Consider the following 120,889-nt stretch of genomic DNA (forward strand, 5'->3'; position numbering starts at 1 on the left):
GACTCTGGAGTCAGGCCTGGTTTTGATTCTCGGATTCATGAGTTAAGGTGTTACCTTGTGCAGATTCTGTAAGCCTTAGTTTCCTCCTCTGTAAACAAAGTAAAGAACAATACCTATCTCATTTTTTTTTTTTTTGAGACAGAGTCTCACTCTGTTGCCCAGGCTAGAGTGAGTGCTGTGGCGTCAGCCTAGCTTACAGCAACCTCAAACTCCTGGGCTCAAGCAATGCTACTGCCTCAGCCTCCTGAGTAGCTGGGGCTACAAGCATGCACCACCATGCCCAGATAATTTTTTCTATATATTTTTAGTTGGCCAATTAATTTCTTCTTATTTTTAGTAGAGACGGGGTCTCACTCTTGCTCAGGCTGGTCTCAAACTCCTGACCTTTAGCGATCCTCCTGCCTCGGCCTCCCAGAGAGGTAGGATTACAGGCTTGAGCCACCACCATGCCCGGCCAACAATACTTATCCTATAGGATGGTTCATGAGGTCTGAATGAGGTATTGCATATTAAGAACTCAGCACTCTCTTCCTCATCTGGTCTGGTCTCCTCTTCCTCGTCCGGTCTCCATGCATTGCTTTAAATTGCTTTCTAATTATTCCATATGTGCAGGCTTTGTATCCAAAGCAAGATCCTAAATAGAAATCTTGGGGACTATTTTTTAAATTTCTAACTATTTTAGTACCAAGCATAAGTAATTTAAGCATCAATGCTGGTTAAACTAAGAAACACATCTTTTTTTTCCTCTAGATTCTCATTGTACTGTCAAATATATTAAATTTATAATAATTTTCTGATTTGTATTTAATGGATGGATTAGGGAGCACACACACAAAGACCTCAGAATGAAGACCTGAGAACGCTTCTGAAATCACACAATGGCCAGAACAGACCCTGGGGAAAGTGATGAAATAATTCTCTCTTTATCTTCCTACAAGGACCCAAGTGCCTTCCTCCTACTAGAGACAGCTCTTGATGCCAACTGCCACACTTGTACATATGGAATTAACATCTCTAACTGCCTGCAACTATCTTTATAATCAAAGTTCCCTTAGAAACATAATGACATGATTGGAAATGGAAATAATACACAGGTTAAAAATAATAAAAAGTAGGTGATATATGAATAAAGGATAAAAAAAACCTCAAGGCATAATTCTTATCTATTCCTCAAAAGAAATACTCAGAGTTAGTTTCAAATTGCTTGAGAATAGATGGGGGAGAGGGATATTACTTGTGAAGCAAGTGAAAAAAAGCATAAAATATATATGAATATTCATCATCAATAAAAAGTTGCCAAAACCAAACTGGAAAACAAAGAGGGAATAAAAGTATTTTGAAGTTTGGTGCAATACATTTATACATTTTGGTCTTGTGAATATTTACCACAAAATCATGTCCATTCTTCAAAGCTAATCATTATTTAATCAAAAAGATAATTAAAAATCTAAGCCAATTTTTTATACAGACATTTTCATTTTTTAAAAAGCAAAGAGCAGAGTCCAGTGTTAGAATAAAGGCATAGCACGCATGAATGAAGGGAAGAGCCAATTGGTTACGGGATTGATACTCCCTCCTAAACATATGGCATTGACATCAAGAACTCACAGCCACTTGGGCCAAGACCTAAGACCAGCTGTAATGTCCATCCGCTAAAGAAGCAGAGAAAACTCCTGTGTTGCATTAAACTTTAGTTTCTTTCCAGAGCTATTATTTTACCAGATACTCATTATATGCATACTTCACTTCATTATCATTTTTTTCTCTGCAAGGTTAGTTCAAAGTGTAGGACCAAAACTTTATAGAAAGGAGTGACATAAAGAGTATTATCTGCATTTGTAATTATCCCAGTTAAAGATCACTTTTCCATACGTGGATGTTCAAATGAGTCAGCACCCCAGTGGACTCTGACGTGTCTCAGGTGGATAGAAATGCCCTACATTTCATCACTGAAAATACAGACAACCCTGAAAAATGTATAATTCTGGATGAGTAGTAATGGTATTAATCATATTCACATTAATACTATCTCTTTGAGTAAAGACTGGTGGAAAATTTGAGAGCTGGAAAATATTTAATATATTTCCAATGCTCCTTAAAGGAACTGGATAGTTGTTATTCATAATAGAAGACTGGCAATATTTGCACAGAAGAGACAGCATTCCCAAAAAAGGTTTAAAAATAAAAGGCATTGTGGCCAAAGCAAATATTTCTCACTTGAAGGGAGAATGGAGTCATGGACGATGTGGATCAGTAGCCTAAAGATTCCAAACTTACTAGATAATAGGCCATGTTTTCATTTCTCTTTGGAGGAAAACCTGGCAGCCTTCAGTGAACCCAACCAAAGGCTGGGAGCCATTTGTTATTCAGACTTTTCCAAGCAGACAAGTCAGCCTTTCTCATTTAATTAAGAACATTAATATTTGTCACATTTTGAGGCTATTTTGATAACCTGTTCATGTTGTCCTCCCAAACACCTCACCTTCCTGGAGAGGCAACACAAATAGGAAATTTGTAATCAAGATTGACCCAGGGTCATATTCTGGCTCCACTATTCAAACCCATGTGGGCCTGAGCAAGTCACTTAATTTTAGTTAAGCATTAGTTTCCTTATCAGAGAAAAAGAAATAATAAAAATTTCCACCTAGACTGCTGCAAAATGCCCAGCCCAATGCCTGACATACAAGGCACTCAATAAACAGTAGCTGATGAAACTATTTTTCCAGTATGGTATTGACTGGAGAATAAGGGATCCTTTGACCTAAATAATCTTGCAAGTTGTCTCATACTCACTTGTGCAATGTCAAACATGACATCTGGATACAGCGGGACTAGAGGGAAGAGTTTTCGCCGGGTTTATTCCAGCAGCCCTGGCTGCTTTCTTTGCCTTTTTTCCAGTACAAGCATACTCAGTTCTTTCTACTTTTCTCTCTGCTCAAGGAGCATCTTATTAATGAGGCCTCTTCTGACCACCTTACAAAAATGTCCTCCTTATTCTGTTTTATTATTTTTACGTGGTACCTAGCATCACCTGAAAATTTTTCTATTTATTCGTTTATTTGTAAACTGCCTATCTCCTATCACTAGAAAGCAAGCTCCCTAAAGGCAGTGGCTTTGTCTTGTTCATAACTCTATTTCTTAGAACACTGACTGGCACGCAGTAGAGCAATAAATGTTTAATGAACAAATAATTTTCTCAAAAGTATAAACTGCCTCCTAGCAGCTAATGATCTGGAAACACCAGAAGGCTGGCACCTCTTCCAAAACCCCTGGTGACTCTCCTTTAAGGAGGAGGGCCTCTGTGCTGACCTTCAGGGTGAAAATGGCAATGGAGAGTCTGAGGAATGTTTGTCTCTCTGATCTGTCAGTGGACTGTCTATATCATATTGTCAGACATATTTCTTTTACTTGTTTAAATAAGTGCCATCTCTCTTCACTTCAAGCTCTTCCTTAAAAGCACCATCTCTATATCATTTTCTACCACCACTAACTGTTAGGTACTTAGCAAATGCTAAGGGAGGATGCTTTTTGCAGCCCTCTTAATTTTGGCCTTGGAGACAGCCAAGCGAACAGGTTGGGAGATTACATCTATGTCTTGTAGAGATTTATGCTATTAAAAAGGTACAATAGAACACGCAGAATTGATTGTGGTTTTAAAATTTGAACAGGATTATGATAAATTTTTACTCTTTTGTTACTGTCACTTAAAAATCTTGTGTAAGTTTGTAATGGTGACAATATAAACAATGAATAATACCAGGATAATTCAAGAAAAAGCAGAACTTTACCTGAATTATTTAGGAATGGTTGCTCCAAACTGCTATTTTCCTATGTATCACATTAAATAATGAACTTTAAAATATTGATAGCAATCAAAATATACACATTCAATGGACTTACCCTCAACTGAAGCATATTTCTCTAGCAAACAGTACCATAGTTGGAGTCAAAATATGTAAACTGTATTTATAACACTTACAAATTGTACACCACTTAAAATTGACTTTATTGAATTACAATTAAAGAGACTATTGACCTTCTGGATGTTGAGTGCACTTGGTTTTAACTTTAAACAATCAACTCTAGGTCAGTCATTTCTTCAAGTCAATGTCCAGATTTTAATGGATAATTGAAGATTTCAAATCACATACTCGTAGCTGATTAATTGTGGTTGACACAGTCACTACTGCTTAAGGCTGGATCAATGGAAAATTTTCTCATGTTCCAAAATTTGCTCATGCAGCAGTTTCCTTTTAAGTACTATCTTTAAAAAGAAAATCCCAATCAGCCTACACCAAAATGCCCTTTCTGGCTCAAAGAACAAGCAGTAAATATTTAATAGCCTTTTAAATGTCTAACTCTTTATAAAGTAAATTGTATTAAATTGCTGGACTATATGCTTTAAGCCCTCATTGACTAACTCTAAACTGCGAGATCCAAATGTTAGCAGTAACGCTGTCTCCTCTGCAGCTTCTCAAGGAACTGAGTACCACTAAGTAGTCCAGGGGAAAAAAAAAAGTAAAACATAGAAAGATCCCACAAAGAGCTTTATTGATATGTAGTATGTATGCTCATAAGCTACAGCAATCATTTCTAATGAGAAATACAGTATAATATTGAATAGTTATAAAGATATACTTTCAATTTCATTTCCAATATATGTTCATTAGCAATAGTGGAAGCTAAATCTTATTTAAGTAGAAATGAATTTCAATACGCAGAATGAATGAATCAATTTATACTGCAGGTGAAATTCCATGAGATAAATATATACTTATTCTAAGTAAGTAGAAGGCTACATATTACGCTGTCTGGGTAGAACTACCTGAAATTTCATGCTTTTGAATGCCTTAATTCTTTTTTTTATTTACAAAAAAGTCACACACCCAAAATGCTATTTTAAAATCAAAGAAATCTGTTCTGAATCTCATTTTACTATTTAATAGAGCAGCTGAAAAATGACTTAAAGATGTGGCCATATGGTGTGAAAATCCAGAATCAAGGAAAGAATGAGATACTGTAAACATGTAAAAAGCAATAAAAGGAGGTAACTCTGAGCTCAGTTAATGAAAAGCTGATGATGGAGACTGTCTTTTATTGATTACATTTGAGGACACTGACTCACTGGTGTTTTCCAAAACATGAATTCTGCATTTCAAGTGTTTGAGAGATTCAGCTAAGTCTCTTTCCCTCAGCCTGGAATTGTTTGCACAGAAAGACACCAAAGAATAAATTACTGAACCTTCCAGCACAGCTCAATTAGCTGAACGAAGCCGGGAGAGAAGAGCTCCAATCTGGTAGCCACAGAACAGAACCTGGCACCATTTTTGCTTAAAGAGTTTACAAGTGGATCATGGGGCATTTAAAAGACAGCCCAAATTTAAAGGTAAAGACAATAGGAGGAGGCTGAGCACGGTGGCTCATGCCTGTAATTCCAACACTCTGGCAGGCCAAGTTGGGAGAATCATTTGAGCTCAGGAGTTCGAGACTAGCCTGAGCAAGAGTTAGACCCTGTCTCTACTAAAAATAGAGAGAAATTAGCTGGACAACTAAAAATATATAGAAAAAATTAGCTGGGCATGGTGGCCCATGCCTGTAGTCCAGCTACTCGGGAGGCTGAGGCAGGAGGATTGCCTGAGCCCAGGAGTTTGAAGTTGCTATGAGCTAGATTGACGCCACGTCACTCTAGCCCAGGCAACAGAGTGAGACTCCCTTCTCCCCCCCCCACCCCCAAAGAAAGAAAAAGACAATAGGAAGAGATGTGAAGAGTTCAAACTCACTTTCTCCCACTGGCAGTTCCAAAGGAAGTAAATCAGGTGTTTACACTCTCCAGTCACTTCGCATCTGTCCTTATGAGGAATTCCTGTGTCTCCGCCCCCAACCCCAGCCTCACACAGAAGCTGACGCCAGACTTTCTGTTCCCTAGAAGTTCCACACGGTTCTTCCCTTTAACTATAACTCATAAATGTAAGTCAACTTCATGCAATGAAGCCTCAAGCCAGTTGATAAGTAATCAAACCATCTACACGTAGAGTGTTGTCTAGCCCTGACCCTGAACCAGGGCTCTGAATTCAGTTATTTATACGTTAATTTATTCACCAAAGATCTTCTAAGGCCAGACATTGGAATTACCAAGTTAAATAAAACAGTCTCTGTTCTCAAAGAGCTCACAGTCTAGTGGGAAAAATACTCTTGCAAACAAAATTTATAATAAATGAGTTAAATACCCCGGCCAAGGTTTGTAAAGTTTCCAAAAGGAGCTTCCAAATTGGGGAAGTGCTACAGGTTCTGCTGAGTTAGGGTTTATCTGTGTCCTCAGAGCAAATTTAGATCTAACTTTGTAGGAAGTAAAGGGATGCTTTAAAGGCATCTGAGACATTTTCCTCACTTCCTTGAAAGAGTAGAGTGACCCTTCCCATCCACTCCTGAATTCCAGCGTATGGGAGGCAGAGAGAGAGCACAAGGGGACTGCCCTGAGGTTGGCTTGCAGAACAAGGAACTTAGACTCTCTGCCCCTTGGTTCCCTCAAACCACTTGGTGACAAGACAACAATGAGGAGGAATGACGCTGACAATCGTAGGGATTGCTCACACATTAACAACTGACGGCTGCCCTCAACCATACAGGATCCCACAGGCAAGTCAGTCAGTAGCTGTGGAAGTTGAGAAAACCACAACATAAATGCTGAAAGCCCCACCTCGTACCAGTGGCGTTCTCTTACAAATAGATGACATCCTCAACGGCAGCAAGTGCTGAAAACACAAAGAATGACTGAAGGACAGGAAGGGTGGGCCTGTGAGGGAATCCTGCAGAAAGGAAAGAGAGATTTGCAACAGCTGAGAGGAAATCCTGACACACCAACCTCCAAAAGCAGTAGGCCTCCCTTCAGCCCCAAGTTCCCTCCTGCCCGGGGAATTTGGCCTCATTCCAACGGCGGTGCCCTCATGTGCTATACTGAAAATAAAACAAAGGATACCATTCATCATATTTTTCAACAACTGGTTTCTTTTCTTAGTTTGAAAGAAAAACTTGGCAATCATAAAGCTGAGTTTTTTATTTTTATGTATTTTCTTCTTAATGTCAAAATAAACTGGAAAAGAAAAAAAAATAGCCCAATGGTAAGCAAAGGAAAATACACAAAATCCTTCAGAGCTTAGTTGGCCACACACTGCCATTCGACTGACACCAAACTGTGGAACGCTTTACTCTCGTTTCTCCCAACCCGAAGAGCCGACTGCCTTCTGCTTCTGTAAGATGTGGCTACTTAGAGAAATTCACATAGGCTCCCAGTGTTAACTATGCTGCATATTTACTTTAATCAAAGTGACATTTCCCAGATGGTGTCATCCAGAAACCTCATCTGAAACGAGGAGTTTAGGAGAATTCAGTTGTATATTCCAGGGAAAATTGAATACAGGTGTTCTCCCATTTTAAGATGAATCAGTTTATGTAAGTACAAAACTACGAAACAGATACATTTATGGTATAGATGTCTGACCCCCATGGATATCTGGTGCACAAAATAGGTACCAGGCAATCCATTTGAAGGTGTGAATGTTTGAATTATAACATCTCTGCATTATCAACTGCACGACCCTAACACTTCTGGGTGTTAATTCTGAGCCGGAATGGTTTGTAGTTCCAGACCCATCCTTTGCCTAGCAGAAGAAAAAGTGAGAAAAAAGTGTCTGCAGCAAGAAGCTGCTCCAAGGTGCCTCTGAAAATTAGTAGACCTAAAGGGACTAAGTCACTGAATATACACACTGAGTCGCTAAGCTGTAAAGAAAAGAACTCCCTCCTTGAAGGTTACAGTAGAATGATGAAATTCCCTTTAGTAATTAATTGTGATATGAGCTATGAAAGAAAGGACAGATGTGATGGAATAAGTAACCTAATCTGGTGGTCTTAAAAGACTTTTCTGAGAAAAATGACATCTCCATTGCTCTTGGAACTACAGAGCAATGGGTGAAAAGAAAAGGCTTCAGAAAGGACAGACCTAGACAGAAACCCAGTCCTGCCAGATGTATGACCTCAAGAAAGTTACTTTTCTGAGCCTCCTTTCTGTACCCGTAGAGTGGCAATAATATCCATCTCAGAGGAGTGTTGTGAGAATTAAGATAACCTGTGTGTCAAGTGCTCAGCTGTGTTTAGTACACAGGGGCAGATCTAGATTCTGTGAAGCCTGAAGCATATAAAATTTTGAGTACCATCTTTAAGAAAAATAATCCAAAAATAGGATTGTATGTGAATTTAGATTGAGAAAATAAGTCATGACAAATCACACTTTTTAAAAATACAGAGATACTTATCATTGTTATAAATTCCAGAAAAACAACATTTTTATTGGTCATCTATATAACACTGTACATGTTTTCCACATTTTTGTGGCTATGTACTCTTTGATCACCTATTCAAATAACAACAATCTTTCATTTTATTAGCTAATTCATTCTTTTTTTCTAGAATGGATGATAAAAATCTGATTTTAATTATTAATGTTTGGGGTACAACTTTCCCAATATGCAACTTCCCACAGAGACATACTTGTTCTTTGTAGTTCTACCAGATTTGTGCCCCTAAAAACAGGAATTCTGATTAATCCAACTTTAAATGATTATCATGAAAAATAAATAATCTGGTATATTTATAATTGCACATACAACAATCAACACATACATTTCTACAGCACAGAACTTCTATTTAGGGTGGACATTATTAAAAATCATATCCTTTAAGTAGAACTTTATGCTTCTAGGAATAGAAAGATTTTCCGCAGACTAGCTTCTGGCTCTGTACCTTTGGACCTTGCTTCTCCTCCACTTCTCGTGTACTTGTGATGCTAAGCACAGAGCACTCGCCCACTGGTGGTTACCCACTGGCCTTGCTGTGAGTGTCACGACAGTGGGCCATCACAGGTGCTGAGAGGAGCATTCCTGAAACTGTTCCTGTGCTGGAAGAGCTGGCAATGACTTAACTATGCATGGAAGTGACTATGAACTACATTAACATATCCCACTAAAACCTAATTATCCCCAGCTCAACTTCCCCTCTGTCTGGGTCCAAAAATGTCCACACCCACTCCCAGAACCAGCTACATAACTTGTGGGGCCCAGTGCAAAATGAAAATGTGGGTCCCCTTCTTTAAAATTATTCATAACAGCAACAGCAGAACATGGAACCAAGCGCAGGACCTTATGCTACTGCACAGGTTGTGAACCCATGAAGCCAACCCTGGTCCCTCCAGTGCCACTTGTCATGAGGGGAATTATACTGAAGAAGTAGAGGTGGGAAGAGACAGCAGTTTCAACAGATTGTGCCTAAAATATCTTACTTTTACAAATTTCACAAAGCCATACATCCATGTGAGCATATTCCAGGGGCCTGTGAACATATTACCCACGGTTTATAAGGGCTTCATGCAAGTGAAGCACCTACAGCTACCATGTCATTAGCATAAGAGTGAAATCTGCTTGTGCTGAAATACAGCAGGTGCTCAATAAATACTTGGGAATAAAGCTTTATCCTCAGGGAATTTATAATCTTGTCAGCAAAACAAACAAGAGAAGAGCAATAAAACCCTGCCACAATGTGTCAAGTCCAAAAATTATAATTGCATAAAATGTGAGGATATGAACTCAAAGTAAAAGAAACACACAAGTGACTCTGCTCATTGCAAGCCAGAAGTTCTGGAGTATTGGCTGCTCTTTCTGAGTCTACCCTGGTCCTAGCAGCAGTGTTGACCTCATCTGGTGGCAATTTTCCTTCCTGAGTTAAATACTGATGGGGACCCTTCTGGGACCTCCTCTGGCTGACTCGGCTCTTTTAGGATAGTGGGAGTGATTCCAGGCATTTCCCAATTAGTTAAAGCAAATTTGTGGCTCAACTCAAAGAAATTCAGCTGGCAGAAATCTGGTGATGTGGGGTTCATCCTCCACTTGCCCACTTAATGAGAGGGGGTTGTGATCAGCAGCAAAGAAAGCAGTCCTGCAGAGAAGGCATCGACAAGCCAGAGGAAGAAGTCACAAAACTCGGAGCTGATAGGTCTTGCAGGTATAGAAAGGAAGAAATGGGCAAGAACTCAGTATGCGATAATTGTGTAAAAGAGAGATCTGGAGGAAATTTTAAATGAGGAAAGAGTACAGAAGGATTAGAGAGAGGTCTAAGGTCTGGAAGAATCTCAGGATCCTGAAGTGGGCCATTCTACAAAACTGCCATGGCGGGGAGGGTCAATCCATATTGTGAAAATCATGTAACAGTACCTAACACCAAGTCGGTACTCAATAAAAGATAGCTACAAATAATGGTGCCAAAATGGTTCACTCAAGACTTCTTTTCCTACATCCTATTTTATCTTCCTTTTATCCTCATGAACTATTGGAGTGGATACCACAAAGGAAGACAAATACTAAACATAATTTTCATATAGACAGGGAGTAATACTGATCAGTTACCAAAAATCCTTTATGCTTACTAGTAACAATAGACCTTTATGACAATGGATCATTGCTAGACTATATCAATACCAATTATTACTTTTTCCAAAGGAGTTAGTCTTCATAGAGATATAGGCACCTCAGAAGTTAGGGAACGGTGACTGGTTACAGATGGGGTTTCCTAAGAAAAAGTGGATAAGAAAAAGTGGTTCTCAGAAGGTTTGGGAAAGGCGTTTGGCTGGGGGCTGCCACCAGCCAAAAAGCCTCACCTATGTGGCAGGCAAAGACGGTTACAAAAGGAAAGACAAGCAACTATTGTAAGATTGAAAAGGCTATAATTTTTTAAATTATATAATTATATTAATCTGTATTTTAAATGGAATAAGCTACCACATGAAAGACATTCACTGGGAAACTCCACCCAATGTCCTACCGTCGTATTTCCTGCCTCTCCTCTAGTCAACACTCAGACCCCTACTCATTGAAAGAGTAGCAAGAATGTCAAAGGAAACACAGTATTTGACAATAAGAAGTGAGATAAGAGAATAAAGTCCTAATGAGAAGAAAAAGAGAGTAACCACCAATGGGCTACTTTCCTCAGGAACTGGGTCCACACTGAATATTTTCTGCCTTCTTCTCCACACCCTCTCTGTGCCCCCCCACACACCCCATGCCCACGTGGTCTGCTCATGGGTTTGTTTTTGACAGGATCTAGTCCAGGCCCGGTTAGGAAAAGAGAAACCACATTAAGTATTAAATATATCAAGAGAGATCACATCAAAAATTGGGCGACAGTTGTTGGTTGGAGAACTAAAAAAGCAAAAAGAGAACAGCACATGAGATCACAGAGATGGCACTGCAGGAAACACTGCCCCCCAAGGCTGAAGGAACCAAGGGACAAGGCGAGTCGTCAGAGCCCAGAAGCTTAAAGCAGAGGCCTTGCAGCCCTGGGGCTCAGGCGTCTGAGGCGTGGCACTGCCTGGCTGCTGCTGTGGCCTCGGAGGGACGGATGAGGAAAGCTCTGAAAGTGAGCCTGGAACCAAGAGCCACCACGTTGTTGGGGGCAAGGGCCACTGCTGAGTGGGCTTGCAGAAACAGGTGGTCAACAGGAAGGCACGATCCCTCGCCGTCCTCCAGCTCTGCAGCCTCCCTGCCCACCCTCTGTTGGCACCGCCTAACAGGCTGGCAAAGAAGAAACGTGGTTTGCGGAGTCCCAGTGTCAGAAAGCAGAGAATGAAAGGGGGTGTGTGGCGCTGAGACAGTCGGTTGGCACCACATACACTAAAAACATGGAAAGAGAAATCCATCTCACATTAGGTCTGTATCTCTCATCTCAACTCACCGTATGCTAATTTGTCTCAAAAGACTGCAAATGGGGACAAAAGAAGGGGCCAACTAATGCAAAGACAGTCTGAGTTCAATCAGAGCAATGCTTACCAGGACATCTGCTTACACCTTGAAGAAGCTTGCTAAGAGATTACTGTCAGTGTCCTAATTGTTTTACCTATGAAAAATGGGCTCCTTGGAAGCCATGTGCGGGCTTGCTTAAAACAATAAGCTTTTCTAACCGCCCGAGCACAACATACTCAGGGAGCATGGTCTGGATGCTTATCAAACAAGTTCCTGGGCTGTTCTCTGAAGTTTCTGGGCAAGTACAAACAACAGAGTCAAATAAATGCCTTTAAAAGCAAGGCAGTGGAGCACGTACCCTGTCAGTGAGAGCCTCATATTCCCACAGAGTAAACAGTAACATGAGAATATTTATACGAAACAAAACTGTATATCAAGCCTGCTTTGGCTCAGCCAGAGGGAATGATAAATTCCTTGCAGATCTCTCAGAGAGTGGTCCTTTGTTGACCACGGACGCCACTTCCAAGACAGTACAAACCAATTACAGAGCAAGGCTTTTCATTATGTCAAGGAATGAAAATATTACCCCCCATTTTGTTTTATTTCACAGTTATATTTTACTTATCCCACCCCCTTATGTTTAAATAGTTTTAATTTATTGTGAGTCAAGCCCAAATTGAGGTTGGAAACGAATGACAACTCCCCACCGCTCCCCCCCCCAACAAAACCTTATCACCCTCATACCCTAGCTTATTGCTTTCCTTATCCCTCTTTTAAGAAACTAAAAGTTTAAGTTTAAAGTTGGGTAGAATGAAAACACAAAAGAGACGATTAAAAAGTAAATTCTGTTTGTCCACATTGATTCTGGCCTATTGACAACTGGCATAAGTCATGGGCAATGTCAACTGGCAGGAGATGGAGGTTAAATGAACTATGAAGCCACATTCCATACAATGTCCACTTTGTGGTAAGATTTAAAAAAAAATACTGAACAAACATTTGCACAAACTGTGAGTCTGCTCCTGAGGGGCCAATGTGAGAAAAGGTCAGTATGAGTCAGGGTGTTTGTTAGTTCATTTTGTCAGATTTTTCTAAGCCCAATGGGATAATCGTTCTTAGTTATTATGGATCCACCCTGGCCACTTCTGCCATCTCATGCCTAGAAAGAGCTGCTGGTACCGCATCCATCCACCAGAAACCCTCAGCAATTTACAGCTGGTTCTGATTTTCTACAGAATCACCACGGAGCAAGGAAGAAGGGGAAGAGAGAAAGACAATAGAAAGAAAAGGGGAATTAGAATATGTGTGAGACATATTTGTAACCCTAACAATACTTGTACCTCCATAATATGATGAAATAAAAAAGAATATGCGTGAGAGGTAAGAAGTGTGATTGTGCTGGTTTTGAAAATTATTTATTTATAATAAAACTATTAAATTATTGTTTTTAATAGATAGCTGGATCAAAGGCTAAATTTAATCAACTCCATTTTTAAACCACTCACTAAAGCATATGTAGCACCAGAATCCACCATAATAGAATTAAAAAGGATAAAACAGGTCTTACATATTTGTGTACATTAAAGGAGATTAGAAATTTGCCAACATTTTATTTAGAACATACAGACTTAGTAAAATTATCTCATTCAGATGTTTGTATTTACTTAACTTTTGTGGAACAAATATATACTTTTTGTTCTTTTTTAATTGTGGTAACATATACATAACATAAAAGTTGCCATTTTAAGCATTTTTGAATGTGTAATTCAGTGGCATTAAGTACATTCACATTGTTGTGCAATCATCACCACCATCATCTCCAGGACTTTTTCATTTTCCAAACTGAAATATCGTACCCATTAAGTAGGTGTTTGGCTTTCAATCAGCCTTGCTCAAGGCCAGCAGTCTGGAATGCAGTGACAGGAACCTGGAGAGGCAGATTCAGGTAGCTGGCAAATGAATCAACCCCTCCTGCAGCCCAGAATAAATCAGCAGCATCATGTGCTTTTACCCACTCTCATCTGTTTAACACTGATGCGCACAACTGAAGTAAAGCTCTAGAAAAGATCTGAAAAGAATATTAACACGTTTCATTTTTATATTACAGCTTGTAGACATTTATTTTCCCCCAAGTACAGCCCTCAGTCAACATAGGAATTATTTCCCCTGTATCATAGATAATGGAACTATTGCAAAAGCAAGGACCAGAACCCAAGCTCTTCAGCCCATCATCCAGGGCTCTTTCTACCGGGCCACGTGCCTCTGCCAAAACAAGGAAAGAACTGGGCACCACTGCTTCTCAGCTCTCAGAGACTGAGAAACTGGCTCATTGGGTCTAACTGGACAGCATTTTCTCTCTCCACCAGAGCAACTGAAATTCTTTCTGTCTGAAAACCATACCTAGTCCATCATTTTTTCCATCTTTGTTGTAATTAACAGAGAAAAGAAAACACCCACAGAATTGCAATTCTGGAATAAAATAAATGCAATCAGATTTGAGAGTCAAATATAAATTAAAAAATATTACGATAGATCACTGGATCCTATAAAAAGATTGAGTTCAACCTCTTTCACTTTTAATTCCTCAAAATAAATTCACATTATGTGCTCTTATTAGAGAAGATCATAATCTTTCTTGCTAAGCACCATTTATGGAAAAATTCATTTCTCTGTGTTTTATGGCTAGAAAGCATCTTGTAGTAAAGCAATATAAATACTAAGAATTTACGTAAAATTTCCAGAATCAACAAATAGATTCTTTTAGTTCACAAAGAAGCTACACATTTTGATTTCTTTCAAATAAAATTTCTCCCACTGATACCTTTCTCTTTGCTCAAAAGCAATATGCTTCCTAAACCTTTAGACCTTCCATTTAAATTCCAAAAAGAATAAACACTTCCTTGCAGTCATGCCCACCACCCCCATGCCACCTCCCTGCATAAACACTAAAGAGTTAGACAAACCTGGCTTATGGTGTTATCCCTTAATGAACAATAGGTCATCCTAAAAGTGGCAAGGAAAAAAGAACAATCATTCTTCAAAAGGGAGATTCTGATTTCATAATTTTCCCCACTTTTTAGTCACTTAGTACTTGATTTTTTTAAATGCATACTTTAAAAGAATGTTTACTCAAAAAATGAGAGTTGAATATGGAACTTAAGTCCATTTTAGGTTTTTTTTTTCCACAATAATTTAGCCACCATACCCATTTTACCCAGCTGATTCAGGGGAGCTTTCTAATGCTCACAAGTTACCAGCATCTGATACTGAGTAGGTTCTTTCAAAGTTTTAATGATGACTAGAAATACCACAGGGCGATTATGGATAATCTATGAACATTTGTTGTTGTTGCTAAACAAAAAATGCTTCCAATTTTCCAATACATAGCTACTACCAAGCTCTTTGTAGTTTTCCCATATCTTCAGTGGCCGAAAGAAACTTGTAATGACTAATAATTTTCCATAAAATTTCAAGGAAGCCTTAGATTGGATCACATGAAAACACCTCCCCGAATCTTCCAGAATTCCCCAATATTTTCCTTTATAGCATATTCAGCACAGTCCTTGCACTCTTGGGGTGTAAATCCAACTAATGCTCCCCCTATGGTACCAATTCCCCGATCACCCGCCAACTTTTTAACTTGAGCTTCTATGTAATGAGGAGACACATAAGAAAAATGGTTGCCAAGGACACTGTAAGTCATATATTGAGAGACTTGTGAGATTTCCGTAGCTTCTTGGTCTTCAAAACTCTCCACGTTGCAAGCTATCTCAATTTTCCCTTCGTGGGGAAAAGCCATCGTTTGGACACCCTTCAATCCGTTTGCACCGGAGCCCCGAATGACACTAGCGATCTCTCTTCCTGCAGACAGGTCTTGAGAATCTATGGTGACATTGCAGTTCATCACATAAGGGCTAGCACCGACACCTAAATCGTTAGAAGAGCATGTTAAGCAAGCATAGTAACAGCCTCATTTACAAGATTCTATCTTTAGCCAATTTTAATCAGAGGAGTTTCCTTTACCTGGTTTCATTTTAAAATAATACAAATATTCCTCATTGTCAACTCCAGAATTTTCTAAAGGTCATTTTTTTTTAAGCAACAGAGATATGTGAGCTATAATCAGATAATTTTACCTACTCAAAAAGTATCTGAAGGATTTTTTTTCTAGAGGGGCCCAGAAGAGCCCAGACTTTCCAAAATACCAAGAGAGAAATGAAACAAACACACTTAATAATTAAATGCCATCAGCAACAACAAGCCTTGGATTTGCATTCATTTCTAAGGCCATCTCTACAAGGGTTGGACTTCAGTGCCAGGCCTAAGGGTCTTGGAGACAGGAGTAAATCAAACCTCTGTACCTGCCCTTTCCCCCTTGAACAAATACCTGTCATTATTGAATTAGGTTAATATCAGATTAAACTGAACCTCAAAACCAGCCTTGCTTAGGGAAGAAGGTCACTAAAAAGTATCAAACAGCCTTAGAATTGGGAAGAGCAAAGGGAGTCTTGTGTTTGACGATGATGTGAATTTGGCAGGATTTGGAGCCAAACAAGACACAAGGGTCCCCTCATATGGATGTACAAACCTCACACGCTTCTTTCGTGCAATCTGTTGAAGGCACACCTTTTTCTTCCATCCTCCGCTTCCCAAGACTGGGGCTGCCATGGCCACTCCAGAGCCCTGTTATTCTAGAGCTCAGGGAAAGATATCCCGCTTTTTCCTGCTTCAGGGATGGTGCAGCTCATGTTACATAAATAGCGCTGCTCTAATTATAGTTTACATTATAAGATGGACAACTTGGTTAAATTAGCATTGGTATAAAAAGCTTAGGCTTGCAGTTTCCTCATTTTGGGGGAACCGGCCCTTTCTAAAAGCAAAGTTACTAGGGATAGATGGGCTGAAAGGCTGACCTCATCTTCAGCATATGATCATTCCTCAGCTACTATTTCAACATTATTTTACTGTCATTGCCTTTTCTTGCTACTTTCAAGCTTATTGCTCATGATGTCAGTATCCATCAGTGATGTGCTTTCTGGGTTCACTTTTCCCTGGACCACGGCGGTTTTGGGGCAGGGGGGAGGCTTGTTGCCTAGCCTGGCTACTCTCATACTAATAGACATTTTACAGAAAATCAGCACACGGAAACCACATTTCATCTTTTTCCCACACATGTACATAATGAAATATTTCAACTCCCAAGGCTGGGCCTCTTCCTACTGGGAATTCTGCAGGAATGAATCAGATTACAGTATTTCCCCATAATGCTGATTTCATAAAAATTAAATTTCCTAACAGTCAATACATCTCTTTCTCATAATCTTATGTACCAATCACTTACTCTAAATATCTTTGAGAATTATATCAGTTTTAACATTTAACAGAGTACAGTGGAATTATTTTTGTCAATACTCATGTTGCCATTCATTAACCAAAAACATCCAAACATAATTTCTCTCTCATCTACCCCTCCACAGGTAATGTTACAAATAGTCCCATTTCCTAAAATCTGATATACATACCCTATTCTGGCTCAAGATGAGGCAACATCGTTACCATCATTCCAAGAAATAGTTGGATCACACTCAAGTTTTGCTGAAGAGTATACACACTATACTCTTCCCAGTCAACACAACTATTCAAAATCCATAAGGGCCTATAGTGCTTCACTATTGCGCTTTGCTATTCCAGACCTTGATATGCCCAATGAACAATCAGATATTCACAGGTAATTTATCAGCCTGGGGGAGCAAGTCACTTTCAAAGGAAGCCCCTTCATATGGACCCAGGGTCCTCCCTGTACACTCCCATGGCAGGAGTCATTCCATCCCTACAATCCCTATAACCACTGGACTTTTCCTAAATCCCCCACCCAGAAAATTTCAAGGTATCTCTAAATCACCATGTAGCCAATAATGCTCCCCTTTTTAGAATTTCTAAAGTTGATCATTGTTGCTATAAATGAATTCATTCCCAAAAATAAATTATTAAAGATAGAACAAGTTTAGATGTTAAGCCCTAAGCACAGAGTTCCATAAAGAATATAACGTGTATACTGTACAGCATCCCAATGCTGAAATGTCTTTAAAAATTACTTAAAAAGCATACTTTAAAGTCATATAAGGAACTTTTATATGTTCTGTTAAATAAAATAATAGGTGGCTGACTACAGTGACTCACTCACAATTGTAATCCTAGCAATTTGGGAGGCTAAATCCCAGCGCTTTGGGAGGCCAAAGCAGGATCATTTGAACCCAGGAGTTCGAGACCAGCCTGAGCAACAGAGCGAGACCCCTATATGTACCAAAAAAAAAAAAAAAAAAAATTAGCTGGACATTGTGTAATATACCTGTAGTCCCAGCTACTCAGGAATCTCAGGCAGTAGGATCGCTTGTGCCCAGGAGTTTGAGGTTGCTGTGAGCTAGGCTGATGCCACTGCACTTTAGCCTTGGCAACAGATCAAGACTCAGTCTCAAAAAAAAAAAAAAAAAAACAGAAAGAAAGAAGGAAGGAAGGAAAAAAGAAAGGAATGAAGGAAGGGAGGGAGGAAGCACTTAACACAGAATAATTGTTTTTAATATATGCCCTTGTGTATATTTCAAATTTTTCTATTAAACTTCAGTTACATAATAATTTTATTTTGTTCTATTGCTATATCTTACTCAAGCAGTGATTAAACGGAGACAGTTAACGAATCTGAGATGTTTCTGACCTAATCAGGGTAGTAGTTCCTTCTCTGAGTGGTTATGAGGCCATGACCCATTTCTCCCTTGGGGGGAAATAAAAGAAAAAAAGAAAGAAAGAAAAGAAAATTTCTCTTTCTGCCCAAATTTATGCTTTTCCAATTTCCTCTATTTAACCGTTCCAAGTCAAAGCCAATATGGTGATCCAATTATACTGAATCAAATTCTGTGTTTAATTCCAGCAGTCCCATTGACCTTATTTAAATGCTGAATTTAATTTTTTATGTTAATTTAAACTACTAAGAAGGTATTTTAAATGAGAGATAATTAATCCCAGCAAATCGTATTTCTAGTTAAATGTCATAAATTAAAGTAATTCCATTTTTTGCTCTAAAATTAGAAACCTGATGTGAAAGTTTGTTTCTCAGTTTGCGGTTTCGCTCCGCTCCCGCCTCCCGCAGATTGGCACTCGGCTGCTCTGGTGGCAGCACCAATCCCCTCTCTGCAAGGCTGAAATTCCAATTTTATTCCAACACAACTGTCACAACGCCCTGAAGCAAGCTAAAAACAAGGAAAAAAATCTTTGGTATGATTTCACTTTCCATGTGTTCTTTAATGAAAAATTTATCATTCTAAATATTGGTGTTTACTCCTCTAAAGACTTTTTTTAATCAAAAAGAAAAAGAAACTGAGATTTGGTTGCTATTATTTCACAGGGAAATATAACAGGCCTGATGTTTTCCTGACAATTCTGTTATTTTCTTGTGTGGAAACACTGTATTTATCATATACTGCATGGCTGGTGATTCAGATATTGTTGAGACCTTATGGTGAACTGATATAGATGTAAACTCTTTATGCCAGATTGTTTAAGCAGAAAAAAACCAAATGCACTTAATTAACATCTGATGTGTAGCTTTTGCAAACACAAATGCAATATTTGTGTTTGAGCACTGGCAGTAATGACTGTGAACTATGCTATTAATGTCTGGTTTAAAGATGCTTGTGGTAGGACCACGTCTGGAATAACACAAATAAAAAACTGCATTCAGACAAAACAATAGTGAAGAGCCCATTAGGAAAATGAAAAAGCAGCACTCAGAAGAAACACATGTATTGTTTCCCTTTAGATCAAAATTATTCTCAAAAATAGTTCCAGGAATCATTGTTTTCAATCAATCAAAGGTGAAAAACTTCTGTATATTTTACTTTCACTTTAGGAGATCAGAAGTTGCTTAGGGATATCTTCAGAAATTCTGTTTATTATAGGAGGTCTGTCCGGAAAGTATCCAGCCATGTAACTGTTCTTGTTACAGTAAGGATTTGGCCTGATACTTTCCAGACAGACCTGGTATTAAGCTCCTCTTTGGTGGCTGGTATTAAAACATGCATGAGGGGAGAGCTGGGGCGGTGTTTTGGGATATTTAGTATTTTTATATCTAAAGAGAAAACTTCAAATTTGTGGACTGCATTACAGTTTGAATAAATAGATTCTCCACAACCAATTCAACTCCCTCATTAAATACTTTTTTCACTGAAAACCTGAGTGCCAGGAACCATGCGCGTTTCTGGGTATGAAAACATGAAGGTTAAAATAAGAACCCCTGGTCCTGACCTGTGGGCCTGTCCTCTCACCTTCCTCCTGGGACAGCATGAGCTTCACCACTTGCTCCACCACCTTCTCCACGAACTACCAGTCCTTGCGCTCCGTCCAGGCACCCAGCCACAGCGTCTGGCCTGCCAGCAGTGCGGCCAGCGTCTATGCAGGCTCAGGCTCCTGGTTTTCTGTGTCCCACTTTACCAGCTCCCGTGATGGCTGGGGGTCCAGGGGCCTGGTTGTAGGGATGGCCAGGGGTCTGGTGGAAATGGGGGGTGGGGCATCCAGACCGAGAAGGAGACCATGCAAGAACACAAGCACCTGCCCTTCTACCTGGACAGAGTAAGGAGCCTGGAGACTGACAGTCAGAGACTGGAGAGCGAAACTGAGGAACATCTATCTAGAGAAGAAGGAATCTCAGGTCAGAGACTGGGGCGGGTGGGGAGATTACTTCAAGACAATTGAGTACCTAAGGGCTCAGATCTCTGCAAATTCTGTGGACAATGCCTGCATCGTTCTGCAGACTCACAATGCCCATCTTGCTGCTGATGACTCTAGAGTCAAGTATGAGACAGAGCTGGCCATGCACCAGTCTGTGGAGAGCGACATCTATGAGCTCCACAAAGTCACTGATGACAGCAATGCCAGTCGGCTGCAGCTGGAGACAGAGATCAAGGCTCTCAAGATGGAGCTGCTTGTCATGAAGAAGAACCAGGAGGAGGAAGTAAAAGGCCTCCAGCGCAGGTTGCCAGCTCCGGGTTGACCATGGAGGTAGGTGTCCCCAAATCTCAGGACCTTAGCAAGATTGTGGGGGACATACAGGCCCAGTATGATGAGCTGGCTCATAAGAACTGAGAGGAGTGGACAAGACTGGTCACAGGGGACTGAGGAGAGACACAGCAGTCACCTCACAGTCCACTGAGATTAGAGCTGTGGAGATGACGCTCACAGAGCAGAGATGTATATTCCAGTCCTTACAGACCAGCCTGAACTCCATGAGAAATCTGAAGGCCAGCTTGGAGAACAACTTGAGGGAGGTGGAGGCCTGCTAAGCCACGCAGATGGAGCAGCTCAGTGGGGTCCTGCTGCACCTGGAGTTGGAGCTGGCACAGACCAGGGCAGAGGGGCAGCGCCAGGCCCAGGAGTATGAGGCCCGGCTGAACATCAAGGTCAACTGGAGGCCGAGATTGCCACGTACCGCTGCCTGCTGGAAGACAAGGAGGACTTCAATCCCAGTGATGCCTCGGACAATGGTCACTCCATGCAAACTATCCAAAAGACCACCACCCACAGGGCAAAGTGGTGTCTGAGGCCAACGACACCAAAGTTATGAGGTGTTGAGGCTGCAGCAGCAGGATGCCTCTATACCAATAAGAAGTTCAGAGGTCATTGGACATCAAAGAATAAACTAAAATAAATAAAGTAAAAGCCTAGCCTAAATGTGGTATTTGCTTCAGAGTAACAAGCAGAGCAAGGCACCAGACTCAGAACTTGGGTTCAAAAATATAAACAGTTATTATACCAAAAGCAATTAGTTATCATTACATATTGGTACTTCATATTTTTTTAGAACATACACTAAAGAGAAACCACAGCTGAAACAGGACATTTGATAACTAAAGCGATAAAACTCAAACATAATTGCTAAGTCCAATGCCCCTATGGCGGGAAGACTGCAGGACTCTTACCCATGTGGCTGAATATACAGAAAGAAAGTTAAGTGATGTTTTCCCACTCTGCAAAGAATTGTGAACCTCATTCTATTGACTCTGAATCTTTCACTGTAATGATAATTCAGAAAAGGGAATGACAGACATAGGTAGCCATCAACCTCATGCAATGAAGCCAGCACAGGTTCCCCCAGGGAACCTCAACCACCTTGCCCGCTCCCACGTTTTTCAGTAGTACAGCAGGGCCCATCCTCCTTCCAAGCGAAGTCTAAGTCCTTCACGTTTCAATTATAGGTTACACACTTAGTTACAAAGACTTTCATTTTCCATCATCCCAACCAGACTTACTAGCATCAGAAAATAATGAAAATAGGCTCTTTAAAACAAGGCTCATTCTAAAACTATAAAACCAGAAATTATTTTTCAAAGACTAGGTAAAATTTGGGTGTGGAATACACTGGATTATTTAATGTCATGAAAAGTACTTGATGATGACTTTCTTATTTATCGCAAAAAGAAGTAAGCAGAGCAGCTTTCAGTTAACCCATTTAAATAACCAAACAGAAGCCCCTGATTCCAAGCCGTGCCAATTACCTCCATCTATGATTCCCCAGGCATCGTATGAAACTATAGTTCAAAGAATTTCCCTTGCATTTTCAAACAATGCTGCATATATGCAGGCCGTTCATACACCCTATCAGACAGCAGTGTTTAAATTATCCCATAAATGTTTAGGGTTTTAAATATATATGCACCAAGTATTTATTTATAGATCTAAAAGTATCAACTATTACTGCTTTGCCCTTATTTATGTTCCCCACGAGCTGGCCAACTAGAAACTTTTAAAAGGAATTTGGCTTAAAAGATTTTGTGTGTTTGGCACTGACTATGGGTGTTAATCATTTCTGAGCTCACTTTTTTTTCTCTTCTGTTTATAATATTCTTCGGGAACTTCAAAACAGAAACCTGTTCCCTTATAGATTCTGCTTCCTCTTGGGGACTGTGTAAATTAATTTGTCACTGGAATGTTGACTATAGTGTTCAGTTGATAGCACCAATCATTTCTATTTAATTTTTGTAGGAAAAGAAATAAATGTAGCAACAAAGTACTGAGGCTTTTCTGTTTGGGTGGGAAGAATGGAAAAGTATATTGGGAAACACTGACATAACCAAAAAAAAGAATGTGAGGAAAATATATAAAGCCATTAAATTTAAAAATAAGGAAAAAAATCACTATTTTTGGGAACCAAATTAATTGGAAAATTAGATTAATAACATTTCTACCCTAATGAAAGAGGTGTTATAAATTAACTTCAATAGAAATTACTTCAGAAACTGAAAGTAATTTCTACATAAAATTTTTTAAGGAAGAATATGTGCAATTAAGGTAAACTAAGACTTCACTGAAGAGCCTTAAACTCTACTACCTGGTTTACGAAATATTAGAGATTGTTTATCTACATCCCATATTCACTGCTCCTCCTTGAAATACTTTATTTTTCTGCTAATAGCATCTGCTTTGAGCCCACTAAATGCAGGATGAACAGTCTGCCTCAACTCGGCAACTCGTAACTTTCATGTTTCTTCCACAAATGAAGGTTTTTACCTTTTGTCAGCAGACGCTAACGAAAAAAAACATACGGGGAAAAACTGTGCTACTTTTCCTTCCTTATCATGCATTTTTCCAGGAAATCTAATTTGAATGAATGCACTAAAACCTAGCTTTTAAAATTTACCACTAATAAACCTCAATAATTACCCTTTAAGGATGATGATGGAACTAATCACAACATCAGTTTAGAGATATTATGAACATAATTTGGAAGCTTTAAGAACTAAAATGTTTTATAAATATATGACATAAATAGAATGTAAGCATATCTGTTTTGCAATATTGAGATCATACCATTTATATTACTTTGTATCCTTTGGCCTTGACACTGGCTATGCCCTCTCATCCCTGTCCCCATGTGGCTCAAGGCTCACTCCTTCAAGTCTCTGCTCCAATACTTCCCTTACAATGGGCCTAATTTGGATGATCCCATTTAAAATCACAATGCAGCCCCATTCCAGAACTTGTAATGCCCTTGTCCTGCTCGATTTTCCTTTTGGCTGTAGCACTTATCATTTTCTAATATACTACATAATTCATTTATTTATTAAGCTTGTTATTTATTATCTTGTCTTTTCACCCCTCCCACAATTACAATATGAATTCTTTGAAGGCATAAAAGTTCTATTTTGCCCACAGATGATACCACTGGGCTGTTAAGTAGGTACTTAATAAATATTTGTTGCATTAATTAACTAACCAGACTCTCTCTACATTAGATTGTATTTTCCATGTTTCTAAAAATTCTTCTAAAACATCATGCTTGGGTATGCCATAGTTTATGAAATCATTCCTAATAGCAAACATTGCTGTTGTTTCCAGTATCTGCTGTTACAAATAATGCTTTGATAAACATGATTGTACATAAGTACATTACCTTTTATTATTTCCTTAGGATTTATCACTAGAACTAGAATTCTTAAAAAGCAGTTACATATATTTTTAGAGCTGTTGGTACATATCACAAACTCACTTCCAAAAAGTCTACGCCAATTTATGCTACCATTAGCAATATTAGTGTTTCTAACTACATCTCCACCAGTATTAAATACTACCTTTAAAACACTGTGTTTAAACATTTGTTGTGTCAATTTTGGCATCTTAAAGATTAAACTTGGGAATTGCAGGTTTTTTTTTTTTTTTTTTTTTTTTTTTGAGACAGAGTCTCGCTTTGTTGTCCAGGCTAGAGTGAGTGCCGTGGCGTCAGCCTAGCTCACAGCAACCTCAAACTCCTGGGCTCGAGTGATCCTTCTGCCTCAGCCTCCCGAGTAGCTGGGACTACAGGCATGCGCCACCATGCCCGGCTAATTTTTTATATATATATCAGTTGGCCAATTAATTTCTTTCTATTTATAGTAGAGACGGGGTCTCGCTCTTGCTCAGGCTGGTTTTGAACTCCTGACCTTGAGCAATCCGCCCGCCTCGGCCTCCCAAGAGCTAGGATTACAGGCGTGAGCCACAGCGCCCGGCCGGAATTGCAGGTTTTGATGAAATTCTCTATGTAAATTACAGATCTCTGTGTAGAATAAAAATAGAGAAAACTCAGAAATCCCAATAGGTTGTCCATTTCCAATCAAACAATATCAATAGGTGATGCTGGGGCAGAGGCACAGGTTATCCCAGCCACAGGCAACTGGCGGAGGAGACTGGGACGCCAAGGTCACTGCAGCTTAAACAACCACATATCAAGTTTGTTCTTAGGAGACTAAACATGATTACTGACAATACTGGCATTTGGTCTTTAACTCAGAAATGCCTCTTATATCAGGTTAAAGTTCTTCCCAAATATCCACCCATTTATTCTGACAACACTGCAAACATGAGAATTAGGTTATTCAAGTGTCTGCTTAAGCTAATGCTGAAACCAGTTCTTCTGTGCGCTGATGCCATATACCTGTTCCTCCTTCCTGTCTGCCTGCCTGTCATGCCAGTCCACCTGGCACTGCACTGACTGCACTTGCAACACAATCCCTTTAGTTAGAAAGGCTCAAATTAGAAACCAGGAAATAGAGTTCTGAAAATTTAGTCATAAAACTTACACTTCTCCATTTGTGAGACAAATCATGGGAAAATATGTGAGGTTCAAATTGGCAGAGAGCAATCAGTCTCTTCCTTTTTTCTATCACAAAATACTGAATGAAATACATTTATAGTAACATTTTTATAACTCTCCTCTTCATAGGCAAGAAAAAAACAGCCCTTTGGGGCTGTGTTGGGCACCTTACAGACATTATTTCAACTTCACAATCTTAACAGGCAGAAATTACTATTATGTCCATGTTAAAGGCATGGGAATTGAGGCTTAATGAGACCAAGGAACTCCCTGAGGTCACACAGCCAGTGAAGAGCAAGGCCAGAATGTGAGCACAGCTTCAAAACCTGTGCCTTTATTATTATTATTATTGTACTACTGTACTAATCTGCTTGATTACAGATACTCTTCCCTTAAGATCAGAATTCTGTACCAGGGCTTAGCAACCAAAAGCCTATGTGTAAAAGATCCTGAAGGGCTTGGACAGAGCTGCACCACGCTCACCCACCACCCACCCCTTGCCTATTTAGTATTTTAGTAACTACTAAGGTATTCACTGCCCACCAAAATGTGATCTAATGTGGTTTAATTTGTGACCCCTACAGAAGATATTTGAGAATGAAGAATAACACTAGGATGGTGGAGTGCAGGTGATGACGGGGATGGGGTCCTACCTTGTCCTAAGTAATCCCTAAGGAGTGGGGAAAGAGTGAGGGCTGGAGCTACAGAAAGGCAAATGTTGGTGAGATCCAGAGGAAGGAAGAATTTCACTCCCTGGTGTTTGTTCTCTCTGTTCTACAAGCTTATTGTCTGGAAAAGCTTCTCTCCAGGGTAAGAAAAACTGATTTTCAGCTATAAGCACCTTGGCTATACTTGATATTCAAGAACTGAAATTCATTCCTACCAGCTAGAAGTAACCTCTTCCTAAGTCCCCCACCCCAGGTGTCTCCATCATGCCCAGGATGCAACACTATACCTGGCACAGATGGGGCCCTGGGATCCTGTCCCGGGGCAAGAGCTGCATGCATTCTCATCAGCAGTGGTCGCACTGCAGGGTTCGTGACATATCTTGAATATCATTCTTGGGGGCCCTCATCAAATACCTGACAGATGTTTCTAGGCTTACAGGTTAGCCCGGGGAAGACTAAGAGCCTAGAGGAAACCATCACCTGATTCAAGAAGAAGCCACTGCTGTAACTCTCCCCGAATTATGAGGGTGTGACCCAATAAAGGAGACCTCAGCATTCCGTCAAGTTAAAACAATGAAACAGAGCAGAGGCCATACTCAGAACCTGTTAAGCCACATCTTCGGGCAGGCGCAGCTCCCAGGTCAGGCTGGAGAACACTGAAATCCCTCCTTGTGAACCAGCCCAGCTGCTTCCTCCTCTGGACCAGACTGCGCTTCTCGGGCAGGTCGGCTTCCCCGAAGAGGAACACGCTGCAGCCGGGAACGTGCCGGACCAGGCTCTCGGCAAGGCCTACGGCAGTGGGACATTTTAACAGCATTAAATCAAAATCGGGCCCAATAGAATAAAACAAAATGTATCATTTTTTATTGTGGTAAAATATACTTACCATAAAATTTGTCATTTTAACAGTCCAGTGACATTAAGTTGCACATTGTTGTGCGACCATCACCCCTACAGCTCATAAAGTATACAAATCTTAAAAATCAAAGTTTGATCACAATTAATTTTCCATTGAAGTTTAGTCACATAATAAAAGTTTGCCTTTATCCGAAAGGCTTGAATTTCTAACCCTTTACAAATCTAATTTCACAAAGAAAATGTATCATTAATGAAATTGGTGCCTTCAGTTTTTGAGCAATTTTAAAACAGCCCGACTTATATATATTGTTAAGAGATATGAAAAGTTAAGAACACAAAAGTTAAGAACACAAGTAACTGCCTTGTCTAACATGGTAACCCCTAGCTACATGTGCTACTAAAATTTAACTGATTAAAATTAAGTTTTAAAAAACTAAGTTTTTCAGTTGCACTAGCCACACTTGAAGTGCTTAACAACCACACGTGGTTTACATATTGGTAAACGGTTTACATATTGGACAGCACAAGATAAAAACATTCTCATCATCACAGAAAGTTCTCCTGGACGGCTCTGGGCCAGGTGCTGTGTAAGGAACCCTAATATGTACACACAATCGGAGGCTACTGTCAGTGACACAACATTTTTTCATCCTCCTCTGCCATTTTCTGTATCTGGATTCCCTGGACCTGACGTTATCTTCCAAAACAAAATGTAGAATTATTTGCCTGGTTTTTTTCAAGATTACTGCTTCACAGGACCTCTGCTTGTAGCTATGGCATCTTTTCAAGGGGCTAACGACAGTCCCCTGTATGCAAGGACAGACCACATACATTTTCTGTCTGATATACAAAATGCAGGTGCTTAGGGAATTTCAGTACTGGCCTGGGATGGCAGGATGGTGGGCCTTGTGCACTTGGAGGTACAACACGGAACACCAGGGCTGAGATGGGGGCCTCTGGCCACAGTAAGCACAGGAGACCTCCCCAGCTGCAATTCAGTGTTTGTTATTGGTCATTTCTAATGTAGGCTGCCATGTTAATGGGAGAAATGAAAGGTGGAAGACACCAAAAAAAGAGTTTGCACTGCTTGGGCATAAGAAGTCTACAGTTCTTTCTCAGAGTCAGGTAGGGACTCCAGCATTGGAAGCCCATGATGTTGTAGACACCATGAAGCCAAGAAAATCTCCTAAGTGATTTATGTTCTATTAACACTAACTTTAAGATACAGGCATCCCTTAGAGATACTGCAGATTTGGTTTCAGACTGCAGCAAGAAAGCAAATATTGCAATAAAGCAAGTCACAAATTTTTTGGTTTCTCAGTGCATATAAAAGTTACCTTTGTACTACTGTAGTCTATTAAGTGTGCAATGTCTAAAAAAAGTACACACCTAAATAAAAAATTCTTTATTGCTAAAAAATGCTAATGATCATCTAAGCCTTTAGTGAGTCATCAGCCTTTTGCCTGTGGAGGGTCTTGCCTCGATGTTGATGACTGCTGACCGATCACGGTGGTGGTTCCCAAAGGCTGGGTGACTGTGGCAATTACTTAAAATAAGACAACAATGAAGCTTGCTGCAATCTCTCTAGAATGTGATGCTGTTTGATAGCATTTTACCCACAGTAGAATTACTTTCAAAATTGGAGTTAATCCTCTCAAACCCTGCTGCTGCTTTATCAGCTCAGTTTATGTTATATTCTAAATCCTTTGTTGTCATTTCAACAATGTTCACAGTATCTTCACCAGGAGTAGGTTCCATCTCAAGAAACCACATTCTTCATTTCATCTATAAGAAGCAAATCCTCATGTGTTCAAGTTTTATCATGAAATTGCAGCAATTTAGTTACATCTTCAGGCTCCAGTTCTCTTGCTATTCCCCCACATCTGCAATTGCTTCCTCCACAACAGTCTTGAACCCCCTCAAAGCCATCCATAGAGCTGGAATCAACTTCTTCCAAACTCCTGTTAATGGCATCTAGAATGGTGAATTCATTCCAAATGGTTTTCAATTTACTTTTTCCTGATCCATCAGAGAATCACTATGTATAACAGCTATAGCCTCACAATATGTATTTCTTAAGTAATAAGACTTGAAAGTCTAAATTACTCCTTGATCTATATGGGCTGCAGAACAGAAGAATATTAATCTCCTTGTACATCTCCATCAGAGCTCTTGGGTGATCAGGTTTATTATCAAGGAGCAGTAATATTTTTGAAAGGAATCTCTCTTTTTTTTTTTTTTTTTGAGCAGTAGGTCTAACAGTGGGCTTAAAATATTTAATAAATGGCCAGGCGTGGTGGCTTACAACTGTAATTCCAGCACTTTGGGAAGCCAAGGTGGGAGGACTGCTTGAGGCCAGGAGTTTGAAGCCAGCCTGGGTAACATAATGAGACCTCATCTCTAAAAAAAAATATTTTCTAATTAGCTGGGCATAATGGCATGTGCCTGTAGTCCTAGCTACTTGGGAAGCTGAGGCAGGGGAGGATAACTTGAGCCCAGCAGTTTAAGGGTAAAATGAGCTATAGTGGTACCACTGCACTCCAGACTGGGCAACAAAGCAAGACTCAGTCTTAAAAAAAAAAAAAAAAAATTAATACATCATTTTGTAACCAGATAAGCTGTCATTCAAGCTTTGCTGTTCTGTTTCTAGAGCACAGGCAGAGTAGGTTTAGTACATTTCTTAGGGGCGCTAGGATTTTCAGAACAGTAAAGGAGCATTGGCTTCAAGTTAAAGTCATCAGCTACATTAACCTCTAAGGAGAGAGTCAGCCTGTCCTTTGAAGCCTTGAAGCCAGGTATTGACTTCTCTTTAACTGTGAAAGTCCTAGATGCCATCTTCTTCCAATACAAGGCTGGTTCATCTACATCAAAAATCTGTTTTTAGTGCAGCCACGTTCATCAATTTTCTGATAATTGCATAATCTTCTACAAAACTTGCTGTAGCTTCTACATGAGCGCTTGCTGCTTCACCTTACGCTTTCATGTTCTGGAAACAGCTTCTTTCTTTAAACCTCATGAACGAACCTCTGCTAGCTTCAAACTTTTCTTCTGCAGTTTCCTCACCTCTGTCAGCTTTCACCTTGCTCCAGATTAGGCCTCAGCTTAAGGGGCTGTTGTGGATGGTTTGATTTTCTATCCAGACCACTCACACTTTCTCCATATCAGCAATAAGGCCATTTCACTTTCTTATCATTTGTGTGTTCATTAGAGAGCACTTTGAATTTCCTTCGAGAACTTTTCCTTTGCATTCACAACTTGGCTAATTGGTGCAAGAGGCCTGTCCCAGCTTTCGACATGCCTTCCTCACTAAACTTACTCATTTCTAGCTTTTTATTTAAAGTGAGAGACATGAGACTCCTCCTTTCATTTGAACACTTAGAGGCTACTATAGGGTTGTTAATTGGCCTAATTTCAATACTGTTGTATCTCAGGGACTAGGAAGGCCCAAGGAGAGGGAGAGAGACAGGGTAATGGCGGGGTCGGTGGAACAGTCACAAAACAAGCATTTGTCAACTAAATTTGCCATCTTCTATGGGTGCAGTTTGTGGCACCCAAAACAATTACAATCGTAATATCAAAGATCACTGATCACAGATCACCATACACATAAAATAATAATGAGTTTGAAATATCACAAGATTTACCAAAATGTGACAGAGACACAAAGTGAGCACATGTTGTTGGAAAGATATCGTTTACAGACTTGCTCAATGCAGTATTGCCACAAACCTTCAATTTGTAAAAAATGTAATATCTGCAAAGTGCAATAAAGCAGAGTGCAATAAAATGAGGTATGCCAGCAGTAAAGGGCCGTAGCTCCAGGGGGGTGGTTGAGGCCAGGTGCCTGGGACATAGTCAATTGAGGTTTGGGAATTGCAAAGTAATGTTTACACAGTTAGCTAAATTCTCCCCTCAAATCTAAAATGGTAGTGGGGGGAGCAAGAGAAACAGAACTGTTAGGAAAGATAAGATCTGAACATCTGACAACTCTCCAGACTATTCTGTTCATGAGTATCTGCTCCAGCCATAATTTGGAGTGACTCACACTTTGGCTGCTGCAGGTGCCTAAAGCACAAACTGTGATCCTAAAAACCTCTCCTACTAAGTACCTGACATGTTTTCTGGCCCTGTCCAGCTCTTTGCCTATCCAAACCAACACCTTCAATGGGAGTTACAGTTCTGGAGTATGGTTTATACAGCTAGAATGCCTGCAAAGGAGAGTTCTTGGAGTTTAGTTCTGAAAGGGAAAAATAATGGGAGATATATGTAGTAGCAACCCCCAGCTGTCTGCAACTGGGGCTTTGAGGGCAAGGGTGCATTTTGGTCTCATGAAAACATACACTTTTGAGGCCAGATGATACAGAATTGAATATCATTCCCGCTCCTTACCAGCTATTTGGGATCTTGAACAATTTACTTGACATCTCTGAGTTTCAACTTCTCTATCTATAAAATAGGTGTGTGGGGGGGTGGGGGAAAGGTTTATCTAAAGCACCAACCCCTTATCTAGAAATTTGTGAATCCAAAAAAAATATTTTTTTAAAAAGCATTTATCCTCCCCTTCCTATATAAAAACTATTCAGAGTAGCCAGATAGCACAAGCTGATGAGAGAAAGAATATTTTCAATAGAAAAAAATTCAACTAATAAATGTGGGAGTGATGATAGAATCAGAAAATCACCATTGGGCAACCCCTAAAAATATAATTGTTTTAGGCAAAGACTATCAATGAATGAAACCCTCATGAAAAGTCAATTAGGAACTTTACAATGGCAGGTAAAGGCAGCTCATGTTTGTATCACCAGAAGTGAGATACCCAGACATCACAGCCTCCTGACGTGATGCAGTATGAAACACACAGCCTACCTTTGAAGAATTCTTGCCAAAAAAATTGAACTTCAAACCCAGTAAGCCTCTAGAGCTAACTTGGAGTTTGCAAGAAATGTGAAGGACAAAGACAAATGAAATGACACCATGAGGAAGCAAACAGATCCAGAATATAGAAATTCTATAGGACAACTGACCCAGCTTCTACAACAAGTAAATGATAGGGAAAATGTGGGGACAGAAGGACTGGCTTAGATCAAAAGAGACTTAGAGATACAACAACCAATGTGATGTGTGAACCAGTTACATCTAGATTCAAACAAGAAAGATGTTCACACAGATTACACACTGGGTGTTATATGGTGTCAAGGAATTATCATTTTGTTGGGTATTATAATGGTATTGTGGTTATGTAAGAAAATAGCAATATTGCTTAGAGATACATATTAATTATGTAGGGATGAAGTACCATGATCTTTGAAATTGGCTTTAAAATTATTTAGTAAAACCAAAGGAAAGAAGAGGGAGTTGAAAGGAGAGAAAAATAATAGAAATTAATTAAAAGAAGAAAAGAGAAAAAAGAAATTATCCCATTGAATGGATACAGAGATTAGATAAACTAGGAAAAGAGTTTAGTCAATGCCTGGGATATAGTAGTTACTCAGTAAATACTACCTTCTGTTACCTTTTGCCAGCCTATACCATTGATGTGAATCAGAATTCCAAAAATTCTGAATACCTTTCTGAACTGGCATGTTTCTACTTACTAGAAATCACCCTATATTTTAACAACACTTCTCTTCCATTATCTCTTCTACATAAATTCATGGTGGAAAAAGTCAATTTGATTTTTGTTCTCTAATGAAGCAAGAAAATGAAATATTATGTTATTCTCATTATGATGAATAGACAACCAAGGCCAAAATGATATTTAGTGATAAAGACAGTACAATATACTCTTTGTACTCAAGGAAATAACATTTGTGTTTTTAATGATTGCAACCTGAGGGCCTATGGCAGGTAGATATCTGAGAGATACCCATGCCAATTGGTCTTACATCTGAATCACCTGTTCAGAAAGCGTATGATGCCATCATGCAGTTTCAAATCAGGCAAAATAAAACTTTTACAGCTTCCTTAATCACTCTTTACTAAAAGGCCCATTGTTTTAGGGTTTCTTCCATTTTGAGTTCTCCCACCACCATTATTAGTGGTTTGGATGTTTCCATTTTCTCTAGTTGTATTCTGAAAGGGCTCATTTCATGGCAATAGTTTTTAAAAATATATATTTTATCCTTCATGTTTGGCTGACATTATTTACTAGAAAAATATTTTTAGCTATTTCTATACATGTATATTTAGCATTTTCTTTTCAGTCTCAACTTTAGAGATGTCTATGAGTTTGGTTATATTCCTCTTTGCAAGGGAGAATCAATGCAATGAGGCATTTCTCAGTGTGATGAGCACTTTAAGCTTCATATTCCCAACACAAATGTCTTTTCTAAGCCTGTAACAGACATAACTGTGGCTAAAATGTACTATTTTACAGAGAATATACAATTGTAACACTTAAGAACTTAAGAATCTGTTTAATTAAATGTATCTGCCTGTTTACACACACACACACACACACACACACACACACATCTACAGTGGTATTTAACATCATCTTTTTCCCTTCTGCTTTAGTTTCTTTCAGGAGCAATTTAGACTACTGATATAAATGGAGTTGAAACTGAACTGTTAAACAGAATTGCATTTCAGCAGTTCAAGGAACATAACTCATTAGTTTTATTACATGTTTGATACCAGCCAAAATGCACAACTTGCAAAAAAGACCTTAAGTCTGTCATTCTCTTTCCACTGGGAATAAATTCTCTTTCCAGTGACCCACTGCATGAATATGTGATTTGTTATTATTCTTCTTACACCTGAAGTCTTATGATACTTATGAAATCTTTTCATAAGCACATACCAATCAAAAAGAGTATTTTCCAACCCCTATCACCTGATACTCAAATCAAGTAGAAGTGAAAAAGTACAAAATCTAAAAATTAAACTGGGTGCTAGACTTAAAATCTTACAGGCATCCTCTAGTTTTAGTATAGCTCTCTTAATATAGCCAAGTTTTTTGTTTAGTTGATTTTGTAACTTATGTATTTTTTAATGAGAAGGGGGGAAAAAATTCTCCACCAGAAGCCATAAAAATCCCAGATGATAAAACAGATAGCCCTAAAAGTTTTTGCCTAAACTCATACACATAAACTAAAACTGGCTGATTAATCTCACTACAGTACATTTTAAAAGAGTGGCATTGGAAATACAGTATAGCAGTGTGATGCTGCACTGCCTCTAATTAAGTGCAGACTAGGAAAAATTATTCTCAGTTTAGTCTATGAAAGGGGGGTGGTAGAAATTTCTCTTTTTGCAATTCAAAATTATTTTAAAGATAGAACATTTCTTTTCCAATGTCTTCATTAAACAGAGCTGTTGAGAATTGTCTCCCAACCATCCCCAAAGAGTACAAAGCTAACCAGTATTCGCCCCATATGCTCGGCTTTGAAGTGTGAAGCTGTGACCATCCCTCTAGACTCTTACACCACCATCAAAGCCGTCTCATTATGCCCAGTGCTGAGTTAAAGCGCGGGGCCGTAACCGCTCCAACACAAACACTGCATTAACAAAGCAACCGCAATATTCCTCCCCCACATGGCTAGAACGTGAAGAAATTTTTACCATATGTACACAGGCACGAGATACAAAAATTTATTGTGCTAGAACATCATTGAGAAGTACATTAAACATGCTGACTAGAACTGGATGTTATTCTAAGGGACTGGAAAAAATAAAATGCAGCTGATCTTTATGATGAAAGAACAGAAACATTAGGCTGAAAAATGAGATCAAGTGCAATTCCTAAATCGCATTTTAACTGACATGTTCTGTTGCCTGTTCTTTCTTGAGGTAGCAGAAAACAATTGGGGGGGGGGCAAGAAAACTCCACTGTATATCACCGGATGCTACTGTTCACTCTGCTGTGTTTCACTTCCAAAGGCCAAATAAGCTTACAAATAATGATATGCTGATAACAACATCTATGATTTGAAATGAACAGGCCTTGCTAAGAAAAAATAATTTCACTTGCATCTCTGAGTTGTCAATTTATTATTGGCACGGCAGTAAAAAATAAAATGCATAGAAAAAAACTTGTTATCTATTATGGAAATGAGGTCAGGATAAGCACTTGATTGATTTTCATGTAAACTTAATCTGCAAAAAAACATTTTTAAGTGTTTGAACCTAAAAATTCCATTCCTTTATATTTGCTCTAGAAAAAAGCCTTGCATCTGTGCACAAGAGAGACTATTCATGAGCGTTCCTCATTACATTATTCACAGTAGGAAAAATAGGAAACAATCTAAATGCCCACAAACAGGGGAATAGACAATATCTGAAATATTCATACTATGATAAATAAAAAGAATGAACTAGAACAGGGGTGGGGAAACTTTTCATGTTTGAAGGCCGTATTAATTTAGCTGTTATCAAATAAGGGCACATTTAAGAAACTTCAATTAGCTATACTTAAAAATGTACATTATTTTGCAAAAATCTAACCACCATGTACTCAACAATTTTAAGAAATGAAAACTGTTTGTTAATGTTAACTAACCTTTGAATGATTTTTGTTATGTCTGTTTTTTTGTTGGAAAGCATTTGAATATTTGGTTGCAGCATGGAGATCCATAGTTTCAGTTGATCCTCTAGATGGGTATCAGTCATTTGTGTCTTTAAGGGCATCTTGATTGGGTTAGGTAGGAGAATGTAGATTCGCAGCAGTAAGTGGTTGAAAAGCAAGAAAACATTCTTCAGGCATGTTGCCGAAAGCGTGGGTATTCTGCATTTTTCTATATTTCAATTGAATCTTTCTTAGCATCAAACAATGAGTTTAAAATGTTATCTACTGAGAGCTCCATCGATTCCATCTGTAGTTCTTTAGGTGCCTTGGTCATATCAACTAGGTGAGGCTGAAACACTAATTTGAGTTGATGTTATGATTCTCAATGTCAGGGAACCTTTCATTGTAGTCTCCAATTAACAGGTCTATAACAGCTGCATATTCCTCAAATGATTCACAAGTATCATCCTGCTCATCAATGACCTTTGCTAACTGGGGAAAATGCTCATCTGAAATTTCCTTTTGAAGAAGTGTTTTTAAGAACGATAAACTTTCTTGAAATGCTTGGATTTTTTTTGCCACATATCATACATAGACTTAGTTTTACCTTGCAAAGAAATAATCAAATCATTTTGATCTGACATATCACACAGAAATGCTGCATTCCTATAGAAATATTCTTTCAATAATTCACATTGCTGATTCTGTTCCTTATAAAATTTAGCTATCTGTTCTCACAGAGACAAAATTTTGTCTAACTCCTGTCCTTGCCATAGCTAAGGTATTTTAGAATGTTACCACAAATTCACACTAAATAACTCATCCTCCAACTTTAGCATGTTACGAAACTGAAACTGACTGGGCCACGTTGCATTTTCATGAATATAGTTAACAATACTTACAACTTGTTGCAAAGTGTCACTTAAAACAGTAGCTTTAGCACAGAGATTTTGCTGATGCAAGATATAATGAAAAGAAATGAGAACATCTGAGTTTGTTAATACTTTTATCGGTGCAATAAACCCTTCATGTTTTCCTGTCCTGAAAGGTGCACCATGTGTACATACACTCACTTAATTTACCAAATTCAGTCCAACTTCACAACATTTATCTTTAAAGTTGTTGAAGATATCTATTTCCTGTGTTCTGTCCACAAGAGTGCCCAAAGCGAGTAACTCTTCATAGCAAAGAAAATCTTCTTTTATGACCCAAATTAAGTATAAAACCTCTGCAGAGTCAGTATATCACTTGATTCATAGAAAGCAATTGAATAATATATATTTTCCTTTTGAAGTATTGCATGAATATGCTCTGTTAAGTTGAAGGCTAATTCATGCTGCCCATCCATTATGGTGCTCCTTGAAAGAGGTAGTTGTTTGTATCACTACTTTTAGACATTATCAGGTTCTAAACATCCTACAACTTTGACAATGCATTCTTTCACAATTTCTACATCACTGAATGGCTTCATTTTTTCCCCAGCTATATAAGCTACTTTATAAGTTGCTTCAGTGGCATCATTTCCAGGTCTTATTGCTGCTTGAAAGAGTTATCTTTGTTTTTCTTTTCATCTTTTAATTTCTGCAATACAACCTTTCACACCTCTCCCTCTAATTAAAAGTATTTGTGGTCCTTATGAGTGTTATGATGCTGATGAGCATTGAATTTCTTTAATGTTAACATTGCAGTAACACAAAGCAAGCAAATCATCTTATCTTTAGCAGAAACAAGATAATATTGCAATTTCCAATCCTCATTAAAAAATCTGTTTTCTTCCTTCCGTGTTTTCTTGGTCTTCTTTGACAACATGGCTGTTAAGCAGACAGAATTAAAAAACACTGTCGAGCTGTGCAACTATTCACAAATTACACTTCAGACACAAACAGTGCACCATTGTCAAAAGCTGATAACAGACTAGCGTACTCAGCCCCCGTAAACTCTCAACAACCAGCCTCATTCCCGAGCGGTGCCAGTCAAGCAGGGGAAGTTAGAACTAAATCATGAGCATAGCAGCCATCAGTTTAGCCCTTATGGCTGACTAATGTGCTAATTGTGCCAGTCCATCTGGGAGGATTCTTTTGTTGAAACTTGTTTTATTCTTTGGCATTTCAAATATATTCATTTTAAAAATAAAATAAAAATATAAAAGACAAACAAAACTGTATTCATAAAAATAAAAGGATTTGTTTTGTAAAAATTTGGATTTAATCAAAAGGCCACACTTAAGGACACAGAAGGCCACAGGTTCCCCACCCTTGAACTAGAAACTATATGTAATAAGATGGACATATTTCCAAGACATCTTCCTGATTTAAAAAGCTATAGTATGATAGCATTTGTAATACAAATATATACAAGCAATACTATATTAGATTTATGGGTATACATAGTGGTGCTATCACATACATATCAGTTTTCATCAGCAGTTCCTATGGAGTTTCATAACTCCCATAGTCCTTGCTATAATGTTGGAGTGCTTTAGGCCTCAGGAGATAAAATCTCTCTTTCTGATCTCCTGTCCTTCTTTCACTGCCAAAGGCAGGGCTCTACTCTGATTGATTGTGGGTCAAAAGACTCTCATTCCAGAGAGGGTCCTGCCCCATACCCTGGAGGAAGGAATGCCACACAAAGAGGCCAGGAAGAATTTGGACAGGCTTTGCTGGGTTTAGATCATGTGCTTTTTGTCCAATCACATTTCTACACAGTTGGCAATTACGCCTATGTAATGAAGCCTCCATAAAAACCCAAGCGGATGGGTTTGGAGAGTTTCAGGATGGCTGAACACAAGGAGGTTCCTGGAGGGTGGAGCCCCAGGAAGGGCATGGACGTTCTGAAACCCTCCCCCAAAACCTTGCCCTACACATCTCTTCATCTGTATCTTTTGTAACATTCGTTAAATAAATCAGTAAATGTGTTTCCCTGAGTTCTGCGAGCTGCCCCAGCAAATTAATTGAACCCAAAGAGGGAGAGGGTCGTGGGAAGCCCAAGTTGAACCTGGTTGATCAGTCAGAAGCTCTGGAGGCCTGGACTTGCAACTGGTGTCTGGGGTGGAGGTGTCTTGGGGACTGAGCCCCTGTGGGATCTGATTCTCTCTCCAGGTGGAGAGCATCAGAATTGAATTAGAGGACACCCAGCTGGTGTCTGCTGCTTGGTGTGTGGGGAAAAAAACCCACATTTGGTCACAGAAGTCCTCTTCTGTGTTACTGCTATGGAGTTTACAGGAAAGCATGGCCTGATAAGTGTTTTCCCAAAGTATATCTATATGTAAGTAAAAGCATGTAGAAAATTCTGGAGTGGGGCATAGTATACCCAACCATAACCTGGCAAGGGGTGATTCAGGGAAGCAGGAATGTGAGTGGGGATCAGAAATGAATTTTAATCTTACCCATAGTGCTTAAAATTTTGAAAAAGAGAATTTAAAAAAGTTTCAGGCAAGGACTAATACCATAAATAAATGGTTGTGAGGACCCTGTGTTCTGCCGCTGTCTTTATGGAAAACTAAAAGAGAGTTTCTTAATGTGTCTAGGTTTGTTTTTCAGCTATAGAATGAAAATATTGGACCTATCCTCTATCCGTATTATAAACAGAAGAATGATATGCCCCCAAGCATTTAATATTTCATATGCTTTTCATGGAAATATAGGTATTCATGAAAGTATATGGTACATTCAGAGGTTGAGGCATATTTTACAATATATTTAATATCCAGTAATCCAAGAAAGTTATATCCTTATATATAATATATTCTTTCATGGAGATATATATACAAGAAGCTTGTTATTTCTTTGCAGGGCATATGCTGATATATTTACCATTTTTGTGCAGACATAATATCATTCTTTAAAGAATTATGCTTTCCTAACATATTTAACTTATATTGTACTCAGTAACTTACTTTATTTGGTCCTATGATGCTCTCTAATTGTTTCATGTACAGATTTCATGACCCCAGCTTTGTCGGGAGAAGGTTCTCTATTATACTTCTCTGATGGTCACAACAGCATTTGCCGTGGAAAATGGAAACATAACAGCCACTCCAGTACTGTTTGGATGTTCACAAATACCTCTCCATTTATCTACATAATATTTCTCTGAAATAGGTACTGAATATCATTTGGCAAATGAAGAACTGATAGAGAAGGTGTTTGCTATAGAACTTAGAATTTTAGAGCTGAAAACACTTCATTCAGACAGCTCCTGCTCAAGTGGTTTCCTAACATCTTGTCATGCAATCCCTTTTCTCCAAAAACACCATATTTGGAATCTTGATACATAAAACAGAGAAGAGGGATCCATTCTCTTTATGGGAGAAGGGAATAGGCTGGGCCCCAAATGCTCAGCGCCCTGCTCAGCAAGACCATAGAGAATCACCAAAAATGACAGCGAGCAGGAGGGAAAGTACTATGGGGCTTCACACACAGGCATTGTTTCTCATAACCCTCCTGACAGGATGATATTATTCCTCCATTTTATAGACATGAAAACTAAAAGATTGAAAAAGAGACTAAAAAATTTTTCTAAAGTCAGGTGCTAAACAAGTAGGAGATCTGGGATTTGAACTCAGGTTGTTCAGCTCCCAAATTCTACTTTTCCCACTTACTATGGACAAAACAGGCAGAAACTCACGGGCAAATACATGTGCACGCAATGAGTGGGTAGGATTAGTATTGAGCCTTTTGCTTCCATCTACTAATTGCCCCTTGTTAAGGATCTCTCTCTCACTCTTTCAGGGGGGCTACACAGAAGCTGAGGGTGCCCCAAAGAGTAGTTCAGATGGGACATGGCAAAGCCTTGAAGATGGCCAGAAATCCCTCTGCTGGACGACACACTGGTGAGGTGCACACAGCCTTCAACTCAAAGCCCACTCCCCACAGCAACAGAAAGTGAACTTGGCTCTCCCACCCATTCAGTGCCCCCTGAAACGGCAAACAAATGGTTTGCACGAGTTACTTTGGTTTCCTTGTGTGTGTTCAGCTCCCAAGCATCTTCCTGGCCATGAACAATGCTCATCAATCTCAGTAGTCTCAAAGCTGGCCCTACCTCTCGCCATCTGCCCCCCAGAAACGTGCAGTCCTGCCCTTCCCTTCCCACGCCCACCCTTTACCACCTCTCAGACATCGCCCACTTCCCCACACGCAGCGCGTCCTGCCCATTCCTGGTGTTTCCTTCCATGCCGAGAGGGTTCTGCTGGTCTTGCTGTCTGCTATGGGTTGAATTGCGTCCCCCACAACTGTGTACCCCCTACTTAGATGTGGAAGTCCTAGCTCCCAGTACCTCAGAATGGGATCTCATTGGGGAATAGGGTCATTGCAAATATAATTAGTTAAAATGAGGTCACACTAAAGTAGGGTAGGCCCCTAATCCAATATGACTGAGTCCTCATAAAAAGGGGACATTTAGACACATATGACATACAGAGAGAAGGCCACGTGAACATGAAGAGGGTCACAGCCCTCACAGGAACCACCCTTGCTGACACCCTGATGGCAGACTTCCAGCGTCCAGAACTGTGAGACAATACGCCTCTGTTGTTTAAGCCACCTGTCTGTGGTCCTTTGTCACTGCAGCCCTAGGAACCTAAAACACTAGCCTTACTCTGGGCACAGGTCTGCCTCTGCTGCCCTCTTCCTCTTCGTACCAACTGCCAGCAGGAAACACACCCAGTCCGCCCCTCCCTGACCGCTGCACAGTGGCGGGCCTGTGCCATCCAGTGCTGTGACCGGCTAGCTAAGCCTGTCTAGTTCTCTGGTTGGTAGGCCCAGCCACCAATATTAGTTTAATCAGTCATAATGGTAGTATTTCCATCTCTCATCTGCCTCTGTCTTCTGTGCAACTGATTCAAAATTTGGAACAGGAAGAAGTGAACCATTTACCATGTCCTTCTCTTAAACTCCACCCCAGCCCTCTTATCTCCCTGGGGGCAGGGAGTAAGGTGGCCTCCTTCTTTTGCTGTTTTCTTTCTCATTCTATTGCTATGGCATAATTCTTGTGGCCTACTTTCCCAAAGCCTCTGCCTTCGATTGTCAAAAATTCAAACATGAACACTGACCTACGTCTTCATTCTCATTATAACAATCCTATAACCCCCTCAAGGTAACAAATAATTCAGATGGTCCTGCACAGGCTATTGGGGAAAGAAAAGCACAATAATTAATATTGCAAGATATTATATTATCTTACTATAGATTTTTGCTTAAAATTAGAGAATGAGTTATTTAAGATATATAATTTTAATAGTCACATAATCAATAATACTTAATTTAATTAATAATGATGCTATAATTATTGTGATTTCATAATACTATAACCATACATTGTTATTATTATTGTCACATGCTCTGAGTCTCCTGAGAAGCACATCCTTACTCCACCAACAGAGACCAGGCAGATGGGTTGGTGGGTGCATGAGGGTGTGGAGAGAAGACACTTAGGTTTATGCACTTAATCTTCTAGGCCATCAATGCCACCAACATCATGATGTCATCTCCTCAGTTTTCTAATCCTAGTGGTCTTTACACTGGATGTCATTGTAAATGCTAGGAAGGAAGGATAAAAAAGAATAGAAATTCAGGAAAAGCATCTCTAAGGTTAGAGGGCCTGGGCCCAGAAAGTGTGCATGGTATTCAGTCACCTGCTACAAATCCCCTACTAGGTCCACATTCTCTAGAATACCATCATATAAAATATCAACCTCTGGGTGATACAGCTATCTTGCTGACAATCAGAAAACCTAAAGCCCCTAAGTTTTGAGGCCTCCCCAGGCTACCTTTGTTAGTAAGGGGTGAATGTTTAATGTCTCCCACAATGACCCAGGTTTAACCCTGAGTATTCTAAGAGATCCTTTTTTAGGTGAAGTGGTTGGTGGGGGAGGGGGACTCCCAGTTTTGAACTATAAATCTTGTATGTGGCTTCTAGACTGGGAAAGAATTGCAAGAAGTGTAGAGTCAGGCAGCAAAGATTTCAAGCACTCCACCTACTTGTCCCAGTTAGGAGACTGTTATAGAACATTTATTCTTGTCAATATTTCAATACACCCTATTCGGTATGTATCAAGAGTGAGCCAAGGAAAGAGAAAAGCCAATAGTAGGCTGCGTTATCGAGCTGGTCACAGCTGCGAGCAACTGGGGCTCGGTTGGGGCTCTGCTGGGATGGGCCGCAGAACTGTCCATCTCAGGGGCAAAGGAGTAGAGCATTTGTCCACCAGCTCCAGTCCCCTACTGGCCCAAGGCTGCCCCACAGGGTGTTAACTTGCTCGCATTTCAGGTTGCTGCAGAGCCAAAGTGAGGGAAAAGAATGCAGCTTTTCCAAACATGGCTGGGTTCATCCATAATTGCTTGTTATGGCAGATCAAGTTAGTTTACCCCAGTTCTCCCATTTGGCCTCTCCTTCCTCATTAGTACTTCTGTTTCACAGTGGTAGATAAAATCTTCTTGCATTTATTAAGCCTGTGGCAATATGCACTTATGCACAACCTAGTAACTGCTCCTTCATTGTTAAAATCTGAAGTCACTGGAAATCAATCTTAATGTTAAGTAATTTCCCAACGCACCATCCCTTGTTCTTTCAGCTCTTTATACGGTGGCAGTATCCTACAATTCTCAAACCAAACACTAAGTCTAAATATGCTTAACCACACTTGCAAACTCGACTATTGTTTTTGTGCTATGGCAGTGAGGGGGGTGCTGATATGGCGGCAAGGACTATATCAGGACCCGGAATCTAAATTGACTGATCTCAACCAAATCCAATACTGCTTTATGAGACAATCTCCATAGCAACTGGAGAATCAGAGTAGAAATTCTTAAAGTGAAAAGTTGCTCCTGATTTGCCAGATCAGCCCATGTTTTGACAATCTGTAATAAGGTAATCAAAGGGTCTCAAGATTACCACACAAGTGTTGACTGCCGTGTGAATTTGTCATGGCACGCATCCTCCAAATCACAAAAATACTTTAAAAAACATCTATGAGGCTGATAATTCTAATCAAACTCATTAATGTTTTATATTGTCATGGCACGCATCCTCCAAATCACAAAAATACTTTAAAAAACATCTATGAGGCTGATAATTCTAATCAAACTCATTAATGTTTTATATATTTTAAGATAAATAAAAAAAATAAATTGTGTGAGAGTTACTATTTTATTCATATGACTTATGTAGCTAGCATTTCATCTTTTCAGTCCTCTAAATAATACCTTCCATTTATAGGGCATTGTGCAAACATTATTTCACTTGATCAATGACATAAAATAAAAATCAAGTTTCTGTATCATTTACAAAATTCATCACTATGGTCCAGAATCTTAAAGCGAAATATTAATAACCTACATATTAAGTAAGCCTATTTTCACTGGCAAGTCATTGGAGAATTTGCCTAAGAACCTTCCACCCTGACCCCTCCCTTCCTTCTTTACTCAATCCTTCTCATGGAAGGTTGTATGTTAACGGGCAAAAAGGTCATATCACAGAGACACTGGCTCCTGCACATAAAAACACTGAGTAAGGAAGATATAGGAAACATATAAGAAGCACTATGGTCCACAGTAATCCTGTAGAGAAACTGTCTGTAAAAAACTTATAGCAGTCCAGAAATTCAGACTAAATATCTCCAATGTTGAATTGGAAGTCAGACAAAAGAAGAATGATGTTCCTGTAACTTTACCAACAATTCCAAATTAGGTGGATTCATTGTTCTTGAAAACATCCAAGATAATTAAAAATCACCAAGAATTAGACAATTAAGAACTTCCAAGAAAAGATGGGAATGTGGATCCAAATGTTTACTTTTGTTTCACTTCTTCCACAAACTCCAAAGACGGTAAAGCGATTTCTTTTCAAGCATTTACTCAAACAAATAAAAGTGGAGGAGGAGGCAATCATATTGGAAGTGGGAGAGCAAACATACAAGCAGTAGGTGATTTAATAAGACCCAAGGCAGCAAGAGGGACAGCACAAAAGTGGCCTGACTTGCACCACAGACACCTGACCATGGTCAGAACTGATGGCCCCACTTTGGGAGGGAAGGGAGACAGGAGCTCACAACAGGAAGCCTGCTGGGAAACCTGTTTAAATAGCACTCAAAGCCCATCCCTGCTCCACACAGACAGATACCTGCCCTGGCCCACCCTGGCAGGATGCAAGAGGTAAATAAAGCATGAGGAATACCAGGGATGGCTGAGGGTGCTGATGTGTAATGAAAAGAAAGGAATTAGCCCTCTTCTGCCAGTCAGCTTCAAAACCACTGGCAGTTGCATCACACTCCAGGCTGAAGATTGGGAGGTCCTTCTCTGGGGAACTTGAACAGCTCAAGAGAAAAGACCAAAAAATATTAAAGAGGGTTCCCCAAAGAAATGACCCAGCCCAATCACCCTACAGCTGATAAGCCCCACCTACATACTCAGAGTATCCAGTCGCCTTTCTGGCAGCCACTCTTAGAGTAAGCAGCCAACCAGCGATCATCAGATATCTGAGAAAAGCCTTTAAGACAAACAGAAAAAGCAACAGGGTGGAGGGGCAAGGAGATGGGGGAGACAACACAGGAAGAAGAAATGCCCAAATTATCCACTGATGATACCTTCATGAGATAAGACTAGGATGTTATTTTAAAAAATAAAATAAAAGGAACATTTAGAGAGTAAATAAAAGCACTTGGAAATTAATATAGAAAGAATTTAAAAATTTATGGAAGGCTTGGGATATAAAGTAAGGAAATTTCCAGAAAGTATCATAAAAATATAGTGATGAAAAATAAGAGAGAAAGTAAAAGAAACACATATGGAAGTAACATTCATCGGGTGTTGGGCAGGTGGGAGGGAGAGGAAGGGGCGGATAAATGCATACCTAACGGGTGCAGTGTGCACTGTCTGGGATGGGCATGCTTGTAGCTCTGATTTGGGCAGTGCAAAGCCAATATATGTAACCTAAAGGTTTGTACCTATGTAAAATTTTGAAATAAAAAGGAGTAAAACAAATACAGAGGACCAGTACAAGAGTTCTAATATCCAAATAATGGAGTTTCCAGAAAGAACTAAGAAAATGGTAGACATTGTCAGTGAAATAATTCAAGAGAATTTTCAGCACTGAAAGACAAGAGTTCCAAGGGTTAAAAGTACCCAACAAGTATTCAGCACAATGGAGGAAAGACTCATACAAAGACATGTCACAAAAATTTCAGAACACTGGAAACAAAGTGAAGATCTCACAAGCTTCCAGAGAGAAATGACAGATCACATACAAAGGAACAGGAATCATAATGGCTTCAGAAGTTTCAATAGCAATATGGAAATAAGAACTCAATGACATGATGTCTTCAAAATAAAAGAAAATTATTAGGAACTCAGAATTCTATACCTAGCCAAAGTAACAAATAAGTGTGAAGACAGAATAATGACATATCAGACATATGAGGCAAGGTCTCAAAAAGATACTTCACTTTTTTAATAAAGCTACTAGAGGATGTATTCCACCAAAACAAGGACATAAACTAAGAAAGAAAGCAAAAGAGAAAGTGAAGACGTGGGATTTAGGTTTAGGACCAGGGGATCTAACACAGAGAAAGGTGAAGGGAACATTCAAGATGATGGCGAAGAGAGATCCCACAGTGACAGTTATCCTCAACACATTGAGGGTAATCAGTCCTAATTGGAACAGGTTAGACAGTTATATTTAAGAGATGAAGTTGATCGAATACTCACTGCATGGAGTGTTCTATCTGAATTCATGGAGAGAGGTAGTTATTAACAGAGAATCCAGGGTTAAGCCAGTGATAAGTATGTAAAACACCAAGCAAACAAATAATCAAAAAGATAACAATCAACTCCAGCAGAAAGAAAAAGTTATGCAGAAAAGGTAAAATAATAATGACATTCTATAAATAAATTATTCATTTTGACTAGTGTTTACATAGTTATAACCACTAATGATGCAAATTTTGATATAAATATATAGAGAAAGGAAGGATTGGAAAGTGTGTGTGTGTGTGTATGTATTGGAAGTGAGGGGAGGGTTAAGAGGGAGATAAATTCTGATCTGCAGTGAGAAGTCAATAGACAATGCCTAAAACTAAAAAACCAAGAAGTACCATCGTAACTATGATAAGTTCGGCGGGCTGCAGTGGCTCATGCCTGGAATCCCAGTGTTTTGAGAAGCTGAGGCAGGAAGATCACTTGAGCCCAGGAATTCAAGATTGCAGTGAGCTATGATCAGGCCACTGAATTCCAGCCTGGGTGACAGAGTGAGACCCTGTCTCTACCAACAAAAACAAAAAAAACTTGTAAAAAGTGTTAAAAATAGTGACAAATCCCCTGAACACCAATTTTGGGCCCACCTTAAAAACCCCTTCCTTAAGTTATAAGCAAGCATATAACTTACACCAAAAAGTTCTGAAATATATTCTTCAGTGTTTTTGCATACAAAGCATATATAAGTTACACATATCTATCAAAGTATTAACTATCTGTTATGTTACCAGGATGCTCTCCACTGCCCTTTGTCCGAAGAAGGTTAGCTAAATTATTGTCTTACAGTTGGTTTCCCTGGGAAAGCCTGATTCTAGTGAAAAACATCCTTTCACTGTTCTGAGAACAGCGGGATCCTAGAATGTGAATACTTCTGCCTCATAAGAATGCCTGAGCATGCTGTTACCAAAAAAAAAAAAAAAAAAAAAAAAAAAACTTAAAAAAATTTGGATGATATTAGATGAACAGCTGTGTAGAAAAGGGAATGTAAAAATAAAAACTGCATGTTGGAGCATCAAAATAGTAACCATGTACAGTATATGACTGTTTTTAATCAGACGAAGATTGAAGCTATTACATTTCAAATCAAATGTTATAAATTAGTTCAAGAATGCAGCTGAGCTCTCATTTAATTAGAAATGTCCATGTTTAAATCATGAGGTATGGTAGCTGCCAACGAAGCAAAGGGCAAGGGAGGCAGAAACGCCGCGTCCAGGCCCAGCGATCCGCAGCCGCCTCCCACACAGGCCGCACATCTGGGGTGGACGAGTCCTGATGGAATGAAGAACTTTGTGTACCAGCTAATTTGAGCTTTAATGTAATTGTCCGTAATTGTTTTGAAGACAATTAAAATCATTACTCTGGTCTGGACAATTCTGAACTCTTCATTTTTGTGTGAAACATATTTTCCCCCATGCTGTATTTTAACTCTTTCTCGTATTGAGAAGTAAAGCAAATGTGGGGCCAAGACGTCCCTGGGAAATAACCCCTCCACTGTAAGGTCACAGGAAAACGCAGCACAAGCGGCGAGGAACTCCTTTGGAAACAAGTCTCATTTCCGTTTTCTGGTGCTTGATGTAGCTCAGCGAAAGTCCAAATCTACATCCCAAGTGTTAGACAATTCACCATTAATTAAAAATGAGGCAACATCATAGAGGGTTTCTGAGGTCACACAGAAAAGAATGCAATTATCCTAAGGCGGACTTTTCCCCAAAGACTATGAGCCTCTGTATCCCGTAATTAACCATGGTACAGCTAGAGTCAGTCCTGGCAAAAGGTCTTTCTTTTCTCCCAATTTGCCTAACTCAAAAACACCTCAAGTGACGCAGCTCAAATTTTCCAAATTAATCTCACCCCTGGGGCTGAAATCATGCATGTGACAGTTCAGCTCTAAAGAAAATCTTAGAGAGAGTTGTATGTAGGGAAAAAAAAAAATCAGAGGAAAAAAAGGATAGGAGTTAACATTTAAGTGGTTTTTCAATCTCATCATTACCCCTGCTCAAGAAAATAGCACACAGATGGGCAAAACACGCCCTCGTTCTGCCCTGAAGAGTCCAAGGGACTCATTGGAAACTACTGTTGTTGCCTCGTGCTCTCCTGTGAATTTGTCAGGGACAAAACTATTGATAATTTTTTTTCTTTGCCACATCTCACAGCGTTTAGCATTCCATAACGTGGCAGGGTGGAAAGTAGGTGGAAAGTAGACACGGTGTGTCACTGCAACCCATGAACACTTACTGCTGACAGAATTCTTCAAGATCAACTACTCCCAGGGAGTTGAGGAGTGATTAGATTGTCACAAGCTGCTCTGGTCTGTAAAAACACTTTCCAGTAAGGAATAACACAGAACCTCAAACTTTCTCTTACTTCTTGCCACCACTCCACACTCTTCCACTCCGACACCCGAGAGCGGGTAAATCGGAATGAGGTCCACAGCTCCCAGGCAGGGGTGGATTCCCTCTTGAACCTCCATATCGATAGCACGGAAGGCCTCCAAGCAAGCAGACAGAACAGCACTGCCTAAAAATGTACAATCACAAAAAGCAATCATTAAGCTTTCAATTGCATCTAAAGAAAAAGCTGTGAATTTGTTGTCCCACGAGTTGATTTCTTTTGTAATCCGTAAAGAAGAGTTTTTTTCATCCCAAATAATAAAAAAGATCCAACATTTCCCTCCCTTGCCCCATCTCTCAACAGTTATAAAAGTTCACGTCTTCCAGCTTTTTTCTCTTCAAAGTGGACAAATTATGCAAGGTGTATTGATCTTATACTACATTATTATTTTTTTACGATTGGTTACTTTAGATTTTTTCTATTTTCTCCAATTAATCTAATCAAATTCCTTGTTATTTTCAGAATGCTATATGAGTAATAATAATATACACACAAACATAAATTTTTAAAAGCATATTTTGCTTTGCTCTTATCCAGTAATTAGATTTTTCATTGACTTATTATATGTAAATACATATTGTAGACCTAGAAGAGTTTTCTATTATTACTCTGAGTTTTTATTAGCAGTACAGTGTGACCATTTTGCCAATAGAGAGAAAACAGATTTTAATCTTAACTTTCTTCAAAATAATCTGTCCTATGCTTGCATAGAGTTAAAGTTATCAGTTAACTTTTCCCTCTCTTGTCCAAGAAAACACTCTTCCAAGTTGAAAATAACTTTATTTGAAAATATTTTGATATTAAGATAATACAGGTTTTTGTTCAAACAATTGTGATTTTTCTAATTTAAGTTATTCTACTCAACCTTACAACATCCCTGTAAGACATAGAGCCCATTTCGACTCAACCCATGGCTCAACTCAACAGCTCAGGCTCCCAACACAAAACACACTGCGTAGCATGTTTCACTCCATGCCAACTTGTGAGAGAAGGTGAGGTTGATTTCAGCACTATTACTGCACAGATGAAAACCTGAAGATGTTTTTCTTATGCACAAACGATACGTGATCATCTCCAGCAAAAGAATGTTATTAAATCTTGGACTCCAAGATTCATTTTAATAAAGAAGAAATGAATGTTTGAGATAAACATGTTCAGAAAAATGATGAAATACAGTTTTATAGTAGACTACTTCATGGAAGGGAGTATTTATTTATTTATTTTTGAGACAGAGTTTCACTTTGTTGCCCAGGCTAGAGTGAGTGCTGTGGCGTCAGCCTAGCTCACAGTAACCTCAAACTCCTGGGCTTAAGTGATCCTACTGCCTCAGCCTCCCAAGTACCTGGGACTACAGGCATGTACCACCATGCCCAGCTAATTTGTTCTATATATATTAGTTGGCCAATTAATTTCTTTCTATTTATAGTAGAGCGGGGTCTCGCTCTTGCTCAGGCTGGTTTTGAACTCCTGACCTCGAGCAATCTGCCCATCTCAACCTCCCAGAGTGCCAGGGTTACAGGCGTGAGCCACCACGCCGGGCTGAAAGGAGTATTTAGATTTACACAGGAAATCAATGATTATAGAACATCCGGCTCTACCTGAAGCCTACCCTTCATAAAAAAAGGACAAATATGTAAAGAAAAAAACTGAAATCTTACCCAACTTATCAACAGAAGCTGCTATTGTAATGACTGATCTGTTATAGTCTTGATCAGAAAATATATTCAGCACTGTCACTTCAGAAAGTTTCTGCCCTGTAAAGAAAACAAAAGTACGAAAAATTTTTTTCTATGATAAAACATTAATACTTTATTTCTTCTAATACAATTAAATTTAGTTTAGTAGAAAAATTCTGAGATGTGACCTTTGAAAGTAACACTGTATAATCACAGAATTTGTGAGTAGTAATGCCCACTTCTTCCAGAGTCGTGCTATATGACCAGGTGGCTCAGCTCAGACACAAGCCTTTGCTATCTGTAAAAGACCTCCGCTTGGACTTGGTTCTGAATTTACCAAAGTGCTTCTAACTCAGTCTAAGAAGATAGCCCCTATTTTCAGTGGCCAAATCATATCACTCTAAATTTTGTTCCTTATCAACCTCGTCTCCTAGGGCTTGTCAGTATTTCCTTCCAAAATCCAGAAATCGGACTATTTGGGTCAAGATCTGACATCTGGAAACACTAGAATCAGCCAATTAGTGCTTACAGCAGAGGTTTCTGAGACACATGCACCTGTCCATTAGAAACCGTTCTGACTCCACCATGTCCTTTTCAGAGGCCACCAACAGCCTTCAGATGTTAACAACTTCCAGCTTTTGGTGGCTTGTGACTCACTTGAATATGTGTAACCTGAAGGAGAAAGCTGCCATTCCCTTGTATGGCAGCCATACATAACCCCAAAGTTATTTTTGAAGTTTACAAGCCCGGCTCAACCTCCTTAAAAGTCCTCCTTATGCCTACAAAAGCAAATTCAAAGTGAAGGACAAAAGTTTTTAGGCGGTAATTAAACCTTTAGCTATGCTATTATACCTTGTCCCCCTGCTCCCTGGCAGCTTAACAATTAATCTTTTCAGAGGAAAGGAAAAATAAGTTCCAACTAGGAACTACAGAGCTTAAGGCAGCCCTACACTATTAATTTTAATAATGTGAGAAGATAAACATATGTCACTCACTGATAGCCAAACGAACATCTATAGAGCCCTGCCTTGGTGTAGGTCTAAAATTTATAACTCTATTCCTTTACCTAAGACCTTTCTAAGCCATTTAAATGTGCTCACATTGCTTAATTAGAAAAAATATATAGTATATATAGTTTTATGCCACTCACTTAAAAATAAGTGCCTTTAAAATATGTGTAAAACAACAGGTTCATTTTCTTAACTAGTGCTACCTTCCCTGCATTTTTAAAACTATAAAAGATGAAGCAAGAAGATCATGCAACCTTCTATTTTATGTAGTTTTTCAACATATTCTAGCTCCTGGAAGAGAAGAGATATCATTTAATTTTTTTTTCATCCTAAATCTTCTTCTGAAAAGCTTTTATTCTCAGTTTCATATGATTCAATTGAATCAAATGCTGAAAGAATGAAACACTCTCTCCTGCAATTTCTTAAGCATGCATATAGGAAAAAATTACTGCTGGCAAGAGGAGCTGTCAGTGTGAATCTCAGCAGAAGTAAATTGTTTGGTATTTGTAATGGAGTATAATAGCTATAATATAATTCCATTTGAGCTGCTGCCACTAATAAGCTGATAAAAACTGTGAGTTGAGACCCAGGCGTCCATCAGTGTATGTCTTCCACAAATGTCTCTGCACATTGACTTAATCACAGGGACAGGCAACTCAGTCCCATTAGATGTACTGTTTCTGACAATGAAGAGCCCAAGCTGGCTCTTTCCACAAAAAGCATGCAAAAGCACAGCTGCATACTGACTCCAAAGGAGTTTTCTTATCAGCCATTATCAGGAATTTTCATAGCCATTTCCTGCTCTCACGAAGTTGCAAGACAGTAACTTAAATGGGCTCGTAGTTAGAGAGAGGTTGGGGGAAAACACTTCTTTCTCATCAAAAGCAGTAATCACATAAAAAATGACAATCAGAAATTAAAATATACTGTCTCAAATGCTTTAGGGCTGCGACCCTAATGGTCACCTGTTGCCAAGAAGCAACTGATTTAATAACAAAGCAATTCCATTTAAATAATTTGAAGTCTGTAAATGTACTATTATGTGTGTGTGAAAGTAAATACAAATAATATCTAAGCTGCGTGCCATCACATGAACAATTTACGAAGGGTCAAGAGAGAGTAGCCTCTCATAGTAACACTGGCCAAGGAAGTAAGGAGGCGTGAGTTCCAGTCTGTCACTGAATTGCTGAGTGATCTTACAAGCATCACTTACATGCAATTGCCTAAGGGTCTTTATGCAGAGAAAATGGAGTAGAAATAATAATACTGTAATGATAGCATGGGCTCTGCTGGCAGGAGTGCTTTGAAAAGTAGTTGGTACTTAGCAAGTTTATTTTTCATTTAACCTGCTGAATAAATAGCAGAAGGTACGATTATGCTCATTCTATTAATGATCAAATAAATGGCCCGTGGGGGAAACATTATACTTTTATGTAAATATATCCTCCTCAGGAGCCTGTCAATATCCTGAACAATGTACATCTCAGAGACTCGCAGAGCTGCACTGCTGAGTGTACGCAGGCATTTGGTAAAGAGCATATGTGCACATCTGAGTAACTGATCTATCTTAGCATCCTGGAGTCGTGCAGAAGCTATAGCAAGGAGGAAAATCTAGGAAGAAAGAAAAGTGTTCTGTAGATACATTGTGCAGAGTACAAAAATTACTATGTTGTCAAAACACAATATTCGCTTCAATTGTCTGTTGTTCCTACCATTTTTGTCAAGAAGAGCTGCTTTTGCTATGTTCTCAACAATGTATTTTCTTCTGGCTTCTGAAATATTTAGTAAACAGGCAGCCAAACGGAGCCCCAGACTGGACATGATTTTTCTAAAATAGGAGAAAAATGATTCTTTATTTCAGTCTCTGTAGTTGATTCTTTTCTTTTTTTTAACCATAAAAATCAACTTTTTGGAAACCAGGCAGTCATAATATGAACACTTCACTATGTCATTTCTAGCAAACACCTAAAGGATAAAATCCTCAGATTGACTCAAATAGAAAACCATGTGTACGTGGCCACGCACATATGAACATAGTAACAACACTGGAAAATACCTGGCAAGTTACTCAGCCTGAATTCTGTCATGTCAATAAAACTTACATTAAAGTATGCTATCCCATTTTAAGCATGATCTTCCTTAGCTTAGCCCTGTTTTTGAGGTCTGTACTGTTTAACAGGCATTTTGTTGTTGTTGTTAAGCTAGACTTACTGGAGAAATACAGAAAAAGGGAAATGAGGGAGATTATTTAATATACTGATTCTTATAAAAACTATTCTGTGACAAAAAGAAAAAGTATCTCCACAGGCCATGCCATGGACATTAATTATATGAACAAATAAAAGGGACCCATTTGGGTGCTCTAAATGACAACTGTTTGACTAAGTTGCTCCTTGTACTTTGATCTTCAAAGTTTCTAAATCAGTTTAAATCTTTTCACAGGACTGAAAAATGACGCATACTCTTATTAATCAATACTGCCAAAAATGTGACTGAATCTTTTGTTGAAAATGAATTGTTACACAAGTTTTGGAGTTTGCTTTGAAGCTTTTTAGTATTCTAGAATGGCATTTTTTGCATACCTCAAATGATAGCGTGATTTAAAGGAATTAAAATATCTCAAAATCATAAGAAAATAATTCCCGTTTTCAAGATAAGGACATCATAATTTTGGCCTCTTTTTAAATATCATAACTAAAATGAATGTGGCCCTCATGAAATTCATTTAACAAATATTTGATGAGAGTAATTTTGTGTCAGGTGATGTTCTGGGGAATACTGCAGTGAATGGTGTCCAAGTCTGAGACAAACTTTAAACTTCAGAGTTTAAGCTAGAAAGTTCTCTGGTGCAAATAACGGTCCTGTCCATGAAAAAATCCGCTGGCTTCTGTCCGCTGGGACTGTTGGCCTAAACCTCTTAACCTAGATGGAGCTGAGGGCTCCGTGGCCAGTTCAGATTTGTAGGCAGGTTTTCATATTGGGACCATCATCTATAACCGAAAATTCATAAAAATGTAACCATTAGGTTTTTCTAGACATTAATAACATTGTTGTAATAAAGCAGCCCAGACCTCTCATTTCTATGTAAACAAAAAATTGCTTTACACAAGGGGTGTGGGCGTCTTCTGGTTTTCATTTGTTTTCAGTGTGTTTATGTAGCTTAATTGTCTCATCAGGCACTTTCCCAACATAATTATGCTTTTTAACAAATGGTGTTTATGGCAACCCCTAACAGTGCAAAAGAAAGGATTAGTTTCATCCTCTCGTTCCACATTTTGATTCCCTGTGGACAGCTAAATCACACAAAGATGGTGTTAGAAAATTCACCTTCACAGCAAAAGCTGAAATGAGCGGCAGTACCAGAAGTTTGGAAGCACTTTCCTCTGAGAAAGTGCTCCAAACGCAAGCCCCCCAGACTGTAGGACAGGGAGATCCCAGTCCGCCCATCCCAGCCCTTCCATTACCGCCCGATGACTTCCGGTGACAGACGAGAACACTGCCCCCTCCTCAGTCTACGGCCCGGAGTCACTAAGTTGGCCCGGCAAGCGCCAAGTAGAAAGGAAGCAGTTCACCTGCCCGGGCGCACGCACCCCACTGGCTCTTTGGAGGCCGCAAGGAGGCTCGCGGACGCGGCGGGACGCGTGCTCGGCGCCGGGGCCCCACCGCTGCGGGCCCCTGCGCGGTCCCGACGCGGTGCCTGGGTGGAGTGTCCCAGGGCCACGTGGGCCGAAGGGCAACACGAGTGACTCCCGGGGCCCCAGGAGGCCCGCGGGGAGCGGCGGGGGCGGGGCGCGCGGGCTCTGGCCCGGCAGGGAGCGAGGGGCGGCCGGCGCTGGCGGCCCGGCCCGGCTCTCTAGCCAGCGGCCGCGCCCGCCGCTCGCGGTCGGGGACGGAACCGACCAGCGCGCGCCGAGGGGCGGCGGAGCTCCACGGCAGCCGAGCCGGAGTGGCCGCGCGTGACCTGCGCGCAGCCTGCGCTGCCGGCTCCGCCTCTCGGGCGCCCGGGCGCGCTCCCCGCCGCGCACCGCCCGCGGCCCTGCCGCGCCTCCTGCCCCGCCGCCGGCCCGCGGCCCGGAAGCCGCTCGCGCTTGTCCGCGGTGCCTTTCCGCCTGCTCTGCTTTACCGCGGAACTCTCCGCAAGCCATTCGTGTAAGCGAACGACTTTTTAAAGGGCATTAGACGGTAATGAGGTCTTTGCTCATTGATCATGCACCAGCAGGGGGCTCTTCTCTGGTTTCCTGGAGAGGGACACACACACCCCCTTCTAGTAAATTCCCTCCTGGGAAATTACGGCCGCGAGTGCCTGTGACTAGGAACTGGACCCACCCCAGGACAGAAGGAGTGCGTGAACATACCCGTTTAGTTAAACTTACAACGAGTATGAACCGGGCTTACTCATTTCCTTTTTTTTTTCTAGGCCAGTCAACCTTGAGAATACATTTCTCTTCCAAAAAATCAGGACCTGTTTTTTTATGTAGCAAGGATTAAATGTCACCATTTTGATCCAATTTTGTTCCTGTAGTGAAATAATCACTAAATAACTACTTTGACGGCATAAATTAATTTTTAAATCTATTTTTTATTTTCTAATTATAATTTTTAAACACAGATTTGAGGAAATTAACATTTATGTGGACATTTGGTTTCTAGCCTAATGTGGCATAAAAATAAGTAACATAATGAGTGTTAAAAAAAATCAGGTTCATGATGCTTCTCACATCATCATCATTGTACTTAGATGTCACAACAGTATTATGTGCGATTATGTCAAATCCAGCCTTCTCCATCTCGGAGTGTTGGCAGGTAGGAGGGTGGTTGGCAAGAGGAGGGGTGTTAACCTCAGGATCCTGGATCCATTCCAAGGCTGGTAATTACATTCTGCCAGCCAAAATTCATCCCATAATTTTAATTGGATAAATCCTTTCTGGCCTAAGCTACTGCTATGCCTGTCAAACTGTTGCCACATTTCACCCCAGAGGTGTCTGTGTTTTAGTTGCAAGAATCAGTCCCTTTGAGGTTGGCTTATCTGTTTAAATCCCCAAAGTGCTTTGGGATCCTATAGAATTAAATATATATTTAGGTATTTTTAATACTAAATCTGCATAGAAATGCATAAAGTAGATGTATACCCGTGTGAATACCTAAAGACCAACGCCCATCTAATGTTAGCATTCACTAGATAATTTTGAGGGCTTTTTAACCAGATTGATGTCCCTAACTTTCATTTTTCCTTTTGAGACCTTTTATTGCCTGCAACTTTAGCTCCCATTTTCCACAAAGTACTGCAGTGTCCAAAAGTTCCTTCCAGGGTAGGGCAAAGAACTGAAGCCCCTGTATTTCACCTCTCCAAACAATTATATGCTGAGACTACTTGCTAAAATGAGACAGCGTAGTAACATTATATCTAGTCTTATCCTGCCCTGCAGAGAAAACAGCAGGACACCTAGGGGCTTCATGGTTCTAGCTGTAGCGACTGCCAGGGGGAAAGCTTTCCCCCAGTATCTCCCAATCCTCTCTGTGAGACTATCTCTCCCATATAGGCTACTGGGGCATTGAGTAAGATAATGTTCCTGAAAGCATCCCTTTCTCCACCCTACTCAGGAGAGAAAACAGGGCCCCAGTGTTTTTCGTGGTGTGCAGTGGCTACCCCTGCCTGAGGACAGGAAGTATACGTTTTTGGAAAATTTAGGGATACACATAGCAGCCCATCCTGTGAGTAGTTTAGCAATAGACTGAACATATTATTTTGTTCTTTTCAATAATGAAAAGGTACTGTTAGTGTTAGTTTAGCTGTATCACATGTAATCCTGCTCATTTCATTATTTAAAAGAGCTTTATGTCACATTTGTAATGTGTGTATGTCAAGTCTCTCATTTTTATTTAACATATGATTCTTTGGAGAGATTTTTTCATACTTTTTGAGTTAATGTACTACTCTGACTCCACGTTTCTGCTGCTAAGTCCACCTTCTGGGCATTAGTTCTTATGGTTCCTGTCCAGGAACGAATAAGCATTGGAACAGAGAACAGCTAAAGTTCCCAAGGGTCAGTGCTAGTGATGATGACTGCTGTTTCCTAACATGCATATTGGTTCCCTCTTAGGCAAAGAGGATACTTTTCTTTACCCTTCATTTCCATTTTTGCAAGCAGGGAGAGCTTAGTTCTTCTAGGAGACTTTTCTGCCCCATCTGAGCTGAGAAGGGTAAAAGGGAGAGGTTGTGCTCCGCCCTGAGCCCACACCACAGCCTGGGGGCTGGTTGAATAGGGCCAGGCCTAGGGTGAGGCAGGTGAGATACTCAGGCCTTGGTGCAAAATGTAAGTGGGCGCCAAAAATCTCAGTGATGCAATATTTTTAAAAATTAAAATTAATGCAAAAAAGAAATCCGTGGTAAACAAAATGTCAAAATAACAGGATCCCACCTTGCACTTGCCCTCGACTCAGCCCTGTGGTTGCATTTCCCTCTGTGTGGCCCGTTTCTGATTGTAGGGCTGAGAGGAAACTGCACCACTCTGCCCAACCTGCATCCTCTCTTCTGCCCCCAAAATGGACAACAAAACCAGAAATGCCAAGGGTAGAAATTGCCAGACCAGTGGAGACATATAATTTGTAGTCTGTTCAAGAGTTTCTAGACTTCCATATATAGGAGAAGGCCAACTTAGTTCAAAAGAAAGCAAACCTGTATTAGAACAGACAAAAGAATTAACTCTATTTACCTGATACATTTCAGAATATGATAATTAGGTTTCCTATTGTGCTGTGGGATTTTGAAATGTTTTAAAGAACATTTATATTAATTGTATGTACCTATATTCTATTTTCATTTTCTAGCATTTATTTGTGTTCAGGAAAACAGGAGTAGAGAATTACCCTTAGAAAGAATAACTCGTTACTGAGTGGTTAAACAGGTAAAAGAACAAGTAAAAAAGACAAATTCCTAAGGCAACTTTTTTCTTTGAAGATTTCACTTCCACTATACTTTTGCACTATGTCAAATTTCATTCTGCCTTCATCCCTCTTCCCTCCTCATGGAAAACATGAAAATATTTTATTTCTTCTTTCATATAAATGTGGTCTGATAAATGAGGGATTAAAAATAAGTGACTTTAGTTATCATTCTAGGAAAAGTTAGGTAAAGAAGTGTTTTTAATTATTTGTGAATTTTAAATTATTTGCATCATGATATTATGAAATATGCATCCTATTAGTCATTATCTAAAATAGCAAATGGGTTTCACTGTTGCCATTTTTAATTTGGAGTGGCAGAAGCTATGCTATTAATTTATTTTAAGTGAAGAAAAGGAGCTTGATGTCCAGAAAGAAATTACAGCAACTAACAGAAACACCTCCTTTGCCCATACAACTGTGTCTTAATTACATACATTGATCTCTAGTCACTTTTATCTTAATGAAGGGAGAGGACCATAGAATTTCTAAAATTAAAAATTTATTTTTTACCTTTCACCTTGGAAATGTCCTTGCCTTTATACAATATGGATTGGATTCTTTCTCTTTAGTTTGCTGATGTCTTTATCGTGAAAGACCGGGAGACTAGAATGTAAGCATAGTTATTAGCTTTAATTGGAATCACTTATGCACTTATTATTATGTATTCTATTCATGCACAGCTGGAATATCTCATGTAACTAGCCAAAAGTTAAAAGTCTATGATCCACCCACCCCTCAATTCATTCCTTGCCTTTTTATACCTTCCGTGGTCGTACAGTCATGCAAGTCGTCCTTTATTATGGAACCTAGGCATAGAATGAAATGAAATGCTTCCTAGAGCCTCTCTCCAAAGCTGTTTTTAAATAACTGTTATGTTGCAGATGAAAAGCAATTCCTAAAACAGACTTTGAGTTTGTGTTGAAAATTTGTTTTATCTTATGGGACTACATTAAGATTATTTCTAAAGCTATTATAGGATACATATTATACAAAATGTATCACTATGTTCAGAAAAATGCTATGAATGTTTAGGGACATTTTCCCCTAAGTAACATAAATTTTTGTTGTGCTAAGAAGTTTCATCAATAAATATTTGCTTAAAAATTCCAACCAATGGGTGGTGACTACCAATTTCCATTAATGAAGATAACACATTTAGTGACAGTCCAGTAGTGGTGCTGTTTTTTTTGTTGTTGTTGTTGTTTGTTTGTTTTTTTTTTTTTTTGAGACAGAGTCTCACTTTGTTGTCCAGGCTAGAGTGAGTGCCGTGGCGTCAGCCTGGCTCACAGCCACCTCAATCTCCGGGGCTCAGCGATCCTTCTGCCTCAGCCTCCCGAGTAGCTGGGACTACAGGCATGCGCCACCATGCCCGGCTAATTTTTTGTATATATATATTTTTAGTTGGTCAATTAATTTCTTTCTATTTTTGGTAGAGACGGGGTCTCGCTCAGGCTGGTTTCGAACTCCTGACCTTAAGCAATCCGCCCGCCTCGGCCTCCCAAAGTGCTAGGATTGCAGGCGTGAGCCACCATGCCTGGCCTTGTGGTGCTATTTTTTTAAAAATGTTTTCTTTAACCTGCCTTGTGCCTCTCAGTTATTATTCAACTCTTTTAGCTTGAAGGTCTGTGCTCCTGGAAAAGATTTGAAAATAAGAACTCCTAGACCCTCAGGGCAGAAGGGACCTTAGAGATCATCTGGCATCTTCCCATAACTCTTTGTTCAAAGGATGTCTCATCTGCAACAAGGCCACAGAGAGAAGCAGAGCTTCTGATGGAACCAGGGGGTGGGGTGAGCAATTGGGGTGTCCCAGCAGTCATGTACCTTGCCCCCACTTCTTCCATGGCTCCCTTCCTGAACCGTAAGGTATCTTTGAAAACCACAAATTAGTTCCACCACTTTTCTTGGGCTTGAAACCCTTTTTAAAACATCAAAGGAAATTTTTATCTCTTGAAAATTAACCCTCTGTCTTGAAACAAGGCCCTGATGCAGTCTTAAAATGCAAGTGCTATGGAAAATCCACATTACTTTGTAAATTGTTGAATGGGTTTTAATAATAATTTCTGTGGAGAAAAATAAATATGAATGCATAGTCAAATCTGAAATGATCCATCAAAGACTTTAATTAATACTCTAGGAAATGTGGTCTAGAAACCAGAAGGATAAAGATTTGGGGGAAGGAGGAAGGAGAATTCAAAAAGATGCAATCAAATATGGTAGACAATTATAGTTCAGACAACAAGCAAGGATGAAAGTGGCTTAGTTACTGTGTCATTAAGCAGTTCCCAAGACTGTAATACAGCCCTGCCCTTCCCAGTGCCTCTGTCACTGTTAACATTAGTATTTTCACTTCTCTATTTTGGGCAAAAGAATGGCAGTGCTCCTTGTGAGAGATTTCTGGGTTCTTTGTATTTTATTTAGATATGGGGCCCATTTTTGTTTTCTCTATCCCCGTTCAATTTTTTTTTTTTTACTTATATCTCATGTTATTCCATTTGATCTATGATCTTAAATTCTGAATGATTACAGAACTGTCTGCAGTGGTTTCAGCCAGCCATATTTTAAAGGTGAATTTAAATTATAAATATAATAATGTGTAATGAAAAATATATAATGAAAATACATTTTACAAGTCAGAATCAGATTATATCAAATTATCATTTGATTGCTACTAATTTTACTCAAATAGAATTCACACAATTTTTCATCTTTAAGTTTTATTTATTAATGTAAGACACAAAGGACTCTCCAAAGCTTTACTTCTCTAAAATGATAATACTTTTGAAGTAATTATTCAAACTACAGAACATATTTTAAACTAGTTGGATCTAATTAGATTGTCTATAACTTATTGATAAAAGTACAAATAGTAGAGAAAGTTGAGGAAAAAATATTTTAAAAATTTATTCTGATTGCAACCTCCATTCATTATTGACAGTAATGAATCAATTGAAAGATTGTGCATATTCTGCAGAATAACTTGATCTTCTCCAGTGTCCAGCCTTAAAACACCAAACATATTAGTAGAAATATATGGTATTTTATTATAATGAAAGTAAATATCTGTGATAACACAATTTTTGTATATTAAAAATATTTTCCTTATAAATGTGATTTTTACTGATAGTTGTAATATAAATCTAATAATACACAGTATTTAATATATCTAATAGATTAACTTTATCATTATAAAACATAGTTTTAAAGCTAAAGGGAACCTGACATGTTTCTCATCGAACACTTTAAGGGTGTGAAACTTGGGCCAAAAGAGGTTATGTGATTGCCACATGTCTAATATCACTCTGCTATTTTAAATTTTAAATTCCTGGGGGATGAAGTCCAAGGCCCTTCCCAGAGTAGCCTTGTTCAGTTTTTTAAAGGTTTTCTCCATTTCCTTTTCCCAACCCTACCCCTCATTCTAAGTTCATGCTGTAACAGCACATGCTCACCAAACACACTTTTGACTATTATGTCTCTAGCTTTGCTTGTGCTTTGCTCAAAATTTCATTCTATGACCTCACCCACCTACTCAATAAACAACCCCCATCTCTGTGAAGTCTTCCTGAATTCTTCCTTCTTTCCCAGGATTCATTATATAATTCCCTTGCTCCCAGAACATCTTACACTTAGGAATGAAACACTGATCATGTCATATTATTGTTATATTATTTCACAAGCATCTCTTTCCCCTGTCAGATTAAATGCAATAGGATAATCCTTATCTTTTTATGTCTAGAGTTTAGTCCAATCTTCAATCATGCTACTTTGTAAAAATTTTTAAAGAAATGAATTAATGGAATGATGAGTGGATAAGTACATGCATAAGTGAATGAATCAGTGGATTAACGAATGAACAAACAAACCAATAAGGAAGTGAATGAATAGGTCAAGTTTCTCAATCTTGGCACTGTTGATATCTTGGCCAAGATAATTCTTTGTTGTGGGGGGCTGTCCTGTGTATTGTAGGATGTTTAGCAGCGTCCCTGATCTCTACCCACTAGATGCCAGTAGCAGCTCCCCTCAATTCCACCCACGCAACTAAGAAAAGCAAAAATGTCCCCAGATGGTGCAAAATACCCCCAGGTGAAAAATCACCCTTGGTTGAGAATCACTGGAATAGAGGGAAGGATGACTAGATGCAGCAGTTCAGATGGAGGGCAGGGATTAGAAATCTGGTCTCTGCCTCAGTCCTATATTTTTCCCATTATGACTTAGCCCCTACTGAGATTCAAATTCAAATCTTAATCTTCTCACAAAATAGTTTTAAAACCTGAGATCAAAAACAGAGTTAACAGAGGATAATTAATGCAGCAGAATATTTAAAAGCAATGTTAGGAGTAAAGATATCTTCCATCAGTTAATCTGGTTTACCATTGCCTTTTAAAAACAGTATTTATTTGTAGTCAATATTATTAAATGATACTAATTTGACCCTGCCTACATATTTGCTCCTAGGAGTGTGGTTTTTTAAAATTGTCTAAATGCCACTTCATAGCACCATCTTGTGGATCTTAGAGGAATCACTGATTTCAGTTTAAAATATCTAGTTATTTCCCCAGAAAAGAAGAAAAAGAAACAAGAGAAAGTATAAAAAATAAGTTTTGCTTATTGAAATGTTCTATCAAACCTTGAATTAAGGACATAGTCAAGTTTTACTTCAATTTTGGTATTGGGCCAAGACTTACAATTCGGCTTCAACTTCATCTTCCCCTTTGGCCTTTGGAAAGTCAAATAACCACAGACCGACGTCATGATCATTATGTCTGCCCCATGTAGGTTACCATCGTGTGCAGTCAGCAAAGCAGGGGCATGCCAACAAAGAAGATCATCCTTACGTACTAGTTTAACACTTGACTATTCATTTTGAATGTACAGCTATAACTTAGAATAAAATGTTATGTGCTAGAAGCACTGGAAGAGCAAAGTGTTGCAAAATTAGGGAAAAATGTGAGAGCTGGTAATCTTATATAGAAAACAAATAACAAGCTTTAATCTGTTATATTAAAAAATAGGCATATAGGCCGGGCATGGTGGCTCACGCCTGTAATCCTAGCACTCTGGGAGGCCGAGGCGGGAGGATCACTCAAGATCAGGAGTTCAAGACCAGCCTGAGCAAGAGCGAGACCCCATCTCTACTTCAAATAGAAAGAAATTAAATGACCAACTAAAAATATAGAAAAAATTAGCCAGGCATGGTGGCACATGCTTGTAGTCCCAGCTACTCGGGAGGCTGAGGCAGTACGATTGCCTGAGCCCAGGAGTTTGAGGTTGCTGTGAGCTGGGCTGATGACAGAGCACTCTAGCCTCAGGGAACAGAATGAGACTCTGTCTCAAAAAAAAAAAAAAAAAAAAGAAAAAAAAGAAAAAAGAAAGTTTGGCAATACTCATTCCTGTACTATAATGTCAAACTTTTAAAATTTGATTGCTAAGATTTTTTATTATAAAAATGTAATTACAACTACATTTCACATTTCTTTTTATGTCCAAAAAATTCATCCTATGATGGTATCTGGTGTCAGCCTCGGAAAATTGTTGAAAAATACTTAGCCATTTGGCATTCAGCCTAAATATGTATTTGATATACACCTAAATCTAAAAGGAGAGTGAAATGTAAAGGTGATGATGTCAAACATAATGGATTTTAAGTAACTTCCTCTTTTTTAAACATCTGAGTTTTTTCTTTCTGACTTAAAACAAAATATTCATCACAAAATGCCAGGAGCATAAAATGCTAAGGGCAGTAATGAGGAACCTGCATAGGATTACCGATATGGAAAAAACATTTCTATTAACAGATGTAATTGAAATCTAATTTTATAGGCAAAATGTTTAATTGATTAAAATTCTTATTTGTTATTATTCATCCTAATAAACAATCTTCTTTTTTCTATGACAAAAACTAAGCATAGCCATATACTGAAAGATTTTTTTCCTTGATTATCTCCTTTGCTTATCGCTCCACATGTAAACATTAAGAATTACCAGCTGGGTTCAGCCCAGGGCATTTGGGCATCTAAACTCTATTCTTCTCTAAGATGAGATATCATTACTTTGGGAAATGGTAAGAATACAAGGGTGTTAAAAAGAGAACTTTTCTTGCAGGGACTTTGACATAATTGTTTTGACCCCAAAGTAACCATTGTATGTTACAGGATAGTAGCCTGCCTATGTGGTTAAATATAGAGCCCCAGCAGGTGGATCAGGTCAGCAAGATTGAACAATCACAACAATACTTGTAATGACATTTAGCTCCTTTTAATGCACTTACGTCTGTAAGGAGGCAATCCATGCTATGAACAACATGGTTCTTGGCTTTGAATGAACATAGATCTCACTTATGCAAATATTATATTAACTTTATAAGACTAGAACCCCAACATGTCCTATGTTGAACATTAGCTAATAGTTGTGGCAAGGGTGATTAGTCAGTCAATTAACCTCAAAGTTAATTTAACCTATAGACACACCATAATGAACAGCGTTGGGAGCAACTAACATAATTTATTTATTGGAATAAAACATGAAGGTATACTGTAAAATAATCTGATAAAAATAATCAGCCAAAATACTTTTTGTTACTGGATTTCATACCAATACTACATCTTTATTAATTCTATAACATGAACCCTTATATTTTAGTATTTTATGGCATTTACTGTTGACAACTTTGTAATATTTAAAGAAAGGATTTTCATATTACTGTTTTTTTCTTTGAGTTATCTTATACACATTCATGCTATTTTTATCTTATTTACAAATTAAGCACATTTAAATTACTAATCTACTTTACATTTTAAATGAGAAATAATTTTAAAAAGTAGAAATTAGACATTTTGTGCCCAAAATATTGAAAACATAATCCCTTTAAAAATATCCACCATCTCTCTCCTCCCTTTCCTTTTAATTCAAACTAGTTAGTTTCCTTTGAAGATATCTTTTGCCAATGTTTCCGAAAACTATTTTTGTTTGAAAATTTTAGGGTGGAATAGTTTTTTAGATGAAGGAAACTGTATTTGCAATTACAGCTTATAAAGTAAAGAAAACCATAAACTCCTTTTGGCATCAATTTGACTCAAGGTCAAAATTAGATTTCTTCCTCTTCTAACATGTGAATTATAAGCTCCTCTTTTTGTAAGTAGATAAATTTGGGGTGGAGGGGTCAGTTGGAAACTACAAAATATACTGTATGACTACTAGAGTTAAAGTATAATTTCAAGTGAACAGTTCACTAAATTTTGACCTGTTTCTGTTATAGTAAAGTTTTGGCGGTCTTAGTTTTTGTGTTTCTTAGTTCAGTAACAACAATGCCTTTAAAAATTTCAGATTAGCACTTAAAGATTGGAATTATTTCTTTTCATGTCAAAATGTGTGGTGATGGTAATAATTGCAAAGAAAGGTATTGGGGTCTACTATGCAATGGAATTATTTATTAGGCTCTATGAGAAAATGAAAAAGTTATGAATGAAAGAGATGATTCCTGGCCTCTAGGATCCTATGACATATAGCTGTTTTTTTTAAGCTTTCATGACAAACATTCGCAAATGAATCCTGAAGCTATCCTTTGAATGGGAGAGTGAGGGCATTGGGCAAGAAAAATCAGCTCCTTTACTCTGTTTGATCAACTCTTACTTTCTAAATGTATCATATCATTTCTGATGGTGACTAAAGATAACCTGAGAATTCAAACTCATTTTACATCAATTAATATGTATTTGACTAATGTTTATGTATGAAGTCACAAATCACTGAGCTATAAAAGACCTGGGAAAGTCCTCTGAAGAGGCAGGGAAATACACGTATCCCACGTTGAAGAATCAGACTTTAAAAGAAATGGAAAATCATTAAAGAGTTAAGCTAGAATCTGAGATTAATTTTACTTGACAAATGAATCTGACTCATGATCAAGCCATGAGAATCACATAAAAATATTTTAAACTGATAAATTCCACCACCTGATGAGGGGGCCACACATAAGTCTTTTTCGCAGATGATTTGGCGGCAGCTGGGTTATTGAGGGATGCCTTGGTTATTTGGTCACTTTTCTAACTCTCCCTGGCTTAATCAGCCTTTGTTCCAGGGAGTAAAAAGACATGCTGATGATCATTTAGGCGAAAGTAAATAAAGATAAGTAATATGCATAGCTCCTTAGTTATTTCTAAGATCATTAAAAACCTGCTATCAATGATATAGTACTAATGCCCATAATAATTTGTTGAATCTAGAAGTGAAAGTAATTTTTCTTGTCATGAAGACAAACATTTTTTAAAAATATTTTCTTAATCTACTTATCATAAGAAGGAATTTCTAAGATTATCCTATATTTACACATTAGGCAGTATAAACGTTTATTATGTTAGGCTTTTGAGTGGAGGAATGTATGTTTGTTAATTATTCAAACACAAAAGTAAAGAGTATGATCAATCCCACATACCTAACTTCAATAATTATTAACATGTAGTTAATTTTATTTTATCTGTACCTCATCTAATTTTCCTGTCATTTCCACCCTGCCCATCAAAGTATAATTATAAAGAAAGGCCCACCTATCACATTTACCCATAAATTTAAGAGGAGGTTTTAGAAGTAAATAGATCACTAGTCTTTCCATGACTTATGTCTGTTTTGGAAAAGTTCAGGTTACCCAAGTGGTCACATTGTCAGAGAGCCATTTGCCTTCAAGATCCCTGATCCCAGCCATGGCTCTGCTCTCTCAAATATCTTCAGTGTATATACTCCCTATACCATTCACTTATCAGTGGCATTACCTTCAGTGTACCCATGACTATAAATGTTAATATGGCAACTTGATTTAAAAGGTGTCCAAGGGAATTATTATTCATTCTTTCACTCCTTCATTAGTTATTCTAGACATTGGAGGTACAATGCTGAGCAAATTAGACAAAGACCCATGCACTATAGTTAATTTCTAGAGTTGTGATCAAGAGGCAAAGACTTATTACTTGGGAGACTACCTCTTTGTATAGCCATTGTCATTCCTCATGCCACTTTATTTTCCCTCTGGGAAACTCTTTATATCCTCACAAAAAGGCCAAACTAGTGAACCAAATAAATATGATGTAAAACAATGATAATTTTTTTAAAAGCACACACTTCTTATATGAGAATTAACAAGTTTTAATTATGTATGTCTATTGATACCTTACTCCCCCAAATCCTCCCCATACCTGCAGATTGCTCCAAGTAAGTCTGGGAAAATGGGAATGACCTTTTTTTCATCCGGAAATAAAGTAAAATTGGAAAAAAAACCCCACTATGTCCAAAACTCATGGTTTTTAGAATGAAATTTCTAAGTAATTAGATGATGGCACCCAGAAAATATGTATAAATCTCTACACAAAATTACTGTATAATTTAGTAACTATCATGTATTATTATCTTAAAATGAATAATGATTATGCAAAATTAGCTCTTTTATAGATCAATCTCTAATTTAAAAACTGATGTTTAGAGCTATAAAAGATATCATTGTTTTTTGCAACATAGAATTCTGTCTAATTCAAATTCCTTTGAAAGCCATCTGTAGCACTTTGAGTTTTCACTGTCTCAAAATTGACTTTCTTTCTTGACAAATACTTGATAGAAATAAATTCAATATACCTGTAATGAAAAAAACCTGAAACAGTAAGCAATCACATTAAAGGTTTCCTTTTAAATTTAAATTCAACTGGTTTTAGCTGTTGATTTTTATTTCCCCAATCAAAAATTTAAATTGTAATATACTATAATATAAAGTATTTTCTGTCATTGCTTCTTTGGGGATTGAGAATAGAAATGGTTTCTAATTTTAAAGATTCAAAAGATTAAATAGCTGGATGAATTATATTTTAAAATTCCCATTAATTTATTTTCAAATGAGGAAAGCCCACAACTTTGAGAAACTGATTATTATGGGAAAAAAGGCCTTGATTTGTAATTGCACCCAAATATGAAAGCCTACATTTTGTAAGCATAAAGATTACATTCTCTTCAAAAGATTGCAAATTCTCATAGGCACATAACTTAGAGAATGAGAAGATTGCAATTTGAAAAATTACAGATTTCATTGTTTTTGATGTGTGAAACCTATAAACAAATATCAGGAGATTGTATTGCAAAACTGAAAATCCCTTGTTTAGTTTTGTAAGGGACAGTGCCCTATGTGGCTTACAACCCTGACTTAAAAGAAAAATGCAGAGTAATGCAAAAGACACTCTAATCACTGCATCTAATTACAAAGAAGAATAACTCAGTAAAAATTTTAAGTATCTTTGGGCAGGCGTGTGGTCTGGTGGTCAGAGCATGGGATTTCAAGTCAGTAGTCTAAATTTCTATTTTAAACACCACTTCTAAATTTCTCCATAACTTTGGGCATGGCATTAACTTTATTTTTAAATAAGAATTTGAGATCTGTTGTTGATAATTACAAAGTAGTTTTGAAATCCTTTTACAGAGGTATAAATCTAATACTGTAAAAAATTAACAGAGGGACAGGTGCTTCCTTGACTTCCTGGTGGTAAAAATAAAAACTTACTTGACAAAAAGAAAAGATCAGGTAAATTAAGATGAATTCAGAAAATTTTTCTTTACCATTTGCTGGTATTAGTAGCATTGCTATACCCATGTGTTATTTCAAAGTCAGGTCAGGATATTATTTAACAATCAACTCACTGATACGGTTACTAATTTTGATAGCTTTCCTCTAAATTGCTCCTTTGCTTTTGAGGAAATGGTAGTCCTCACTGGAGCCAACACTGCTCTTTTTATACTAATTGTTATTGTCACTCTAAGGAACGTGTACTCCACAGCAATATGCCTGCTTTGTATTTTGTTTATGTGTTGTGTTTTTCAAGTGCTCCTCCAAGTGTAATAAGTACAGACAAATTACCATGTAAGTTTTCTTTAAGCTACTGCTAGATTTCTAAGGTTGAATGTAGGTAAGTGATTCAAATTCTAACACATCTCTATAAATCAATTACCACAGTAATTTTCCCTGGGAATAATTAACATTTGAATTCAGGGTATGTGACTTGACTTATAGGACTGTGGTCTTCCTCCCTCCCTCCTTCCTTTCCTCCTCCTTCTTCCTCTCTCTCTCTCTTTCTTTCTTCCTTCCTAGAGAGTTTTGGTACTCTACAGATTTTTTTGAGAATAATAATATTCTTATATGCTTTTTAGTCCTACTTTAGCTAAAGAGTATGCTTTATTGTTGGGAGAATCCACCCAGCCAAATTTGCTAAAATATCCAGTATACAAATTAGAAACAAAGAGCAAAATCAGGAATAGTGTGGTATTATCAATATAGCATGTAATGGGGTTATACAAAATTTGCCCAAAATTTCAACCTCAACAAGAACCCCCAGTGTCTGATCTACTACACACTTTCCAGGCAAAAAGTGATCTTTAAAAACAGCCATTTATCAAGATAATGCTGCATGAAAGGAAATGGAGATCATTATAAAGCAAAGTAAAACAGTTTAAGGACAGATCTTGTTTTATGTTTCCCTGATTAGAAATGCAGTGTAAGAATGTCTTGCTAAAGTACTTAAAACACTATTAAATGGTCCAAATCTCAAGTGGGAAACCTTTAGTTAAAGGATCAAATCCCAACAGGGTCAGTTTAGTCTTCTGGCATTATACAGGAGGAAAATTAGAAACTGAGCTTTCACTAAATTTGTACTCTAGGGAAGATCTTAAAATGGAATCCTTGTGAGGTGGTTTGCGGTATCTGTAATAGCTTCAGAGACTGCTTCTATTTTCCTGGGTGAATTTATGTTAAATAAAAAAGGTGGGAAATTTAACTTATTCAGTTCATAAAATTAAAATGATATATTTTTTAAAATGCTGAATGTTTAGGAAAACATAAGTAGTATTTATTCTAAATGCAGAAGTTTAGTCCTGCATTTAGTCCACTAAAGTCCAATTTTCTATTTCCTACTTGGACCTTTACAAAGCATCTTGCATTCCACAATAATGACAAGAAAAAGGTCTTCTTTAAAACTTGTTATCTTAGTTATGAAACACTAAATTTTTTAAACCAAACCCTATTTGATTCTTTATGTTCTCTACAGATTCCCAAGTCTAACCCTCCTTTACTTTCCCACTCACTCAACATACGATGGAAAGAGATTAAAAACTACAACAGCTCCTATACCTGTGATGGTGTCCCTCTGCGATGGAAATGGAGGGAAAAGCATTTAAGAGATGGAAATAAATTTTGTCACAACAGAACTAGGTATAATGGGTCAACTTCTAGAATGGGGAATGTAGGAGTTTTACCTTCATTCTTCAGAAAACATTCCTTCTAAGTATCTATTATAATGATAAACTGAAACTCCATGACTAGTTGACACTTGAACTTTCTCCAAGAGTTCATATTTCCTTGCATTAGGCCCAGTTTTATCCAGTATTACAATGTAATTTTTGCATTCCAATCCTAAATCTGCTAGAGTACTTTATACCGACATGGGACATTTGGCTTGCTGCAATCGTCAGAAACCTGGTTGGAAACTTTGGGAGAACAGAAAGTCCTTCTGTTGTCTCAATATATTATTCATCCTGTAAAACTCTTAATTTTATTTTTGATATAGTAAAGTTATCTTTAAAATGTTACCATGGAATCAAAAATAATTATTTTAGTAATAGACCTATGTCCTTTTATCTTCTTTAGTTTATTGTAAATGTGAACAATTTTTATGTTGCATTGCTAACCATAAAATAGACTTTTAATAATTAAAACTGAGAACCTATAAAAAAGGGTAACCTATGTATTAATTGCCATTAAAATATTACATTATCATCATTAACTTAGGCTTTATGAACTTTTACAACATTAATATTTATCATTAGAATTTTATAGTATAAGTACTGTTTAGGATTAGGTTCAACTGTGAGGAATAGAAAACCCCAAATTATAGGGTTTAAATAAGATAGAAGTTTTTTTCTCATATAAAATCCTGAAAGCAGTTCAGGACTGGTATTATGTATTCATAGTTAGACTTGGGCTCTTCTTATCATCCTTAATATTCAATTTCCAACTCATGATTCAAGGTGGCTGCTCTAGATCCAGTTATTGCATTCATAGTCCAGTTAGCAGGAAGAAGAAACAGGGAATGCCACATCCAGAACACTACACTGCAATTATTATGACTAGGATGTGATCATGATTCTATGACAAAGGTAGCATAATTTTAAGTTCTTTTGTCATTATGTTTGGTCATATGATTTCCTACTATTAAAAGATAATTTTCAGGAAAAGGCAAAATCATGTCTTTCATACAGATATAAAAATGAACATGTTAAAGATTTTATTTTACTCATACCATATGAAGGAATTTGACAGATGTTATAACCAGTTCAAAGAAGAAATCAACACAACTTTATAAGGAGTAAAGAAATGTTGAGATGAATTGCAAATGGATAGAAAACTGGTTCTTTGGGTGGGGGCAGGGGAGAGAGTAAATTAAATTAACATAACATAGGACAGAATTTACATATCTATCAGATACCAACATTCTGCAATCAGGCCGGGCACCATGGCTTACACCTGTAATCCTAGCACTCTGGGAGGCTGAGGCAGGAGTATCACTCAAAGTCAGGAGTTTAAAACCAGCCTGAGCAAGAACAAGACCCCATCTCTATTAAAAATAGAAAGAAATTACCTGGACAACTAAAAATATATAGAAAAAATGAGCTGGGCATGGTGGTGCATGCCTGTAGTCCCAGCTACGTGGGAGGCTGAGGCAGTAGCATTGCTTGAGCCCAGGAGTTTGAGGTTGCTGTGAGCTAGGCTGATGCCACGGCACTCACTCTAGCCTGGACAACAGAATGAGACTCTGTTTCAAAAAAAAAAAAATCTAAATTGTTGGAACTTTAAATTATTTTGAGCCTAAAAGAAATGTGATTATGGGGCCTGAGTCCCATGACAGGCACCTGTAACCTAGATAGCTATAACCTAGGAAGCTGTAACCTGTGTGTCTCTGATTCTAGATTAGCCTTTTTCCTTACCTACATTGTTTTGTAAAATGTTGTAAATGACTAAAGGGTGCCAGGGAAGATTTCTTCCCTCTTCACTGTGGTTCTCATTATAGATTAACTTCCCTCTTACCTTCCTAATACAAAGACTGCATGACTGTAACATTGTCTAAGATGGAATGTTAAATACACTTGAAAGGCCCAAACTAGCCTAAAGGCCCAAACTAGCCTAACCAGCTTTTCGCTTCTGTAACTATGCTTGCTCTTAGGTAATTAAGACCCCTACCCCTCCCTTTTTCCTTCTTTTTTTCTTTTTTCCCCCGTAAGTGTCAGTTGCAAGTTCTCGGAATTGGGTAGTGGTCGTGCAACTGGTTGTGCAAGATGGAGCTACTGGAATTTCCCCACCCTAAACTACCCGGCCACCTGCGTGTGGTCTCGCCCCATAAAAGCCCTAAGCTTGAGAGCTTCAGCGCCGCAGCTTCCCCATCTCGGTGATGCTGTTAGCCCCTGCGCTGCGCTGGAAAATAAATCCTCTTGCTCTCTTGCATCAAGCCTCTGGACTCTGAGTCTTTTTGGGCGGTCGTCTCTCTCCCAAATGGGCTGTACATTTCTACGGCCAACACACTCTTTTATATTGGAAAGAAAATGAAAACAAGCTGAGGGGAGTAGAAAAAAACAAACTGTACTTTTGTTTGTAATTAATAGGTTTTCATAGAATTAAATCAACTAATACATGTATAGGTAAGAATAAAATGGAATACAATATCAGATACATATTATATTCACAAAAAGGATCAGTTCCTTCACTATCTTAGGAAGCAGAGCTAGATCAGTGGGTTTTGTTGTTGTTGTTGTTGTTAACTTTATTGTGCCTAAGAATAACCTTAGGAGTTGTTTAAAAATGAAGATTCCTGGACCCTATCTCTTAAATATGTAACTCTGTAGGTTTGGAGTAGCAAAGCACCCAAGATGACACCCAGGATGACTTAGGATGCAGATAGACCCTGGATCCAGGTGATGGGTCACCAAGTTGTGATGGATGAGGCAGCATAAGTTCTCTGCTCTAGTTTGTCTTTCTAACAGATTTAACATATGGTTTAAAGTAAGATATCTTCCTTTCTATACCCCTCCTTTAGCCACCTATAAAATGTGGATAAATAATTCCTCTTTATTATAAAATATGAAATGAGAATTCAGAAATCAAATCTATTGCTTTTGTCTGGGGTGAAACTTTATAATGGCAAAGAAAAAAGAGTCAAAGTTTAAAAAGTTGTAAAACTAAGAGAAAATGTTTGTTAAAAGGCATAAAATATGTTTGGGATAAGGCAAGATATGAACAAACAAACTAAAAAGGGCTGGAGACAAGCAAAACAAGATGCAGCAAAAATATGGGGCAGAAAAGCAAATAAATACTAAATGTCATATGTTTATTTGGGGAATTTGAGAATGAACTGTTATACACTCAGAAAAGGGAAGGAGTCAAAAGGAAAAGTAACAAAAGGTACAGGGAGAAAAGGAACAAACATACAGGAGAGGAAAACTGAATATCAAGTTCAGGAAAAGGAAGGTAAAGGGGTTCTAGAATTTTTATTATGCCTAATTATTCCTTAAGATCCATGAGAAAGGAAATTCTAAGAAGAAAAAGAACTAAGAAGAATGTTGAAGGGACGAGCACGGAACCTAGAACCCAAAGGGCAATGTGTAGTTGGGAAATTTTTCTTTTAAGTCAACAAATATACACACAAGGATTTTGTTTTAGGAAATTTGATTATAAAGTCAATAGGGATAACTTAAGACTTTTTCATTTACTCAGATGCCAAGATGAAGGACTGACTTTGAGAAATAGACCAATTTTAAACAAATTAAAAAAAACAAACAGCAAAGGAAGAAAATCTGCTTATTAATGTTATTAAAACAGGAATATGGAATTTTAAAATGAATGTTTTATCAAAAGCTGATAGGAGCAGATCATATAAATGGTAAAAGTCCTGAAAAAAATTGAACGTGGAAAGAAAAATTATAAAAGTGTATAAAGGATGTATAGCAAGCTAATCTGAGTTATCAATACTTGTTCTCCCTATATTTCCATATATTTTTCTGTCTCCTCATTTCAAGCAAGGAGCCATGCTTGGCATTCCCTTTGTCAGGAGAGTCATGCAGCTGTTTAGTTTAGTTTTAAAGCAAAACTTGCTTATATTCAACAAGCTCTATCTTTGTAAAAGCCAAAATTCATCAAAGATACTATAGTAGGAGCCTCCAATGAGGAGGGGAGAAAGGACAGCCAGAAAGAAAGGTATCAATTATGCTAGCTGAATTTTAAATGTCCTAAAGGTCCTTTAAAGGTCAAAAGGATTGTAGGACTTAACTGTTGTGCTTTTTGATAATATCCAATTTATTCAATCCTTTTATTAAAAAGATTTGTTCTGTAAAATTTGGATTAGTCAAAAGGCTGCACTTAAGGATATAGAAGGCCATATGTGGCCTTAAGGCCACAGGTTCCCTACCCCTGAAAGAATAATAAACATCTATGTAGCTACCACTCAGCTTAAAAAAAGGGACATTAACTTTGAAGCCCTTTAAGCTCTTACCTGATCACATCCTCTTCCCCTGCCATTCTTTCCCAAAATAACTACCTATTTTATTTTTGTATTTACAGTTCTCTTGCTTTCCATAATAGTTTTGTTGCAAATGTGTGTGTATATTCCTAAACCATATTGTTTTACTTTTGAACTTATATGGTGTCATACTTTCTTTGTAATTTGCCTTTTTTATCCAACATTTTTTTTTTTTTTTTGAGACAGAGCCTCACTTTGTTGCTCAGGCTAGAGTGAGTGCTGTGGTGTCAGCCTAGCTCATAGCAAACTCAAACTCCTGGCTCAAGCAATCCTGCTGCCTCAGCCTCCCAAGTAGCTGGGACTACAGGCATGCACCTCCATGCCTGGCTAATTTTTTCTATATATATTAGTTGGCCAATTAATTTCTTTCTATTTATAGTAGAGACGGGGTCTTGCTCTTGCTCAGGCTGGTTTCAAACTCCTGACCTCGAGCAATCCGCCCGCCTCAGCCTCCCAGAGAGCTAGGATTACAGGCGTGAGCCACCGCGCCTGGCCTATCCAACATTATATTTCTGAGATTCGCCTAAATTATTCCACATGGTTGGTTATAGTTCATTCCTTTTCATTACTATATAATATTCCATAATTTAAATAAACAACCATTTATATATCCATCCTCCTGTCAACAGACAATTGGGTTGTTTTCAGTTTTAGTTTTGTTCTGTTTAGCCAATACGGACAAGGTTGCCATGAACATTCTTGAACATATAACAATTTGTACATGTAACAATCTTTCTAGGGTAAATACCTAGGATCAAAATCACTGGGTTGTGAGGTATGTCACATTGTGTTCCAAAGGACTCTACCACTTTACAATCCCTCAAGCAACATGGTTTCCTTCTCCCCAACACTTGCTATAGTTTGACTTTTTCATCATTACCAATCTTCTGCAGGATAAAAATCCTTTGTAAATAACTTTCAGTTATTCTTTATTAATGTTTAATTAATTCATAAATTCAAAAGATTAAAATTCCATAAACAGTTAATCCCTCATTTATAAAAAATTACATTAATTACTGTAAACTATATTGACAAATTTAAGATAGATGATGATCTGAGCCATTTTAAACAACTAACAAGGCAAATATAATTAAGCAAAATATAAGATTTATAACTATACGAGTCTAATGAATGGAATTCATTCATATTTTAAATCAGAGCTCTCTTAAATATTCAAGCAGTATTTATAAGTTTAATTATCTTATATATTTCAAATTAAAATCTTAAGTCTAACATCAAATAATCTTAAACTTTTCTGATTTAAATCACAAGCTAATATCAAATCCTCTTTAACTTTTCAAGTACTCAAAAGAACAAAAAAAACAGCAATGATTACAAAATTTATTCTTAAACCTAACCATTATTATTAGGTTGGTGGAAAAATAATTGCAGTTTTAGCATTGTTGACATTTGCCGTTTGATATTGAAATACATTCTAAAATAAATGTGGTTATGTCATACATCATTTTAATGCACATTTCTCACTTTATGTTTTTTTGCTAATGACTTATTACTTGCTGTTTGTTTCATATTTACTTTAGACGATGGAAATGATGGTAAAAACAAAAAGCAAATTTGAGCGATTTTCTTATTTGAGTTCAAAATGGGTCATCAAGCAGTGGAAACAACTCACAATGTCAACAATACATTTGGCCCAGGAACTGCTAATGAACATACACTGCAGTGATGGTTCGAGAAGTTTTGCAAAGGAGACAAGAGCCTTGAAGATGAGGAGCACAGTGGCCAGCCATCAGAAGTTGACAACGACCAATTGAGAACAATCATCGAAGCTGATCCTCTCACAACTACAGGAGAAGTTGTGGAAGAACTCAACAGTGACCATTCTACGGTCTTTCGGCATTTGAAGCAAATTGGAAAGGTGAAAAAGCTCCATAAGTGGGTGCCTCGTGAGCTCACCGGAAATCAAAATATCGTTTTGAAGTGTCGTCTTCTCTTATATGCAACAGCAATGAACCATTTCTTGATGGGATTGTGACGCGCAGACAAGTGGATTTTATGCGACAAGCAGTGATGAACAGCACAGTGGTTGGACCAAGAAGAAGCTCCAAAGCACTTCTCAAAGCAAAACTTGCACCAAAAAAATGTCATGGCCACTGTTTGGTGGTCTGCTGCCAGTCTGATCCACTACAGCTTTCTGAATCTCAGCAAAACCATTACATCTGAGAAGTGTGCTCAATAAATCACTGAGATGCGCTGAAAACTGCAACGCCCGCAGCTGGCATCAGTCAACAGAAAAAGCCCAATTCTTCTCCATGACAATGCCCGACCCCATGTCACACAATCCACGCTTCAGAAGTCGAATGAATTGGGCTTCGAAGTTTTGCTTCCTCCGCCATATTCACCTGACTTTTTGCCAACCGACTACCACTTCTTCAAGTATCTTCACAACTTTGCAGGGAAAACACTTCCACAACCAGCAAGATGCAGAAAATGCTTTCCAAGAGTTTGTCAAATCCCAAAGCACGGATTTTTATGCTACAGAAATAAACAAACTTAATTCTCATTGGCAAAAATGTGTTGATTGTAATGGTTCCTATTCTGATTAATAGAGATGTGTTTGAGCCTAGTTATAATGATTTAAAATTCATGGTCCAAAACAGCAACTACTTTTGCACCAACCTAAATATTATGAATTAGATTTACTTTATTACAAATTGACTTTACCTCACTATATACATAGAATCATAGGCAGGCTAGATCAGAGATCCCAACTGTTTCATAGATCACTGGTTAGAGATTTGAATCCATGGTCAAGATTAGATGTTACTTACAAGATGATGCTACCAAAGTCATAAACTAATCCACAGAGTCTTTATTGGGACTTCTGCTTATTCTGTTTATGTCTATCTATTGCTGCATAATAAATCCCCCCGTAACTCAGTGGCTTAAAACAACCATCATTTTATTATATTTGATGCTTTTTTTTGAGTCAGAAGTTCAAGCAGAGATTGATGACTCTTTTGTTTCATATATATGGCTTTGACTAGAAGGTCATTTGGTTTGCAGCCAATGGCTTAGGTTCCCAAATAGCATAATCCACTGTATGATGTCTTCATGAGGATGGCAAGAAGGCTGGCTGAGGTGTGTCCCTCTCCATGTATTCTCTCAGAGGCCTGCAGAGCAGTTAAACTTCTCACTTGGCTGCTCAGGGTTCCAAAATGTTATTTCCATTGGTCAAGCAAGTCACTAAGTCCAGTCTAGATTCAGGGATTGAAGAATCAGACCCCATCTCTCAATGGGAGGAATGTCAAAAGAATTTGCAGCCATCTTTAATCCAGCACAGTTGCACCACAGTTGAGCTCTGCCTGCTATGTCAACTGATGAGACTATACTCAAGCTGATCCTCTAGAATTAATTTCTCAGGAAATATGTCCGTAGCATCTTTCATATTTCACATTTTCCAAATTTTTACTATAAATGCTTTCAAAATTTAATTATCAGATTTGGGAACCTGGGATTTTGTACTTCCCACCCAGGTTGCAGCTCATCAATTAGCAAATTATCAGAGTTAATTTAATTTTATACTCTACTACTATCCCCAATCTGACTTAGAGCACTATTTAACTTTTGATTTTTATCTGCCTCTCTACTCACAACCATAATCATTATATTATTAATACACCTTTCATTGGGAAAGGTCAGAAATTGCCAGGTTCCAGGTTCCATCACACTGGTGATGTGGTAAGACATTAGAGTACATGCAGGGAGGCTGGACTAGAAGCACAGGAGCTATTAGCTAGCAAAACATTTCTATTTCCCAAGAAGGCAACAAAGTTACTGGATCTAAGGGACTGGCCAAGGATTGGGAGCAATGGTTCTTTCACTAGTAAGCAATATGAGCCAATAACTTAAATCTGTATGTCTGAGGGGGCTCCACAAAATCTGTGGCTTTTGTACAATTCTGAGAAGAGGTTAGGGAATCCCCCAAATGACTGAAAATGAATTACCCTCTAGCTTCATTAATTTGAGGCTCAGAATTGGATTTAAATTGGCTTTTTAAAAAATGTTATTTTTTTTTTTTACAGACCTAAGTTGTGGAAAATATTCAACTGGTCTCACTTGGTGCATTATTTGCCAATTATCTTACTATCCTTTGGTGAATATTCCCTCTCTCACTCCACCTCCCATCCCAAGCAACTCTTAAAAACTTCTACCATTCTCCTCAAGGTCCCTACTCTCACATTCTCAATTGATAGCCCTGTTTCCTTCTTCACAGAAAACTTAATTTCCTGTCCATCTGTTTCCCAAATTTACCTATGCCCATATGTATTCTTCCCTAATTAGTTCTGTACATACCTTCTCTTTTGAGTTTCAGATCAATACATTCAATTGAAGTTAAACTCCACAAGAAGCTGAGATAAGAATATAGTAATGGGAGGAGGAAAACTTACTTTAAATAGAAAAGTCAGGGAAGACTTCTTCAGAGAGGTACAAATAGCTGAAAAAATAAAGAGTTAGCCAAAAAAAGAGCAGAAGAAAGAGTGAATTAGGCAGAGAAAGACAAAAGCCCTTAAGTTGCAAAGAGTTGGATTTTTCTAGGAAATCAAAGACCAGTATGGCTGAAACACCATGGCTAAAAGGGAAAATTGAAAAAGGTGACAGTGGAAATACAGATAACACATAGGTTATGTAATGCTTTAGGTCATGGTGAGAAGTGTAGATTTTAAGACACATCACACCAAAATTTATGGGTTAGGTAGCCAGAATTTGGGGGGATGCTGGAGTGGTTGACTGACATGAGGAAGACTTGAAATAGTGGGGATAGGTTTAATGTAAAACAAAGATATCCATTTTGGACATATTGAGTGTCCATGAGACACCCAAGTGGATATGTCAGGTAAAATAAAGTTAAATTTTACATTAGGAAGAGGGTTCAAAGTTAGCACATAAATTAAATGCTTGTAGGACACAACTTTACCTAAACAGTGGAATATATAAGGAAAGTTCCTACTGGGGATATAAACTTGGGAATCATCAGTCTATAAATGGGAATTAAAGTACTGGAGATTGATGAGATTACTTAGCAAGAAAATGTATAAAGAGGAGTAAGCCTAGAACTGAACAGTAATTAATCTTGTGGAAAAAAACTGTGAAAAGACTCCAAACAAGATGGAATCTTTGGCTAACAGAGACGTTTTAAATTTAAAAGCAGAACCAGGCAGCCATGGGAGGTGAAAGAGTGGTCACATACTCCATGTTCTCAGAAAAAAATACTGCCCTTGACAAACATCCTGCTTGCACAGCCCTTAGCCAAATTAGTTCCTGTAACCAAGGACTGAAAATTCCCCAACCAACCGAAATCTTCAATCTAAAGGGACTTGAGATTTCAGACTTGAAAATCACCCAATCAGGACCCAGCAGCCTTGGCCACTTAGCTATGTCAGCCAATCAGAACTAAACAAGTTTGAGTCCTTCATTTGCATAAACAGACTGGGATGAGAACTTTCTCTACAAAAGCAAAACACTCCCTTTGTTCCCCAGAATGCAGCTTTCAACTACAAAGGCTGCACCTCCCCAATCTGTGGATTGTTTCTCGAAAATAAAAACTCACCTTTTGGCCTCTATAGATCTCATGGTCTTGTCTTAAAAACTTCAACATTTAGAGATAAGGTAGAGGAGATTACCTACACAGACTGAGAAGGAATACCTAGTGAGGTAGTCGAGAAGCTAAGAGACCATGATGTCATGGAAGACAACTGAGGAAAGTGTTCAAAAAGAGAGTGTTTAAGTATTTATTTCAAAAGATGCCAAGAAGGCCGGGCGCGGTGGCTCACGCCTGTAATCCTAGCACTCTGGGAGGCCGAGGCGGGCGGATTGCTCAAGGTCAGGAGTTCAAAACCAGCCTGAGAGAGACCCCGTCTCTACCATAAAAATAGAAAGAAATTAATTGGCCAACTAATATATATAATATAAAAAAAAAATCAGCCGGGCATGGTGGTTCGTGCCTGTAGTCCCAGCTACTCGGGAGGCTGAGGCAGGAGGATCGCTTGAGCCCAGGAGTTTGAGGTTGCTGTGAGCTAGGCTGACGCCACGGCACTCACTCTAGCCTAGGCAAGAAAGCGAGACTCTGTCTCAAAAAAAAAAAAAAAAAAAAAAAAAAAAAAAAAAAAAAAAAGATGCCAAGAAGCTGGGCTAAATGAAAACAGAGAAGCATCTTTTACTTCCAGCAACATGAACATCACTGGTGACTTTAATAATGGGAAAGCCAACAGAGTGATAAGTATAGAAACCAGTTGGGACTGCGTTAAGGAATCAATAGGAAATAAGAAATAAAGCTAACTTTCTAAGTTTTTTCAATTCTTTTTTTTTTTTTTTTTTACTGTGAAAGGACTCAGAAAAATGGTGGTAGCTAAAGGATGACATGTAGTTGAAGGCTTTATAAAATATTCTTTTTAGATGTGGATAGGAGAGAGTGTTGATACAGGATAGGGAAGGGAGTGACTGTAAAAATGAAGTCCTTGAGGAAAGTAGAGATAGGATCCAGAACACAAATGGCAGGAGAAGGAACATCTTCACTGTTAGGGAAGGGAAGAAAAGATGGCATACATAGTTATGTTTATAAATTATTAGTAGAAAGATGGGGGTGCTCCTGTTTGATGAACTATATTTTCTCAAATGAAATATGAGATATTGTTATCAGCTGGGGGTAGGGGTTAGGTATAAAATAATTGACTCAAAGTGGGAAACTACACTTACTTGGTAAATAAAATAATATTTCCTGGTAGTGTTGATTGTCTCAATTTAGGTTTATAATTATGAATTTAATGTGAAACCTTCTCTCCTACAGTGATACTCATGTGCACAAAAATGTATGTATATATAGTAATTTCAATTGTGGTATTGTTTGTATTATCAAATGGCAGAAAACCCAAATGTCAGCAATAAGGAAGTGGATACATTTTTTGGGTACCATTACATAATAGAATGCTATGTAACTATTAAAAGAAATAAGTAAACTTGTGATGGTAGGGAAAGAATTTTAAGATATATAATTGAGTAAAATGAACAAGATGCAGAATAACACATATGATATTGCTTATATTTATATTAATAATATTAGAGCCGAGTAGAGGGAGACACAGAAATTCGAAGTCTTTGAAAGAACCAAATAAACCAACCTCTTCTTTCCTTCTAGTGCTCTGAACAATTGACAAAGGAAACAGAGAAATAAGGTAGAAGAAGCTAAATTATCACCTTTTTTTTTTTTTTTTTTTGAGACAGAGTCTCACTTTGTTGCCCAGGCTAGAGTGAGTGCCTTGGCGTCAGCCTAGCTCACAGCAACCTCAAACTCCTGGGCTCAAGCGATCCTGTTGCCTCAGCCTCCCGAGTAGCTGGGACTACAGGCATGCACCACCATGCCCAGCTAATTTTTTGTATATATATTAGTTGGCCAATTAATTTCTTTCTCTTTATAGTAGAGACGGGGTCTCGCCCTTGCTCAGGTTGGTTTCGAACTCCTGAACTCAAATGATCCGCCCACCTCGGCCTCCCAGAGAGCTAGGATTACAGGCGTGAGCCACCACGCCCGGCCAAATTATCACCTTTTAAAGTTGATATATTAACGAATGTACTTTGTATGTCTAGGCAAATGAGTTTCCTAATAGTGAACCTCAGAATTAGCATATTCAGCCACCCACAGTGCAGCAACCGGCCAGGGCAGGCCTCTTCCCATCTTGGCACAAGGGCAGAGCTTGATTTTAGAGGGATATAAGGAAATGTGTGCTCTCTGCAGGTAGGCTTATTACCAAGAGGAAAAAGGAAGAGTTGAGCTAAGCATGCCCAGTATATCTTCCCAAATTTTCCATTCAGACAAGTTTTTCTACCTCTCCAAGCAGAATGAATAAAGAAGCAAACTAGGTATTATAAAAGGAGCGATCGTAATAATCACCCTTAGAATTTAAGCCAGACAATGAAGAAAGCAGAAGGAAGCTGGAGGAGGGGGTGGAGGGGTTGGGGGGTGTGTGGGGGGGTGTTGTGTAGAGTCAAGGTACTGGGAGTCTCCATGAAATCAACAAATTGTGGCTGTACGAGTTCTACAGAAAACAAGCAGAAAAGATAAAAGGAAATATTAGTCAAAAAGTCAGATATTTCAGCCACGAATTCAGAGATAGTGCAAACTTTGATTCTGATAATGGTTATTTCCAATTCCCATCTAGGAGTGTGCCTAGAGTGGAATGGAAGCAAAGGTGTTAGAGGTGAGCAGATCAAAGAACTGAGAAAGCAGATGTAGAATGGGTTATTTACATAGATAAAATTCTACTGCTGACATAGCAGAAGGAGGTGAAGAGAAAACTGTGATCCAAAAGCTAAAAGTCTTCAGTGGATGAGGGGAGGGAGGACATTAAATATTACCAATTAGAGGGAAGCGGGGAAGGAGTTTTGAGGAGAGATTTAATCTATAGGAAGAAGGGAGTGAAATGGTTTGAAAGCAACAATGAGACACAAAGATGTCTGTTCTACTTCTTAGCCCTGAGGTACTATGTGTGTTAAGAGAAAAAACAGCTTTCACATGAGAAGGCTGCAAGAGGCCCAAGGATATCAGAGCTCAGGCAGATTTCAGTTCATGCAAGGAACCATTCAGAAAAGAGGCTGAGGTCATAGGGCGGTTTGTTGATTACAGAGTTAAACATTCTGGGGGGCATTTTGGAGGTCACAGTGAAAGGACTTGGAAGCTAAGGAAGAAGTTAAGCAGTGCATCATTCCCCCTGTACCCTATTTTCAATTCACATAAAATACAATGAATTCCCTAGGTTCTGTAACATGAGGGCCCTGGGGGCAATAATTGGAGCAATATGAGAATGAGCATTTGGGGGAAGCTTGGCTCAAATAGAAATAAACAGAGGTAAAAAGAGATGTGAGGCATGATGGAACTATTTCTTATAGTCTCTTAAAGGAGGGCGGTACTTTGTTTCTAACATTAAGGTATCAATGTCTTAGTTTGTTAATAATGCAGCTTTGGGGTAAGCATTCACACTGGCTTTCCCAAGAGGTACTAAATCCTGATTCTTAGTTTCTAAATATTTCTCTGGTTAATCCTCTCTTCCCTATTCCTACTGTTACTGCCGTAGTTCAGGATCTCATTTTCTTTTCCCTGGGCTTCTGCAGAAATCAGCATCATTACTTGCCACGTCCCCACCTACTAAGCCCTTTGTTTCTCCACCATGTCAGTTTACCTGGCATTTTCTACTCATGCCATGCTTTCTGACTGCTACATGCCTTTGTACTTGCTGTCTTTTCCAGTGTTATCCTTTCTCTCCTTGTTTGCCAAGTAACAACCCATCTTATTCTATTTTAAGACCCATTTTGAGTACCATTCTTTAAAGACTTTTCTGACTACTCCTACCACTTTGATGTCACAAACATTACAATTTCTCATGTGTGACTCTGCTATCTTATAGAAATGATTTATATTGGTTTCTGCAATTATGCTGCAAATTCCTAGGGCCAAGAGTTATTTCTTATACAGTCCACAATGCTTCATACATAATAAGTTCTTATTTCAGTCCACAATGCTTCATACATAATAAGTTCTCACTAAAAGTTTGTTGAATGAATAATATAATGCATCAGTGACATATCCATTTATGTGTTATTCACCAAAGGGTATCTTTCAGTAGTTTTCCTCCTTCCTCTCTCATTAACAGCAATGGAAGATAGTCTCTCAATTCCCTCTCATGTTCAATCATAAACAAAGCCCTTACTCACAGTTTTTTTTTTACCCATCCAAAGGACTTAGTTCTTCTGTTTCCTTATTGATTTATCTCCTTACTCTCACCTTTTCAATGGGCTTTCCCCCCTCTGCTGTCAAGTATATTCAGGTTTTAGTGATTCATCCATAATACCACCACCTTGACTCTGCTGCTCCTTGTAGATACCTCATTACTTGAGCCAGATCTTCCCACCAATGTAAGTTGCAAAAGCATCTGTTTATTCTTCTTGTCAAGCAGGTAACTGTCAGATTGCACAAATGAACACATGCACAAAAACAAAAAATAGAAATCTTAAAGAAGAAATAAAATATTTTCCCAATATTCTATAATTTTGCAAGGTCACCATATAAGAGCTGAGCCAAATTTTAGAAATTACTATTTATTGGGACCAATTTAACATTTTAGACAAAGTCCAGAGGATAGAGGGAGTTACTAATTTTTTCAGAACCTGATGAGAGGTATATAGACCCTCATCCTAGAAAAAAGCACATTATCATTTTTTGCTTAGTTTCAGAGGTTCACAGATCCAGATTCAAAACTCCCTCATATATGAAAATTTAGCAGTGCTTAGAAATTGGCTTAAAGGTTTCCTTTTTCCTAATATTTACTTTCTAATTTTCCTAAAATGAAAATAAATTATTTGTATTAAAATATATAAATTTGTTATGTTAAAAATAACCTCATGCTATATGATATGCATAAAGCATCTTGTAAAATAAATTCATTATGTGGTAGACTTGTCAAAGACTGACAGACTTTGGATTAGAAATGACTATAATACAAGGTACTCAGTTTTCCCATCTGTGATATGGAGCAATTAATATCAATCTATGTTGTATACATTAATACTTGCAAAATTCTAATAACTGTGATTTTTCTATGTTCCCTCCAGGTAACCTCTGTCATTTAAGTTGTAGTTTTCTTCCCTAGTCTTGAAGCAGTTATAATGCCACAGCTGTTTCTTCAGCTATGCTGTTTTCTGTGAACAAACACCTGCTTAGAATGTACCTAAGGAGTTATTTCTTTGTTTTTTGATAATTAAAGCACTGCTATGGTGATGGCTGACATCTGGATTCACTTTTAAAGACTTTGTTGTGTTTTTCTGGCTCCTGGGAGACTCATGAAGTATAATGCATTAAATGGAAATGTGGTGATGTGCTTCATTTTGCAATAGCAATTTTACTCTTGCTTTGTTATTTCCCCACTGCAATGAGTGAGAGCTGCTACTCCGCTGCTGCTGCTAAGAGATTAGGGGAGCTGAGCTGAGCTCTAGAAATTTAATATGCCATATAATGCCTAATTTATTTTGATTCTAGCTTTGACTTGAATAGATAAACTCTCTTGGGGCTGCTATGCAGAATCAATAACCAGGGATTAAAAATTTTTTATAAACTGGTTTTGAAATAATTTCTTTTGGGGGACATAAAAGTCTAAGGTCTCTTAACTATTTCTAACAGTAATAGAGAAAGAGAAACTTGGTAAAAATATTCCAATAATATATATTATTTCCTTAAAAGCTACATTCTTTAATCTCTACTCAATAATAACTCACTAAACTTTTCTAGGGTTTGCTTTCCAGCATTCTGTACTTTTGTTTCAGGTGATTATAAATTATATTCATTTTCTACCTTGATATTCTTAACCTTCTACAGGTAACAATACTTCAAATACAAATACGTGTTATTAGCCAGGGCTCAGAGTTGTAACAGAAGCTGATTCTGGCTGAGTGAGCAGAGAAGAAGTTTGTTAAAAGAAGATGGGGGAACTCGGAGAATCAATGGGAGTCTGGAGGAAAAGGCAAACTAAGCTTCCAGGAACAATGCTTAAAACTACCCATAGAACTGGCCCAGTGAGGAAGTCACTGCCACTAGTAACTACGGCCCCACCAAACACTAAATGTAACTGCTGCCACTCCCACTGCCCAGCAAGGCCACTGCTGCACTAGAAATTTAACCTTTCAAGCACTGCCACTCCAAATGTCAGATGCCTTTATCAGCAAATTGGTTTCCAAGCAGAATCTTTCCTTCCCCAAGTAACTAACTTCCAAATCAAAGTCTTCTGCAAGTGTGCTGCATGTGAAACCTAGGTCATGTGTCTGCACATTAGTTTTGAGAGTCTGGAAACATTTTCAGAGCTTACCTTGAGGAAGCAACACTTACATTAAGATTGAAAATTCCCTAAACATAGCAAATATGTTCAAAACATCCTGGGCTACCAGAAAATATGAAAATGTTTACTATAGGAGAAAATTAATTTTGGAAAAGAGTATATTCTAAGTACCAGGTGGTTTAAATTACATTATTTAATCCTCACAAAAATAGATATTTAACTTTATTTTATTATTTTTTATTTAAAAATGTTTTGTAGAGACAGAGTCTTGCTGTTTCCCAGGCTTGTCTTGAACTCCTGGTCTCAAGTGATCCTCCTACCTTGGCCTCCCAAAGTGCTGGGATTACAGGAATGAGCCACTTCACCCAGCCTAATTTCATTTTAATGAAAGGAAAATGAGGCTCAGAGATGATGTTACTAGTTTTAGGTCATTTTGTTGGTAAAATGGAGAGCACAGGTTTATGTCCAAGCTTTTATCCTCTAAGAATTCTTCCCTTTTAAACAACATAACTCTAATTTCCATTTCCCAACTTCTAATGCACATACAAGCAGTGATATACAAAGTAGTGGGGCAGAGAGGAGAGTGGAAGCATCAGCTCTGAAAGCAGGCAACAAGATGTATATTATCTGCAAGAAAATTTAAAAACAATAATAAAACAGACTACAAATGGGTCTGCCTTTTTGATGATTATTATCATGTGACATCAATTCTAAATAATGTCAGCAATAAAATATTCCTAAGGTAAACTGTTCTTCACTCCTTGGTATACCAGTATATATAAGAAGCCTTCAATTTAATTTTCAAAAGATTTTTTTAAGAGAAGATTGTTTAGAACTTATAATAGAAGTGCCATAAACAGTCTTATGTTCCTAGAATAGATCATAAAGAAATCATTTAACACATGATGTACCTAAGTACCTATCTTTCAACATAGTTTCTAAGAAAAAATAAATTCTAATTTTCATTTTGGAAGCACATCTGTCCCAATTCTGATAGTATGAGCAGAGGTTCTTTTATTTTCTAGCAGTATCAGAGCCTCTGGTGATAATGCAGAACGTACCTGGAGAGCTCCTTTGGCATAGAGGCTCTCTTGGCAAAGTGGCTATTGCTGATGAAGAGGAAGAAGATAGATTCTGATAATTTATACAGTGCCACCGAAAAAGGCACCTCTTTAAGTTGGCATGAGACAGTAACTGTTTAGGTGAATCCCTAGGTGTAGAGAATTTGAGATCTTCAAGAATTAACTTTACACTATCACCAAATTATACATTGAAGTCATTCATAAATCAGGTGTTAAAAAATAGAACCAGCTGGATTCTTTTTTTTTTTTTAGTGAGATTGGAAAACTACAGATGTTAAATTTAACCTTCAGAGTTTCCATGTTTCCTTATAGATTATATAAAGAATATTATTGTCATTCTTAAATATATATATTTTTCCAAATGTAAATCTGTGATTTGGCAAGATTAACTGACTTGTATTATACATATAGCAGAGCCTAGTGTGAAAAATTCTATTTCATATACACAAAAAGCTATTGAAAGGAAGGCATAAATATAGAAATAGCATATTGTACAAAAATGACTGATCACTAGTTAATACATTAATAAAAACCAATAACCATTTGTATTAGAGTTCTATAGAGAAACAGAACAAATAGTGTACATCTATATATATATCTTATATATATATATAGAGAGAGAGGGGGTAGAGAGAGAGAGAGAGAGAGAGAGAGAGAGAGAGAGAGAGAAAGATGAAGAGATATTTATTATAAGAAATTGGCTCACACAATTATGAAAGCTGAGAAGTCTGAAGATCTGCAATTAACAAACTGGAGACCCAGGAGAGCTGACGTATAGTTCCAGTCTAAGTTTGAAGATCTGAAAACTGTTAACTGCCAAGGTTTAAATTCCAGTCCAAGTCCAATTCCAAGTCCAAAGGCAGGATGTCCCAGCTGAAAGACAAGGGCAGAGAGAGTGAATTCTCCTTTACTCAGTTTTCTGTTCTATTCAGGCTTTCAATGGACTGGATGAGGTCCATCCACATTAAGAAGAACAACCTGTTTTACTTAATCTACCTAAGTGTTTATTTCATCCAGAAACACCCTCACAGACACAGCCAGAATAATGTTTAACCAAATATCTGGGCATCCTGTGGCTCAGTAAATTTGACACAGAAAATTAACCATCATGGTTTTAAAAAGGCCTATATTTCAACATGTCATATGAACACAATGGAATAAATCTAAAATTTACAGGAAATGTAGAAGAGTATGGAAAAAGTTAAATTACACTGTAGAGAAGAAAAGATACATCCAGAATGTGGGACATTTAAAAAAACAACTGACCTTGAAGAATATAGAGGATATAAGACATGTCTAGGATTGCTTTAAAATTCTAAAGAAGGAAAAAAGAAAACAAAAGAATAAAAAGAGAAAGGAATAGATGAAGCAAGTGAGACAGATGTGGCAAAAGCTTGAAAGGTGTTGAACCTAGCTGATGGAAATAAGGAAGGGAGATATACTGTTCTGTCTACCTTTGTATTTGAAATTTTTCATAATGAAAAATTTAAAAAATAAACATGTGACTTGTGTCCCAAATATGCTCTTCCTATTGTTTCCCCTTACTAATAGCACTGACTTTAATAATCCCACAAATCACAAATTTGTATATCATTTTTTATTCTTTTTTATCATACCCAATAAGTCACCAAGTCTTATAGATTCTATCTCCTAAATATCTCTAAAATACGTCCTCTCTTCTTGGCCTAGTCAAATCCTAATACTATCTAACCCAAACAACTGTAACATCTTGCTAGATGGTCTTACTTTCTGTAATAATTAGTCTCAGCTAATTGTATTCTATTATCCACATAACTGTTAGAGTTATCCACCTAAGCATGAGTGAGATCATGAAATTTCCTTGCTTAAAACCTTACAATGGCATCCATGTCCTTCAGGATAACAGTGCAAACTCCTCTGTAAGTCTCAGAAATTTCTTAACACTATCCCCCCATCCCCAGCATCTTCAGCTTCATCCGTGCCACTCTTTAACTCAAACACTGCAATATTCTAAACTACTTGCACTCCAAGTACGTAATGCCCTCTTACCTTTCTGCTGTTGTATATGCTGCTATTTCAGCACCCTAACTCCTATTCATTCTCCTCTGATAAGTCTTCCCTCTTTCCCAAACTCAAACTACACTACCTACTCAGTACTCTGTACTCTACCCCACAGTAGCAGAGGTTTACCGCCATATTAGAACTTAAATTACAGAAAAGTAATTGTTTTCTGGCCTGACTTCTCCTACTAGACTGTAAACTTTCATTAATGCAATGACTTTGTCTTTTATCTTTGCAACCCCAGCATTTGGTACAGTTTTTGGTATAAATAGTATGTACTCAGGAAATTTAAAAAAATGAATGCTGGGTTCTACATAGTATACATGTTAAAAAGGTGACAGTCTAGTAAGGACAAATCAAATTCATATAACCAAAACAGAAGTTATGAGATGTGCCACAAAAGAAGTTCAAATGAAATTCTTTAATTATTTTAAGGAGGGAACTCTTAATTCTAGTTTTAGGGTGGGGTGAGGGTACAGAATTGAGAAAGGTCAAGGGAAAAGATGGCAATTGAGATGGCTCTGCCAAAAAGAATTTTAATACTTGGAGATGCAGCAAGTATAAGGAATGGATTAGGTCATGGTACTAACATAGTAAAAAAGAGCATGTTGTACAAGATCATAGAGTAGCGTCACTGAGCATTTAACAGAGTACTGGAAAAAGCTGGAGAAGTAGGTTATGCTTTAAATGTTGACTAAAGAGGCAGTATTTGATTTAGAAGGCAACTATAGTGTAATTAAAGGCAGTAATTAGCAGAAGACAGACTATTAGAGCAATGGTGCTTGTCTCGGTAAGGAATAATGAGGTCATCTTTGACAGGTAGTATATTATAGTCAGGCAGGCAGACTAGGGTTCAAATGCTGGTTCTGTCACTTAGTGTTATGATGTTACTTAACCTTGCTAAGTCTGAGTTTCCTCATTTATTTGAATAGAATGTTGTGATTAAATTTATGTAAAGAGATTAGAAACAGGGCTTGTATTAAGCAATGATATTTCAGCTGCAACTGATAAAAATTCAACTCCAATCAACATAAGCAAATAAAAGAAATTATTAAAAGATTACTGGCTAAATCAATGGAACAGATTAGAAAGCCCAGAAATAGACTCACACAAATATAGTCAACTGACCTTTGACAAAGGAGCAAGGGCAATGCAATGGAGCAAAGACAGTCTTTTTAACAAATGGTGCTGGAATAACTGTACATCCACATGCAAAAACAAACAAAAGACAAACTAGACACAGACTTTACATCTTTAACAAAAATTAACTCAAAATATATCATAGACTTAAATGTAAAATGCAAAACCACAAAGTGCTGGAAGACAACAGGAGAAAATCTAAGTAACCTTGGGTTTGGTAGTGTTCTTTTAGATACACTACCCAAAACACCATTCATGAAAGAAAAAATTGATAGCTCAACTTCATTAAAATTAAAAACTTCTGCTTTGTGAAAGACACTGTTAAGAGAATGAAGAGACAGGCCACAGACTAGGAAAAAAATCTTTGCAAAACACATACCTGGTAAAAGACTGATATCTGAAAATATAAAGAACTCTTAAAAGCTAAGTAGTAAGAAAATAAATAACCCAATTAAAAAAATCAGCAAAAGATCTGAGCAGATACCTCACCAAAGAAGATATTTATATGGAAATAAGTGTATGAAAGAATACTCAAATAATAGGTCATCAGGGAATTATAAAATAAAACAACAGTGAGATACCAATATACACATATTAGAATAGCCAAAACCCAGGCCGGGCGCGGTGGCTCACGCCTGTAATCCTAGCTCTCTGGGAGGCGGAGGTGGGCGGATTGTTCAAGGTCAGGCGTTCAAAACCAGCCTGAGCAAGAGCGAGACCCCGTCTCTACTATAAATAGAAAAAAATTAATTGGCCAACTGATATGTATATAAAAAAAAAAAATTAGCCGGGCATGGTGGCGCATGCCTGTAGTCCCAGCTACTCGGGAGGCTGAGGCAGGAGGATCTCTCGAGCCCAGGAGTTTGAGGTTGCTGTGAGCTAGGCTGACGCCACGGCACTCACTCTAGCCTGGACAACAAAGCGAGACTCTGTCTCAAAAAAAAAAAAAAAAAAAAAAAAAAGAATAGCCAAAACCCAAAACACTGACAACACCAAATGCTTATGAGGATGTAGAGCAACAGCAACTCTCATTTATTGCTAGTGAGAATGCAAAATGCTACAGTGATTTTGGAAAATAGTCTGACAGTTTATTACAAAACTAAACGTACTCTTACCATTCAACCCAGCAATTATACTCTTTGGTATTTACCCAAATGACCTAAAAACATATTTCCACACAAAAACCTGCACATAAATGTAGCTTTATTCATAATTGCCAAAACCTTGGAAGCAACCAAGATGTCCTTCAATAAGTGAATAAGTTAACTCTGATACATGAATATAATAGATTATTATCCAGTAATAAAAATAAATGTACTATCATGCCAAAAAGTTCTGCTTAAAGGAAGGAAACTTAAATGTATTTTTCTAAGTGAAAGAAACCAATCTGAAAGAGCTATATACTATATAATTCCAACTATATGACATTGTGGAAAAAGCAAAACTATGGAGACAATAAAAAATATCTGAGGTCTCCAGGGAGGGAGAGATGAGTAGTTAGAGCACAGGGGATGTTTAGGGTAGTAATACTGTAATGGTGGATCCATGGCATTACACATTTGTCAAAACCCATAGAATATACAATACAAAAAGTGAGCCCTAATGTAAACTATGAATTTTAGTTAATAACAATATTATAATATTGGTTCATCAGTTATAACAAATGCACCACACTAATGGAAGATATTAATAGGTTATAGGGAAACTAGGGTAGGTAGTTAAAAAGACACAGTATATGGGAATTCTCAGTACTTTCCACTCAATTTTCTGTAAACTAAAAATACTCTAAAAATAAAGTTTTTAATTTAAAAATTCACTAAGCAATATAAAATTCATGCACTTTAATATAAAATGTAAAAGTTGTACTTAAAGGCTGTTGTGATAATTCCCCAAAAGAAGTCTAGGGTTTAAAGGACTAGAACTAGGGATTTGATGACTCTCTTGTTTTGTTGTCATCTTCTAATAATTAGGCAAGTTTTCTTGACATGTCAGGAACAATGACAGCTCCTGCCACCACCACCAAAAAAAAGGCCTATGTTGATATCTGAGGCTGGTGGCAGTGTGGGAAATCTGGGGTGCTAAATCAACTAGGAAATTGTTATTGAAGGCTTAAAAAATAGTGATCTAGTTTTGTGATAGCAAAAACAACTGGCAACACTGTTGCTTGCAGTAACTCAAAAGATACCCAAAAAAATGCCTATAGAAATTTTTAAAAATTAAACTTACTTTTAAATAATTATAGATTCATGTGCAGTTGAATAATACAGAAAGATTTCATGTACCCTTTACCCAGTTCCTCAAATGGTATCATCTTGCAGAACTACAGTACTATTCTTTGTTCTGAAGTCTGTTGTATCTGTTATTAATATAGCCACTCCTGGTTTCCTTTTTTTAATATTTGCATGATATATCTTTTTCTATTATTTTACTTTCTACCTGCCTATATCATTGTTAAAGCTTCAGTCTGCCATCTTAAATTTTGTTTGCTGTTTGTTCTGGGTAATTTTTTTTCTTTTTCCCAGCTGTCTTCTTTTCCTGACTTCCTATGGGTTACTTAAACATTTTATTTCCCCTTCACTATGAAGGATATTTTGACTGGGTATAAAATTCTGGGTTGACAGTTCTTCTCTTTCAGCACTTGGAAAATATTGTGCTATTTCCTTCTGGTCTCCATGGTCTCTGAGGATAAATCTGCTATCATTTGTTTTTCTTCTATAGGGAAGGTATCAAGTTTTTTCTGGTTACTTTCGAGAATTTTTTCTTTGTCTTTAATGTCCACAAGTTTAATTATGATGTGTACTTGCATGGATTTCTTTGGATTTATACTGTTTCGGATTCATTCATCTTCTTTAATCTGTAGGTTATGTCCTTTGCTAAATTTGGAAAGTTTCCAGCCATTATTTAAGTATTTTTTCAGCCCTGCTCTCTCTCCTCTCCTCCAAAGCTATAATGACAGATATTTTAGATCTTTGGTTATAACTTCATGAGCCCCTAAGGTACTGTTCATTTTTTTCCGCATATATTTTCTCCTTGTTATTCAGACTGGGGAATTGCTACATCTTCAGTTTCTTTGATTATTTCCTCTATTCCTTCCTTTTTGCTTTGAGCCCATCCAATATGCTTTTTAAAATTTAGGTTCATCTTTATGTTAGGTCATTAAATATAAAATTTCTGATTTCTAAATAAAAGTTTAGTTTATTATATCTCAAACAAGAAGCAGTACAATTAATCAAAGTATGTGCCTAAACTATTGACACAGTTGTGCCATCTTACTGGTAGTTTGTTTACACCAGCAGTGAAGAAGCCTGGAGAGTGGGTAGTCATGAAATCATGAAAGGCATTTTCCACAGCCTGTTGAGAATTTAATATTTTTCCTTACAAGAAGTGGTCCAAAGCCTGGAAGAAGCAGTAGTCAGTTGGTTCAAGGTCTGGCGAATATGGTGGATGACAGAGAGTTTCCCAGTTTACCTGCTATAAATTGAACAGCATTGGTTGTGAGACATGTGGTCAAGCATTGCCTTGCAAGAGGATTGGCCTTTCTCTATTGACCAATCTAGGCTGCTTAATTACAAGTATGCTCATTATTTCATCCAATTGGTTGCAGTAGACATCTACTGTAATTGATTGACCAGGTTTCATGAAGCTGTAGTGGATAATACCAGTGCTGGACTACCAAACAGACACTATTAGCTTTTTTTAAATGACCATTTGGATTTGAATGTGTTTCAGCACTTCATCTTTATCTAATCATTGTGCTGAATGCTTGTGATTGTCAAAAGGAATACATTTTTCACCACATATAACAATACAGTGTAGAAATGGTTTCCTTTTATGTAGTGACAGCAAAGAAAGGCAAGCTTCGAGACAATTTTTCTTCTGATGCTTGTTTAATTCATGTGGTACCCATCTATCCAGCTTCTTAACCTTGCTGATTTGCTTCAAATGGTCCAATATTGTTGGAATAATAATGTCAAACCTTGCTGCTAATTCATACATAGGTTGAGATGGATTTGTTTCCACAGCTTTCTGCTCATCATTATCCACCTTGGTCTCAGGTCACCCACATGGCTCATTTTCAAGATTAAAATCACCAGAACAGAACTTCTTGAACTATCAATCTATTGTAGCCACATCAAGCTGTCTGTGCTGCATTGGTTCCACAACAGAACTCACACTCAAAAATAACATAAATTTTGACTTGACAAAAATTGCTCTAAAATTTTTATTTGGAAGATAATCATGAGCCAAAATGTACATTTGAAACAATGAGGATGGACCTCCACAATAAAAATAAGAAGTGTCGGAGTGAAATGTCAGAGATATCAACTGTTGAACTTAGTACATAAGGAAATCAGACATTTCACACTTAATAACCTAATACCTTCTATTTAGGTGTTAAGACTTTTTTTGTTGAGGATATTTTTAAAAATTGCATCAAGTATGTTTGAAATTGCTTGCTGAAGCATTTTTATCATTGCTGCTTTAAAATCTTTCTCAGATAATTCTAACATATATTGATTGTCCTTTTTTATTGAGATCTGGCTCCTAGTATGAATGGTTTTCACATGAAACCTGGAATTGTTCATATTATGAGACTCTAGATGTTTTTTTAAAACTTGTTTTAACTTGCTTTCTCTCACATCATTCCAGCCAGAAGGAAGAAGTCCAGATTCTCCACTTAACCTCTGTTAACTCTGTATGAGAGAGATCTTTTCATTACTACTTGGTGGAGGTAGGAGTTCTGGTTCCCTGCATGGTCTCTAATAAACACTGTGGGGATAGCTTCATTACTGCTGGATGATGGTGGAAGTCCTGATTCTTTAGTCAGCCTCCTCAGTGGAGTGCAGGAGGAGTGTCTCCCCATATGGTATCCATTTGCACTTTTAGGGGAGGGGAAGGCTTATTGCTGGTGATGAGAATGAAAGCTCTCTACATAGCCTTCTCTGACACTACGCTGATGGGGGTGTCAGAGAACCTCGTGACAGCCTCATGAGAGTGGAAGTTGAGGTTTCTCACTCAGTCTTTGCTGGTGTGGATGGGGCCAAGGTTTTTCCTTAATAACTGGCTGGAATAGAGCAGTTATTTTCAATGTTTTCTGTCTCATGACATTTTCCCTTTCCTGGTCCTTTGTGGAGAGAGAGCAGGCTTTCCTTGAGGTTTTTGGGGGTCTGTTTCTATGGGCTGAGTTGCTAGCTTCTTCAGCTTTAGTTCAGACAAAAAGAAAACCCAAGGCGCTCATCACTATGTTGTTCCTTCAGTCTTGAAGTCTCTACTTGGTCTGCTTTCTTCTTTCCATTTTTCAGAGTCTTCTTACGTTTACTTTATAAATAATGTCCAGGGTTTTTACTTGTCTTAATATTTAGCAAGAAGAATAAGGAAATGTCTATTTACTCTGCCTTCACAGAAGCATGTAATTGAACTTTAGTATTTCACCTATGGTTTAAGTATCAGCTCCAAGCTGTGTATGGAAAGATACAGAAAGAAAGAGATGAAGTAAAGTAAAAAATAGCCAGTTTTTAAGCAAAATTTAGAGGGAAGACAGAGGGTCTAGGACTTATTATGTTGGAAAATAAAACTTTCTCATCTCTAGTCTCTCCAAGTAAAATATAGTCTGGTAGTATAGATAAGATCAAGGATATTAATGTAAGATCCTTCGCATAGTTCTTTGAAAGAATTAAAGTAATAACTACAAGAACTTATCAGCTGGACAGAGGGGTTTTAGAATTTTAAGGTCATAGTCTCACAGAAATCTTTTCCCAAAGTATAAGTCTATACATAGAAAGGCATGTCTTAAAAACAATTGTGTGTTTTGATTTTTGGAGTGTAGCATAGATTATAATCACATATATAGGAAATACATTTTTAAGTAAATTGTATAGGTAAAAGAGCTCTTAGAATGCCCTAAAAAGGACCAAGAGTATTCAAACATGCAAAAAGACCTTTGGATCTCTAACTTTCTACTGGTAGAAAGCAGGCTGAGAAAGCTAGTTAGTCGCCAACATGAGCTACTTCTTCAGATGTATTCAAAGGGTGATGGAGAAGATAAGGTCTCAGAGTATACTGCCCAGAATCCAGAATTAAAAGTCACAGAACACAATGGACTAGAGAGAAGTCTTCCACTTCTAGAGAACTGAGCTTGGCCTCAATCAACAAATAGTCCCTGGTTGGGCATAGTGGCTCACGCTTGTAATCCTAGTACTCTGGAAGGCTGAGGTGGGTGGATTGCTCAAGGTCAGGAGTTCAAGACCAGCATGAGCAAGAATGAGACTCCATCTCTACTAAAAATAGAAAGAAATTAGCCAGACAACTAAAAATATATATAGAAAAAATTAGCTGGGCATGGTGGCCCATGCCTGTAGTCCCAGTACTCGGGAGGCTGAGGCAGAAGGATTGCTTGAGACCAGGAGTTTGAGGTTGCTGTGAGCTAGGCTGATGCCACAGCACTCTAGCCTGGGCAACAGAGTGAGACTCTGGCTAAAATAAAAGGAAATAAATAGTTCCTTTCCCAGGAGTAGGGGATCTGGTAACATGTGTCTAGATGAATTTCAGAACTTCTTGGAACCAATGATTGCTGTGAACTAAACTTTTTTTCTCTTTTTGAATGTGAGTATTTATGTGATTTTTCTGTCCTTGTTTCACCATTGAATATTGGGTGCGTGAGGGACAGGTAGCTTGTCATTTTACTGTATAGATTCAGAGAATAAGAGGATCTGCCACATCTGTACCTGAGATTCTGAGAACATGAGATTCTGAAGTTAAAAGAGAGTAAAACCATGACTGGATGAGAATTAAGGTAACTTGGGATAGCAGTGAATGTATTTTGTAGGTGAGTGTAGGAGAAAAGAGAGTTCTTATCCATTACCAGGTTCATGGCTGAGGCCCCTATAACAAAAGGAAGACTAAAGAGAAAAGCATACAGATTTATTAATGTTTAATGTAAGCTTAACATGACACAAGAGACTTCAGAAATGAAGACTTGAGGAAACAGGGAAACTTGTGTACTTTTATGCTATATTTGATGAACTGGATAGCTATGAAGAAGTATGATTGGACAAAGGAGGTATGACCTAATGGCAATAAACTGGGGGGAACTTAGCAAGGCCTGTTTGTTCAGATTCTTCCCTCTGTCCCTATCTTCAGAGATAAGGATGCTGGATATAGGGAGGGCATCTTTCATATGAGGCTCTTATGAACTACATAAGGGAAAAAGGTCTGGAAATTTAGGTTTTATGGCCTGCTCCAGAGGAGAAGAGTGAGGGCAAGGTGAGAGTGACATTTTGGGATAGCAGGTCCCAAATCCCATCATGAGGAAGGATGTGAATAATTGTGGCCAGAGGATAGACTGTGATAAATTACAAAAATGGATACAGTTCTTTACCCCCTCTATATCTATGTCCTTTTGAAATTTCTCACATTAAGAGGTGAAATCTTTTTCCCCACCCCTTGAATTGAGCTGTCCTTATTTTTTGCTCTGGCTAATAGAATGCAGCAGGAGTGATAATGCGCAAGTTCTGAGTCTTGGCCTTACTTTTGCTCACTCTCCTAGGCACTGTCACCATAAAGACAAGCCCAGACTAGTCTCCTGGATGATGAGGAATACACTGCCTTATCTAATAGTCAGCCAGTCACCAGACATGCAAGTGAAGCTATCATAGATAAGCCAGCCCCTAGCCATTCTGCCAGCTGAATATAGGGATCAACCACGGTCAGCTGACACTATCCCAGATCAGGAGAACTGCCCAGCTGACCAGTAGACTCATAAGCAATATAATAAATACTATTGTTTTAGGCCACTAAATTCTAGACTGGTTTGTTATATAGCATTATTGTGACAATAGATATAAGATACATATGGAGTACTGGAATAGCTGTCCACTGTCCTCCTTGACTTCATTTTTGCCCCTTTCAATTTCTCCTCTATTCTGCAATAACAGTGATCTTTCTAAAGTGCAGATCTTATCATGAGTTTCCCTGTTTCAAATTCTTCAGTGATTCCCCAAGTTTTTCAAGATAAAGATTATGGTTAGTTTCATACAATAATCTAGTCTTAGCCAAACCTACTTCATCTCTTATTTTATTCACCTTGTGCTTAAGTTCAAAGATCTCTGAATTCTGATGAGTCTAGAGTGGAACCTGCGTATGGCTGTTTTGAAATATTACTACAAGAGTTTTGATACTCCTCCCTTCAACAAGTACAGCCTAATTCTCCTCCCTTCAGTTTGGTCTTAGTGACTAGTTTTTAATAGTTCCCCTCCTCCCAGCCCTATGCAACCACTAATCTAACTTCCATCTCAATAGATTTGCCATTTCTGGACTTCTCATATAAATTGACTTATAAAATATGTTGTCTTTTGTGACAAGCTTCCTTCACTTAGCATAATGTTTTCCAGATTCATCCACATTGTAGCTTGTATTAGTACTTTATTCCTTTTTATTATTGATTAATATTATATTGTATGGATGTACCACATTTTCTTTACCCACTCATCAGCTAAAGAACATTTGGGTTGTTTCCACTTTTTGGGTATTATAAATAATGCTACTATGAATATCTGAACAAGTTGCTGTGTTTTCATTTCTCTTGAATATATATCTAAGAGAATTGCTGGGTCACATAGTAAATCTATGTTTAACAAAACTATCAAATTGTGTTCTAAAGCCACTACACCATTCTTACCATGCATAAGGGTTTCAACTTCTCCATATTATTGACACTTGTTTACTATCTGTCTTTTTTTTTTTTTTTACTATAGCCATCCTAGTGGATATGAAGTGGTATCTCTTATGGTTTTGATTTGCATTTTCCTAATTGCTAATATTGAGCATCTTCTCATATTCATATTGTCCATTAGTATATCTTCTGTGAAATATCTGTTCAGATTGTTTAAAAAATTGGGTTGTCTTTTCATTATTGAGTGCTAAGGATTTTCAGTAATAGTTCAGATACAAGTCCCGTATCAGATATGTGATTTTCAAATATTTTCTCTCATTCTGGGGACTGTCTTCTCACTCTCTATTCGGGTCCTTTGAAGCACCAAAGCTTTTATATTTAGAAGAAGGACAAATTGCTATTTTTTCTTTTGACTCTTATGCTTTTGGTGACACATATAAGAAGACTTGGGCTAATACAAGGTCATGAAGATTTACTTCTATCTTTTCTCCTAAAAGTGTTAAAGTTTTAGCTCATAGACTTAGGTTTATGATCCATTTTGAGTTACTTTTTCTGTATGTTTTAAGGAAAGAGTCCAACTTCATTCTTTTGCATGTGCCCATCCAGTTGTCCCTGTACCACTTGTTCTTTTCCCATTGAATTATTTTGGTACCTTTGTTGAAAATAAATTGACCATAAATTTAAAGTTTATTTCTAGATTCTCAGTCCTATTCCATTGTTCCATATGTCTGTCCTTATATGCCAGTACACACTGTCTTGATTACTATAGCTTTGTAGTAAGTACTGAAGTGAAGAATTGTCAGTCCTTTAACTTTGACCATCTTTTTCAAGATTGTTTTGGTTATTCTGGGGTCCTTGCATTTCCATATATATCTTAGGATCAGCTTATATATTTTTGCAAAATAGGCAGCTGGAACTTTGATATAAATTGTGTTGAATCTATAGATCGACTTGAAGAGAACAGCCATCTTAACAATAAGACTTCTGATCCATGAATATGGGATATCATTCTATTTATTTAGGTTTTCTATAGATTCTTTGAAAAATATTTTGTAGCTTTCAATATATAAATTTCGCATTTCTTTAATTAAATTTATTCCTAAGTGCCAGGTGTGGTGGCTCACATCCATAATCCAAGCACTTTGGAAGGCCAAAGTGGGAGGATAAATTGAGGCCAGGAGTTCAAGACTAGTCTGAGCAACATAGTGAGAACCTGTCTATAAAAAGTTAAAAAAAAAAAAAAAAAGACACCTAAAAGAAAAAAAAAATATTCCTAAATATCTTTTGATGCTATTACAAATAGAATTGTTTTATTTTTGGATTATTCATTATTAGTATATAGAAATATAATTGTTGTATACTGCAACCAAGCTGAATTCATTTATTGTTTCTAATAGTTTTTGAATGGATTCCTTAGAATTTTCTATATACATGATGATCGTATCATCTACATGGCTTTACTTCTACCTTTCCAATATGGATATCTTTTATTTCTTTTCTTGCCCAATTTTTCCTGGCTAGAACTTCTAGTATGATGGTGATTATAAGTGGCAAGAGTAAACATCTTTATCTTATTTTTGTTCTTAGGGGAAAACATTCAGTCATTTACCATTATGTATGATGTTAGCTTTGGGTTTTTCAAAGTGCTCTGTATTAGGTTGACAAAGGCCCCTTCTACTCCTAGTTTGCTGAGTGTTTTTATCATGATAGAGTGTAGGATTTTGTGAAATTCTTTTTCTGTGTCTATTAAGATGATCATGTCATTTTTGTTTTTAATCTTATTGATATGGTATCTAATGTTAATAGATTTTCAGATATAAAACCAACCTTGCGTTCCTGGGATAAATCTCACTTTGTCATGGTGTATACTTCTTTTTCTATGCTACTAGATTTGGCTTGTTAGTATACTTTGTGAAGGATTGTTAAGTTTTTAACTGATTAAATTTTTCCTACCTTTTAACAGTTGGTAAAGTACAATGCAAGCAGGTACTGTGAGTTAATAATTGCATTTGAGGATTCATTGAGTGCTAAAGATAACCTATAAAATCATGAGGTTGGGCGTGGTGGCTCAGTGGTGGCTCGTGTCTGTAATCTCAGCACTGTGTGAGGTCAAGGCAGGAGGATTGCCTGAGGCCAGGAGTTCCAGACCAGCCTGGGCAACACAGTGAGACCCTGTCTACAAAAAATAAAAAAAATTAGCCAGATGCAGTGGCTCCCACCTCTAAGTCCTAGCTACCAGGAAGCTGAAACAGGCAGATAGCTGGAGCCCAGGAGTTTGAGGCTACAGTAAATTATGACTGTACCACTACACTCCAGCCTGAGTAACAGAACAAGACATTGCCTCAAAAAAAAAAAAAAAAGGTCTTGACTGACATGTAATGATTTGTATTTTGCTGAAGCATGTTTAAATCATAATATACTATAGCAGTGGCATAAAAGGTGTCACTTAGCTAGTGAAACTAGCCAAAAGCTACCACCTTTCAAATCCTCCAAATAGCTTTATTCTCTAATTTTGTTTTATCAGCAATTTTGGGGGCAAAATCATATGCTAGAGTTGCATATTTCATATAAAGCAAATTTAACTAGTTGTCAATATTTATAAATTGGTAGATTAAACATAAAAGTCTATGTATCTGATTTCTCTTGAAAATTTTGAAGGTTTGGCAAACCATTGCCTTCATTTTACAACAGGTTGGTGATGAATAGTGGGCTGCCTTCTTCAAATATGACATGTCCTTCTAGTTTGCCACATTCTGTACCACTCCCTAATATATTATTTATAGCCAATTTTACTATTTAAGATATAGATCAGGCCTCTGTAGATATTGCAGTTTGTGCCTTTTAATGCTGTCCTTTCTAAAGTAAATTAACATATCAGATTCCTTCCAATTTTGTAACTTTTTCTATCTAATATATTGAGTAGCATAACAAAAGTCTAGGATCCCTTGAGAACTGTCAAGAGATGAGCTATAGTCTTTTGGACACTATAAACATAATAATAAAGTCCTTGTGGGGATCCCCATAAGTTATAAAGAAGGGGAAAATTCACACAACTGGTTATAGTAACTCTGTATATATAAGATCTCTTTCTTACATGGAAAACCCAACTCTGAGAGAGAATAAAATAGAGAAAATGCTGAGCCATCTGTGGTCATGGTTGTTAGAAAAGCAAGGATTTACAAAATTGGTCTCCTGGAAGAACATAGAGGGGATGGAAATAGAAAATAAATATTATAGTAAAATGATGAGGACCTGTGAGAAGGAATTACAGTGTCAATGACTTACCATAAAGGACTGTTACTTTCTCTGGAAGTGTCTTGTGTAGGATTGTACAGATGCTTGACTGTAAGAAAAAACGTGTGCTTACTTTAGTCTGTTTCTTTACTCTGACTTTTAAGTTATTAGCGCCATGCTCTAACCAACTGAGCTAATCGGCCACATTATTCTACCTTTTAAATCTTTACTTACTTGTATTTCTCAAAGACCTCCATTATCTTAAAAATACTGAGATAATTTTGTAATATTTAATATTAGCTACATTCAATTTTCTTTCTAAAACACAAGAACTCCCTATCCCCTTCAATAGAGATAGATATCATTAAAAGGTTAACTTAAAAACAAGACCACAAAAATAAAAGGCTGCATTTGCAATACATGTACTTGTTTGGACTTTTAGATTACATTTCTGCAATCCTTTACCTAGCAAGGGAAAGTAACATGTATGCAATTTGCAAAATAGAGTGAAGACTGGTTGCCTAAATGTGGTTATATTCTCATTGTTGTATAATTAACCTCTACTTCTTTTTACCGGTTATTTTTAGAAAGCAGATCTACTTAGTAATTATTATTGAATATTATTTGATTGGTTATACCATTGTGATGTCAGATGGAATCTAGTAATTTAGATCAGAGTAGGTTAAGCATATCACATCTCTATGAAGTCACTATGTATATATAAGAAAATCATATTTTATCATTTGCTCATTTGTGTTCCTACTCCAAGCTATTTGTTAATATTTGTGTATGTGGAGCAAAGAAAACAGTATGTGTGCTTAAATACACATATATATAGACTCAGAACAATTATATATAAAATACTTATAATCCTGGCCTATAGTAAGCCCTCAATTAATGTTAGCTGTAATTATTATAATTCTCATTAATATTCTCTCCCAAAAGGTTCTTTGTAGTGTCTTGACTCAGAAACACTTGAATTCAGACTACTGAATTCCGTCCCCATCCCATCTTTAGTATACATTTCACCAAATCTTATTCTTACACAACTGGCTACAAGATAGTTGTTGGACACCCATAACTCTCCTACACTGTTCAGATTGGTTTTTGAAAACCCCCAAATAGCAAATCGCATTCGTTGCAAAACACTAACAAGTGCTTAATGCCTCACCCTCATTTTTCCTGTCTTAATCTATGTGCCCTGCTCCTTGCTACTAGCAGAGATGAATTAGCCTTCCTATCTAATCACAAATTTCTCATGAACCTAGAAATCTTCGTTCATCTATTAATAATTCTACTCAGGAAACTCAAGGTCTGAGAAAAGTGGCTCCATCCAGGGTATGCATAAGACTTCCCACGGATTCCTCTACAGGACAGAATTACTCTACTTATATCTTTGGATCTGTCTCTTTTTTAAGGCTCGAAAGACTAGATACATCTCACTTGTAAGGTGAACGTACCGAAATCTGGGGCATACTACACCCAAAACTATATCTACAGGATTATTGGACCACCCTCCTGCTGCGCATGCGCCACAACTGCCGCCTGCGTCTGCCTGGCATACCTGGTTTTCTCCCTCTGCCTTCTCTCGTCTCCGCCTCTTCGCCGGACTTCCGTTCGAACTTCCCGGTCGCGGCAAATTTCACCAATCAGAAACGTCCTCCTTCAAGCCACGGCCCCATCGCTCCCTCCGGGAACCCGAGCCTGATTTCGCTCCCACCCGTCCCCTCCTTTCCTTACGCACGCTGCGCGCAGACGTCAGCCTCTGACGTCGTCGCCCCCGCGCCGGCTCCCTCCCGGGCAGCTCCCGCCGACCGTTGGGCGGCCTACCGAAGTCCCTCTGTCAGGGCTCCCTCCAACCCCGGAACCGCTCTCGCGGCGGCGACCCATGTGGGGGTTCAGGCTCCTGCGGTCGCCGCCGCTGCTGCTCCTGCTGCCGCAGCTCGGAATCGGAGACCCCTCTTTCTGCTCTCAGGCCAGAGCCATGAACCCGGGCGGCAGCGGCGGAGCGCGATGCTCCCCTGCGGCCGAGGGGCGCCGTCAGCAGTGCCTGCAGCTGTCCTCCGTGCCTGGAGCCGATCCGCAGCGCAGCAACGAGTTGCTCCTGTTGGCAGCGACGGGGGAGGGACTGGAGCGGCGGGACCTCCCTGAGGACCAGGCGAAGGAGGAGCCGCAGCTGCCGTCCCAGCATCACGTCCTCTATTTCCCTGGGGATGTGCAGGTAACTCAGGCCTGCCTGGGCATCTGTTCCCTCCTCTTGTGTATATGCGCGGTCACCAGATTCTTTCCTCGTGGCTGCTGCTGGGATCCTTGCCTCACCTGAACACACCCCCATGTGCACTCATGGGGGTGGCTCTTCGTTAGTCCTCGAAATCCAAAACGATCCCTTCCACACCCATAACCCCTTCCCTCCTGAAGCCTCAGGGGCAAGGTGTCCTAGGAGAGCTGGGATCTCGAGACGTAGGGAATGAGACACATTATGCGTGTGTGTGTGTGTGTGTGTGTGTGTGTGTGTGTGTGTGTGTGTGTGTGTGTGTGGGCAGGGATTAGATTAGTTTAGCACGTAGTGTTTAGAAAACGCTGGTGGTAATTAAAAAACAAGCAAACAAAAAATTACAAAGGTATGACTCAGGAACTCTTAATAAAGAGGAGGTGGAAGAAAAGGGACAGTAATTGCTAAGCACGTCGGTATTTTGATGCTCACCTAAATTTTGTGCTTTTGCTTTTGTGTGATCTCTATTATTAATTTTATAGCTGTGGGCAAATACCCAGTTATGTTGTTCAGGAAGCTGGGTCTTAACCTTAAACTGCACTGTCTAATAGGGTAGCCATTAGCTATATGTAGATATCTAAATTAATTAAAATTAAATAAAATTAAAAATCCAGTTCCTCAGTCATATTAGCTGCATTTCAAGTGCTCAGTAGCTACAAACGGCTTGTGTGTACAGTATTAGCGCAGAGATAGGGCGTTATCATAGAGAACACATCCATCATCATAGAAAGTTCTTTTAGATAGCACTAATGTAGACAGAAAAAGCTAGAACGTATCTAGATGTGTTTTTTTATACCAACAATATTAGTTTATTGTTTTTGAAATTGATGCTCTAAAATGATAGAAACTTTGTGCTCTGTCAAATAATGGTAAAATTGATTGTGAAATCGCAACTTGGTAAGAGGAAAAAAATTGTTTAGTTGATTGCTAATAAAAACTATGAAAAAAACTTAGTATTTAAGAGGAAAAAATTTACTCTGTTGGTGCCCTTGTGCTCAGATTGGGAAAACAGCATGTGGCATTTCTGAAAATGACCTCTAAAGATCTGTGGACAATTACATGCATTCCTATAATTATGATGGTGATAGTAAGGACAATTAACATTTATTGAGCACCTATCAAGTATTTTTAAAGTGTGTCAGTACAAGTCTTTAGATGAGGTCCAAAAAGTCCTATATACGTTTGAATATTATTAATACCTCCTTTTGTTTCTACATCATCCATTTCTCTGTTAACCTTTTGGACAGTGATATACTGTTGATTTATGTAGAGTATGAAATGCTCTAAAAAAGAAGCAAATGCATCAAAAGACTTTTGAGGCCAGATTACCTGGATTTGAACTCTGATTCTGAACTTCTTAGTTTTAAAATCTCTGGACAATTGGTAAATCTTTCTGTATTGCAGCTCCCTCAACTATAAAATGGGAATAATGGTTTATAGGGTGTCAATGGAGATTGCATATGTGAATACTCAATGAGTTCTGGTCTCTTCTCATCTTTCTGGGAATTTTTTAAATTATTGGAGAATCGTACCTCTATTCTTGGACTTTTCCTCTGTCTACCATCAGTCCCTTAGTAATGATCTCCTTCAGTCTCATGACTTTACATACTACATAAACCTTGACAACTCTTAGCTATTGCTTATCTAGCCTAGACATATTCCCTGAACATTAAACTTGCCAATTGCATGCATGATTATTTCCTTTTGGATATTTAGAAGATATCTTAAACCTAAAATATCTGGATCTTTATCCCTGTGCAGACTTCCTCATCTCAGTTGATGGAAACTATGTTTTCAGTTGTTTAAGCTACAAGTCTTGAGGTCATCCATTAGACTTCTTGTTCATACCTCATATCTAATTATCATCAAATCCAGTGGCTTCACCTTCTCAGTGTATCTAAAGTGATAATAATTATTTAAAAGTGTAAGTCAAATTGGGCGCAAAACTCTTCAGTGACTTCACTTGTCACTCAGAGTAAGAGCTAGAGTCTTCTCAATGTCCTACAAGGCTTTTCACTTATCTTTACCTTTCCCCACCCTGTTACGTATCTGACTTTGTCCACTTTTTCTCTTTTACTCTGCTCCAGCCTCATTGACCTTGGTATTTCTTAAGGCACACTTCACCTCAAAAGCTTTGCATATACTGCCTGGAACAGCCTTCCTGTACATATGTATGGGTTCATTACCTCACCTCTTCCAGGTCTGCTTAATAGTTAGGTTCTCACTGAGGCCTTTTCTGACCATTTTATTTAATAATCATAGTAAACACAGGCTCCTTGTCAACTTTTTTTCCTTTATTTCTGTTACATTTACTGTATTAGTTATTTTTCATTTGGGGTTTTGTGTACCTTCTACCACTAAAATGTAAGCTCATGTCTGTTTGTTCACTGATATATCTATGATGCTTGGTGACTGGCATGTTAATAGGTCTTCAGTAGATAAACTTGTTGCATGAAGGAATGTATGTAAGTTGCTTTGAACAATGCCTGAAATGCTTGATATGCATTGGCTATTATGTAAACTGCTGTTAGGCTGATTTCCTCATCTGTATTTTTGCACTTGATTCTTTTGAGCCTAATATTTATCCTTAATGAAATTTTCTCGGTTAGATACAGCCCATCTTTTTAGTGTATTGCTCCTTTAGAGTGCTTATTCAGGTTTGTATCATATATAGATTAAATAAGCATTCCTTTTATAGGTTTATTTTTAATTTGAATAAATATTGAACAGAATAGAGCTAAACAGAATTTTGTAAGATAACTTTAGAGATAGATACCTTTAGATACCTATCTGCCTCATCTTGATATTGATTCATTGTTTGATGTTAATTGGATCTGGTTGTCCATATAATTTTAAATTCTCCTAAATTACTGTTACCTTCTTTTATTTATTTATTTATTTTTATATTTTTGAGTCTCTCACTCTGTCGCCCTGACTGCAGTGGCAACTCAACCCAGTGGCAGAGTCATCATAGCTCACTACAACCTCAAACTCCTGAGCTCAAGTGATCCTCTTGCCTCAGTCTCCCAAGTAGCTGGGACTATAGTCATGCATTACGACACCCAGCTATTTTTAGTAGAGATAGGGTCTTTCTCTTGCTCAGGCTGGACTCCTGAGCTCAAGTGACACTCCCTCCTCTACTTCCCAGAGTGGTGGGATTACTGGCATGAGCCATCGGGCCCAGCCCCCACCATTACCTTCTTGATCTTCCTTTTGCAGTTGTCTTTTACTATATATATGTTCCTTTTTATTCTGTACTTGTCTTTAATCATTTGGATTACAGGAAAGCTGAGGCTATAGTATTTTATATTTCTTTAGATATCTCTTTATGTTTTTCTTGTCCATTAGTAATGATTTTGAAGGGAGATCAGGATTTTCTTACAAGTAGGTGCTTTCCAATTTTGAGTTATCTTTTTAAAGCTTCAGGATATAGAATTATATTTATCTCCTTTCAGTGTTATAGTACAATTTGATGAATTTTGACAAGTGTTGGAATTATGTAACCACCACTATAATCATGTTATAGGAGCACCTATGTCATCCTAAAAAGTACCCCCTGTCTCCCTTTGTGGTCAGTTCTCTTTTCCCAGCCTCAGGTAACCACCGATGTGTTTTCTTTCATTATAGTTTTATGTTTTCTAGAATTTCATTAATTTGAAATCCCGTATTATGTAGGCTTTTATATCTGACTAATTTCAATTAACATAATGCTTCTGAAATTTATCTTTATTGTTGTCTGTGTCAGTAGTTTGTGCCTTTTATTTACTGGGTAGTATTCTGTGTATGGATATATAATTTGTTTATTCATTCAACTGTTCATACACATTTGGGTCGTTTTTAATTTTAACTTTTAAAAATTTAACTTTCCTAAAGGGTAGGATACATAGATGACCATGCCCTAAGTGGTATGTCCTGATCATGGACCTTGGGGCTTCCTATGCTCTCATCAGGCAGCCCTCTTAGGCTGGATCTTTTTCTGATCATTTTAGCTTGCTTACTTGAGATGTGTACTTTATGCTCAATAAAGATGTCCCCATGCATCATTTTTGATAGAAATTTATTAGTCCATTTTGTGCTATAACAGAATGCCTGAGATTGGGTAATTTATAATGAACAGAGATTGAGTTAGCTCATGATTCTTCTAGAGGCTGGGACATTTACATCAAGGAGCCCACATTAGGGCCTTCTTGCTGTGTCATCCCATGGCAGAAGGTGAAAGGGAGAGAGAAGAAGGGGGCAAACTCATCCTTTTGTTAGGAACCCACTCCCAAGATAACAGCATTAATCCATTTATGGGGGAAGAACTCTCATGACCTAATAATCACCTCTTAAAGGCCCCCTACCTCTCAACATTATTGCATGGGGATTACCATTCCAGCCGGTGAACTTTGAGGGACACATTCAAACCATAGCAGAAGTATAGTTTGAATCCAACATAGCTCTCCTTTCTCTGCTCTAAGGGTGGATCACCTGGCTTAAATATATCATGAATGTCTCCAGATTCTTGCAGTCATGTGTCAAGTTTCCCTAAAATTGCTTTGTATGTTATTTCAATAGTGTGGGGTGGGCCTATACATTTTTACAGGTCACTAAGCATCTAACTGGAGTAGTAAGCATACAATAGAAATAATCTCTCCAGGAGATTCTCTTGCTACCTGCCTCACTGGGGATGAGAAGCATTACCTTTACCCCTTACCTCCTGCAGGGGTGGTAAGTGCACTGCATTCCCAACTAAGATGAAAACTCTCCAAAGAAAGCCCTCTTGTCCCTTAGTCTTTAACTGTAGATTTGTAGTCTTTTTTTCTGTTGGCCATGGTTAATAGCCTGTGTTGTAGAACCAGTGTTAGCTGCCTCTTTGCAAGTCCTGTGGGAATGTCTGGTGCCTCTTTTTAGCATATGAAAATACATTTCTATTGTTCTTAGATCAGGGTTTTGATACATAGTAATGATCCAATTTTTACATTTTAGTACACATAGTTCCTTAGTATTAGCATTCCCCCCCCTCATCATGTAACCTGGGGCTCATCAAGGAAATACCAAATTTCTGGATTTAGAGCACCTTCTACATGGTAGAGACTAAACTGAGAATCACAAATTCGGGGTTCATTTTGGCTTATTAGCTAAATCACTATATAATATAAATAACTATAGTTTCCAGGACCTTAGGTCCTTAACTATAAAAAGAATTTATTTTATTATTTTTTTATATTATTTAGTAAAATTTATTTCTGTCTCTTTTTTTTATTTTCAGTCATAGGAAGTACATAACTGTCAGTTATAAAAAGAATTTAAGTGAGTCCTTCCTGAGCTAAGCTCCTATGATTTTATAATAATTGTATATATCATAAATCTAGATGTACAAATGGCAATAGCAGAATCCAAAAAATGTCAAATGGTAGCCTTCTGGAAGTTAATATTTTTAACATATATGGCAAACTCCTAATCTTAATGAAATAAAAATGATAAGGAGTTGAGCAGCATAGTGGGAAAATTATCAAAGGACATTTACAGATAATTAACAAAAGAAAAAGATGAAAATTGTTAGTAAACAGAAAAATGTTTAACCTGATTAGGAATCAAAACATGCAAATTAAATCACAAGTAAAACATCATTTTATCTCCATAGCAAAGATTTTTGAAAAACAATGCTAATACCCATTAGTATTAACGGTAGGTAAGAAATGTAGGAAAATAAGCACTCTTGTATATGTCCAGTGGAAGTGTAGATTGGTATTAACCTTACTGATGTCTAAAAATTATGATGCAAATCTGTATTGATAACGAATCATGTGTGTAATATATTTTTAATCAAAACTCTGTATAAGCTTGTTATTGCTTATTGGGGGAAAAATGCTCTCTTGTATGCATACTTGTATATGTGTATGTCTACTTAAGAAAACTGGACTGCTAGATACCAAGTTTTAATAATGATTATTTCTTTTTTTTTTTCTTTTGAGGTTATTAGGTCATGATTTAATGGTGGCTTTTGATAGATAATTTTTCTATCTTTCTTGTGCCTTTGTATATAGAATGCATTTTTGGTAGTATTTTTTATTAGCTTTAATTTTTTAAATAGAAAAAAGTACATATTGTTAAAAATTCAGGTTATTTAAGGTTCTACATTGAAAAGTAAGTCTTTCATCTCATTCCCACCAATTGCCCATTTCTCTTACCCAAGGCTTCTGTTAGTAATATTTATTCATTTTTATATTTTTTTAGAGACAAAGTCTTGCTCTGTCGCCCAGGCTGGCATGATCATAGCTCACTGTAGCCTGAAACTCCTGGGCTCAGACAATTCTCCTGCCTCAGCCTCCTGAGTAGCTGGGACTATAGGCATGTGCCATGATACCTGGCTAATTTTTAAAATTTTCTTGTAGAGACATGGTCTTGCTATGGTGCCTGGGCTGGTCTCACACTCCTGGCCTCAAGTGATCATCCTGCCTTGGCCTCCCAAAGTGCTGGTATTACAGGTGTGAGCCACCACACCTGGCCTGTTACCAATATTTATATCCTTCCAGAGACATTCCATATTTATGCAAAAAATTTTTTCTAACACAAATGTAGCATAGCATATTGGATTTTTTAGCCCTTATTTACAACCCATATGAGTACTCATAGAGCTGCCTCATTTCTTTTGAAGCAGAAATAAATATTCTTATACATATTTATTTGTGCATATATGCAGTTATATCAATGAGATAAAATTCCTAGAAATAGAATTACTAGGTCAAAAGAGAGGTGCATTTAAAACTGATATAGATTGTTACTGTTGGAAATAAGGAAAACCCACAACACTATTTCTCTCTCACATTGTATATCCAGTCCTTTAGCAAATTCTGTTGTCTCTACCTCCAAAATATGTTAGAATCTGACCACTTCTTAGCACCTCCACCTCTGCTACTACTCTGGTTCCAGCCATCTTCTCTCATCGTGATTACATTTCAGCAGCCTCCTACTGGTCTTCCTGTTTCAGCTGTTTCCCCTTCACACATAGGAGCCAGAGTAATCCTTTCAAAACAGATTCTATCAGCACCTCTCCTCTTCCCCAACAATCTCTCTCTCTCCTTTGTAATCATTTTTGCTCCATTCACTTCACTAGAGCCACATTGGTCTCATTGTTGTATCTTGGTTATGTCCAGTGGGCTCCCAGTTCCGTCTGCCTGAAATGTCCACATTGCTCACTCCCTTAGTTCCTTAAGGTCCTTATATTACCTATCAGTTTCTTAGAGAAGCCTTTTCTTTCTTTCTTTTTGAGACAGAGTCTCGCTTTATTGCCCAGGCTAGAGTGAGTGCCATGGCATCAGGCTAGCTCACAGCAACCTCAAACTCCTGGGCTCAAGCAATCCTCCTGCCTCAGCTTCCCAAGTAGCTGGGACTACAGGCATGCGCCACCATGCCCGGCTAATTTTTTCTATATATATTAGTTGTCCAATTAATTTCTTTCTATTTATAGTAGAGACGGGGTCTCGCTCTTGCTCAGGCTGGTTTCGAACTCCTGACCTGGAGCAATCCGCCTGCGTCGGCCTACCAGAATGCTAGGATTACAGGCATGAGCCACCGCACCTGGCCAAGAACCCTTTCTTGGCCATTCTGTGTTAAATAATAATTTTCTACTCTCTCCAAAACCTTATACTTCTTTTCCCCTGTTTTATTTGTTGTATTTCATCATGCTTATCACCATCTAATATGTTTTGAGCTGTCCAATATGGTAGCCACTAACCACTTGTAGCTATTGACCACTTAAAATGTTGTTAGTCTAATCAAAGAACTAAATTTTTAATTGTATTTAATTTCAGTTAATTTAAATTTAAATTTAAAAACTGATAACTCAGTTCAGTTCCTGGAAAATTTTTAAGTATATTTGGAACAACTTATGTATGTAAATTTACATTTACAACTGTAAATTTTATGAAATCTAAATTCAGATCAAGTATTTCCAATGAAAATTTAGCATTGAAATTGAGATGTGCTGTAAGTGTAAAATGCACACTGGATTTCAAAGAATTAGTAAGAAAAAAAGAATGTAATTCTCCTAGTACTTTTTAATATTGGTTACATGTTGAAATAATATTTTGGACATATGTGGCTCAATAAAAGATGTTAAAAATAATTTTACCTGTTAACTTTTTACTTTTTTAAATGTGGCTACTACAAAATTTTATGTGTGGTTCAATTATATTTCAGTTAAATATTGCTACCATATTTACTTGTGGAATTGTTTATTGTGTCTTTGTACTAGACCCTCCTTTTTTTTTTTTTTTGAGACAGTATCTGGCTCTGTCACCCCGGCTGGAGTGGCATGATCATAGCTCACTGTAGCCTCGAACTCCTGGGATCATGAAATCCTCCTGAATAGCTGGGACAATAGGTGCATATCAATGTGTCCGGCCATTTTTATTGATTGGTTGGTTGGTTGTAGAGCCAGGGTCTTGCTTTGTTGCACAAGATAGTCTTAAACTACCGGCCTCAAGTGAGCCACCGTGCCACTAGAACCCTAAAAATGAAGGCACTCTACTGTGCGCAGTGATTTAGTCTGTTTTATTCCCTGCCCAATCAGTTGGTATCCCATAAATTTTATAGAATAAATTTGAATGAATTGCCCCCCCTTTTTAAACAAAGCTACTATGAATAAATATTAAGAGGAAAACAAAATTTATACGTATGTCCTAGTAACTGAATGAACAAGGTTACTGTTAATATATAGCCTGCTTATAAATAAGATCCAAATACAAAAGGTCAAAGGATATGAATAGGCAAGAGTAGAAATACAGTTGGCTAGTAAGTATATTAACAAAATTTCAACTTCATCCTAGTTTTCAATAAATTAAAATTTGAATGAGTTATCCTGTGCCTATGAAATTTAACAAAGAAAAATGAAAAATTACACATACCTCTCTGGAAGGCAGTTTTGTAGTTTGTAAGACCAACCTTAAGTTATGAATATTCTTTGACCTATTAATGTTTTTTCCATGTCTAAGAATTTACATTTAAGGATATAATCACAGATATGTACTAAGACTTTTCTGTAATGTTCATTGCAGCTTTTTGTAATACCAAAATTGAAATCATACATACTGCTCAAGTTGCTAGAGGAATCCAAAGAGGGACGGTTGCAGGATGGCAGCTTGGGGAAATATTTTAAAATTCTGGTACTCAAAAAGTCTAATGACCCAAATTTATATTTTTAGTTGATGAGTTAGGAAAATTGATCATGTATATACTAAATAAAATTTATTAAACATACTACTAATAATCCTTCTAAATTGCTTTATCTTTTTAAATCCTTACTGTTCTATGTAAGAATATTTTATTTTTCTGTCTCTTGATGTATTTGAGGCTTACACTGAAGAAGTGATTTGTTCAAAATCTTCTAACAGGAAAGTAATGACATTTAGTTTTCATTTCTAATACATTAACCATAGGTCATTGTAACATCCTAACTTCAACTATAATAAAAATGGGAAACTATTTTGTAGAAATAGTTTTATGTAAATATGTATTTAATGCTTATTTCATCTTTCTTACCTTTCAGAATTACCATGAAATTATGACTCGTCATCCTGAGAATTATCAGTGGGAAAACTGGAGTCTAGAAAATGTTGCCACCACTTTAGCCCACCGGTTCCCCAATAGTTATATTTGGGTGATAAAGTGTTCTCGAATGCATTTGCACAAATTCAGCTGCTATGACAATTTTGTGAAAAGCAACATGTTTGGTGCTCCAGAACACAGTACTGACTTTGGGGCTTTTAAACACCTTTATATGTTATTAGTTAATGCTTTTAACTTAAGTCAGAATAGTTTATCAAAGAAAAATATGAATGTTTGGAATAAGGACTCCACAGCATCTAATTGTAGATCCAGTTCTTCTCATACTACAAATGGTTGCCAGGGAGAAAAAGAGAGGACCTGTGAAAAACTTGATGAATCTGCCATGAGATTTTATCCACCATCACTAAATGGCGCGTCTTTTACTTTGATTGGATTCAGTAAAGGTTGTGTTGTTTTGAATCAGTTGCTTTTTGAATTGAAAGAAGCCAAGAAAGACAAGAACATAGATGATTTTATCAAAAGCATAAGAACAATGTACTGGCTGGATGGTGGTCATTCTGGAGGAAGCAATACTTGGGTTACTTATCCAGAAGTCTTGAAAGAATTTGCCCAAACAGGGATTATTGTTCATACTCATGTAACACCGTATCAAGTACGTGATCCAATGAGATCTTGGATTGGAAAGGAGCACAAGAAATTTGTTCAGATACTTGGGGATTTTGGTATGCAAGTGACTAGCCAAATTCATTTTACAAAGGAAGCTCCTTCCATAGAGAATCACTTCAGGGTTCATGAAGTGTTTTGAAACTACAAGAATATTAATGTATTTAATTGTTCAGTGGAAGAACATAAGCACTTTGAATGTTATAAATTCAAGTAATGAGATGTAATTCATAGATGCATTGTCAGTTTTTGGGGTATGGGAGAGGCACACATTCCTGAAGTATGAGTGTAATGTGCAGTGGTATTTCTTGCTTGTGAATGTGAACAGTTTTTAATTTGGATTGAGTTAGAATTAATTTGGAATCTAATAAGGTGGTTTGTGATAATCCAATGAGGAGAGAGAAGATCTTTAACAATAAAAGTTATAATACAGTTCTTATAAAAGATAACTAAAATTGTTATTGTTGGAAGTAGTTGGTTTTCTGAGTAATATTTTAAACTAATTTTGATGCCGTTATAACAATAGCTGTTTGGGCACTCAAAACTTGAATGGAAACATTTCATTTTTCTTCAGACAAAGCAAAAACACGATGTTTGCCATCATTTTGGAATAACTGTACCCTGCCTCTTGTGTTGCATAAACTTAGGAATCATTCTTTAACCTGCCACTGAGTATTTTTTTCTTGAGAGTCAAAATATATTTGTTTACAAATGTTCAAAAATGTGCAATAGTGGAAAGCTGATTTTCAAAAACATTATAGCTCGTGCAGTAGCATGCACTTTTAGTCCCAGCTACTTGGGAGCTGAAGCAAGAGGATTGCTTGAGCTAAGGCTGTAGTGCACCATGATTGTGCCTGTGAATAGCCACTACACTCCTGGACAACATAGTACAGCCTGGACAACATAGTGAGACCCCCATCTCTTAAAAAAATTATATTTAAGCACTGTGGCATAATTTTTAATTGACAGTTTTTAATTAATTATTTTGGATAAGACATTTTGGGGTTCTTAAATCTTGGCCAAAAACCAATTGTTTTGGAAAGTTGATTTAAATTGAGCATAATTATGTATATTGGATAAAAATGTACTATAGAGCAAATTTCAAATTTTTCATTATGTCAAGTCTTTTGAAAGAGATCAACTTAGGTAAAATAAATATATAATGTTCTATTTGTTAGTGCTCTATTGAAAAGGAAACAGATTCATAGATCTAAATCAATGTTTCTCCAGAAGCATGATTTTGTCTGCCAAAAGAAAATAGCTCTCTTTGGCCAAAATGCAAAATTATATTGCTATAAGAAAAGTTACAAGGGAAAGTTTGAAGACACAAATGATTTAATTTTGGCTCAAAAACTGAATTTGCTTAACACTGCTACATAATTTGGGTGAAGTTTCCTTCTGCCCATTTTTCATGACCTACATGAATACATTTTTGAGAAACCAAGATCTAATGAATGTCAACCAACACTGAAACATAGTTGTGTGGTTACAATAAAAGGTGAGTGGTCACTTTATTGATAATTGGCTTTTGCAGGTCATGGAATAAGCAGGGAAGCAACATGCTTTAGGACTGAAAAAAAACAAAGTAAGACACAGAAGCTTAATATCTTAATGACCCAGTAGACCTAAATTTATAAAACAACATGGAATAAAAATGTTAATTTCTTGGTTTCTTCCGAGAATTATATTTTAATGACTCTATACATACATTCCAAATATTCAGAGATTCATGAGAAAGGATTCTTACTTAGAATAACATCCCTCCTTTTTGGTGTTTTAACACTTAATTCTATAAACCACAAAGCAGTATCTCTAAGTGTGTGTGTTTTTTTTTTTAAGACAAAGTAGTTTTATATTGTTTCATTTTCTTTAAATACCTGCGTTCTTTTGAGACCAAAAATTCCCCTCAGGGAAACCAAGACAGCCTGATTCTAAAATGTTGCGTATTACCTTGCCTTCAAGCACTATGATTGGATGGCTTTTTTCAATTTGTAATAATCCTTGGTTAAATTCACATGTATCTAATGTAAAATAGCTGAATTACTGAATGCTGTACGGAGGAGGGAAAGAAAAGGCATTTATTTTCACAGGATTAACTGAAATGGAGAAGTAGGACTTTTAGCAGAAGAATTCATTAAAAAAAATCAGAGTTCTTTAGCTATCCAGTCATGTGAATGCTTAATTGTAATTGTTATATGCTGAATGGATATTAAGAATAACTCAAAAGGTAAGAGGTGGCCTAATAGGTAATTGGAATGGTTTCCTTCTATTCCCACAGCCAACCTCTGCATCCCTAAAGTTCTTTCCTGATCATTTGGAATTGGGAGTTGTTTTCCTAGCGAGGAACACTCTATTCCGAGGGCTTGCCCGGACATAGTGATTGAGACTAACACCTTCCCGGTTCCCAAGTGAGTCATTTCAGGGCTGCACTCCAGCTGTGGTTCTCAAAGGGGCAAAGAGTGAACCATTTAAGAGCGCCCCCACTTTTGTAACACTCTGGACTACTTAACTTCTATTGATTTTATCTCCCTTTGAATTTAGGGAATTTGGCAAGACAGCTTGAAGCTGTGAGGATGGGGCTTGAGACTCAAAAGAAGGAAGAAGAAAAAGACATTAAAGCTTTGAATAGATTATTCTAGGAGTCAGAGCCAAAGATAGTAATTATTTATTGATCTATGGGTGGTGGTGGATTAAAAATCCCAAAGAAAGCACAGGGAGCTGAAGACCAACTCTGAGATCAAGACAATGAAGTAATTAGAACAGTAATAGTAACTTCCATTTACCTATGTAGTCAATGTCATTTCTGGTTTGAGCCATGGGCTATTAGAGGCTTATAATTAATACATATATTCAAAAATGCCTTTTCATGGGCTGATAATGAGCATGTGTCATGAGTGTGTGAAAGAGGTTGGAAGGAAGGAGAGTTTGTAGTTTCTAAAATCATGACTCACACGACAAAGGGTATGTTTTGTTTTACGATCTGAACAGTAGCATTTCCAAACTGGCTTCTTCCCAGGAGCAACCAGTGAATCTGATTTAATAAATGGCAAAGGTAGGAGTGAACGAGCGGTGACCTACTCAATGTGAAAGGAAAAAATTAAACAGTGAACAACAAAATAAAAAACAAACAAACAAAAAAAAAGAATAACTCACTGGGCACATAGAACTGCCATCAGAGCAAAATGAGACAATGTTGAAAAGTAAAAATATTTTATGGAATGAAAATATATTCAAGTTGATCCACATTCAGATGTTTTCTGTTTAATACTTCAAATTGATCCTTTCTCCACATTTGTTTAAAACTGTTATTGTAAATGTTGTGTATCCTTTTGGAGTGTGCCTTTGTCATGAATCAACTGAGAAACATAGTCCTGCAAATAATAAAGTTATTACCACCACAGCATCAAAGTATAATTGTATTAAAAATAATAATCCACAGAATTTTGTTTGGATGTGCTTTATATTTTTAACATTGTTAAAATTTGAGATCATTATTTGAAAAGAAGCTATTTCTCTCCATCTTGCCCATTTGGGTTTGTATACAAGTACATCCTCACTTGACGTCATTAATAGGTTCTTAGAAACTGCAACCTTAAGCAAAATGATGTATAATGAAAATGTATAGTTTTTTTCTTATCAATGTTATAACTAAACAGTGAATGAAATTGTTATTCAAGAACTTGTCCTTTTGCTTTAAGTCACAGTTTCCAGGAACCTATTGATATTAAGTGAGGATTTAGTGTATCTGTTTTCATTAACCTCCATATTTTTCAAGTGAGCAACTCAGAATTTTTCTTTAAAAATACATCTCTCTTCCCTTTTAAATTGCCAATAAAAACTTTGCATTATGTATATTTCTTCTTTTTGGATTTCCTAGAGAACAAAATCTCTTTAACAAGTAAATTCTTCCTTTTCAATGCTAATCATCTCAGGTATTCCTTTAGCTCCTTAAGAGACTTGGTGATAATATGGTGTGATCTATTTTTTGTTTCATTCATGTAATATCTAAATACCCACCAAGGGTAAGTAGGGTCTAGGCAATGAGGATATAGGACAGACAAAAAGACCCAGCATGTTAGTATGGAAATATGTAACACACTAAAGATTAAGAAGTAAAATTTGAAACAAAAGGTAGTATTCATAAAAGAGCTATTCTGTTTTATTACACAGGGCCTTTAAGAGGAACATACACTAGAGGATAAGATCTAGTGTAGACCTCATCCTTAAACTCTTTGCTCTTTACAAAGGCAGAGAGACCCAGCAGCTCTTACACCAGTTAATGGTAAAGACAGGCAAAGTCACTTAGGATGGTCATTTTAGTATCCCAACTGATGAACTTAAAGAGAATACTACTTAGGTATATTTAAGACACCCAAACACTCATGGCTTGTATGCTTGAAACAAGACTAAGGTAACTAGAAATGTGTGGATGACTGCCAATCTATGTTAGTTCCTCCTGACTACATCTATTTTTTAACACTGGGGAAAAAGAGTCACAGCAGCACAGTTCTAATTCCATCCAGACCTGCCTTCCAGCTTCCTGCCTTTTTTTTTTTTTTTTGTCAACTCCTTAGATTCAGCTTTGATGTCTGTTGGCAACTGTTTATAGGTGATAGAAAAGCCTCATTACTAGGTTCTTTCCAAATGTTCACATAGCTGCTGTTCAAAAGGATGAAAGATACAAATTAAGTCTTGTTGACTTTGTTTCCCTTGTTTTGATATTTCATGAAAGTGGAGAAGTTTGAAATTACTAAATTAATAAAATTCCAATGTACTCATTTATCACAAGAAATGCTTTTAATGTTCATGAAAGGCTAATAATTACACTTTTACACACAGTTATTTTTAAAAATATTTTGGAAGGATAAGGTGAACAAAAATTCAAATACTATAGAACTTGCAGAGTCCAATCTGCCCACCTAGTTGTTTAGCCTCTTTTCAAAGGCAACCAGTATCACTGGTTTCTTGTGCATCCATACAGAGATAATTCTATGCATATGCAAATGTTTACATACAGTATACCATGCCTTGTTTTACATAATGGCAGCATAGATTCAAACCTTTCTTCTATGAAATTACACTGGAAAAATTCCATGCTGTCTGTCCATCATTAGTTTTACTTTGAATCTTATCTATGTATTAATAGCAAGCAGTGCAGTGAGAAGTTCTGTTGGCAGAGGAAAAAAATTCCTCTGTGCTTCAGGTCAAGCCCCTAAACTTTAGCCAAAGAAAAGGTATATAATCTATTCAGAAGTATTTGAGGTGTGTAGCACATAAGGGAGAAAGAATAGAGAACTAATGATCTGGTCACCACAACTGTAACCTCAGTTTCTATCACCCACAGCTATGTGAGCCCATACACTCATTTAAGCAATATTGGTTGAATAGATGGTTTCTAAAATCCCTTATATTGGAAAAACAAAAATAAAACTCTAAGATTTGGAATTCCTGAGAAGTTGCAGCTAACATATACTGCATAGTATTTGATACATTAAAAATAAACTTCTCATTTGGTCTTAACTCAGTAGGCAAAAAAGATTGAAATATTTTGTATCTAAAATACATAGACCCTAATATTAAAACTTATGAACAGGGAAATAAATTTAAAACTTCCCAAA

General features: G+C 37.6%; 2 protein-coding genes and 1 pseudogene across 8 annotated transcripts; 2 read left to right on the forward strand and 1 right to left on the reverse strand.

Moving 5' to 3' along the window:
- Positions 1-13,182: 13,182 nt before the first annotated feature.
- On the reverse strand, positions 13,183-104,542 carry FTCDNL1 (formiminotransferase cyclodeaminase N-terminal like). Of its 7 annotated transcripts, XR_012920597.1 has the most exons (9): positions 104,349-104,529; positions 102,836-102,893; positions 88,406-88,572; positions 52,962-53,077; positions 50,222-50,317; positions 48,537-48,689; positions 26,670-26,855; positions 14,747-15,710; positions 13,183-13,851 (listed from the first exon to the last, which is right to left on the reverse strand). XR_012920597.1 is itself a non-coding variant. In XM_076005778.1 (8 exons), the coding sequence occupies exons 2-8, from the start codon at positions 102,836-102,838 to the stop codon at positions 15,274-15,276; spliced, it is 1,158 nt and encodes a 385-aa protein (XP_075861893.1). In that variant the 5' UTR covers positions 102,839-102,893; positions 104,349-104,529; the 3' UTR covers positions 13,183-15,273. The 7 variants fall into 7 exon arrangements, 6 of the variants coding, with proteins under 6 accessions (XP_075861893.1, XP_012594543.1, XP_012594545.1 ...); XM_076005778.1 differs by having other exon boundaries at positions 13,183-15,710; XM_076005779.1 differs by lacking the exons at positions 13,183-13,851; positions 14,747-15,710; positions 26,670-26,855 and adding an exon at positions 26,869-41,966 and having other exon boundaries at positions 104,349-104,542.
- On the forward strand, positions 20,119-21,404 carry LOC105856986 (keratin, type I cytoskeletal 18 pseudogene; annotated as a pseudogene).
- A 6-nt stretch (positions 104,543-104,548) lies between the features above and the next one.
- On the forward strand, positions 104,549-118,671 carry C8H2orf69 (chromosome 8 C2orf69 homolog). Its single transcript, XM_012739088.2, has 2 exons — positions 104,549-105,005; positions 114,589-118,671. Exons 1-2 carry the CDS (start codon positions 104,673-104,675, stop codon positions 115,411-115,413), a joined length of 1,158 nt encoding a protein of 385 aa, XP_012594542.1. The 5' UTR covers positions 104,549-104,672; the 3' UTR covers positions 115,414-118,671.
- Positions 118,672-120,889: the final 2,218 nt, after the last annotated feature.

Source organism: Microcebus murinus, chromosome 8 (genome assembly GCF_040939455.1).
Source record: "Microcebus murinus isolate Inina chromosome 8, M.murinus_Inina_mat1.0, whole genome shotgun sequence".
Lineage (NCBI taxonomy): Eukaryota > Metazoa > Chordata > Mammalia > Primates > Cheirogaleidae > Microcebus > Microcebus murinus.

Coding starts and splice junctions, on each gene's coding strand:
- FTCDNL1 (XM_076005778.1), bottom strand. Junction 50,318..52,961: donor AGCTCTTCTTGACAAAAATG/GTAGGAACAACA, acceptor TTTTCTTTACAG/GGCAGAAACTTTCTGAAGTG. Junction 15,711..26,669: donor CCGAAGATGTGGCTTAACAG/GTTCTGAGTATG, acceptor CTAACGATTTAG/GTGTCGGTGCTAGCCCTTAT.
- C8H2orf69 (XM_012739088.2), top strand. CDS start 104,673: ATGTGGGGGTTCAGGCTCCTGCGGTCGCCGCCGCTGCTGCTCCTGCTG. Junction 105,006..114,588: donor ATTTCCCTGGGGATGTGCAG/GTAACTCAGGCC, acceptor CTTACCTTTCAG/AATTACCATGAAATTATGAC.